General features: G+C 43.0%; 2 protein-coding genes across 2 annotated transcripts; one reads left to right on the top strand and one right to left on the bottom strand.

The window, feature by feature from the left end:
- Positions 1-39,655: 39,655 nt before the first annotated feature.
- LOC137345205 (probable G-protein coupled receptor 139) lies at positions 39,656-101,301 on the top strand. The gene is made up of 2 exons (XM_068008667.1): positions 39,656-39,833; positions 100,397-101,301. Exons 1-2 carry the CDS (start codon positions 39,656-39,658, stop codon positions 101,299-101,301), a joined length of 1,083 nt encoding a protein of 360 aa, XP_067864768.1.
- A 33,714-nt stretch (positions 101,302-135,015) lies between these two features.
- Positions 135,016-137,714, bottom strand: LOC137345204 (probable G-protein coupled receptor 139). The gene is made up of 2 exons (XM_068008666.1): positions 137,645-137,714; positions 135,016-135,953 (listed from the first exon to the last, which is right to left on the bottom strand). The coding sequence occupies exons 1-2, from the start codon at positions 137,712-137,714 to the stop codon at positions 135,016-135,018; spliced, it is 1,008 nt and encodes a 335-aa protein (XP_067864767.1).
- Between the last annotated feature and the right edge of the window lie 6,465 nt (positions 137,715-144,179).

Below are 144,179 nucleotides of genomic sequence, written 5' to 3'. Positions count from 1 at the left end.
CTCTCACACAACTGGCACTCTCCCCATCGCACATCTGCTCACTAATACATTCCCTCTCACACGTGAAGATAATCTGCCACCTCACACATGCCCCTCGCTCACTGTACCTCACACAATCACGCACACACTCCTTTTCATACTGTCTCTCTGTCACACATAGTTGCTCTCACACTTTCTCTCTAGCTCTCACGCACACATTCGCTCATGCACATAATCTGTCTCTCACGAACACACAATATCTTACCTAAGCTGGCTATATTGCCCTCACTATGTTACACATTCAAGTGCACACTGTTGCTCATTCATTCTCATTTCTCTCCCTCACAAAACTGTCCCACTCACACACACCGCTTATCATTGTGCCTCTGTCTGTCTCACAACTTTTCACTCTCACACGCATTGTCTCTGTCAGATTCAATATTTCACTAACACACTTTCACTCGCAAACACTCTCACACACTCTCAATCACATATACTGTCTTACACTGTTTCTCAGACACTATCTCTGTCTCTCCCACACACTAATTTACACACTGACGCACACCCTACAACTTTCAGGCACATTGTCTCTCCATCCATCAATCCCTCTCCCTCACTTTGCATCTCACACTGTCTCTCACTCTCTCTAACTCACACTCCCTCTTCACATATACATACAGTCTCCCATACACTCATTACCTCTCTCACTATTTATCTGCCTTAATCGCTGCCTCTCGCTTTCCTTCCTATATGTTCAATTGCTATATCTCACCGGCACACTGTAACTATGAAACAACTACTCTTTCAACTTCGCTCTTTAAAAACCTTGTTTTGACGCTTTCTCTCTCTCTCTCTCTCGTGCGCTGTGTGTCTCTCTCTTGTCCTCAATCTCTCAAACTCCCACTTTGCTCTTGCACCGTGCCTCACTATCTCACAGCCTGCTTCTGTCTTGCGCAGTCTGTCTCACTCACACACGATGTCTCCCTCTCGCACACTCTGCCTTGCTCTGGTACTTTTCCTTGCACTCATGCATTTTGCTTCGTCCTCACAGACCTGCTTCCATCGCGCACATGCCTTGCTCTCACACACTTTGCCTCAATCTCTAACTTCGATTTGCTTTCACACACCCTGTCTCACTCTCTCTCCCCCCACCCTTCCTCAAAAACGCATACTCTACCTTCGTCCAACACAACCCGCCTCTCTGTCCACACTCAGACTCGTTTGCCCATTCTCTGTCTCACTTTCGCACAACATGCTTCACTGTTCATTATCATGCTCCATCACAGACGCTCTGAATGGCTGTAACACTCTACTTCACTCTTGTACAGCCTGCCTCGCACACGTACTTTGCCTTAAAGCACACACTGCCTGACGCTCACGCACTCACAGCCCTTGCCTCAAATGTGCACCCACCTGCCTCGTTCTCGACCTTTATCTCACTCTCGTGCACCCTGCCTTGTTCTTGCCATTTGCCTTGCTTGGCACCCTGTCTCGCCATCACACCGTGTCTTCCTCTGATGCATTCTGCCTTGCTCTTGCATACAATGCCTCACTGTCAAAGACTTGCATTGCCTTAGTACCGCCAATCTCCCTCACCCTTTGTCTCGATTCCAAAACTTCCTACCTTGCTCTCAGAAACGCTGTATGACTCTTCACATTTTTAAAATTGTTTTACGGGATGTGGGCATCTCTGGCAATGCCAGCATTTGTTGCCCACATCTAATTGCCCTTGGCAATGTAGAACACAGGAGGTGGAAGGGTTACTTAATTGAGCTGTAGAAGGTTAAGAGGGGCCTAGAGAGAGTAGACAGGAAGGACCTGTTTCCCATAGTGGAGAGGTCAATTACCAGGGGGCGCAGATTCAAGGTGATGGGTAGAAGGATTATGGAGGACATGATGAAAGTCTTTTTCAATCAGAGGGTGTTGGGTGTCTGGAATTCACTCCAGGAACGGTGGTGGAGGCAGTAACCCTCAATTCTTTTAAAAGGCACCTGGACATGCACCTGGAGTGTTGTAACCTGCAAGTGTTGGAAGGTGGGATTAGATTGCATGGCTAGAAGTCTGGATTGCTAATTCAGTGACATTACCACTATGCTCAATCAGAGTTTCAGTACGTCTACCGCTAGATTACAAGGATGTCTGAAGCACCACTACAGAGGATTGACTATGGAAACACGAGCTCCAAGTGGACGTCCTCTCTCAAGAAGGCAGCATCTGTTCTCCCACACCTGTAACACTGCCAATGCATTTGCTGTTGATTGTTATCCAGCCAGCCCAGCCTGCTGCCGTCCATGCCTAAATGATGCAAATCTAAGATGATCGAGATCATTCAACAAAGCCATCTTCAGTCTCCCCAAGTAAAACTCAGTCGCATTTCACCAGGCATGCTGCAGTCTTAGGGGTAACCCTGCATAGGAACAATTGGAAAAACAAAGGCATACAGAAGACAGGCACTAATGTAATGCATAATGGTGATTAGCTGACCTTTATATAGTACATGGAATGATTTGCTTAATGAATTTGAAGTGTAATGATTATTTTGTGCTATGGTCAGTAAGCGAAGGAGGGTAAGGTGAGGGAATGTAGGTCAATTGGGAATTGTGTTTGTTGTAACTGGTACTGATTTTCTGATGAATTGTTTGTGGGAAATCAGGGATGATTCCAGTGTCCCTGACGACCATGTGTGCGGGATGTGCATCCAGCTGCAGCTACTGGCTACACGCATTACGGAGCTGGAGCAGTGGCTGGATTCACTGTGGAGCATCGAAGATGCTCAGAACGTCGTGGATAGCACGCTTAGCGAGGTGGTCACACCGCAGGTAATGGCTGTAAAGGCATAAAGGGGATGGGTGACCACCAGGCGGAGTAGCAGCCGCAGGCAGGTAGTGCAGGAGTCCCCTGTGGCCATCCCCCTCTCAAACAGATACACTGCTTTGGTTACTGTTGTAGTGGGGTGGGGGAGGTTTTTTCCCAAGGGAAAGCAGCAACAGCCAAGTTCGTGGCATCAAGGATGGCTCTGCTGCACAACAGGGGAGGAAAAGAAGTGGAAGAGCTATAGTGATGGGGGATTCTACCGTATGCGGTACCGATGGACGTTTCTGTGGCCACAAACATGACTCCAGGATGGTATGTTGCCTTCCTGGTGCTAGGGTTAAGCATGCAACGGAGCAGCTGCAGGGCATTCTGAAGGGGGAGGGTGAACAGTCAGAGGTCGTAGTGCACATTGGTACCAACGACATAGATAAAAAGAGGGATGATGTCCTACATCAAGAATTTAGGGTGCTAGGTAGCAGATTAAAAAGCAGGACCTCAAAGGTTGTAATCTCTGTATTACTCCCTGTGCCACGTGTTAGTGAGTATAGGAATAGGAGGATAGAGAAGATGAATGCGTGGCTGAAGAAATGGTGCAAGAGGGAGGGCTTTAATTTCCTGGATCACTGGGTCCATTTCTGGCAAATGTGAGACCTGTATAAGTTGGACGGGTTGCACCTGAACCAGAACGGGACCAACATCCTTGCTGGGAGGTTTGGTAGTGCTGTTGGGCGGGGCGTGGTAAAACTAATTTGGCAGGGGAATGGGATACAGAGTGGAGGTACAGTAGGGGGTGATGCACATTCAGATATAGAAGAGAAATTGAGTCAGTCTGGAACGTAGAGCAATTATAGACCTGTTAAAGCACAAGTGAATAATACAAGGCTGGATTGCATCTATTTTAATGCAAGGAGTCGTACTAGTAAAACAGATGAATTGAGGGCGTTGATTAGCACATGGGATTATGATATTGTTGCTATCACAGAGACATGGTTGAGGGAGGGGCAGGGCTGGCAGCTCAATATTCCAGGGTATAGAATCTTCATACGTGAAAGAGGAGGGGATAAAAGAGGAGGTGGCATTGTACTGTTAATCAAAGAGTCAATTATTGCAGAAAGCAGGGATGATATCTTAGAAGGCTCTTCAAATGAGGCCAGATGGGTAGAAATTAAAAAACAAAAAGGGGGCAATCACTTGGCTGGGAGTGAACTATAGGCCTCCAAAAAGTAAGGGAGAGATAGGGCAGCAGATATATAGGCAAATCTCAGAGAAGTGCAAAAATAATAGGGTAATAATAGTAGGGGATTTCGACTTACCTAATATCAACTGGGATAGTCTCAGTGTAAAAGTCTTAAAGGGGGCAGAATACTTAAAATGAATACAGGAGAGCTTTTTGAGCCAGTATGTAGAAAGTCCGACATGAGAAGGGACAGAACTGGACCTAATCCTAGGGAATGAAGCTGGACAAGTGGTAGAAGTGTCAGTTGGGAAGCATTTCGGGGATAGTGACCATAACTCAGTAAAATTTAAGATAGTTATGAAAAACGGCAAAGAGGGACCAGAAGTAAAGGCACTGAATTGGTTGAAGGCCGATTTTGATATGATTAGACAGGATCTAGCCAACGTGGACTGGGAGCAGCTACTTGTAGGAAAGTCTACAGCAGACCAGTAGGAGTCATTCAAAGAGGAAATAGTGAGGGTCCAGAACCAACATGTACCCGTTAAGGTGAAGGGTAGGACCAACAAGTCCAGGGAACCCTGGATGTCAAGGGATATAGAGGATTGAATCAGGAAAAAAGGAGGCTTATGGCAGATACGGAGTGCTGAAAACAGCAGAGGCACTAGAGGAGTATAGAAAGTGTAGGGAGGGGGGTACTAACAAAAGTAATTAGGAGAGCAAAGAGGGGACATGAAAAAACACTGGCAGACAAGATAAAGGAAAATCCTAAGTCATTTTATAAGTATATTGAGAACAAGATGATAACCAGGGAAAGAGTGGGGTCCATTAGGGACTAAAGTGTCAACCTGTGTGTGGAGCTGGAGGACATAGGTGAGGTTTTAAATGATTGCTTTGCATCTGTGTTCACTATGGAGAAGAACGATGTAGGTGTAAAGATCAGGGAGGGGGATTGTGATATACTTGAACATATTAGCATTGAAAGGGAGGAAGTATTAGCTGTTTTAGCGGACTTAAAAGTGGATAAATCCCCAGGCCCAGATGAGATATATCCCAGGCTGTTGTGTAAGGCAAGGGAGGAGATAGCAGGGGCTCTAACATAAATTTTCGAATCCTCTCTGGCCACAGTAGAGAAACGAGAGGACTGGAGGATAGCGAAAGTGGTACCCTGATTCAAGAAGGTTAGTAGGAATAAACCAGGTATTTACAAGCTGGGGAGTCTAATATCAGTGGTTGGGAAAATATTGGGAAAGATTCTGAGGAATAGGATTAATCTCCACTTGGAGAGGCAGGGATTAATCAGGGATAGTCAGCATGACTTTGTCAGGGGGAGATCGTGTCTAAATAACTTGATTGAATTTGTCGAGGTGGTGACTAGATGTGTAGTTGCAGGTAAAGCAGTTGATGTAGTCTACATAGACTTCAGTAAGGCTTTTGATAGGGAGATTGGATAAAACGGTAAGAGCCCATAGGACCCAGGGCAATTTGGCAAATTGGATCCAAAATTGGCTTAGTGGCAGGAGGCAGAAGGTGATGTTTTTGGGAGTACTAACAAGGCAAGGGAATATACAATGGATGTAGGACCCAAGGACGTACAAAGGAGGGTCACAGGGAACTTGGTGTACTTGTCCATAGATCACTGAAGGCAACAGCACAGGTAAATAAAGTAGTTAGGAAGTCATATGGGATATCTGCCTTCTTCAGCCGAGACATAGAATATAAGAGCAGGGAGGTTATGATGAAGCTGCAAATAACACTTGTTAGGCCACATCTGGAGTACTATGTATAGTCCTGGGCACCACACTACAGGAAGGATGTGATTGCATTGGAGCGGGTGCAGAGGAGATTCACCAGGATGTTGCCTGGGCTGGAGCATTTCAGCTATGAAGAGAGACTGAAAAGTCTAGGGTTGTTTTCCTTAGAACGGAGAAGCCTGAGGGAGGACATGATTGAGGTATACAAAATTATAAGGGGTATTGATAGGTATCAAGCCTGTGCCCTCAGCACCTTGCTCTATGGCAGCGAGGCCTGGACAGCGTATGTCAGCCAACAGCGACGTCTCAATTCATTCCATCTTCGCTGCCTCCGGAGAATACTTGGCATCAGGTGGCAGGACCGTATCTCCAACACAGAAGTCCTCGAGGCGGCCAACATCCCCAGCTTATACACACTACTGAGTCAGCGGCGCTTGAGATGGCTTGGCCATGTGAGCTGCATGGAAGATGGCAGGATCCCCAAAGACACATTGTACAGCGAGCTCGCCACTGGTATCAGACCCATCAGCCCTCCATGTCTCCGCTTCAAAGACGTCTGCAAACGTGACATGAAGTCCTGTGACATTGATCACAAGTCGTGGCCAGCATTCGCCAGAGCTGGCGGGCAGTCCTAAAGGCGGGGCTAAAGTGTGGCGAGTCGAAGAGACTTAGCAGTTGGCAGGAAAAAAGACAAAAGTGCAAGGGGAGAGCCAACTGTGTAACAGCCCCCGACAATCCAATTTTTCTGCAGCACCTGTGGAAGAGCCTGTCACTCTAGAATTGGCCTTTATAGCCACTCCAGGCACTGCTCCACAAACCACTGACCACCTATAGGCGCTTACCCATTGTCTCCCGAGACAAGGAGGCCAAAGAAGAGATTGATAGGTTAGATAGTGTGCAGCTGCAGACATGAGCCCAGGATGGTATGCCACCTTCCTGGTGCCAGGGTTAAGGATGCCACTGATTGACTGCAGGACATTCTGAGGGGTGCTGGTGAAAAGTCATGGTTGGTGGTTCATGCCATCATTAATGGCATCGGAAGCAAGAGGAATGCGATACTAAAGGCAGAGTTCAGAGAGCTAGGAAACAGATTGAAAAGCAGGAACTCAAAGGTAGTTATCTCTGAATTAATCCTTGTGTCACGTGCCGTTGAGTATACCAATAAGAAGATGGAGCTGACAAATACTTAGCTGCATAGAAGGATCAGGAAGGACAGCTATAGATTTCTGAGGCATTGGGTCCGCTTCTCGCAGAGATGGAGCCTGTAAAAGTGGGAGGATTGAAAATCGACTGGGCTAGAATCAGTATCCTCGCAGGGGGCGTGATAAGTGCTTTTGTGAAGGGTTTAAAATCGCTACGCATGGAAATGGGAACATAAGAGTAGTTTCGGAAGGGAGAGAAGAAAAGTTGGTGAATTAAAGCAGACAATTAGCAATTGTGCTTTGAAAGGAGGGGAAACAAAGCTCAACAAGAAATCTACTGGATAAGGCAGATGAGCTGAGAGCACAGATCGACAAGTGGGAGTATGATATTATAGTTATCACTGAGACATGGCTGAAAGAAAGGCACGAATAACAGCTCAACATTGCTGGATTTTCAGATGAGATAGTGTTGGATGGGATAAAAAGAAGGCGGTCACAATATGAATACAATGATCAGTTGTAGGTGTGAGGAGGTATGATATTGTAGGAGGATCATCAAATGAGGCCATAGGGGCTGAACTGAAGTGCTAAAAAGGGCAATCACACGACTGGGAGTGTACTATAGGTCCGCAAACATTCAGAGGGAGATAGCACAGCAAATATATAGACACGTCTCTGAGAAGTACAAAAGAATAGGACAGTACTAATGAGGTATTTCGACTACCCTAAAATTAACTGGGATGGAATTCGTCTGAAAGGCACAGAGGGAGCAGAATTCTTAAAATGCACTCAGTGTTTGTTTTTGCTTAGTGCAGAACAAGCCCATCAAGACGCGTGATGGTTCTGGATAAATTTAGCAATGAAGCTGGGCAGGTGGAATGTGTATCAACTGCGGAGCACTTTTGTGGAAGTGATCATAATTCTGCTAATTTTAACGTAGTTATGGAAAAGGACAAAGAAAGACCAGGAATACAAGTTCAATCACTTGGACAAAAGCCAATGTCATTAATCTGAGATATGCATTAGCTCAGGTGGACTGGAAATTGCCACTTCCAGGGAAATTCGCGCCGAATCAGTGGGAGCTATCAAAGGAAGAGTTGGTTAATGGAAAGCATGTTCCCTCAAAAAAAAGTATGAGACTAATTGTCATGCAGGCTCCCACCTGCCAAGAATGAGGCACACATTATTTTGCCACATGAACATTAAAACTTAAAATTGTTGCTGGGAAGAAAAGAGGGCCTATCATAAGGAATAGCTAGGCTTCTCGCCGGAAAGACTTTTTTTGCATACTAGCAGATAGTGTTGGAACAAAGGAATAAGTTCCTGCTTGCCCAATACACAGAAGAAGTTGTGAGACCCTTTTAGTCACATGACTAACTGGCTGTTGGAGCTTTTTTGAAATTTAACTTGCCACAGAGTTTTAAAACTCAGAAAGGTCTTTGCTCCTGGACTGAGAGCATGTCTCTCCTGTCTGCTACCATCTCTTTCTCAAGGAACTAAAGACTCATTGAAGACACACAAACACCAAGAGAGAATAGTCACCTACAGTGAACAAGGTTTAAGAAGAATACTGCACCCCAACGAAAAACAGGAATTACCCACAAGCAAGAACTAACTACAAAAGGACTACAGTGAGCTCGAAGCACAGTAACAAGAAACTCTTCTGATATTGCCTCAAACCTCTCCACTTTATTTTTTCTCTGCTCTCTTCTGTTTCTATTTGCATGTGTGTATCGAAAATTCATGCTCACATGGGGTGCAGCATGTATCCCAGTCATTAACCGAATCACAGTTTAAGTTTAAATTTTAATAATTTTCACTTTTCTTCTTTAAACCTAAGAAAGCCTCGTTATGCTCAGTTCTTTGCCTTATAATTGGAAAGTGGTGAACAAGAGTTCACCAAAGGGGGAGATCCAAACAGAGTGCGTTACAAATTTAAATTCTCTTACAATAAGATCAGGTGAAGGCTGAAAGAGACCCTCAGCCACCTTTCTCACCTGGTCATAAGAATAATACATCCAAAACTGCGTGGATGTCAAATGGTCTAAGGGAGACGATAAAAGGGAAGCTTATGACAGATACTGAGTGCTAAATACTGAAGAAAATCTAGAGGAGAATAAAATAGGGAAAGGTGAAATTAAAAGGGAAATTGGGAAAACAAAGAGAGGGTATGGAAAATATTCACAAGTAAATTCAAAGAGCACCCAAACGTTTATATGCATTTCATGTTCAACCAGTGGATGATCCATCTCAGCCTCTTTCTGAGATCCCTACCATCAGAGATGCTAGCTTTCAGTCAATTCAATTCAATTCACTCCATGTGATATCACAAAATTGCTGAAGGCATTCAATACAGAAACTGCTACTGGCCGTGATGACATCACGGTTGCAATACAAAGATGTGCTCCGGAACTAACAGTGCCCCGAGCCAAGCACAAGTCTAGAATGTGATGGAATACTCCCCACATGCATCGATGAGTGTAGCCCCAACAACTGTCAAGAATTTTGACAGAATCCAGGATACAACACCACACCCTCACCTTAAACATTCACTTCCTCCAACACCAGTACACTGTGGCAGCAGTGTGCAGTTATGGTGATCTGCCCAAGGAAGGTCCTCTGCACAATTTGCCACACCTCACCGTCCTCTTCAGTTGTTCATGTGTGCTTTAAAGTACACACAAGTCCTTTTCACCAAAGTTCCTACTACTGTAAGCAGCTGTTCTTCCTCGATGTTCGAGTGCATTTGCCATCACCACAGAAGATTCTGTCATGGATCGTAACCCTGAGCACGTGATTTTCTCCTGGGACTGGGGGGCTAACCGAAGAGCAGAGACGATCACCCCACTGCCCTCTCAAATGACCTTGCTACCCCAGTGTGTGCCATTTACAAAATGTACTGCATCAACTTGCCAAGTCTCCTTCGACAGCACCTTCCATATAAATGACCCATTTATGCCTACTCTCTGTTTCCTGTTAGATAGCCAATCTTCGATTACAAGACTTTGTTAAGGCAAATAGGATTTGTACATTCAAGGGAATCTTGACAAGTACTTAATTATGCTATTCTCAGGTTCAACATGTTCTGAGGCCCCCTCCTCTCCGTGGCTTCCAACTGTCACAGGCCCTCCAACTGACACAGTCCCTCCCACTGGCACAGATCCCGTAGGTGATACAGATCCTCCAACTCAGGCTTCCTCTAAATTCTCTCCTATTGCAGCACATTTCATTGACTAGACAAGTTGAAAAATGAATCCTTCAGTACTGGCATACTTGGAGCCGGGACATCCTGCATCAGAAGGCGCACATCACAATATCAGGCAATTAATTGCCTGAGCCACGCAAAATTGTGACATGGCATGCAGGGCCGTCGGGCCAGCGCCTCCTCATTAAATCCTGACCCCACAGTTTAACCACTCTCTTGATAAATACATTTCTCCTATATACTTAATTGGATTTGTTATTGTCTATCGCATATTCATGGTCCCTTGATTTGCAGTTCCCCACAGGGGAATAATTGTTCCATGTCGACGCACATCATCAAACCCTCAGTATCAATATCTTTAATATCATTCTGAAGGGGGAGGGTGAAGAGTTAGAAGTCGTGGTACACGTTGGTACTAACGACATAGGTAGAAAGAGTGATGAGGTCCTGCAACTAGAATTTAGGGAGCTCGGGAGCAGATTAAAAAGCAGGATCACAAAGGTTGTAATCTCTGGCATACTCCGCTGCCACGTGTGAGTGAATACAGGAATAGGAGGATAGAGCAGATGAATGCGTGTCTGAGGAGATGGTGCAGGAAAGAGGGCATTAGTTTCCTGGATCACTGGGTCTGTTTCTGGCGAAGGTTGGACCTGTACAAGTTGGACGGGTTGTAATTGAACCGAAACAGGACCAACATCCGTGCTGGGAGGTTTGCTAGTGGTGTTGGGGGTGGGGGGGGGGGGGTGGGTGCGGTGTGCAGAGGGCAGTTTAAGTAATTTGGCAGTGGGTGGGATACAGAGTAGAGGTACATTAGGGAGTGATGCATCGTCAAATATAGAAGAGAAAGGGAGTCAGTCTGGAAGGCAGAGCAAATATAGACCTGTTAAGGCACAAGTGAAAAATGCAAGGCTGGAATACATCTATTTTAATTCAAGGCGTTTTACTAGTAAGGCAGATGAATTGAGGGCGTTGATTAGCACATGGCATTATAATAGTATTGCTGTCACAGATACATGGTTGGGGGAAGGGCAGCACTGGCAGCTCAATATTCCAGGTTATAGAATCTTCAGACAAGACAGGGGAGGGGTTAAAAGAGGAGGTGGCATTGCACTGCTGATCAAGGAGTCAATTACTGCAGTAAGGAGGGATGATATCTTAGAAGGTTCTTCAAATGAAGCTTTATGGGTAGAACGTAAAAACAGAAAGGGGACAATCACTTGGCAGGGAGTGTACTGCAGGCCTCCAAACAGTCAGGGAGATATCGAGGAGCAGATTATGTGGACAAATCTCTGAGAAGTGTAAAAATAATAGGGTAATAATAGTAGGGAATTTCAGATTCCCCCATACCAACTGCAAAAGGCTTAAAGAGAGTGGAATTCTTAAAATGCATGCAGGATGGCTTTTTGAGCCAGTACGTAGAAAGTCCTACAAGGGAAGGGGCGGTGCTGCATCTAATCCTAGGTAATGAAGCCGGACAAGTGGTAGAAGTGTCAGAGGGTGGGGCGGGGGGGGGGGGGGGGGTGGTCATTTCGAGGATAATGACCTTTTCCCTGTATGATTTAAGGTAGCTATGGAAAACGACAAATAGGGACTGGAAATAAAGGCACTGAATTGGTGGAAGGCCGATTTTAATATGATAAAACAGGATCTGGCCTAAGTGGAATGGGAGCAGCTACTTGTAGGAAAGTCTACATCAGACCATTGGGAGTTTGGCAAAGAGGAAATAGTGAGAGTTCAGAGCCAACATGCACCCGTTAAGGTAAAGGGTAGGACCAACAAGTTTAGGGAACCCTGGATGTCAAGAGATAGAAAGGATTGGATCAAGAAAAAAAGAGGCTTATGGCAGATACAGAGGACTGAAAACAGCGGAGGCACAAGAGGATTATAGAAAGTGTTTGGGTACTTTAAAAAGTAATTAGGAGAGCGAAGAGGGGACATGAAAAAACACCGGCAGGCAAGATAAAGGAAAATTTTAAGGCATTTTATAAATATATTAAGGGAAGAGGATAACCAGGGAAAACCTAGGGCCCATTAGGGACCAATGTGGCAATCTGTGTGTGGAGCTGGAAGACTTGGTGAGGTTTCAAATGATTACTTTTTGCCTGTGTTCACTAGGGAGAATGACGGTGTAGGTGTAGAGATCATGGAGGAAGATTGTGATATACGTGAATACATTAGCATTGAAAGGGAGGAAGTATTAGCTGTTTTAGCGGGTTTAAAAGTGGATAAATCCCCAGGCCCAGATGAGATGTATCCAAGACTGTTATTATGAGAAAGGGGAGGAGATAACTGTGGCTCTGACTCAAATGTTCGAATCCTCTCTGGCCGCGGGAGAGGAACCAGAGGACTAGAGGACAGCAAATGTGGCACCATTATTCAAGAAGTGTAGCAGGGATAAACCAGGTAATTACAGGCTGGTGAGTCTAACATCAGTGATTGGGAAACTATAGGAAAAAATTCTGAGGGACAGGATTAATCTCCACTTGGAGAGGCAGGGATTAATCAGGAATAGTCAGCATGGCTTTGTCAGGGGGAGATCGTGTCTAATTAATTTGATTGAATTGTTGAAGGCGGTGACTTTATGTATCGACGAGGGTAAAGCAGTAGATGTAGTCTAGATGGACTTCAGTAAGGCTTTTGTTAGTTTCCGCATTGGAGTTTCGTTAAGAAGGTAAGAGCCCATTGGATCCAGGGCAATTTTGAAAATTGGATCCAAAATTGTCTTGGTGGCAGAAGGCATAGGGTGATGGTCGAGGGTGAGTCTTGTGAGTGGAAGCCTGTGACCAGTGGTGTATCACAGGGATCTATGCTGGAACCCTTGCTGTTTGTAAAGCACATTAATGATTTAGACGTCAACATAGGAGGCATGATCAGTAAGATCGCAGATGGCATGAAAATTGGTGGTATTGTAAATAGTGAGGAGGAAAGCCCTAGGTTGCAGGACGATATAGATGGACTGGTGAGATGGGCGGAGCAGTGGCAAATGGAATGTAATCCTGAAAAGTTTGAGGTGATGCATTTTGTGAGGACTAACAATGCAAGGGAATATGCAATGAATGGTAGGACCCTAGGAAGTACAGAGGGTCGGGGGAACTTGGTGTACTTGTCCATGGATCACTGAAGGCAGCAACACAGGAAGATAAGGTGGTTAGGAAGGCATATGGGATACTTGCCTTTATTAGCTGAGTCATAGACTATAAGAGCAGGGAGGTTATGATGGAGCTGTATAAAACGCTGTTTAGGCCACAGCTGGAGAACAGTGTACAGTTTTGGTCGCCACACTATAGGAAGGATGTGATTGCACTGGAGAGGATGCAGAGGAGATTCACTAGGATGTTGCCTCGGCTGGAGCATTTCAATGAAGAGAGACTAGATAGGCTAGGGTTGTTTTCCTTAGAGCAGAGAAGGCTGAGGGGGGGGACATGATTGAGGTGTACAAGATTATGAGGGGCATTGATATGTTAGATAGGAAGAAACATTTTCCCTTAGCAGTGGGGTCAATAACCAGGGGGCATAGATTTAAAGTAAGAGGCAGGAGGTTTAGAGGGGATTTTAGGAAAAATTGTTTCACTCAGTAGGTGGTTGGAATCTGGAACGCACGGCCTGACGAGGTGGTAGAGGCAGGAACCCTCACAACATATAAGAAGTATTTAGATGAGCACTTGAAACGACACAACATCGAAGGCTACGGGCCAAGTGCTGGAAAATCGGTTAGAGTCGTTCGGTGTTTGATGGCCGGGACAGACACGATGGGTCGAAGGGCCTGTTTCTGTTCTGTATAACTCGATGACTCTATCGGACCACCCCTACGCCTTCTATGATCTAACGAAACGAGCTCCCGCCTGCTCAACCTTTCCTGATAGCTTGAACTTCTAGGTTATGCTCTCATCTTGTAAACTGTTTGCACATTTTCTGGAGCCTCACATTCAGTTTAAATAATATAGAGACCAGCATTGTACACAGTACTCTTAGTGTTGTCTAACCATTGTTCTGCAGAGTGTGGGGTCTGCTAAGACACCTACTATGTTCCTGATTTTCAATTATAACCACTACATGTCTGAACTATCAAAGTGAACTGTTTAATACAATGCAGCATGGCACCAGGATTTTAACTCCATTGAGTACAGCGTCATATTCCGAGGCAGCCTCATACGTGTTGGCCTTGTTATATTGCTCGTTTCACCACCAGATAACCGAATCTTCATGTCGAGATTTCCGAAAGGACCCTGTTATGCAACATTTGTTTAGTTAATTGCTTCTTCCTTCTGAATACCTCTCACTGGGTTGCATTTCAACAGTACCTGCAAAATCTGCACCCGACAGCATCCTGAAGGGCAAGGGCATCAGATGCATGGGAATATCGTCATGTCCAAGTTCCTGCACTTGGGCATTTAATACTGTTCCTCATTGACGCCGGATCAAAATCAAAATGTAACTCTCCACCTAGCAACACAGTGGTAATCCTTTTTGCACACGGACTGCAGTAGTTCAAGTAGAATGCCCACCACAAGCTTCTCAATTGCAACCAACGATGCTCAATAAATGCTGGACTTGCCAGTGCCACACGTATCGCAGCGTTTGCAATGCATAACAGTGCATAATTTAACAGAGATATGCACTCTTTGCATCAAATTATGTCTAAACTGAATTAGCAGGAAAGTGACTTTCACACTAGCAATCCCCTTCTTTACCTGATATGCCAAAGTGAAAATTCAGCGTTAAATCTGAGGTTTGGAAATAAATCCTCGGCTGTTTTTTTTTGCAACTTTGTTTGATTCAGTTAGTAAAAGCCTCAGTCCTCCTCTTGTGGAATTTTCACTCGTCAATAAAAGCATTAACAATTGTCATTAAGTTGCCAGCATTTCACGGCATAACAAAACCAACAGACCCATTTCTAATTGACTGTTTCATTTATTTAACCTCGGATCCGCTAACAATGCCAATGCTATCACTTGATCAAATGGACTTTGGTTAAATTAGAAGAAGAGACAGTCACCATTACCTGTACTCTGAACAGAGAGAATCGGTGCCTGATCTACTTCCACAAAGATAATCAATGTCGGGACTCTCGCCAAATCGCCGCAAAGGACAACATTGGGACATTCACAGTAACCAGTACAAATCAAAGAGAGCGGTATGAATACCAATATAGAACTTTTATGTCTGTGAACAAACCTGTAGCAGGAGAGTTGACGTGGAGCAGTAGTTGTTAATATGTCGATTAAACATTCTTGGTATAGTCAGAAAAGCATCCTTGTTTCAATGTAGCAATGCTTGATGATCACGGATTGTGTCTCTGGGCATAGCTCTTTTCTGTAACGGTTGAATCTGAACAGACAGACTGACGTTTGACTGCCAGGGTCAGTATTAATCATGGAATCATAACATGATTAATTCATTCGGCCCATCATGCCTTTGTCGGTTGTTTGAAAGACTGAGTTATTAATATCTGCCGATGTAAATGCATTCAGTATCTTCCCTTACGACTCACCCCATAACATCTCAACCGATTATATCTGAACTTTTTCACCTTTTTTAGTCTGAACAAAGAGCGTTGTAATCACGGCTTGCAACTGAACCCTGAGAAATCAAATGCCATGCCTGTTCCCGGCAGCAAGTTTTCCTGTTGCATCTATTTGAAAAATCATGTGGAACTAGATTCAACATTGAACAAAATCTGGACTTACATTAAATAAAAATAAACACTGTTTAAAATGGAGAATTCTCTTTTTCTCTATAAAACTGTAAATACAGACACATTTGTTGAATTGATGTGTGTGATCCTCTCCTAGTCAGAATCCAACATGTGCATCAATGAGCAGGTTATTTGCGAGGATATGCTGCTTGACAGCTTTGTCGATGACGGCTTCCATCATTTTTGCTGATGATAAATAGGCTGATGATGTGGCAATAGAGAGAATCTTCCTGGGCAATTTTCTAACTCACCCGGTGGACGCCAGTTTTGTAGCTGTACTGGAATAGCTTGGCTAGGTGCACAGAATGTTCTGGAGTGCTCATAATCAGTACTACAGCCGGGATGGTATCAGAGCCGAAAGCCTCTGCAGCATCCGGGGCCCTCAAGAGGGTAATAAATCGAACTGACGAAAGAATGGCAGCAGTGATGATGGAGACGTCAGGATGAAGCGACATCTACTCGGCAATTCTGGCTGAACATGGTTACAAATGCTCCAGCCTTGTTTGTTGCACGGGTGTGCTGGGTTCTGCCATCAGTAAGGATGGTATGGTCCGTTGCAGATCTTTGATATTATCCCTTGGTTGTGGAATCACTTAGCTCTTTCTATACAATGTGTCATGGTCCTGTCGGGTTTTTTTGGAAACATACGGTTTGCCTTTAAGGCTTGCAAGGGATCAGTATTGCTTTATGAACCAGCAACCCTCAGGAGTTATAGAAAGCTGTATTTTCGGTTGCCATTGGAAACAGCCATTTGGAGACTGCGATTCATAGGGGTTAGAATTGAAATCAGGTGCCAACCAAGCAGAGATAATTGACGTAATAGCCGAACATCTGCATTCTCGTTACCATAGATACAGCCACTGGGAGTGAGTAACAAGTGATACATTTGTTGCAATTCAATTTTGAACTGGCTTTGAGTTGAAGACAGTTTGTTCTAACAAAACACACAGACAGAGGACACAGACAGCTATGGTGTTCAGCACACATAAAAATGAGCTCTCAACCATTTGAACCGAAGAATAGGATTTTTGTCTGTTCATTATTATCTCTCAAAATTCTAAAAAAAATGTCAAGCCAAACTAGAGATCTCTGGCAATTTAAATTCAAGACAGGGAAGTTAGACTGTGACAATCTTTTATCCCTCAAAAACTCTAAAGTCAGATTGATTCAGTTGAAAGTGTTTGTAAGTCGTTAATTGTTGAAATTCGCTGGAGAAGGAAAGCAACATTATGTGAGGGCTTCAAGCAACATTGGACTGTAAATATGCAAGGACTCTTTTTTATTCTATTTTAAATGTTGTTTATATCTTCATAGCGTTTCAGAATTTAGTTCTTCTAATGAAAGAGTTAATTTGTTGGTTTGAGGACACCTGGTTTGGTTAGCCTCATTCGGGGGTCAATAGATAGTACAATTTGGCAGGGTCTTCCTTTCATTTGGAAAGTTTTAAATGATCTGTTAGACGATCTGTGGAGTGACAGGATTGAATTATCAGTGCGTTTCTCCCACCACAATCAGAATTGTATATTTTGATTGGGGGCTTTGACCAGAGCGGTCAGTCATAACATATTTATTGGGGGCACGTCCAAAAATTTTAATAACATTTAATTGGGTGCTATTTTGAGATTTGTATCACATATTTATTGGGTTTCTCGTCTGGAATTTGAATCATATTAATGAGGGTCTCGCTCAAGATTGGAATTACATATTAATTGGGTTTCTGGATTTGAATCATATCTTAATTGGGGGCTCGCTCACAGTTGAACCATATTTAATTTGGTGGCTCGCATCGGGGTTCAGTATCAGACTAATTTGAAGGGCTCACGTTTGGAATCATAGCAATTACTCGTCTCTGGGATAACATATTTAAATTGGGGTCCTGCGTTTTGCATCAGATTAATTGTTACCGAGTCTGGGATCTTATCAATTAGAAACTTGATTGTTGGGATCTAAATCCAACGCTAATTACAAAGAAATTAAAAGAACCAGGCACGATCTATACCATTGTTATGGCATCAGTAGTTGCAGCAGAGATTTTGGGAAAGTAGAATATTTCCCTGAGTGATTTGCTAATTTTAACAAAGAACAAATTAAAAGAATTGGCAGTGCAACTGGGGCTAGAATTGAAGTCAGGTACAAAAAAAACAGAGATTGACATCATAGCCAAAAATCTGGAATTGGTAGAAGGAAATCATGACAGTAGTACAGAGGAAGGGCAACACGAGGAACAAGAAAGCGAATACGAAAGACATGATGGTAGTAGATCCGAAAGTAATGAAGTGGAATTGGCTTCGACTCAGTTGGAGAAGGAGAAAAAAACTGGAGCTTCAGCAGGAAAAAAGAAAATGCAATCGCAATAAGAAAACATGAATTGGAGGAAAGAGAGAAAGAGAGAGCATTTCGAAGAGAAAGTGAGAGAGAAGAGAGGGAATTTAGGTTAAAAGAGATGGAACTAAGGCAAAGGGGTAAACTCAAATCCAAGGAAAATTCGGGTCAGGAAGAATCTGAATTTAGATCAGGACCCAGCGAGAAGCTTTTTTTAAATTTATGCAGGCACTTCCTAAGTTCGAGGAAAGGGATGTCGAGGCATTTTTTATAACTTTTGAAAAAAAATAGCCAAACAGATAAAATGGCCAAAGAAAGCTGGATATTACTCATGCAGGGCAGGCTGGCAGGCAGAGCTCATGAAGTTTATGTCACGCTTTCTGAACAGGATTCTGCAGGTTATGAGATGGCAAAAAAAGGCTATTCTCTCTGCTTATGAGTTAGTCCCTGAAGCTTACCGTCAGACGTTTAGGAACTTACGGAGATTGACTGGGTGGACATATTTAGAATTTGAGAGGGTGAAGCAAATGAATTTTGACTGTTGGATACAGGCATTAAAGATAGAAACCACAGATGAGAACCTTCGAAAATTGATTATCTCAGAAGAGTGTAAGAACTCCATTCCTTCAGTCGTGAAAACTCATATAGATAAGCTAAAGGAGCTAAATGTTTTGAAAGCTAGGCAAGTAGAGATGCTGATGCTTTTGCGCCTTTCAATAAGCCAATCTATTTTGTCCATCACCCCCATAAAACTGATAAAGAGAGGAAGTGGGAGAGTGAAAGGAACTCAAGTAGCCGGGGACAAGAAGGAACAGCTGGGAATGTCCCAGCAGCACCTCCTCAGGTCAGAAAGGAAGGTGTTGATGGTGGAACTGAGATTCGCAAGCCAAAGTGTTACCATTGCAACAAAACGGGTCATCTTCTTTCAGAGTGCTGGAGGTTGTGAGGCAAACTCATATGACCTGTTGGGGTACGCAAAGTTAATGCAGAGGAAAAGACTCTGACTGAGAGTATAGTAGACAAGGCTATAGCTTTAACGACAGCTATGAATGTGAAATCTGACACTAACTAAGAGGAGTGTAGAGGCTAAGAATGAACTACCTGAGAGTTATATGGATTTTTGTCAAAGGGGAGAGTAACTCCTTATCCTGTAAGTGAGGCAGGGAAACCTATGATTACACGCAGGGATACAGGAGTGACCCAAACACGCTTGCTGGGGTAAGATATGAGGTTTCCACCAGAGAGTGCCGTGAACGGTAAAGTTTTAGTTCATGGAATTGGCGGGGCGTGTATACACGTAACCATGTATTAAGTATGCCGAAAGAGTGAGCTAATAACTGGTGTCGTAACTGTCGGTGTTGTCCACTGTTTACCAGTCAAGGGAATTGAGCTACTCCGAGGAAATGATTGGGTGGGATCAAACATGCCAGTTTATCCTTTGGCTGCAGAAATGGAGCAATTACAGGAGAAAGTTCTGACAATATTTCCTGCATGTGTAGTTATACGAGCAATGGCTAAACAGGTCCCATTGTTGGAGGCAAAAGGGGCGCCACAAATAGATAATCAGGCATCTGAAACCTTATTTGGTGATTTTGATAATCCAAATAAGATGTTTAACAGATCGTCTATCATGCCAGCACAGCAAGCTGATCCAGAGATCTACCAAATAGCACAGACGGCTCTGTCAGAAGCTGAGGTAAAACGAGTTCCAGAAGGCTATTATATGGCAAATGGGGTTTTGATGAGGAAATTGAGACCGCCTCATAGACCTGCCGATGAAGACTGGATAGTTGTTGAACAGATAGTGGTGTCACCTAAATATCAACAAGGATTGTTAAGGTTAGCACACGACATTCCCTTTTGAGGACATAGGGGAGTTCGGAAGACCAAAACACATATAAGCAAACAGTATTAGTGGACAGGTCTTACAAAGGATGTGACACAATTTTGTAGGGCATGCCACACCTGTCAAACGGCGGGAAAACCACAGCCTACCATAAAACCCGGGGATGAAGTATTAGCGTTGTTATCATCACAGGGATAACCAGTGAAAGCACGGTTCACTGGCCCATATAGAGTGATCAAAATAGAGGGCAAGGTAGATTACTTGATTGACACCCCTGATCGCTGGATGAAGAACCGGTTGTGTCACATTAATTTGCTCAAACCTTATTACCAAAGGGAGGAGGATAAGCCAGAACAGGTATTTCAGGTAATCGGGACTGTCGAGAAGGAAAAGGATAGTGAGGAAGAGGCAGAAGTAGGCCTAGGAAATTCTCAGATTGGACCTCCAACTATCCAATCAGCGAATGCAGAATGTCGAGGAAAATTAAACAATAGGTTTTTAAAATTAGAGACAAAACAGCGTGAAGTTCTAACCAGGGTTTTCACAATGTTTCAAAAGTTTGTAGGGAGAAGCCAGGATGTACAACTTTAGCCACAGATGATGTTGGTACAGGGGGAGCCATTCCTATAAAATGACATCCTTGTCACTTAAGTCCAGGCAGACAGGCCAAAGTGGAAGCAGAGGTACAATGCATGCTGAAGGGTAGCTTCGATGAACTTAGTCAGGACAGCTGGAATTCGCAGATGGTCTTGATGTCTAAACCTGGTGGGACGGCTCATAATTGCATATCTCTAGAAAACTTACTGTGGTAATGAAGGCAGATTCCAACCCAAATTCTCATTTAAATGACTGTATGGACAGGGTAGGCAACACAATCTGCATTTTCAGTTGCCGTTGGAAACAGCCATTTGGAGAGGGCGTTTCAAAGGGTGCATTCTCGTTACCATAGATGCAGCCACTGGAAGTGAGCGGCAAGCAATATATTTGTTGCTATTTAAATTTGAACTGGCTTTTAGTTGAAGACAACTTGTTCTAACAGAACACACAGACAGAGGACACAGACCGCTGTGGTGTTCAGTACACCTGAAAAAGAGCTCTCAACCATTTAAACTGAAGAATAGGATTTTTGTCTGTTTATTATTATCTCTCAAAATTCTAAAACAAAACGTCAAGACAAAACAGAGATCTCTGGTAATTTACATCTAAGAAAGGGAAGTTAGACTGCGACAATCATTTATCCCTCAAAAGCTCTAAAGTCAGATTGATTCTGTTGAAAGTGTTTGCAAGTCGTTAATTGTTGAAACTCGCTGGAGAAGGAAAGCAACATTCTGTGAGGACTTCAAGCCACATTCTGTGAGAATTTGAAGCAACGTTCTGTGAGGACTTCAAACAACATTCTGTGAGGACCTCAAGCAACATTCTGTGAGGACTGGAAGCAATATTGGACTGGAAATTTGCAAAGACTCGTTTTTTTCTATTTCAAATGTTGTTTATATCTTCATACTGTTTAAGAATTTAGTTCTTATAATTAAAGAGTTAATTTGTTCATTTAAAGGCAACTGGTTTGGTTAAGTAAAAACAAGAAATGCTCGAAATGCTCAGCAGTTCTGTCAGCATCTGTGGAGACAGATTCAGAGTTAACATTACAGGTCAGTGACCCTTCTTCAGAACTGACAAATATTAGAAAAGTAAAAGATTTTAAGCAAGTAAAGCGGGGGTGGGGCAAGAGATAACAAAAGGGACGGTGTTGATTGGACAAGGTCACAGAGAATAGCTGACCAGAGGGTCATAGAACAAAGGCAAAAGGTATGTTAATGGTGTGCTGAAAAACAAAGCATTAGTACAGAAAGGATGTGACCAGACTGCAAAGCACAAAGCACTCCAATCAAAAACATTCCTTTTAAAACAAAATAGAAACATTGGGTAGGCACAGTACAAACAAACTAAACACACAAAAAAAACTAAAATAAAATAACAAAATAAAAAAGACCTAAAATAAAATAATAAAATAGTGGGGTGGAAAGTGTGGACAAGGGGAACCCTGTCGCAGTTCTGGGAGGGAGGGGAAGGGGTGCAGGTAGAGATGCGGGTAATGGGCTGGACATGGTTGAGGGCCCTGACAACCTCAGTGGTGGAGGGGGTGGGGGGGAAATCCGAGGTTGAGAAAAATGGAAGACATATCAGAAGCACTTTCATGGAAGGTAGCATCATCAGAGCAGATGCGTCGGGATGGAGAAACGGGGAGTATGGAATGGAGTCCTTACAGGAGACAGGGTGTGAAGAAGTTTATTCTAGGTAGCTGTGGGAGTCAGTGGGCCGATAATGAGTATTAGCAGGCAGCCTATCCCCAGAGATAGAGACAGAGAAGTCGAGGAAGGGAAGGGAAGTGTCGGATATGGACCATGTGAAGGTGAGAGAAGGGTGGAAATTAGAAGCAAAGTTCATAAAGTATTCCAGTTCCGGGCGGGAGCAGGAAACGGTACCGATGCAGTCATCAATGTACTAGAAAAAGAGTTGGGGAAGGGGGCCTGAGTAGGACTGGAACAAGAAATATTCAACATATCCCACAAAAAGACAGGCATAACTAGGACCCATGTGAGTACGCATAGCAAAACCTTTTACTTGAAGGAAGTGAATGGGGTTGAAGGAGAAGTTGTTCAATGTGAGAACAAGTTCAGCCAGGCAGAGGAGGGTAGTGCTGGAGGGACTGGCTGGGCCTCTGTTCAAGGAAGAAGCGGAGAGCCCTCCAGCCGTCCTGGTGGGGGATGGAGGTATGGAGAGACTGGACGTCCATAGTGAAGCGGAGGCAGTTAGGGCCAGGAAACTGGAAATTGTCAAAATGACGTAGGGCGTCAGAACAGTTACGGGTGTAGGTGGGAAGAGACTGGCCCAGGGGAGAAAATATAGAGTCAAGAAAGGAAGTAATATGTTTACTGGGTCAGGAACAGGCTGAAACAATGGGTCTGCCGGGACAGTCCTGATTGTGGATTTTGGGAAGGAGGTAGAAGCGGGCTGTCTGGGATTTCGGGACTATGAGGTTGGAAGCTTTAGAGGAAAGATTTCCAGAGGAGATGAGATCAATGACAGTCCCATAGACAGTAGCTTGTTGTTCTGTGGTGGGGTCATGGTCCAGGGGGAAGTAGGAAGAAGCGTCTGAGAGTTGGTGCTGAGCCTCTGCAAGGTAGATGCAGGTACGCAACATAACAGCACCACTCTTATCTGCAGGTTTGATGACAATGTCGAGGTTAGATCTGAGAGAACGGAATATGGCAAGTTCACAGGTGAGCAGGTTACAGTGAGTGAGGGGGTCAGAGAAATTGAGATGGCCGATGCCTCACCGACAGTTTTCAATGAAAAGATGAAGACCATGTAAGAGGCCAGAGGGAGGGGTCCAGGTTAAGGGGGTATGCTGGAGGTGTTTGACTGGTTCAGTTTGTCGGGGGAGGGCTCATGGTCAAGAAGTGAGCCAGGAGGCGAAGGCGACGGAAGAAGTGCTCAACATCATGCCGAGCATGACATTCTTTGAGATGGGGGAGTGAGGGGATATAACTGAGTCCTTTTCTGTGTACAGAACATTCAGCATCAGAGAGGCGAAGGTCAGAGGGTATAGTGAATACACGGCAAGGGGTCAGATCAGACGGGATGGGGTCGGAGGGAAATGAAGGGGAAGAATTATCTGGAGGGGCATTAGTCACCATCAGATGCTGGAGCTTGCGTTCCTTAAGACTGAAAGGAAGAAAAAACGTTTTTCGTTAATGCATTGAATAAGACGAAGGATGAAATGAAACAGAGGAGTAGAACAGCTTTGAGATCAGTTGAGGTGGTGCTTCTGGAGAGAGAGGTCCCTTGTATACATATGGTGGTGCATGGCACTGACTGTGGATCTCAGGATGCGGCTAGAATAGCAGTCCGAGGAATGTTGTATTTCGTGGGGATATCTATAATCCTGGGTACTTTGGTTAGCCTCATTCGGGGCTTAATAGACGGTACAATTTGGCTGGGTCTTTCTTTAATTTGAAAAGTTTTCAATGAAATGGTAGGCGATCTGCGGAGTGACAGGATTGAATTATCAGTGCGCTTCTGTCACCACTATCAGAATCGTATATTTTGATTGCGGGTTTAACTGGAGCAGTCTGTCGTAACACATGCTACCTGCAGGTTACGTGTTTATATCTGTTCGTGCAGAAATGGTATTGTAAGATTAAATTGATGGTTCTAATAAACAGAGGCACAGTATTAATTTGAGGTCCTTTTCAGATTGAACCTGCTGTATTAACATGAATGGGTGTATTAGTATGAAGGGCTGTATTATTTTGAGGGGCAGCATTAGTTTTAAATGCTGTATTAGTTTGAGAAGCTGCGCTATTTTCAACGGGCTGTATATGATTGAGGATGCATGTAATTTTGATCTGCGGTGTTATTTTATGGTTCTGGATTGGTTTGTGCAGCTTTGCTTATTTTCAAGTCTATTAATTTAAGGTCTGTATTAACTGGAGGTGCTGTATTCTTTGAGGTGCTTTGTTAGTTTAAGATGATTTATAATGTTGAGGTGCTGTATTAATTTGAGATGCTCGATTAGTTTTATGCTACTGATGTTTTATTACCACCTGATGAGCGTAAATTGACTCCAATGAAATATTGGGAAGACTGAATCCATTGTTTTCCTTCCCAACTCCAAAGTCCATTCCCTGCATACTGACACCATCACTCTCGCTGGCAACCATTTGAGTCCATCTGACTGCTTGCAACCTTGATGTCATATTTGACTCCGTGTTGAGTTTTTGACCACACGTTTATCACTCAGACAGCCTATTTGCTGCTCAAGATCGCTTTTATGCCTTTCTGACCTCCAGACTAGATTATTATAATACACTCCTAGCTGGTTTTGCACATTATATCCTTCAGCGTCTTGAGATCACCCAAATCTCTGCTTCCAGTCTCCTTACTCAGACGAAGTCCTGTTGACTTAACTGGCCTATGCTCGTTGAACTCCATTGTCTCCAGGTCAAAGAATGTGTTTGATTCTAAATGTATCATCCTTGATTTCAAATCTTTCCATGGTCTTGCCTATCCCCATTTCTGTAATCTCCTCCAGCCTCACAAACATCTGAGATGTCTGTGCTCAATTCCATCTGGCCTCTTGAACCATCCCAAATTTAATTGCTGGTGTTTTTGTGGACGTATTTCAGTTGACTCGGCTTTAAACTCTGGAATTCACTCCCTGCACCTCTGCGCCTCTCTATCTCCCTTTACTCATTGAAGACAATCCTTAAAACAAAACGATTGGACCCAGCATTTGTTCATCTTAACTAGTACCTCCTTATGTGGCTCAGTGTCAGTTATTATTTTGTCATGCTCCTTTGGAACGTCTTGGGACGTTTCATTACCTTTAAGGCGTTATGCAAATATAATTTGTTGTTTTGATGATGTGCTCTAGTAGACTGGCGTGTTAGTTTAGTCTGACAACTGTATTAATGTGAGCAGCTCTTTTAGTTTACATAGGGGCCTAAGAAATAGGAGCAGTAGTGGATGATACAGCGTTCAAACCTTCTCCATCATTGAATATTATCTCTGCCTCAACGCCACTTTACTGCCCTTACCTCATATCCCTTTTTTCCTGTGAGACCAAAAATCTCTCTATCTCAGTCATAACTTTTCTCAACGAAACATATAGATACATATGGAGTAGATGATACTGAAGATTCACAACCCTCTGAGTGCCTCCGTGTTCCAGATTCCCCAAGCCAGGGGAAACAACGTCTCCATATCTACAATACCAAGCCCCTTCAGAATTTGTATGTTTCAATGAGATCACTTCACAGTTTCTAAACTGCAAAGAGCATCAGCACAGTTTACTGAGGCACTCATCATATGACAAACGTTGCATCCCAGGAACCATCACTGGACTGCCTCCAAGGTAAGTATATACTGACTTAGATATTGAGACCAAAATGGCACACAGTACTCCAGGTGTGGTCTCAACAAAGCCTTATATAATTGCATCAAAACTTCCTTACACTTTTACCCCAATGCCATTGCAATAAAGGCCAATATGCCAGTTGCTTTCCTAAGTGCTTGCTGTACCTGCATGGTAACTTTTGGTATTCATTGTACGAGCCCAGCGAAGACTCTCTGAACAATAACATGTAGAAATGGTCATTCATATAAAACAAAAAATCTTCCATTGAGTTCTTACCACCAAAATGAATAAGCTCACACTCCACCACATTATTTTTCCTCTGTCACCTTGTCGGCCATTCACTTTAACTGCCTATATCTTTTTGCAGCCTCTTTGCCTCTTCCTCACAGATTGCATTCCTATGTAAATTGGTAGCCTCAACAAATTTAGGCAATCACTCTCAGTCTCTTCGTGTAAGTCATTAGTATAGATTGCACTCTAGCTTTGAGGTGCTTTATTAATTTAATCTGCTGTATCAGCGTCAGCTGTTGTATTAGTGTGAGCTATTAAATGATATGAGGTCCTGTATCAGATTGAGATGCTATATCCGTATGAGATGTTGTATTAGTTTGAAGTGCTGCATTAGATTGCGTCACTATATGAATTTGAAATGCTGTAGTACTAATGGCGTTTCATTATTTCGAGGATTATTAATTTGATGTGCCATATTAACTTAAGGTACTGCATTAGTTCAGATGCTGTAATAGTTTGCCTTTCTTCGTCAGATTGAGTGTCTACGTTGTTTTGAACGGTCTACGTTTGTTTAAGGGGTTGCATTAGCTTGCGGGGCTATTATAGTTGAGAGCTGTGTTATTTTAGTGACTGCATTACGTTGATGCGCTGTGATTTCTTTTGGTTTTAGTAGTTCTGGGGCTTAACTCATTTGTGGTGCTATGATAGTTTAAGATACCATATTAGATTGAGGGCTGTGCTCGATAGAAATACTGTCTTAGTTTGAAGGGCAGAAGTAGTTTGAAGTTCTGGAATAGTTTGTTGTGTTAGTTTGAGGTAAATTAATTCTGATGAGAGGGCATCGACCTGAAACGTTAACAACTTTTTCTCTCTCCAGAGATGCTGCCTGACCTGCCGAGTATTTCCAACACGTTTTTTTTGCAGATTTTTGCAGATTTATACTTTTGTGTTGGTTTGAGGTGTTGCATTAATATGAATTGCTGTGGAAATGTTACGATGTTTCATTAGTTTGAGGTGTGGTCTTCGTTTGAGGAGCTACATTATTCTGAATGTCTGTAATGGTTTTTGATGCTGCATTTCTTTGAGCCGTTGTGTGATTTTGAGGGTCTATGTTTATTTGAAGTGCTGTGTTAGTTCGAGGTATGTATTAGTTCGAGATGCTCTGCTACTTAGAGGTGCTGTATTAGCTTGAGGTTATGCATTCGTGTGAAGTGTTTTGTCAGGTTGAGCTGTTGTATTAGTTTGAAATGTTATATTAGATTAAAATGCTGTATTATATTGATGTGCTGTGTTATCTTGAGAGCTGTATTAATTCAACTGGCTGTATTAGCTTTAGTTGCTGTGAAAGTTTCTGGGTTTTATTTGTTTGAGGGGTGATACCTGCTTCTGCAATTATGATCGTTTGAAATGCTTTATTATATTGAGAACCTGTATTAGATAAAGGTGCATTATGGATTTGACGGACAGTATTAGTTTGAAGCGTTGTAATACTTTGAGGTGCTGTGTTAGACTGAGGTGCTGTAATAGTTTAAATGCTATATTATTTTTAGGTTCTGTATTGGTTTTAGGTTCTGTATTATTTTTACCTGCTCTGTTAGCTTGAGGATCTATGTTCGGCTGTTTTCTTTGAATGGGTTGTATTGCTTTGAGGGGTTTGTTGTATTGGGAGACTTTGTTGGTTTGAGCTGTTGCATTAGTTTTAAGGCAGCACTGTACGCGAGTCTTTCTTCGTTGAGGCGCTGTATTAGCAATGCAAGTCTTAATTTGAGAGCTGGATTTGATTAAGTAGCTGTGTTAACTTGAGGGACTGTATTAGTTTGTTGTGATATATTTTTAGGGATGTTCGTTGTTTGATGGGTTTCATTAGATGTATCTGCTGTATTATTTTGAGGTGATGTATTGTCTGGAGCTGACACATTATTTGAAGATGATGCATTAGTTTGTGATGCTATATTATTTTGAGTGACTGCATTATTTTGAGGAGCAGCATTAGTTTGAGGTTGTGTAGCTGTTTGAGCTGCTGTTTCAGTTCGAGGAGCTTTATGAATTTGATGTGCTGTATTAGTTTAAGTTTCCATATTAGTTTGATGTTCTGTGTTAATTTGGAACGCTGTATTGGGTGATGTACCGTATTGGTTTGAAGTGCTGCAATAATTGGAGGAAATGTGCTTGTTTGAGGGGCTGCAATCGTTTAGTTGCCTGTATTCGTTCGAAGGATTTATTGGTTAGTGGCCGGGATTAATTCGATATGGTATAATTTATTTGTGTTATTAGTTTGAGGCGCTGTGATAGTTTGAAGGACTGGATTACTTTGAGATACTGCATTATTTTTAAGGGCTGTATTGAGTTGAGAGGCTGTATTAATCTGATTTGCCTCATTAGTTTGATCTGCTAAATTAGTTTGAGTGGCTGTTTATGTTTGAGGATTGTCTTAGTTTGGTGTTTAGGAATAGTTTGAGGGGACTTATTGGTGAAGGGTTGTTTCGGTTTAAGAGACTGTATTTGGTTTAGGGCATTTTTAGCTTGAGGTGATGTATTAGTTTGAACTGTTGTACTCATTGATCGGCCGTGTTATTTTGAAGCATCATGTTGTTTTGAACTATTATTTCAGTTGGAGGCTTTGGATTATTTTAATGTACTGCATTTTGGAGTGACGTTGCATTGGCTTGTGATGATGTATTACTTTGTGGTGAATTGTTATCTTTTGGGCATGTATTAGTTCATGGAGATCTATTAGTTTGAATTGAAAGTCAGCGATAGTGTGAGGTGATCAATTAGTTTGAAACAAATTCCCCACTTCAATTGTTCAACTGAATGACCACAGTTAAATAGGTCTGCCACATACCAGAGTACAGGAATGCAGCCCTAAGATGGTGCTTAACATTTGAAATTTCATTTCTGAATAAACATTGCAGAATGGAGAACATCACTGAAATAACACGCGATGTTGAGATGTTCGAGGGAACAAACCTACTGTTGGGGGAAAAGGGATTTCAGTTTATATTTGTTAATTAATGTGACAACACTTGTTCTGTCTTGGTATTTGACAATTCAATCTCAGCACAAAAGTATTCACTCACAACAGGAGCTTAACTATCCTATTCAATCACACACCTTGAGGATTGGACAGACAAGTTGGGACACTCGGCATACCTCAGCAAAATCGACCTTTTCAAAGGGTACTGGCAAGTCTTCATGACCCCCTTAGCGAGAGAACTCTCAGCCTTTGTCACCCCGGATAGCCTATATCAGTGTAGTTTGCTCTACGAAACGCCCCAGCAACGTTTCAGAGTTTGACAAACCAGGTACTGGCTGGACTTAGCAATTGTGCTATGTACCTGGACGATCTGATTATTTACAGTAACACCAGAGAAGAGCATTTAAACCACCTGTAGGTTGTGCTGCAGGGCTTGAAAAGGCAAACCTTGTGCTGAACTTGAAAAAAAGCGAGTTCGCTAAGGCCAGAGTGACTGGAAAGATCGTGTAGTGGGATAGGGAACTGTGTTCCACCGCAAAGCCAAAGTAGGTGCTCCAGCCAACTTCCCTACTCCGATGAAACAGTGGGAAATCAGGCGATTCCCTGGGATGTGTGGGTTTTACAGAACGTTTGTCCCAAAATTTAACACCCTAGCAGAAGCTAGCACACTAACAGAAGCCCTGAAAAAAAAACAAAGACAAAGGGGTGATGGACAGAGGTGTCCCACAAGGCCTTTGCAAAATTGAAAGCCATGCTGGTGAATCTGCCCATATTAGCGGTTCTAGACTTCAGCAAAACCTTTAGAGTGTCATTGATGCCAACGATTTAGGAGTGGGAGTAGTCTCACTCCAGGTAGACGACTCTGGGGAACCGTGCACGGGGCTGGAATCTTCGGTCAGTCACTCCATTGAAGTCCATTCCTCCGTACACTTCAGTGGTTGATTAGTCCACTCCAGCTGCAGCCCCGAATGTTGGATGCTGTGCCGCTTTCATTCCAAATCCTGGCTCCATTTCAGCTTCTCCAGGTTTCCATTCAGACTTTCTGAAAACAAAGCTCCAACAGCCATGAGTCCTTATCAAATTCTTCTGACAGGCACTTCGAAATCGTTCAGGATGTTTGCATATCCTTCGATGGAGTCTCTCATGTGCCAAGAATTAAACTACTCTGTCCATCAATTAAACTCCATCTTCTGCCTCCACACCATAGTGGACCACCAAATGTGCAAGGTTATCCATTGTCCTGGCTTGTAGTTCAAGGGTCATCGAATATCGTTTAAATTGACTTATGTTTGAACAATAAGAAAACAATTGTTTAGCAGTACAGAACTTGAGTATTGCTGAAAATGGACAACATGTCTCTATTTTAAGCAAAACAAATGTTATTTTAAAGAAGTTAGAAACAGCAGTTTAGAGAAAACAATAGCAATGCATGACCTGACCTGACCAGCACGACAAAAAAAGGAAGAAGTTCTTGTGTGAACGCAAGTTCATATTTAATAATAAACAATTTATCACATAACTGATTAATGACTTGACTCATGGCACACTTGCACTTAGTTTTAAATCAATGCCTACAAAATGCCCTGTAACAATTCACTTCAGGTTTAATACAGTTTTTTAAAGTCAAACGCAAAGCACAAACCAAGCAGAAGTAACATGCAAAACTATAAAGAAAGTGCAAAAAGTAGTGGCTGCAGGCTTCAGGCTTACAGATCTGGGTGTTGAAAATCACGAGAGGGCTAGACAGAGTAGATAGGGAGAAAATGTCCCCATTGGCTGAAGGGACCAGAACGAGATGATGCTGATTTTAAGCTGATAGACAAAAGAAGGAACAGCGACATGAGGAATATCTTTTTTTTCACACAGCAAGCAGTTAGGGTCAGGAAGGCACTGCCTGAGACAATAATGGAGGCAGGTTCAATCGTGACTTTAGAAAGGGAATTGGGTAATTCGTTCATGGGATGTTTCTGTCGCTGGCAAGGTCAGTCGTTGTTACCCATCCCGAATTGCGATTGAACTGAGTGGTTTCCTGGGCCAATTCAGAGGGCAGTTAAGAGTCAAACACGTTGCGGTGGGGCTGGAGTCACGTGTTGGCTAGACGAGGTAAGGAGGGCAGATTGTCTTCCCTAAAGGACAATAGAGAACGAGATGGGTTTTTACAACAATCGGTGATAGTTTCATGGCACCATTAGTTAGACTTTTTTCCAATTCCAGATTTTCTTATTGATTAATTGAATTAAAATTCTCCCAGCTGCCGTGGTGGAATTTGAACCTGTGTCCCAAGGAAATTAGCCTGGGCCTCTGGATTACTTGCAGTTAGCTGTGGATGATAGGTGGTGGGGGTTGGGGGTGGGGAACATCCATTCTGCTTGGCGCTGAATGGATTAATTCGTCCAGACATATCTGACAATTCAGAAACTTAAAATTTCATAATACCACACATATATACATTTTCATTTAGCAAGCTAATAGTTGCGGTGAGCAAAGCTGCTAGCAGAAAGGGTTAACTTCTCTGCTAGTTTTAAAAGGGGGAGTTGCTAAGATCTCAGATGGGTATGATAACATCATTCACATCTGTCTTTTTAGGCAGGGCAACTCTGATCCTTTTGAATGTAAAAAAAAAGAGAGAAAAGGGGAATTTTCAGATAAAGTTGTTCTCTTTATTGTAAAAACAAACTGCTGTAATTTGTATTTTAAAGGGAGAGGGCAGGGAGGATGTAGGACTGAGGCTTGCAGACACTTGTTTTTGAACTTTATGGTTTTGCATTTTGTTTCTGCCTTTATTTTGCTTTGCTTTTGACTTAGAAAAACCTCTATTAAACCTGTAGTGAATTTTAAAGGTTATTTTGTAGCCATTGATTTAAAACTAAGCGTGAGTGTGTTCTCAGTCAAGTACTTAATCAATTCTGTATTCAATGGTGTATTGTTAATTGTGAACTTATGTTCTCACAAGAACATCTTCCTTTTGTTGTCATATTGGTCAGGCCAGCCCAGGCACAGCTGTTATAAAAGCAAAATACTGCGGATGCTGGAAGTCTAAAATAAAAACAAGAAATGCTGGAAATACTCAGACCCAAAGAGTTCCGAAGAAGGGTCACTGACCCGAAACGTTAAATCTGCTTCTCTTTCCACAGATGCTGCCAGACCTGCTGAGTGAATCCAACATTTCTTGTTTTTATTTCAGGCACAGTTGTTGTTTTGTTTAAGCTACTGTTTCTAGCGGCACAGTGGCGCAATGGTTAGCACCGCAGCCTCACAGCTCCAGCGACCCAGGTTCAGTTCTGGGTACTGTCTGTGTGGAGTTTGCAAGTTCTCCCTGTGTCTGCGTGGGTTTTCTCCAGGTGCTCCGGTTTCCTCCCACAGCCAAAAGACTTTGCAGGTTGGTAGGTAAATTGGCCATTATAAATTGCCCCTAATATAGGTAGGTGGTAGGGAAATATAAAGACAGGTGGGGATGTGGTAGGAATATGGGATTACTGCAGGATTAGGATAAATGGGTGGTTGATGGTCTGCACAGACTCGGTGGGCCGAAAGGCCTGTTTCAGTGCTGTATCTCTAAACTAAACTAACTTCTTAAAAATAATAGTTGCTTTCTTATTGTTAAACAGAAGTCAGTTTAAATGATATTCAATGACACTTGAACTACTAGCCAGGACAATGGATAACCATGCACATGGCGTGCTCTGCTATGAGGTGGAGGCAGAAAATGGAGTTTAATTGATGAACAGTATAATCTAATTGATGGCAGGTGAGAGACTTAATCAAAGGATGTGCAAACAGCCTGAACGGCGTCGCAGTGCCTGTGAGAAGAATTTGAAAAGGCCTCATGTCTGTTGGACATTTGTTTTGTCTGAATGTAAACCTCGAGAGGCTGGAATGGAGTGACAAATTGGACTTAAAAGGACACAACATCCAGCGTTCAGGGCTGCAGCTGGAGTGGACTAATCAACAACTGAAGACAGCGGAGGAAGGGACGTCGGTGGAGTGATTGACCGAAGAGTCCATCCCAGTGCAAGGTTCTCCAGAGACTTGGTGATGTATATACCAAGAGGGAATGGTACCACTTTAGGGAGCTGCCGTGAACCGACTAATGCAGTGTTATAGCAGTCTACTATAAGGTTATTTTGTCTTTCTATTCACTTTTCATTCTTTTTTTAGAAAGTAAAGTTATCTTTCTTCTTTTTCATCATGAATAATTAGTTAATAATTACTCAATACAATTCCTGCTATCACACATTATTTGGTGTAGAATCACTCATTCCTGTTATATCTAGAGTATGACTCCAAACGTAAGTGAGACTCAGTAGGGGACTCTCACGCCCTACAATCAAACCTCCTCATAGTCTTTTCTTCTGCAAGGGGAACAGTCCCAGCTTCACCAGCCTATCCATGTAACTGAAGTTCCTCATCTCGAGAATGTTTTCTACACCCTCTCTGAAGTCTTCACATCATTCCAAAAGTATGGTGCCCAGAACAGGTCACAATACTGCAGTTGAGGCTGGTTTATATATTTATAAAGCTCAGGATCCCAAATGCTCTATATGCTTACTCAATCTGCGCTGACACCTTAAATGATTTGCACACATATAGCCCCAGGTCCATCGGCTTCTGAACCCATTTAATTTGTGCCCTTTAATTTATATTGCCTCTGCTCACACATCCTACCAAAGTGAATCCCTTCACGCTTTCCTGTATTAAATTTCATCTGCCATGTGTAAGCCTATTGTGTCAGCTTGGTTAAGTCCTTTGAAACTTCATCTTTAGTTAAGGTTTCATATTTTGGCGTTAAGCTTGGGTTAGTGATAGAATCCCAGTTAAGTATAGGGGTTTGGATTTATGTTTACAGATTTTGAATGAGGGAATAAACTTAGGAACAAAAACAAGAAATGCTGGATTCACTCAGCAGGTCTGGCAGCATCTGTGGAAAGAGAAGCAGAGTTAACGTTTCGGGTCAGTGACCCTAGTTCCGAAGAAGGGTCACTGACCCGAAACATTAACTCTGCTTCTCTTTCCACAGATGCTGCCAGACCTGCTGAGTGAATCCAGCATTTCTTGTTTTTGTTTCAGATTTCCAGCATCCGCAGTATTTTGCTTTTATTTTAGTGAATAAACTGAGGAGTTGTACTTCAGGGTGCCGGTTGTGGTTTGAGGTTGGAGTAAGGGTGTCAAGGTTAAACTAGTGTTATGGTTAGGGTTTCAGCGAAGTTTAGGATTAGAGTTACTGCTATTGTTAGGTTTACTTTTAGTTTTAGGTTTGGGGCTACAGTTAAGGGATTCGACTCGGGTTAGGTTTGCAGTTATGGTTAGGTTATGCCTAGGTTTAGGCACATCCAGCTGTTGGTCACCTCTTGCTCATTGGTGAAAAATAATTACTACAATCACGGACATAAAACAATGGGACGCGCCTCTGGGCTGCTCTCAGTTGGACCTTTTATTCATTAATTGAATAATTGATGTAATTGGATATTTCCCATGTTCTTGATCTGCTCTCTGAACTTGGACTGAGTCACCCCATAAATAAATGTGTTTGTGCAGCAACTTAAAGTCAGCAACATAAATCCGACTTCTCGAAATATAGTTTCAGACTCGCTGTAATCCCTGAAATCTGTGATGATATAATATAAAAATTCTATAACATACACCAGCCACAGAAGTATGAATTTGCCGGATACAGCAAAGAGTAAAATCACAGACTTCCTTCTGCTCTCCATCTCTGAGTCTCTGCAATTCTCTCCTTTGCTCTGACCCCGCAGTCCCTTACGGACTCGACTGGCCACTAGAATGTGCCTGACTGTCAGAGCGTTGAGCAACAGAATTAAAGCAAATGGGAGCAATGGTGTTAAAATGTTATCAAACCAATCAAATCCCACCCATCCAGGCTCAGTATAATAGCTTGGAATTAGATAACACATCCATGCTACATTGTCAATTATTTCTACAGTTTCATATGCAAAGTAGAAGGGGATGTTTTTCAAACAGAGCAGAATGCAGACTGCTGCTATAACCACAGCTGCAGTTTTCTCAGTGCAATATTTTGTTTTCAGCTTCAGGCAACAAATGGCCACAAATCGATCAAAGGTGAAAGTGACAGTGAACCAGAGTGAATAGTCTGTGGCTGCAGTAATCAGGACAGGAAGAAAATTACATACAGAGGTGATGCCCAGGAAAGATCCAGGGAAATAATAATAAATTATCACATACATTATGACCTGAGAGATAATTGACAGTAGATCCACCATTGCCATGGCCAACAGGTAGCGAGTGGTGCAGGTGGAGAGGCCGCACTTTCCCCGGGACAGGATCACAATCACCAATAAATTAGCTGTAATAAGAAAAGGGAGGAGGGAATGGAAATTACTTATCAAACATTCTCTGTGTCTGACCCAGAAGCTTAAGGCAGGATTTTAGCATCAAAAACACGTGTTTTTAAAATTCCTTTTCATGGGATGTGGGTGTGACTCGCTAGGCCAGCATTTATTGTCCATCCGTAATTGCCCTTGTGAAGGTGGTGGTGAGTCATTGATATTTAATTTTAAAATCTCAACACCGACCTCAAACTACCTTCGACCTGCCCACTTCCGGGTTTGTTGGATTTGCGACAGGGACGGGCAGTCAACCATTCCCAGGAGCTGTATTGGCAATTTAATGATTTGAATGAGATTGAATGTCTCTGATTTAATCTGTTTTACAAGTTTAACTCTGGCTGGCCAAGTTTCCCCATTCGAACCGATGCCACATGCAAAAGCTCCTGGCATAGACATTTGAAATAATCATTTTCTCCATGATCTGACTTCTCATCGGGACATAGGAGCATAAGAGCAGGAGTAGGCCATTCAACCGATCAAGCATATCCCGCCATTCAATATTTTCATGGCTGATCATCCACTTCAATGCCTTATACCCGCACTATGCTCATATCAAGACATCTGTCAATCTCTGCTTTAAACACACTCAATGACTGAGCTTCCACAACCCTCTGGGGTAGAGAATTACAAACATTCACAACCTAGTCAGTTGGAATTGGAGCCCCCACCCCTAGATCTGACTGCACACCCAAATGTTGGATATCATCACCCCAGGGATTGGAACCACAGCCAGCATGATCGGACTGCCCCCGCCCCCAAGCACTGGATCCGACTCACCTCCCTGCATCAAACCCTCCCAATTGCTTGAATTTTTCCCACATTTGGAAAGATTGATGGCCCACATAGTGTCTTAGATCAGATAACCCCCTGCCCCCATACCCTAATAGGCCCCAGACCACGCGCCAGGATATGACAACCCCTCCCTGGGGTTGGCTATCGACAGCCCAGTGATCATAGATGTTAGAGCAGGGAACCTGTCAAGGATAAAGGGGACAGTCTGTGGAGTTAAAGCTGTGAAACTCCCAGCTATTTCCCTCACCGTTGTTCATATCCAAGCTTAAACATTGGAATATAAGCAAAATACTGTAAATCTGATAAAAATTAGGAAGATATTGAACACACGCAGCAGGCCAGGCAGCATCTGCGGAGATAAAAACAAGATTTTACCTTTCAAGCTGATAGCTTTTCATCGGAGCTGTAAGATTTCAAAGCAATGACAGAGCCAGTGAAAAGTGGGGTACAGGGAATGAAAGAACAAAGGGTAAGGTCTGTGATCAGGTGCAGGTCACGGGTGATTCAACGACATATCAGATGATGGTGCAAGACAAATGGGATAATTAAAGAACAGAGGATGGGTCCAAAGGAGGGGTAAAGTTTACAGCAGAATAACAAGAGGGGAGCATGGGAAATCTGGAAAAGAAAAGGCACCACCCATCCAGAGAAGTGAGAGACATTAGTGGGTAGACTCCAATTGTATGGACCAGCCTACTAGCTGTGTACCAGTAGAACAATCCCCACTGCAAGAACCAGCCTACACCCCTCCACACCATGTGACTGTGCTTTAACCATCCTCCATTGCGAGCACAGACCATCAAAGGAAATGGCAGCTGTAGTTATAGTCTGAAGTGTTTATTCGCAGTTTTGAGTACAACAGACAATAAAAAGCCGAGCTGAAAAAAATCTACACTGTTCCTCACTGAGCTTCAGTGGAATAGGAGGTCGAGGACAGTGGGATATAGAATTAAAGTGGCAAGTGACCAGGGTTGCACTTGCAGACTGAATGGAAGAGATCCGCAAAGCAACCACTCAATCTGCATTTGCTACTCTCCCAATGTACAGAAGACTCCATTGTGAGCAGTGAATACTGTCAATAAATTGTAAGAAGTACAAGTAAATCACTGTATCACCAAGGAGGAATGTTTGGGCCTTGGACCGGAGGAAAGGAGGAGGTGAAAGGTCAAGTGTCACATCTCCTGCACTTGCACAGGAAGGTGTTAGAGGAAGGGAAGGGGGCTTTGCTGTTAACTGAGGAGGGGACAATGATGTCACAAAGTGATGGACGTGAAGAACAGGATACGAGTAGAATTTATGGTAGGTGATAGACTTAGCTGGATGTGGGAGAAGTGTGGGAGGATGCTGCTTTGAATGTGATGGTTGGTGAGATGGAAGGTGAGGACAAGAGGGAAAATAATTGTGGTGCTGGAATGGAGGGGAAGGAGTGAAGACAGTCATCAGCGTAATGGGATAGACATCGTCGAGTGCCCTGTTAACCACAGTGGAGGGGAATCTTCAGCTGAAGAATAATGAAGACATTTCAGAAGCATTGGTGTGGAAGGTAACATTGGAACAGATGGAACAGAGGTGTAGAAACTGTGAGAATGGAGCAGAGACTTTCCAAGAAGTGGGGTGGAAGGAAGTTTAATCATGGTAGCTGTGAGAGTTGGTGGGTTGTAGCAGATATTGGTGGACAGCCACTTCCCTGAAATGGTGTTCGAGACGTCGAGGGAGGGAAGGGAATGGTTAGAGATAGACCATGTGAATACAAGGAGGAGGTGGAAATGAGAAGAAAAGTTAATGAAATTTTCCAGTTTAACGCAAAAGAATGAACGACATCGGCACAGTCATCAAATTATCAGAAGAAAATGTGGATGAGGAATAGGATTAATCAAAGAATGGTCCACATATTGAACACGAAAGCAGCATAGCTAGGATCATATAGCTCCCTTAGCGACACCACTTGATTGTGGAATATCCCAATGTTTAAACTTGAGGTCCACACACAAATACTTTACACAGGGATCAGGATCTGGAACCTATGAAGGGTTCATTCCCATACCAGAACAAGAGGGAAGATCGGGGGAATGGCTTGTGAATGAAAGAAAATGAATTGATTACAAATGGGGCCCTTGGAATGTACCAGCAGACGATGGTGAAGGCAAATTGTTCGGGAAATGGCCAGGGGTCGGCAATATGTCTGTACACTGACACCAGTGACCGTGGTAATACATTCTGTTGTCCATACTGGTAATTTCATGGAAACGAAATTTTCTCTTGGCTTCTTCTTCCAGACCAGTCCGACTTAAAAAAAAATCACGGCCCTCAGTTTCACAGCTGACAGATGCTTAGAGGAGAAACAGCATGTTTGAACCTCAGCCAAGTTCATGATTTCTGGCGGGTTCCAATTTCTTTTTTTAAAGTCTGCGGAAAACAACGGAGTATCTGAAGTTTGGAAGCACTGTCTCTGTTCGAAGCACCTGTCAGCTGTGAAACTGATGGCAGCGAATTTTTTTATGATGAAGGATCAACCACATAACACTCAGCTCAGAGGTCCTGCCTTCAGCAACTGTCAGAGTGGTGTGGGGGGGGTGGGGGGGGGGGCTGGTGGCAGACATAGATAGAGGGACAGAAATGGAGAGAGAAGGGACAGACAGAGAGAGGGCAAAGAGAGAGGGCAAAGAGAGAGGGGGTAGAAAGAGACTTATAGAGTGGTCAGAGAGGGAGAGAGGGAGCAGGCAGAGAACGAGCATTGAATAGAGAGAGAGGGAGGCAAGGAGAGAGAGTATGGGATAGAAAACGAGATAGAGGGACCAAGGGGACAGAGAGAGAGGGGCACAGAGCGAGGGGATGTGAGGGAGAGAGGGAAGCAGTGAGAGAGGAGACACAGAGAGGTGGAGGGGACATGCGGGGTATAAGAAACAGGGGAGGGGGGACGACAGAGAGGAGTGGACACTGTAGATACGGCGGACCACAGAGAGGAGAGAACGCAGAGAGGGGGATCAGAGAGATAGGCGTAAACAGACAGGGAGGGGAACAGAGAGAGAGACAGAGAGAGAGTCAGGCACAGGGAGAGAGAAAGAGGAGGGAAAGCGATCATGATCACTCCTGACAGATAGACATCTGTCCGGATACTCTGCATCACTGCAACAAGTGTGAGGGCAAACAGTGACTACTTATGCAAGCAAAAGCTTCTTCATAAAACTGCACATGTGTTGTTGTTTGATTAACAGTAAGATACACGTTAATGCCTTTATCTTCACAAAATTATATCATCCGCCCCCTATATAAGACAAAAATTGGAATGCAACCCCCAGGCGAAAAGGTTGGATACCCCTGCTTCAAACCTTTAACATTTTGTTTGTAAAAAAAACTAGCAGCTAGGTTATTTTCTCACTCACGTTTAAAGGCTTGTGTTTTATAAACTCACTGTAAAATGGTAAAATTCACTTCGGGCATGTCTCGATTTCTGTGCCTGGGCCACAAGCTGAATGACATGTTGAATGTTGCTGGATTTTTACTTCTAAATGAATGTCACAATTCCGCTGCTATTCATCTGGAATCACATTGTTCCAGAACTTGTATTGAGCAGAAAACAGACAAGAAAATCCAAGGAATCTCCAGAAGTCAACACTGTAAGTTCCTCATGAGTACAGTGTAATGGGACTAAGCGATACTGGCACAAAAGGAGCTGCTGATCCATATACAGTAGTTAGTAAATACAATATAACGGATAGTGTTAACAAACCTTTATCGAGGATGAACTGTCTATGATTCTGAACGAATTATATATGTTGCATTTGAAGTTTTAAAATCTGTCTAGGAAGGCATAATACAAATTTATTATGTTTCTGTGATCATGTTGGAACCATTCATGAACTGATTATTTTTGCTGTCAGTTGGAATAAAGGACACGTTTTGCATGTATGCCAAATTTCAGTAACTGCATTGTGCACCATTTACGATTCCATTTTGAGGGCAGGTATCCTGAGTTGCCAATGTCATTTGAAAGTTTTCTGTATAAGATAATTGCATTACGTTAAAAGTGCTCCATTGGTAACAGGTAATAGGTTTGGTTTTTGCATAAATTGTTAGTCTGGAGCACAAACTTACTGATACTGACTAAACATTTTGTAACCGAATAATACATGAAAAAATAACAGCTCAATTTTTGTAGAACAGCTTTATGTTAATAATTGTCTTGTCAAAGCTGAATAGGATTTGACAGTGATTGATTGAGATATGGTGATAAGTGAATTTAAAAGAATCGCTTTTTCTGAGGAACTGAAGGGCGCGCTTCAATTGTAATTGTATTTATCAAATTTTGGACTAGCTTTGATGAGCAAATGACAATTTGTCTATGGGCGACTGCTATTTCTCTATATTACACTCCAGGACCTGGTTTAACAGACTGTCAAGATGAATAAACTAGCCTTGGCTACCTATCGTTAATCTTGCTGCCCCTTCCTGTCCCAGTCTGCTTTTCTGTTTTACATGACTCATATGAAGTACTATCTGGTTCACCTGATAAAATTTTCCTGATTTGGAGATCTCTGCCTTTTTTGTTGGCTGTCCTGTCTTCAGACAAGCAGCTGAAGATGTTGTACAAACAGAGACTATCACGGGGTAAAATGTCTTGTGACAACACCAGTTTGAGAAATGGTCTATCTTCCAGTTGCTGAGTTTTCTACTGCCTCACCTCAATGATAATGATAACAATCCTCTCCTTGAGTTTCGTGATTTATTGGATGAATTTGCACTCTTGACACAGTGTGAATCCACAATGGTCATCCAATAAGTTCTGTCTATCACCCCGTGACATGTTGTGGCTAACGATATTCTTTCAACAAAAGAAATTTGCATTGACATAGCATGCTATTTTGCTTGCTTGCTAGCGAATGCAGTTGTGTTACTCTCCATTGATGTTTGTATGCTTAGCGAAGTTATTTATAGGGAAAATGAGTTTTAATTCCGATTGTGTTTTGATGGCATCAGATTAGCTATAAAATTTAAATTCAAATTAATTGCTCCCATGTCCGTGGCTGGGTCAATAATTTTGTCAAATTTTGTGGTGCAACATGTCGGTGCCTATCCATGGAAACGACCTCATGGTGTCTTTCTGGCAGATCCCATCAACTGTGATTTGAGGACAGCTCATGGTAATTGCCTTTTGAGCAAAGAGGGGCAGACTGAAATGTACAGAAATTGAAATCGAATTTTGAATCACAGCTCCGAGCACAGAAGGAAGGAGGTCTCGTCTGTTGTGGGAGTGTCGGGGCAGAATGAACCAGTGGATGAAAATTCAGAGCCTGAAGAAGTGAGCAAAATCTCTGAGGGGAGGAGCCAACCTGTCAAATAATAGTCAATAAATTCAATGAAATACTTTAAGGTACTTAAGGTAGCAGGGGACAGATATTTGATGCCGTAATTAAAGAGAGGATAAACTCTCTGGTTCAGATGGATTACATCCACACATACTAAAAAGAGAAAGGTAGAGAAGCAGAGACACGATAATCTGTTCATTCATAATCATCAGAATTGGGAGTAGAGCAAAAGGACTGACGGACAGATAAAGTGATTCTTGTCTTTAAAACTGAAGTTTGAACAAATCCAAGGAACTATATACCAGATAGCATAACGTCAGTGGTAGGAAAGATAATGTAACCCTTATTCAAAAATGTAACTGAAAAACTGAATGAAGAGTCATAATATATTCCAAAGGGAAAATCATACTTAACCAATCTTAAAGAATACTTTTAATAATATCAGAAAGACATAATACAGTTGATGAAATATACATTGATTTTCGAAAAGTCTTCGAAAGGGAAGCACGCAGCAATTGGACTTCGGGGACAAGCAATAGAATGGACAGCAAGTTGGCTGCAGTAACAGAAAACAGGGAGTAGGGATTAAAAGTATTCACTCATATTGGTGGGAAGTGAGAAATCGTGATACACTCGGTTCAGTTCTGGGAACACCGTCGTTCACCATTTAAATAAAAGATTCGGACTCGGGAAGCAGAAGCAATATTTCAAAATTTACAAGGAAAGCCAAATTGAGAGAACAGTTAGTATAGAGGAAGAATGCAGCAACAAAACTGAAGATATTGTTAATGATAATTTATACACTTGCACAATGTAATTTAAATGGTAAATTATTTTCAATATATCTAAGCGTGAGCTGCTGAATTTTGGTGAAAGATAAATCTTCCCAAATATTCCTTCGAAAGTAAGTCTGTGAATGAGGAAGAGGGGAAAGGGGTTCAGAGGGCAGATTCACAAATCATTGAAAGCAGCAACATAGGTTAATAGGGCAATACATGTGAAAATAAAACACTGGAATTCATTTCTAGAGGAATGGAAACGAAAAAGCAAAGATGTTTTATTAAACTAATGTAGTACCTCGGTTATGCAACACTTAGCATATCATGCACAATTCTGGTCCCCATTTTACCAAAAAAGAGAAAGTGGAGGCGGTGCAATTATTCTAACCAGGATGATACCAGAACTGAGAGAAGTTTAGTATTTATTTCAGCATTAAGAGTTCACTAATGTTATTATTTACTGTCCTCAGTCTGATCTCTGCATTATGAACACCCGAAAATAGGTTCCTCAATTATAGATGTCGCTTTTCACAGGCATGCGTCTCAATGGGCTCAGATTGGTGTCAAGATTCAGAATCATAGATGGGAACTAGTCCATCCAAATGTAATCAGTTACAGAAGTGGATGATTCAAATAACAGAGCCCAATATTTAATCGGTGTATCTGCAAGATAATAAAATTCAGCATCATGAGCAACAGATTCTCAGGACTGTGTTTCAGGAAGGGGATTAATCAACATTAAACTAAAGTGCTTACAGTAGTTATACTCAGAATATGTCATTATTTGGAGGATTTCAATACTGTAAGTGCTGTCCTGATGATTTTTTTAGCTGTCAGTAAATGTTTTATCTCTGTTTCTGTTGGAGAAGCTCAATAGGAAACAGAGAAATATCAATGCAATTGAGTTTATACACTTCTTACCGAACATCAACAAATATCTTCCACTTTTCAACTAATTGCATTCGTAGAACACGGAGACAGCTCAATGGAGTGGAGACATCAGTTACCTGAAACAATCATTTCAAAAGAGAATGGACTGGGCACCTATACTCAGTGCAATCCAATAGTGACAGATTCTCCCAGTAATACATAGCTCCGGGGTCAGGTGTTTCACTCAGCCCAGTGACCACACTCATTACAGTTCTACGGTGACGGATGCTCCAGTAATGCATGGTCACTGGGGTCAGATGTTTCCCTCCAATTAGTGAAGCACACTGATTTTGACTTTACAGTAACTGATACTCCCACGAATGTCTTCAATAAGAGAGTTGATTTTGCCGGGGACTATACAACATCACTGCATTCCACCAAATGCAACAACGTGATAATTCAGAGAGTCTGTCAGTTACAAACTGAAGTTTATTATCAGTTGAGACAATAGAATGAAACCACAGAGAAATTCAAGATATTTGACTTAAAATGATGTCACTGATCGGTTGTCTTGACAGTAGTGACTACTAGACCAGCATATAACATTATCAGTCACAGAGTAAAACCATACAGCAGCTCACATACAGTTTTAAACAATTTCTATAATTATAGTCACTTACCAGGTACACCAACGACGGCAAGAAATATGTAATATATTTTTTTGATACTGTCAATTGGCTGATCAATTTTATCTGAGTGATCTGTCAGTTCATGCTGCAGGCAATTTTTGTGAATTAAACTCTGAAGCAATACATTCCCAGACACTGTAATTTATACCCTGTGGAATCTCCACAGGGATCCTGAGGTTGCCATATTGTTCAAATTTCTTTTTCCCTAATTGAACAGATTACAGCATCAAGTCCAGTCCATGTTGTGATAGAATATATTAATTTATGAGTTTGACTGGAAAATTTCAAAGGCTTCACAATTCTGATTAAATTAATTGACTGATTAAAACTCGAAGCTGTTTTCTCCCAACAATGAGGTTGTTCTTTCAAACACCATCAGTTCCATCTTTCGATCTCAAGCTGTTTCATTGATATCCTCACTCGATTGCAGTTTGCCTACTAAAGAGCAGATTGCGGCCATCATCCGTCTGTGCCTTGAGCTGCACGTGCTCATTGTGAAGCACTGAAAATTAAGATTGGAGGCAGCGAAAATCCAGGAATCCTTCACCGTCTCATTGACAAGAGTTTTCAGATGTTCCCTGGAAGTGCAGAGTGGGGAGTAGACACCAGAAATGGACAGGCAAACCAGAGAGAGAAATACACTATCTCACACCATATCTGAACAATCAGAATAAATTCAGCAACAGGAGCCTATTGAGCTCCGCCAGCCTGTTACACAGACACAGGAGGCGGCCATTTAGCCCTTCAAGTATCCCAGAGAGGAACAGGAGGAGGCTACTAAACCCCTCGAACCTGTTACACAGGAACAATAGGAGGCCAATCCAGCTCCTCGAGTCTGTTAGGGGAACAGGAGGAGGCCTTTCAGTCCACTCGAACCTTTAATGCAGAAACAGGTGGAGGCCATTCTACCCCCTTTAGCCTGTTAAACGGAAACTGGAGGTGGCATTCAGTCCCTCGACCCCGTTAAACAATAACAGGAGGTGGCCATTCAGCTGCTCGTGCCTGTTAGACATAAACAGGAGAAGCACTATTCAGACACACAAGCCTGTTACAGAAGACAGGGAGGAGGTCATTCAGCCCACTCGATCCTATTACATAGGAAAAGAGGAGACCATTCAGCCCCTCCAGCTTGTTACTAAAGAATACAGCAGGCTATTCATCCCCTCGAGCCTGTTACACAGGTTCAACAGACAAACACTTAACCCCTGGAGCCTGCTCCATCTTTTGATGGAAGCTGCCGGGGGAAAGGAAGAAATTGCGGGATAGATGAGTGTTCTAATGCGACAGAGGGTCTCTCGGCAGGAAGGAGTGGCCATGGATTTTTTTGCCTCCTTCTGCGAGGGCAAACCCGACTTTGGTATAATACATCAGTACTGACCCTCTGACAGTGTAGTGTTCCCTCAGTACTACATCTTTAACAGTGCAGCACTCCCTCAATACTGACACTCTTACAGTGCAGCATTCCCTCAGTACTGACCCTCCAATAGTGCAACACACCCTCAGTACTGACCCACATACAGTGCATTACTCCCTAAGTTCTGCCCTCTGCCGATGCAGCTCTCCCTCTGCGTTGAACCTCCGACAGTGTAATTCTCTCTGAGTGATGACCCTCCAACTGTGAAGCACTCCTTCAGTACAGACGCTCCTTCAATGCATCACTCCCATGGTACTAACCCTCTGACAATGTGAGAATCCCTCAGTACTAATTATAATCTTCTTCTTTGGCCTCCTTGTCTCGGGAGACAATGGGTAAGCGCCTGGAGGTGGTCAGTGGTTTGTGGAGCAGCGCCTGGAGTGGCTATAAAGGCCAATTCTAGAGTGACAGACTCTTCCACAGGTGCTGCAGAAAAAATTTGCTTGTCGGGGCTGTTACACAGTTGGCTCTCCCCTTGCGCTTCTGTCTATTTTCCTGCCAACTGCTAAGTCTCTTCAATTCACCAATTCAATTCTCTTCAATTCACTAATTATAATGGTAAACCTAAAACTGGGGAGATTTGTACACAATACATTGAATGTGGCAGGCCAGGTAGAGAGGGCTGCTTAAAATGCATACTGGATCCTAAGATTGATAAATAGAGCAACACCTTGCAAAAACATGAAAATTATACTAAACATTAATAAAACACTGATTATGTACTGCTGGATTATTGTATCCAATTTAGGAAGGATGTCAAATTCATGGAGAGGGTGCGAGATGAGATTGGCCAGAATGATTCCAAGGATGAGAACATTCAGTTAATATAGAGAGACTGGATACTCTGGGACTGTTCTCCTTAGTAGAGATGGTTAAGAGGAGATTTAATGGAGGCTTACAAAATCATGAGGGGTCTTGACAGAGTAAATAAGGATAAACTGCTTCCAGTGAAAGGATGGTCAGTAACCAAAGGACACAGATTTAGGATAATTGGCAAAAGAACCAGAGGGGGAGATGAGGAAAATTCTTTTATGGCGAATTGTTGTGATCAGGAATGTATCGCTTCAACGAGTGGTGGAAATAGATTCAGTAGTAACTTTCAAAAGAGGAATTGGATAAACTTGAACGTGAAAAATCGACAGTGCGATGGTGGGAAATCATTGGAAGTGTGAGAGGAACTGAATAGCTCTTTCAAAGAACCAGCACAGGCTCGCAGGGCTAAATAAGGTATGATTCAGCTTTTGGGTATATTAATAAGCGTGAGAGAGAACTCTGGGTTCAAAGTGACACACCCAAGGCAGGGACTAGTGGAGGACTCAATTTTGAGTGACACACTAGTTGTATATGGTGAGATCAGGCAGAGGTGAAGATTAAAGTGGAGGGTTCCCAGTGCAACCGCCTTCGGAATCACTGAACCCGCACAGCCACTGAACAAACCATGCAATATCTCACTCCACGCACCCTCTCAAAGTTCTGCAGTACACATAATTAGTAATACTTCATCGCATTGATGGTCACAGTTGCACCAGACAGATTACTATCCCAAGTAAGCATTGTAACCGTTCAGTTTCGAAAGTGGTATCTGTACAAGATGGACGGATTGCACCTGAACAGGAACGGGACCAACATCTGTGCAGGGAAGTTTGCTGGTGCTGCTGGTGGTGGGGTGGGGTCGGGGTGGGGTGGGGGGTGGGGTGCGGTGGGTTAAACTAATTTGACAGGGGAATGGGATACAGAGTGGAGGCACAGTAGGGAGTGAATCACAGTCAAACACACAGGAAAAACCAGATCATTCTGGAAGGCAGAGAAAATATAGACTTGTGAAGGCACAAGCGAATAATGCAAGGCTGGATTGCATCTAGTTTAACGTAACGAGTCTTACAGGTAAGGCAGATGAATTGAGGGTGTTGATTAACAAATGGGAACATGACATTATTGTTATCACAGGACATAGTTGAAGGAAGTGCAACTCTGGAAGCTCAAGTTCCAGGGAATAGAATCTTCTGGCATGAGTGGGGAGGGCGGGGTGGGGGGGGTGGGTGGTGGTGGGGTGGTAAAAGGGGATGTGGCATTACACGATTGATCAAGGAGTCGATTACTGCAGTAAAGAGGGATGATATCTCTGAAGGTTCCTCAAATGAGGCCAAATGGGTAGAACTTAAAAGACAAAAATCACTTTTCTGGGAGTGTACTACAGGCCTTCAAACAATCAGGGAGACATAGAGGAGCAGATATGTAGGCAAATCTCAGAGAGGTGCAAAAATAATATGGAAATAATAGTACGACAGTTCAACTTCCCAATATCAACTGGGATCGTCTTAGTGCAAAAGACTTAAAGGGGGCAGAATTCTTAAAGTGCATTCAGGAGAGCTTTTTGAGCCAGCACGTAGTAAGTCCAACAAAAGAAGGGGCGGTACTGGACCAAATCTTAGGAAATGAAGCTGGACAAGTGGTAGAGGTGCCAGTGGGAGGACGGAATTTTGGGGAATTCAATTTAATTAATAAATTTGGAATTAAAAGCTAGTCTAATTAAGGCCATGAAAACATTGTCGATTGTTGTAAAAACCCATCTGATTCACCAATGTCCTTCAGGGAAGGAAATCTGCTGTCCTGGTCTGGTCTACATGTGACTCCAGACCGACAGCCACGTGCTTAACCTTTACTTGCCCTCTAAACTTGCCGAACAAGCCACTCAGTTGTACCTAACCGCTACGAATCCAATAAAAAGGAAGGAAACTGGACGGATTACCCGGCATCGATCTAGTCACTGGAAATGACAACAGCAAACCCAGCTCTGTCTACCCTGCAAAGTCCTACTTACTAACATCTCGGGGCTTGTGCCAAAGTTGGGAGAACTGTCGCACAAACCGGTCAAGCAACAGCCAGACATAGACACACTCAAGGAATCATACTTTACAGACAATGTCCCAGATAATGCAATCACTATCCCTGGGTATGTCCTGTCCCACCGGCAGGACAGACCCAGCAGAGGTGGTGGCACAGTGGTAAACAGTAGGGAGGGAGTTGCCCTGGGAGTCCTCAACATCGACTCCGGACCCCATGAAGTCTCATGGCATCAGGTCAAATATGGGCAAGGTAACCTCCTGCTGATTACCACCTACCGTCCACCCTCAGCTGATGAGTCAGTACTCCTCCATAATGAGCACCATTTAGAGGAAGCACTGAGTGTGGCAGGGGCGCAAAATGTATTCTGGGTGGGGAACTTCAATATCCATCATCAAGAGTAGCTCGGTAGCACCACTACTGACCGAGCTGGCCGAGTACTAAAGGACATAGCTTCTAGACTGGGTCTGCGGGAGGTGGTGGGGGAACCAACACGGGGGAAAAAACATACTTGACCTTGTCCTCACCAATCTGCCTGCTGCAGATGTCCATGACAGTATTGTTAGGAGTGACCACCTCACAGTCCTTGTGGAGACAACGTCCTGCCTTTACATTGAGGATACCGTCCATCGTGTTGTGTGGCACTGTCACCGTGCTAATTGGGATTGATTTCTAATAGATCTAGCAATGCAAAACTGAGCATCCATGAAGCGCTGTGGGCCATCAGCAGCAGCAGAATTGTACTCAACCACAATCTGTAACCTCATGGCCCGGTATATCCCCCACTCTACCATTACCATCGAACCAGGAGACTGGTTCAATGAAGAGTGCAGGAGGGCATGCCAGGAGCAGCACCAGGCATAGCTCAAAATGAGGTGTCAACCTGGTGAAGCTACAATCCAGGACTACTTGCATGCCAAACTGCATAAGCAGCAGGCAATAGACATAGCTAAGCGATCACATAACCAACGGATCAGATCTAAGCTCTGCAGTCCTGCCACAGCCAGTCGTGAATGGTGGTGGTCAATTAAACAACTAACTGGAGGAGGTGGCTCCACAAATATCCCCATCCTCAATGATGGGGGAGCACAGCACATCAGTGCGAAAGATAAGGCAGAAGCATTTGCAACAATTGTCAACCAGAAGTGCCAAGTTGATGATCCATCTCGGCCCCCTCCTTAAGTCCCCAGCCTTACAGATGCCAGACATCAGCCAAATCGATTCACTCTGCGTGATATCAAGAAACAATTGAAGGCACTGGATACTGCAAAGGCTATGGGTTCTGACAATATTCCGGCAATAGCACTGAAGACCTGTGCTCTGGAACTTGCTGCACCCTAGCCAAGCTGTTCCAGTATAGCTACAACACTGGCATCTACCCAGTAATGTGGAAAATTGCCCAGGTATGTCCTGTACCAAAAGCAGGACAAGTCCAAACCGGCCAATTACCGCCCCATTAGTCTACTGTCAATCAGCAGTAAAGTGATGGAAGTTGTCATCAACACTGCCATCAAAAAGCACTTGCTTAGCAATAACCTGCTCAGTGATACTCAGTTTGGTTCCGCCAGGGCCACTCAGCTCCTGACCTCATTACCGCCTTGGTTCAAACTTGGATAAAAAAGCTGAACTCAAGAGGTGAGGTGATTGTGACTGCCCTTGATATCAAGGCAGCATTTGACAGAGTATGGCATCAAGGAGCCCCAGCAAAATTGAGGTCAATGGGAATCAGGGGAAAACTCTGCTGGTTGGAGTCATAGCTAGTGCAAAGGAAGATGGCTGTGGTTGCTGGAGGTCAATCGTCTGAGCTCCAGGACATCACTGCAGGAGTTCCTCAGAGTAGTTTCCTAGGCGCAACCATCTTCAGCTTCTTCATCAATGACCTTTTTCAATCATGAGGTCAGAACTGCGGATGTTTGCTAATGATTGCAGAATGTTCAGCATCATTCATGACTCCTCAAATACTGGCGCAGTCCGTGTAGAAATGCAGCAAGACCTGGACAATATCCAGGCTTGGGTTGATAAGCGGCAAGTTAAATTCGTGCCACACAAGTGCCAAGCAATGACCATCTCCAACAACAGAGAATCTAACCGTCTCCCCATGGCATTCAATGGCATTGTCATCACTGAATCCCCCGCCATCCGCATCCTAGGGGCTACCATTGACCAGAAACTGAATTGGAGTAGCCATATAAATACCGTGGCTACGAGCAGGTCAGAGACTAGGAATCCTGTGGCGAGTAACTCACCTCCTGGCTCCCCAAAGCCTCTCCACCATCGACAAGGCACAATTGAGCAGTGTGATGGAATACTCTCCGCTTGCCTGGATGGGTCCAGCTCCAACATCACTCAAGAAGCTCGACAGCATCCAGAACAAAGCCTGCTTTATTCGCACACCATCCACAAACAATCACTCCCCTCACCACAGACGCACAGTGGCAGCATTGTGTAACGTCTGCAAGATGCACTGCAGCAAGACACCAAGGCTCCTTGGGCAGCACCTTCCAAACCCGCGACCTCTTTTACCTCGAAGGGCAAGAGCAGCAGATGCATGGGAACATCACCATCTGCAAGTTTCCCTCCAAGTCAGACACGATCCTGACTTGGAACTATATCACCGTTCCTTCACTGTCGCTGGGTTAATATCCTGGAAATCCCTTCACAACAGCACTGTGGGTGTACCTACCCCACATGGACTGCAACGGTTCTAGAAGGCAGCTCACCACCACCTTCTCAAGGGCAATGAGGGACGGGCAATAAATGCTGGCATAGCGAGTGACGCCCACATCCCATGAATGAATTAAAAAAGGGATAGTGACCATAATGCTGTAAGATTTAAGGTAATTATTGAGAAGGACAAAGATGGAGGGGAAATAAAGGTACTGAATTGGGGGAGGCCGATCTCAATATGAGAAAACAGGATCGGGCCAAAGTCGACTTGGACGAGCTACTTGTAGGGAAATGTACATCAAACCAGTGGGAATCATTCAAAAAGAAATTAGTGAGAAATCAGAGTCTATATGTTCCTGTAAAGTTGGAGGGTAGAACCAACAAATCCAGGGAATGCTGGATGTCAAGGAGATTCGAGGATTGGATATGGAAAAAAAAGGAGCCTTATGACAGATTGTGAGAGTGAAAAGCTGTAGATTTCCTAGAGGAGTATAGCAAGTGTGTGTGTGTGGGGGGGGGGGTGTGATGGGGGGGGGGGGGGAGAGTGGCGGGGGAGCGGTGGGGAGGTGCTTAAAAAAGAAATTAGGGGAGCGAAGAGGCGCCATGATAAAACACTGGTGGACAAGATAAAGAAAAATCTCAAGGCATTTTATGGGTATATTTAAGGCAAGCGGATAACCAGGGAAAGAGTAGGGCCCATTAGGGGCCAAAGTGACAACCTGTGTGTGGAGCCAGAGGACGTAGGTGAGGTTTTAAATGATTACTTTACATCTGTATTCACTTTGGTGAAGTACGATGAAGGTATAGAGATCAGGGAGGGGGATTGTGATATACTTGAACCAATTAGCGTTGCAAGGGAGGAGGTATTAGCGGTTTTAGCGGGCTGAAAAGTGGATAAATCCCCATTCCCAGATGAAATTTATCCCAGGCTGCTTTGTCAGGCAAGGGAGGAAATTACAGGGGCTCTGACACAAAGTTTCAAATCCTCTCTGGCAACAGGCGAGGTGCCAGACATCTGGAGGACAGTGAATATGTACTATTGTTCAAGAAGGGTAGTAGGTATAAACCAGGTAATAACAGAGCAGAGAGTCCAACATCAGTGGTCGGGAAACGATTGGAAAAAATTCTGAGGGACAGGACTAATCTCCATTTGGAGAGGCTGGAATTAATCAAGAATGGTCAGCAAGGTTTTGTCAGGGGGATATCAGTCTAACAAATATGATTGAATTTTTCAAGGAGGTGACTAGTGTGCAGATGAGGGTAAAGTGGTTGAAGTAGTCTAGATGGACTTCAGTAAGGCTTTTGCTAAAGTCCCGCATGGAGATTGGTTATGAAAGTATGAGTCTATGGGATCCAGGGCAATTTGGCAAATTGGATACAAAATTGGCTTCGTGGCAGGAGGCAGAGGGTGATAGTCGAGGGCTTTTTTTTGATTGGAAGCCTGTGAGCAGTGGTGTGCGCAAGGAAAAGCGCTGGGACCCTTACTGTTTGTAGTGTACATTGATGCTTCAGACGTGAATATAGGAGGTATGATTAACAAGTTCACAGATGACACCAAAATTTGTGGTGTCATAAATAGTGAGGAGGAAAGCCTTAGAGTACAGGACAATATGGATGGTCTGGTAAGATGGGTGGGGCAGTGGCAAATGGAATTTAATCCTGAGAAGTGTGAGGTAATACATTTTGATAGGACTAACAATTCAAGGGAATATACAATGGATGGTGGGACCCTCGGAAGAACAGTGAGTCAGAGGGACCTTGGTGCACTTATCCATATATCACTAAATGCAGCAGAGGTAGCTAAGGTCGTTATGAAGGCATATGGGATACTTGCCTTTATTAGCTGAGGCTTAGAATATAAGAGAGGAGAGGTTATGATGGAGCTGTATAAAATTCTTGTTTGGCCAGAGCTGTAATATTGTGTACAGTTCTGGTCGCCAAACTGTCAGAAGGATTTGATTACAGTGGAGACGGTGCAGAGGATATTCACCAGGATGTTGCCTGGTTTGGAGTATTTCAGCTTTGAAGAGAGACTTGATAGGCTGGCATGGTTTTCCTTAGAGCAGGGAAGGCAGAGTGGGGACCTGATCGAGTCATATACAAAATTATGAGCGACATAGATATGATAGATAGGAAGAAACTTTTTTTCCCTTAGCGGAGGTGTTATTGACAAAATTTAAGGTAAAGGACAGGAAGTTTAGAGGAGATTTGATGAAAGCAGTTTTCACACAAAGGGTGGCTGGAATCTAGAACACACTAACTGAAGGGGTGGCAGAGGCAGGAACTCTCACAACATTTAAGATGTCTTTAGATGAACATTTGAAACATCATAGCCCACAAGGCGACGGGCGAAGTGCTGGAAAATCGGATTAAAATAGATAGGTGCTTGATGCCCGGCACGATGGGCCAAAGGTTTCCGTGCTGTATAACTCGAAGACTCTAATTTCACCTGGAGCGGGAAATAAAGAGAGAGAGTCACAATAAGACTGTTCCCCCCCTTTTTTGATGGAGACAGCGTAGAGGGAGCTGAACTCTGCATGTAACCGTTTATTTTAATTTCTGTCCCTGCCCCAGAAGTGCTTGATGTGACAGTCTGGAGGGAGCTTTATTCTGTTGTTATGGAAGTGAATCTATTTTTAAAATTTTTTTGAGGATTCCTATGTTAGAATTGTGGACATTGGTTTATTTGGGAAAACTGAAAATACTCCATTGATCTTTTTTTAAACAAGGGTCATTTGTTTGAAAACAAACCTTTTTTACTGGATATTTCATGCCTTACGTTCAATAAACAACAGAAACCTCAGTGATTTTGGGAGAGAGGTTTACCAAGAAGTGACGTGCCAAGATTTAAAGTGGTCAGGAGGTTCTGTCTTGCTGTTTGGGATTTTTCTTCTGAGATATTGTTTCATTCAATGGCGGTGTGGACAGTGCTTGAAGGCAGTTGGAAATCTGCCTGCTGAACAGATAAGAAGCCAGTTCATCTTTCTCTACCTGTCCGAAAAATCTGTGGATCCAGTGTTGAAAAATTGATGCCCCTGATGCCACAGTTCTCCTGGAAAGACTATGAGACTTCTTCGAGAACTCTCCAGAATGAACTGCTCCAGACAGGATCCTCGTGAACAGTCTCTGTATATCCAGACACCAGACCAAAAGGAATAACTAATTTCCTTACATATTCTTTCTTTGTTTCTTCAAGAATTAGCAGATATTTGGCCAAAGAATATTTCTTGTACAAGAGACCTGCACAGAAAATGTCTTTATTTGTCAGTTCGTTGGTGTGCCTGTGTGTGTGAGGGGTTCAGGTAAAGAAAAAAGAACTTTCACATTTCAATCTGTGTGTGAATGCTTTGCTTCATGACTGGATAAGCCTTGCTTTACAATAAACTGATAATTTTGTTGTTTATTAAAGAAACCTGGTTGGTGTATTTTATTCAGCGATAGAGAGTAGTGTAAATGATTGACCATATCAGGATCTGGGTAAAGATCTACACTTATCTTTTAACCTGTGGAGAAGTGGAACTAGAAAAGGCAGTGCACTCTTCCCACCCTGGTTATAACATATAATTGGGGCTGTGTGCGTTACAACCCAAAGCCGACGACATTCAATTGTGTGTGGGATAACAATAGTTGAATAGAGGAAATGTTAAAAACCACCTTTCTTGTGCATTAAGGTAAAGTTTACACAAACACGATGCATTTGTCAGTTGCCTCGACCTTGCTGGGGAAGGAACATTTATCCCTGTGTTGTCTGACATATTTAACCAAGGATAGTTGAAAGGAATTGATAGAAATGTTGCTGTTAGAGTTAAAATCAGGGTCTAAGAAAGCAGACATGATTGAGGTAATGGCCAACATTTGAAATTGGAAGAAGGAAAAGGCAATCCTGATGGTAGTTTAGTTGAACTTGCTAAAATTCTGTTGCAGATTTTTTCTTTTATTCATCTGGAGGACGTGGGCGTCGCTGGCTAGGCCAGAATTTATTGCCCATCCCTAATTGCCCTTGAGAAGGTGGTGGTGAGCTGCCTTCTTGAACCGCAACAGACCTTCGGGTGTACTGTTCGGAAGAGAGTTCCAGGATTTTGCCTCAGCAACAGTGAAGGAACGGCGATATAGTTGCAAGTCAGGATCATGTGTGGCTTGGATGGAAGCTCGCAACTGGTGGTTTTACCATGCATCTGCTGCCCTTGTCCTTCTCGGGGTGGCAGAAGTTGCGGATTTGTGAGGTGCTGCTAAATGAGTCTCGCTGAGTTCCACAGTGCATCTTTTAGATGGTACACACTCCTGCAAATGTGTGTCTGTAGTGGAGCGAGTGACTGGCGAAGGTGGTGGATGTGGTGACAACCAAGTGGACTGCTTTATCCTGGACGGTGTCGACCTTCTGGAGTGTAGTTGGAGCTGCATCCATCCAGAAAAGTGGAGAGTATTCTATCACACTCATGACTTGTGCCTTGTAGATGATTGACGGGCATTGGGGAGACAGGAGGTGAGTTACTCGCCGAATAATTCCCAGCCACTGACCTGCTCTTGTAGCCATAGCATTTATGTGCCTGGTCCCGTTCTGTTTCTGGTCAAAAGTGACCCCCAGGATGTTGAGAGTGTGGGTTTGGCGATAGTAATGCCATTGAACATCAAGGGGAGAGGGTTAGATACACTTTTGTTTGAGATGGTCATTGCGTGGCACTTGTCTGGCATGAATGTAACTTTCAACGTATCAGCCGAAGCCTAGATGTTGCCAAGGTCTCGCTGCATATGGACACGGGCTGCTTCAATATCTGAGGAGTGGTGAATGGTGCTGAACATTGTGCAATCATTAGTGAACATCCTCACTTCTGACCTTATGACTGAAGGAAGGTTATTGATGAAGCAGCTGAAGATAGTTGGGCCGAGGACACGACCCTGAGCAACTCCTTCAGTGATATACTGGAACGGAAATGATTGGCTTCCAACAACCACAACCATCTTCATTTGTGCTGGGTATGGCTCCAACCAGCTGAGAGTTTTCTCCCTGATTCCCATTGACTCCAGTTTTGCTCGGGCTCCGTGATGCCATTTTCGATAAAATGTTGCCTTGATGTCAAGGATAGTAACTCTCACCTCACTCCCACATGTTGGTGAGCAGGACTTTGCTGGCAGGGTCGACTTTGCCGTTGTCATTGCTGAGTTTGCCATTGTCATTTCCAGTGATGAAGTCGATGATGGGTGGTCCATCCAGTTTCATTCCTAATTGTCTTCATAGCAGTTAGATACAACTGAATGTCTTTCTAGGCCATTTCGGAGGGCTGTTAAAAGTCATCAACATTGCTGTGGATCTGGAGACACATGTAGGCTTTACCAGGTGAGGGCAGCAGATTTCCTTCCCTGAAGGACATTAGTGAACCAGACTGGTTTTTACAGCAATTGGCAGTGGTTTCATGGCTAGTTTTTTAATTCCAGATTTATTATTTGAATTCAGATACCACCATCTGCCGCGGTGGAATTCGAACCCATTCCCTCAGAGTTATAACTTGGGTATCTGGATTATTAATCCAGTGACAACAGCAGGACGCGATCGCCACCCCTTGTTGTTGACCATTCAGTGAAAGGACGCTGGTATGTTGTTTAAAAACATCCTTACTGGAAGTCATGTGCTTTGAGCAATAACCAGCAGAAAACTTGTTGACCTGGGAAGATATTTTACAGAGAAATGACAGATCAAGATTTATAGGGGTCGGGGGCTTGGCTCTTCAGATTTTCTTTTTTATTTGTTTCGCTTTGGATCATGTGTTGGCGCGTGAACTGTTCTGAAGACACTTGTAGAAAAGCTGCCAAGAGAGCTGCCGCTATCAGTTCACCTCTTCCATCTCTTTGAGAGCTTTCTGAAAATTAAGGGGAAGAAATAGAGAAACAGATGCTGCATTTCTCCCGGAAAGCCTGCCAAACTGGTCGTCAATGTTGCCTGAAAGGAACTGCTTTAGAAAGAACCCAGTGACAGCAGTATCTGCATAATGAGGACGCCAGACCTAAAAGGGACAACTGACATCGTTGCATATTTTCTCTTTTTCTCTTCATGAATTAGCAAGTATTTGGCCAAAATATTATTTTCTGTAACAGACCTCTTCAGGCAGAATCTTTGTATTTTTTAAGTGTGTGTGTGAGTTTGTATTTGGGGAGTTTAAAAAGGGAATTTTCATATTTCAATCTGTGTGTTTATGCTTTGCTTCATAACTGGTTAAGTCTTCTTTTATAATAAACTGATAATTTTGTTGTTTATGAATTAAACCTAATTGGTGTATTTTATTCTGGGATAAAGAGTAGAGTATATGATTGACCACTTCGGTACGCTATGACCTGTGGACCAATGGAACTAGAAAAGGCAGTGCACTCCTCCTGTCTCGATCCTAACAGCACAGAGGTACAGGGTCAACCACTCGGGCATACAGAATCAGACACATAGAGATAGAGTTATGCACAGAAATACACGGTTAAATGCAGTTAGATAGAGGGTAAGGGGCACTCGAATACAAAGTAATGCACACTGGAATACAGAGGCAGATACACCAACACACATAGTCAGACACACAGGGATACAGTGTCAGACCTACCTGGTTACAAATCCAGGGCTACCGCGTCCGGCCCATGGTATTAAATAGACTGGCTGGGCTGCTGATGCAGACACACAAGAATAAATAGTCAGAAATACTGAGAGACAGTGTCATTGACAGATACACAATCAGATGTACCACGATACAAAGACAAACACATAGCGATAGAGTCACATAGACAGGTACAACAGGAGTCAGGCACAAAGAGAGAGAGAGAGAGTCAGGCTCACTGGGACACAGAGTCAAACACACTGAGATACAGTCAGGTGCACAGGGTTCAGAGTCAGCTGCGCTGGATGCAGAGTCACAAATATCAGTACATGGAGTCAGAAACTCAGAGACAGAGTCAGACTCCTGGGATAAATCTTCAGACGTACTAGGCTAAAGAGTCAGACACATAGCGATACAGAGTCGGACAGATTGGGATCCAGATTCAGATAAACGGGATACAGACTCAGGTACACATGATACACAGTCAGCATGACATATTTAGTATCCTGACACAAAGCTTTACAGAGGCAATCACTCACAGATACAGAGACTGACATTGGCATGGAAGAGATGCTCATAGATACAGAGACATACATATAGGTACAAAGTCATACACATGGGGTAAATATTCAGTAAAATTATATACAATGTCAGATACCTCAGAATGCAGAATCTGACACACAGGGATGCAGAGTCATGCAAACAGGAATACAAGTGTAAGGCGGGTAAGGATACACAGTCAGACACACAGGGACAGGGTTAAGCACACATGGATGGGGAACCAGAGACAAAGAATACAGTTAGACACATTAGTTATAAAGTCACACCCAGTTCAACGCACTGCATGAAAACTGATACATGAGCCAGAACCTGACGAAGTGACAATCACTTAAACCACCACGCATCCACTAACGAAACATCCAGAAACTGAGAAAGTGATGAGCTCTAACTCAGCACTAGCTAAATTTCTGAGCCTGAATAAAATGGCCAGGTATCCATTACCTAGCCTTACAACAGTAACCAGATCTATTTCCACAAACTGACCATGTGTGACCATTCAATAATCCAGCAGAAATAAACAGTCCAATCAACTGAACAAGCCACCGATATCTAACCCAAAATACTTAAACTGATGCATCATAAAGAGACTGACGAAGTGACAATCACCAAACTCAACACATATAAACTGATCCACAGCAAACACACTGACCAAGTGGCAATCACCTAACCCAATAGGCATAAATTAATTCATCACCCAGGAAGAGACCAAGTAACGATCACCGAACAAAGAACAGGTGAACTAACAAAACATTTAGGAACTGATCAAGTGACCATCAACTAACTAAACACTTATCAACTAGCCAAGTCACCAGAAACTCAGAGAGTGGGAAACAGAGAAAGCGGAGTGAACAGGAGTCCAGGCAAGCCGAGTTTGAAAACAAAGTGAACAGTGACATCACAGGAAAGCTGCAAGGAGATTGGTTGGTGAGTAACTCTGTTAGGGAGTATCTGTAAATCGTTGGGTTAGTACACTGCAGTTAGAGTGTGTGTATAAATAGCTGGGTTATAGGGTCTCAACAACTAACAGGATAAGAAAGAGTATAAATTAAGTATTAATAATAGGGAACAAGTGAGTAGCTGGTGAGTGTTTTTATTGAATAAGGTATACTTTAACTAGCGAACTTTATTGATATTTAGTAGGATTTATCAGTACAAGTAAGGTTTCATTAATAATTCTGAAGTGTTGTAGAGTTGATAAGTTTTTTTAACAGTAGCAAACTGTCAACTAATACATAAGGAATGGCAGGGTACTTCATCTTGGGAAATACACCTCCTATGCTATGTTGGAGCTCAAGGTTGCTTCCCGTATCCTGGAGAACCATTTATGGAGGAAGTGTTGTCAATTGCAGCAGCTTGAGCTCTGGGTTTTGGAACTTGAGCGGCAGCTGGCGACACTGTGGTGCATTCGTGAGAAAGAGAACTACGTGAATAGCATGTTTGTAGATGTGGCTACCCCACAATTTAAGAATATGGAGGGAGAGAGGGAATGGGCGACCACCAGGCAGTCAAAAAGAATCAGGCAGGTCATGCCGTGAGTGCTTCTCACTCTCCAACAGGTATTCACTCCTAAATGCTGAGGACAGTCATGCTTTACCTGAGGAGAGCAACCAGAGCCAATTACATGGCATCACGGGTGGCTCAGCTGCACAGTGCGGTACAGAGAACACTGGAAGATCCATAGTGATCGGTGATTATTAGTCTGGAGAACAGACAGGCATTTCCGCGGCTGCAGACATGGATCCAGGATGGTGTGTTTCCTCCCTGGTGCCAGGGTCAAGCATGTCACTGAGCGACTGCAGAGCATCCTGAACGGGGAGGGTGAACCACCAGAGGTTGTGGTCCACATCAGAACCAACGACATACGTAGAAAGATGGATGTGATCATGCATCATAATTTAGGGAGCTAGGTAGGAAGTTAGCAAGTAAGACCTCAAAAGTAGTCATCTCCAGATTACTCCCAGTGCCACGTGTAAGTGAGTATAGAAATAGAAGGATAAGGCAGATGAATGCGTGGTTGGAAAGATGGTGCAAGAAGGAGGGTTTTAGATTCCTGGGACATTGCGACGAGCTTTGGCAGACAGGGGACCTAAAAAAGCTGGATGAGTTGCACCTGAACAGAGTCGGGACTGAGTTCCTTGTGGGACATTTTGCTGGTGCTATGGGAGGAGGGGGGTGGTGATGGTGGCGGGGGGGGGGGAGGGTAGATTTAAATTAGTTTGGCAGGGGGATGGTGAGCTGAGGGAAGACTCAGTTGGGAAAAAATCAGAAATTAAAATGGAAGGCAGAAAATTAATGGATGAATCTGGAAGACAGAGGAAACAAAGGTTAGAAAATTTAAAGAAAGTGTTTGGGAGTGCTCAAGGGTATCTATTTCAATGCAAGAAGTATAGCAAATAAAGCAGATGAGCTGAAGGCACAGATAGACACGTGACAGTATGATCTCATAGCTATTACAGTAACAGAGTGGCAGCTCAATGTTCCTGGTTACAGGGTTTTCAGACGTGGTAGAGAGGGAAATACGAAAGGAAGGGGAGTGGCAATTTTGGTCAAGGAAACTATTATAGATGTGGGGAGGGCTGATATGTTGGGAGGTTCATCAAATGAGGCCGTATGGATCGAACTAAGGAACAAAATGATTTGGACGTAAATGTAGTGGGCATGATCAAGAGATTTGCAGATGACACAAAGATTGACCGTGTGGTAGATTCCCAGTAGGATAGCTGCAGGAAGATATTGATGGTCTGATCAGCTGGGCAGAAAAGTGTCAAATGGAACTTAACTTAGAAAAGTGTGAGGTGATGCATTTGGGAAGGTCAAACAAGGCAAATGAATACACGATTAATGGGTAAATACTGAGAAGGGTAGAGGAATGAGGGACCTTGGAGTGAATGTATACAGATCCCTAAAAGTAGCAGGATAGGTCGATAAGGTGGTTAAGAAGGCACATAGAATCACTTCCTTAATTAGCCGAGGTGTAGAATATAAGAGCAGGGAGGTTATGCTGGAACTGTGTAACTTATTATTTAGGCCACAACTTACGTACCGTGTGCAGTTTTGGTGACCACTTTGCAGAAAGGAGGTAATTTCACTAGAGAGCGTACAGAGGAGATTTAAGAGGATGTTGCCAGGACTGGAAAAATGCAACTTTGAGGAAAGATTGGATAGGCTGGCATTGTTCTGCTTGGAACAGAGAAGGCTGAGGGGAGGTTTGATTGAAATGAATAAAATTTTGAGGCTGAATAGAGTGGAGGTGAAGGGTCTATTCACCTCAACAGAGAGGTCAGTGATGAGAGGGCATAGTAAAGTGATAGGTAGAAAAATTAGAGGGGAGATCAGGAAAAAACTTTTCACCCAGAGAGTGCTGGGGATCTGTACCTCACTGTCTGAAAGGGTAGTTGAGGAACAAACCCTCAACTCATTCAAAAGAAGTCTGGATATGCACCTGAAGTGCCATAACCTGAAGAGCTCCAGACCAAATACTGGAAGGTGGGATTAGAATAGGTGAATTCTTTTTCGGCTGGCACAGACTCGATGGGCCAACTGGCCTCTTTTTGTGCCTTAATCTTTCTAAAACTGACCAAATGATCATCGCCTAACCCAGTACAGGGAAAGCAACCCAGCTTCCTGAAACTGAGCAGGACATATTACTTTATCCAAGGATATGGAAAGCAACCCAGCTCCTGCAAACTGAGTAGGAGATATTAATGGAACCCAGAACACGGAAAGCAACTCAGACCTTGGTACTGGCCTGGTGATTTTCACTTAGCCCAGCACATGGAACTGACAGCGCACCTGGAAATGAGCAAGTGACCATCATCTCACAGAACACGTAAACAGACCCATAATCCAGAAACTGACCATGTGCCCACCATATAATCCAGCACACATTAATGGAGCCAGCACACATAAATTTCCTCTGTAACAATTAACTAAATCGAAAACCTTAAAGCGACTGTTTGCCTGAAAAAAGCTGACATGGCACAGTCTGAGTCAAAATCTTCAAATGTTCCATGAATACATGACTGATGTTGGAGCTTCATGCAATATACTGGTCCGAATAAAGAGATCACATGGAATCAATAGCAAAAGAACAAAGCATGATATTCTTGGCACGGACATCGCTAAATAGGCACCTGTACGGGAAGGAACTCAGAACAAAAGGGTTGATTCCTCAGCAGACTGGAACACAGCTGCTGTGGGATATATATTTAAACATTTAACGAGTGAACAGTAATATTATTCAAAACCCTGTTTGATGAGATAAGGTAGAAATCATCCCCAGTCGAAGTAACTATTTCATCTGGCCCTATTTCGTCTGAGAAATATGATTCTGGTTCGTCTTCGTGAAGCAGATTGTAGGTTTACTGGACGCCTGGTTTGCACACAAAGGAAATTTGCACTGATACACTGAGAATTTATTATCCTATGAGGACCAGTCAGGTACACAAAGCAGCATGTGTTTCTCATAACCAAAGAAGAACAGGGCATGTTTAAATAGATATATTAAACAGAGGAACTGAGGACATTCCAATAATGCAATCCTGGTCACTTCAGTCAACAAACTGCCTGGTTTGCAGGAAATTCCTGAGCGCAAAGTACTGGATTTTGGATAAGGTATCTGACAAATTAAAGCCAATGGAGGGTTCGGGGGAGCTGGTGGTGAGGTACTGCTAGATATTTTCACTGTATGTATGGAAAGTGACTTCGTGGTGTCAGATAATGTCGCTGAACAACAGCATGTAGATGCAAAACAGGGGTAGGCTAATAATAGATTCTTGGGGAAAACCAAATGTAATGGTGTGGAATCTAGAAGAAAAGCCATTGTGGGTGATTCTTCAGCTTTAACCTCAGTCTTTACTGAGCGATTTCTGGTGGAGCTGTGTAAACTCTGTGTCACATACACATGGAATAAGGAAATATATTCACATCTGTGCACCTGTGTTTCAAAGTAGTACCGAAATGCTTATTGATGAAAATCGCAAAGCAGCACTCTGGGACTGTACATAAAACACCTCTGGAGATGTCTCCATTCCACGTTTTGAGGGAGTGGCTTTAAAGCACCATTACGAAAATTCCCATCTGAGCAAGAGGACCATTCATCAAATAAAGAATAATTTATCTATCAAATAATAAAGGATTGTCCAAATTCATCTTCAAAGAAAACTCTCTGCAAAGGATAAGGGGCTATGGATTCCTCTGGAGCAATGGGTATTCAAATGATAAAGAATCGTCTATAAATATTCTTCAGCTTAATCTGCATACAAAACAAAATAAAGCTTTGCGACCGGGGTATGTCTGTCAACCCTGGGCAACATAACACCCCTAAAAATGAAATGAAGAATGGTCATTGACCTGAAACGTTAACTCTGATTTTTTCGCCACAGATACTGCCAGACCTGTTGAGTATTTCCAGCATTCATGTTTTTATTTTATCCCTAAAAATGATTATTGTTTTTAAAATGATCAATTATCTTTCTTTCTTTGCAAACAGTCCGTATTTTAATCCTGACCCGTAAGGATGTTTATTTGTTGAAATTTATTATTTCTTTTTGACCCTCAGAAAGATGCCAGCCACTGAGAGGCAATGAGACCAACCATGGCACCATTGTTATGAAGGTGGATCCACAAGGATTCAAGAGGGAACCCAAAGTATCTGTCTCCACAAACAGCGTCAGTGGGAGCTTTTGGCAAATGAGCTGCAGCAATCAAATTGTTTTCTTATCAAAGAAAGAAATATGAAAGAAAATATATTATTTTTGTTTTCCAGCAATTTATTCCCTAGCTTCCTGAATTCGGTTGGCCTTGTCTTCAGTTGTGAGTTTTGGAAGGATATTCGATCACGGAAGTCTGTGCAACTGGGCAAGATTTTGGAACGCCCTCAGTAGCAGCAACTGTGCGAGCTCCATAACCAGAAGGGATAGCTTCTGATTCAGAATAAAAGGCCCAAAGTACCTTCTCAAGGGGCAATTATTGCCAGCATTGGCAGTCGCACCCATACCCTGAAAATGAATCTGTACAGTAAACACATACTGGAAACAGATGACAATTTGGTTTCATGGATTTTCAAAGACCATGATGAGTGGGGAATTATCTTGTAATATGTATTCTAGGTCTGTGAGTATGTTTGTGCGGTTTATGTATGGGTTAATGTGCAGTGCATGAACAATTAGATTGTTCTGTTTCCAAAGGGACCAGTAGTGTTGGATTGTTCAGAATCCGAGAGGAGATTCCGATACCCATCGGTCACATCTGGTTCATCTCCAACCTTGTCTCAGCAGCAACCCCCTCCCCACCCCAATCCTGCTTCCCGACCTCCACATTCCCTCTCCATTCCTCTCTCAGGGGAGCTTTTGTTACATAGATTGTGAGACCTTGAGCTTGCTGCTCAACTGGCAGGAGAGGTGGAAGTGAAAGGCAGTGGAGAAAACATTTTCCTCTTTGATTAGATCTGTGGCCCAGACCTGCACGTTTATTTCAAGACTACCTATTTCCACCTATTCTCACCTCCACACAATGGCCCATCTTATCCCCAGCCTCTGCCGATCTGCTGCTGAAATCTCATCCATGCCTTCGTTAACTACAGACTTCATTATTTCAATCCTCTCCTTACTGGCCACCCAGCTTCCATCCTCCATAAACGTTAGCTCATCCTACTCTCTGCAGCCTCATACCCTGACTCGCAGTAAATCTTGTTCATCCATCTTGCTGACGTTCACAAACCAACATTGGCTCTCCATGTGTCAGCAACTTAATTCTAAAATTGTCATCCTTGTGTTTGAATCCCTCCATGATCCCACGCCCTCCCTCCATCAGCAACCTCCTCCATGCCTGCAAATCTCTGTAACCTCCACCATCCCCTTCAACATTCCCTCTCTCTGTCACCTTATTCAGTCCCTACAATCCTACCTATCTCTGTAACCAACTCCTGCCCTTACAACCCTCCCTAACTCTGTAACTTCCTCCAGCCTCTACAAACCTCCCGATCTCTGTAACCTCTTCCAACCCTACAGTCCTGTGATCTCTCTGTATTCATCCAATTCCAGCCTCTTGCACACGAGCACCACCCACGCCCCCACCCCCAAGATCTAATTACAACATTCCACCATTGGCCTTCAGATGTCTGGATTCTAAGATTTGGAATCCCCCCGCTTTCCCGCCGCCCCCTCTCCCCAAACAAAAAGTCACTGCCTATCTCTCACTCTCCCCTCCTTCAAGACACTACTGAAAACCTACATCTTTGGTTTTGGTCACCTGTTCTAATAATCGCTCCTGTGAGGAACCTTGTGACTTTTTACCACTTGTGAACAAATTGTTATTGTTGTTGTTGATCGCCAGGCTTTGACAGCTTTTGGGATGTGACGTTTATCGGGGTCCTGTCTGCGCTCTCAAATGGACATAGACAATCCCATGGCCAATGTTGGAAAAAGAGCAAAAGGGAGCTCTTCCCATTATCCTGGCCAGTATTGATCACTTAACCACAATCACCTTAACAAAACAGAATATCTGGTCATTATCTAATTGCTGATTCTGGTATCCTACTGATCACATATCAGCTGCCACATTTAATACCTTACACCAGTGATGACACTTCAAACAGACATTTCATTGGCTGTAAAGTTTAAAGTCTGTGCACAGTTTTTTCTCCATATTATAAAAATGATACAGAGGCATTGGAGAAATTACAAGAAAGATTCATAAGGATGACACAAGAACATCATGAAAGGCTGAACAAAATGGGGTTCCTTTTTCCAATAAAATGAGAAGATTGTGGGATGACCTGATAGATGTCTTTAAGATTCTGAAAGGATTTGATAGGGTAGATGTACAGAAGCATTTCTCCACTTGTCGGGGTGACCAGAGTAATAAAATATTTAGCAATTGCCCAATCTGGAATTCATGAGAAACCTCTTTACCTAGCGAGTGGTGAGACTGTGGAACTCGTTAACACAGGGAGTGGTTGAGGTGAATAGTGTAAATCTATTTTAGGTAAAGCTGGCTAAATGAATGACAGAGAAAGGAACAGATGGATATACAGATAGGGTGAGAGGAAGAGGAGGTGGGAAGAGGCTGGTGTGGAGCATAAACACCATCATGTACTTGTTGAGCTGAATGACCTGTTTCTGTGTTGCAAATTCCATGTATTTCCATGTGACACGCTTTGGGACGTCCAGAAGTCGTGAAAGGCGCTGCACTTGAAAGGAAAGTTCATTCAGGTGCCTCCAAAAAGGGATAGGATTGAACTGTGCCTTCAGCTACCTGGGCCCTAATTCTGGAATTCCCTCCCAAAACCTCTCTCTCTCTCTCTCTCTCTATCTCTGTCTCTCTCTTTAGGCTCCACCTTAAAACATACTTCTTTGAGCCAGCTTTTGGTCAAATGCCCTATCCACATATCTCTCAATTCCCCTAGTGCACAAAAATCTATAAATATTACTCTTGAGTGCGCTCAGTGATAGAATATCCACAGCTGTCTGAGAATTCCAAAGATTCACAACCCTCTGAGTCTCAGTTCATGTATGATCATCGTCTGGTCGTCTCCATCAGCCCAAGGGTGCCTTGTATAAATGTATACAGCACCATGGTAGTCTGGGACACCAAGGAAGCATCCCTGGTTTCACCCAACTGATCCTGGCCAGTATCTCATGAGTAGGATCAGTGTTCAGCTTGAGGGCCGTGTTCTGTTCAGATCAGGGCTCGCATTCGTTTCCATTCAAGTTAGGTAGATATGTGGCATTTAGGTTTTGGTTTAGGATTAGGGTTAAGGTAGCTGTCAGGGTTAGGAGTGGTGTTTGAGTTACGTTTCTGGTTACAGTTTGTTTTAATTTCAGGGTCAGAGTAAGGGTTAAAGTTACAGTTAGGTTTGGGGTTTGTGTTAGAGTTGGCTTTATGTAGTTTTAGGGTTAGATTTACAGTTAGCATTAGTTTTAGGGTTAGGCTGATGGTCAGGATTAGGTTTAGTATAAGGGTTAATTCTGGCTACTTAGGGAAGGGTCACAGGTAAGTTTAAGGTAACAGTCAGCATTCGGACTAGGAAAGATTTAGGGTTAGAGTTTGGGTTAGCGTTAGTATTAGGATTACAGTTGGGTTTAGGATTAGGGTTAGGAATGATTCGGGTTAGTTTTAATCTTACAGTTGATTTTAGGATTTTATTTATTATTAGGGTTAACAGTTTAATGTTGGGATTCCAGTCAGGATTAGGGTTACAGTCACTTTTTTAAGTTAGGTTTGGGGTTAGGGCTGAGATTTGGGTTTGGATTAGGGTTGATGTTGACTTTATGGTTGACTTATGTGTACTGTTCAGGGTAGCCTTAGGATTAGTGTTAATTTAATGTTTCAGTTAGGATTAGAGATATAGTTAAGTTTACGTTAGATTTACATGTGAGTGTTACATTTCTGTTTATGGCTCGGGTTATAATTCAGAATTTGTGTCAAGATAAGTTTATGGATAGTTAGTGTTAGGGTTAGATTAAGTTTAGGAATGTATTGGGTATAGGTTTAGTGTTACAGTTCGTTTAGGATTGCAAAAGATGTACTGAGAGAGAGAGAGAGCTAGCAGCAACAACATTTGATATTTATGTCGTGCCTGTATCATAATAATACATCTCATTAAATTTCACAGGAGCAATAGGCTGCAAAATGTGGCATGAGGCCACAGAGCGTGATATTTGAACACGTGGATAAAGGCTTGGTGAAAGCGTTGGTATGATGGGGTAAATTGAAGAAGGAGAGAGCGTGACAGGGATGGCGAGGTGTAGAGGTTTAGGGAGGAACCACCAGGGCATCTGCCCAGGCAGCGGAAGACATGATGTTGAAGTCGGGGATATGCATGAGGCCAGCATTATAGGAGCCCAGAAATCTTGGAGCGTTGTAAAGGTTCAAGAAAGGTACAAAAATAAGGATGATTCCAGGGCTGGAGCAGACTGCAGAAAAAGGGAGGAGCGAGCCCGTGGAAGGATTTGAAAACAGGATGAAAATGTTAAATGCAAGACGTTGCTTGCCTGGGCTACAGTACAGCTCAGTAAACACAGGGGGTTATGGGTGAACGGAAGGTGGTGCAAATCAGGACATGGGTCGCAGGATTTAGGGTAGTGTCAAGTTTATGGAAGGTAGAATGTGGGAGGCCAGCCAGAAGTGCGTAGGAATAGTCTAGAGATAAAAACAGATGTATGATTGAGGTTTCAGCAGCAAATAAGCTGAGGCAGAAGAGGAGTCGGACGATGTTACAGAGGTCGAAATAGGCTCTCTTAGAGTCGATGCAAAAATGTGGACGAAAGCACATCTTGGGGTCAAATATGACACCAAGGTTGAGGACCATCTTCTTTGGACTCAGACAGTTGCCAGGGAGACTGATTGTATTTGTATCTAGGGAACAGAGCTCGTGGCAGGGATCAAAGGCAATAGCTTCAGTATTCCAAAAATTTAAATAGAGGAATTTACTGCTCATCCACTACTGGGTGTCGGATAAGCTTTTTGACCATTTAGAGGCAGTGGAAGAACTGAAAGAAATGCTGGTGAGACAGAGTTAGCTGCCATCAACATACATGTGAAAAGTAACACTGGGCTTTCCGATGATATCGCCAAGGGGCAGGGTGTAGTTGGGAAACAGGAGGACGCGAGGAAAAATCCTTAGGGAAGATCAGATGTAACGATGTGGGAGCGGGAAGAGAAGCCATTGATGGTGATTCTCTGGCTACGATTAGATAGATTAAAATGGACCAAGGTGAGAGCTGCCCCCCCTAAGCTGGACGACAGTGGAGAGGTTTTGAAGAGGATGTAGTGGTCAACTGTATCAAAGGCTGCTGGCAGATCGAGAAGGACAAGGAGGGATAATTTACCTTTGTCACATGCACGTAGGTTTCATTTGCGACTTTGATAAGAGCTGTTTTAGTACTGTGGCAGGGGAGGAAACCTGATTGGATGGATTCAAACATGGAGTTCTGAGAAAGATTGGCACAAACTTTGCAGGGACAACACGGTCAAGAATTTTGAAAAGGAAAGGGAGGTTGGAGATTGGGCAGTAATTTGCAAGGGCGGAGGGGCCAAGGGTAGGATTGTTTGAGGAGAGGGGTGATGACGACAGACATGAAGGAGAGATGGGCAGAACCTGAGGAAAGGGAACTGTTAACAATATTAACTAACATGGAAGCCAAGAAGGGACTCAGCCACGCCCATCCGAGAAGCTACCAAGCTGAGGAACTGGGGCTGAAGATATTGTGCCATGTCCGGCTCCACTCCCTCACCTAAGGTTTCTACACTTAGCTACATATAGCTCCTAGACTAGGCTTGGTCACACCAACCACCACCACCACCCCCTGCCCCGCATAAAGACCACTGCCTGACTCGGGGAGAGAGAGCAGGAGAAAGACAGCAACGACAAGGTGGGTGGATGGAAGTGAGAGGAACAGAATAACGTGTTTAAAAAAGTAAAAGAAAATAACACGATATGTTTCCCAGCATCTGTAGAAATTTGATTTTGTAGGAATACGTTTATTTCTTTCTGAGAAAAGGTGAAGAGCTGAGACTCAAGGATGTGGAGGTGGAGGAGCGACTCTGGCTCCTTTTTCCATCCTGCACTGTAGGGGATTTTCTGACTCTTCACCTGCTACTTGTCAATCGGTCCTCCAAAGGTCACCTCTTGTCCATTGCCTCGCTGCTCTTTGGCATGTGTTACTTGATTGCGTCATGCCCAGCAATGTATTTCCTTCCAGTCAGCTGTCAATCACCTCTTGCCATCCACCAAGCTGCTCTTTGGCGAGTGTGACCACCGCCCACACCCTTCACGGCACCTATGTTTTTGTTCATTCAGCTGTCGGTTACATCTTGCTCACCGGCCCATTGCTCTTTGACATATGTGATCACCAATAGTACTCACCTGCCAGTGTATTTCTTGTCTTCCAGTTGTCAATCACCTCGTACCCATTAGGGTTAAATATTACATTCATGTAATTGAAGCACCGGGAACCACCTCTGGGCTACTGCCAATTGTTTTGTTTATTCGTTAATTGAATAATTGATTTGACCAAATATTCCACTGCACTCTTGAGCTGCCTTTGGATCCTTGGGAACTGTTCTAATATCAAAATCGTATGACATACACGAACCACAGAAGTATGAAGCTGCCAGATATGGTGAAGAGTAAAATCACAGAATAACTTCTGCTCTCCATCACTGGGTCGGTGCATTTCCCTCCTTTGCTCTGACCCCTCAGTCTCTTATGAACTCGACTGGCCACTAAAATATGTTTCACTGTCTGAGAGTTTGGCAATAGTATTAAAGCGAATGGGAGCAATGAGGTTAAAACCTTTTCAAACCAGTCAACTCCCATCCATCTGGAATCAAAAGAATACCTTGGAATTGGATAACAACCCCATGGAACATTGTCAATTATCTCTCCAGGTTCACATGCAAAGTAAAATGGGACTTTTTTTTAAATAGAGCAGAATGCAGGTTGTTACTAGAACCACAGCCAGAGTTTTCTCAGAGCAATATTTTGTTGTTAGCTTCTGGGAACAAATGGCCACAAATAGATCAAAGGAGAAAGTGACAGTGAACCAGAGAGAACAATCTGTGGCTGCACGAGTCAGGACTGTGATAACACTACACACAGGCCTGATGTTCAAGAAATATCCTCGAAATAATAAAAACTGATCTGCCATAGTATGACCTAAGTGGTAATGACCAGTAGATCCGTAGTTGCCATTTCCACCAGGTAGAGAGTGGTGCAGGGGGAGAGGCCACACTTCCTCCAGCATCAGATCACAGTTTCCAGTAAATTAACTGAAGACAGAGAAAGGAAAAGAGATGGAAAATTCTGATCAAACATTCTCCATGTCCAACCCAGACAGTAGGGACAGGGTTTTAGCACAAAAAACAGGTGGATTTGTGGGTGAGTAAGAGGTTAAAATTAAAATTTTCAACCCTCAACCAACAATGCTCCCACTTCTAGATTCAGTGGAGTTGGGACAGGAGGCAGGCAGACTATCGCACCCAGGAGGCGGGTTGGCAAGTTAAATATTTTAATGAGACTAGAAGTCTCTGATTTAATCTGTTTCACCTGTTTAACTCTGGCCGACTGGGTTTCCCTGTTATAACCCACAGAACATACAAAGGTCATGCTTGCAGGCTGAATGGAGGTGCTTAGCAAAGTAATCACCAAATCGGTGTTTGGTCCTCTCCCACACAGAATAGACTTCAATTACAGTTACTAAATTGTAAGAAGTACATGTCAATTTCTGTGTCAACAGGAAGGAGAGTTTGAGGCACTCAACACTGAGAAGGAAGGAGGTGAAAGAGTTATCTCTGGCGCCTGCATAGGAAGGTGCTGGGGGAAGGGAGTGTTGGAGGTGAGGACCAGGGTGACACCAGGTGTGGGTGATGGGAGGGGAGGAGTTATTTGGTGGTGGCCTTAGCTGGAAACGTTGGAGGATGCCGCTTTGCATGTGGAGGCTGTTCAGGTGGAATGTGAGGACATGGGGAACCTTTTTGTGGTTCAGGAAGGAATGGGAAGAGGTGAAGGTGGCAATGTGGGAAATGAGATGGACGTGGTCGAGGGCCCTGTTAACCATAGTGGAGGAGAATCCTCGGCTGAGGAATAATGAAGTCACTGATGTGAAAGGTAGCAACGTTGGAACAGATAGAACAAAGGTTGAAAATCAGTGAGAATGGCACAGAATCTTTCCCAAAATGGGGAGGGAGGAAGCATTATCAACGTAGCAGTGGGAGACAGTGGAATTCTAGTAGATATTGGTGGACAGCCAGTCCCCTGCACTGGCCGTAGAGAAGTCGAGGAAGGGGAGGGAAGTGTCAGAGACGCACCATGTGAAGGCAAGGGAGGGGTAGGATTGAGAAGCAATGTTTATTACATTTTCGTGTTCAAGGCAAAAGAAGGAAATGCCACCAGAACAATCATCAAAGTATCAGAAAAAATATGTGAACGCGGAGACCAGAGTTGGATTGAAGCAAGAAATGGTCCATATATCCTAAAAAAGATGCTGCATAACTGGGACCCAAATGGGCTCCCATAGCGACATCATTTCGGTGTGAAATATCTCATTGTTTGCACTCGAGGTTATCACACCTATACTTTGGAACAAGGTCCTTGCACAGGGGTCAGGATTAGAAACTTGCGAGGGTTTACATTCCAGATCAGAGGAAAAGAGGAGAGCCAATGAGAATGGCGAGAGAATCAAACAAAAGAAATCCATTTCAAATGCGACCCTCAGAAAGTACCAGCTGGAGAGGATGGAGGGAAATTGGCTGGGAAACAGCCTCATGGTGTCTGACAGGCTACATCCCATCAACTGTGAGTTTAAGAATAGCTCGGGTTTACTAAAATTTGGATCAGGCAGGGGCAGACTGACGTAGACAGAAATATAAATGGAATTCTGGATCGTAGCTCCGAGCTCAGAAGGAAGGAATTCTCATGTGCTCTAGAATAGTCGGGACAGAATGACCCAGTGGATGTGGATTGAGACACTGAAGAAAGGAAATAAATCTCTGAGAGGAGGATCGAAACTGTCGAGTAAAAATGAATACATTCAACAAAACAGCTTCAAGACATTTAAGATAGAAAGGGGGAAGAGAATATTTGATGAAGTAATGAACGAGAACGTAAACTCTGATTTGGATGAATTGCATCCATACATACAAACAAGCGATAAGGAAGAGAGAGCAGTGGCACAGTTATTTGTTCATTAATTATCAGAATAGGGAATAGTGTCAGAAACTTATGGATGGCTAATTTGATTCATTTATTTAAAACAGAAGATACAACGACTCCAAGGAACAATAGGCCAGTTAGGATAATTTCAGTGGTAGGAAAGGTAATGCAATCCTTATTCAGAGATGCAACACAAAAACATCCGGGAACACAGAATACAATAAAGAGTCGTCAGCACATGTTCCAAAAGGAAGCTCATACTTGACCAACTTTGTAGAATACTTTGAATAATACCAGAAATAGTAGTTCAGAATAATAGAGTAGATGTAATAGACATTGGTTTTCTGAAAGCCTTCGATAGAGTGCCACACAGCAGACTCATGACTAATCTCAGAGCAAGTGGAGTTCAGGGACAAGCAGCAGAATAGACATCAAGCTGGCTACAGAAACAGAAAACACGGAGTAGGGCTGAAAGGTATTTCTTCAGTTTGGCAGAAGGTGGAAAGTGGTGTTCCACAAGGATGAGCGCTGTGAATTCTTCGTTCACCATTAACATAAACAACATGGTACCGGAAAAGAAGCACAATTTCAGAATTTGCAGACAAATCCACATTGAGAGTACAGTTAATACAGACGAAGAATACAACAAAATGCCTGAAGACATTATTGATAATTAATAAACTGGCACACTGGCCATTCAAATGACAATATATTTCAGTATATATAGGTGTGATTGCCTGAATTTTGGTAAGAAGAATAAGCTTCCCAAGTACTCCTTGGAAAATAAATTTCTGAATAGGGCCAAGAGGAAGAGGGATTCAGGGGCACTTATTCACAAATCATTTCAAGTGGAAACACAGGTTAACGGGGCCACAAATACAAACAAAGCGCCGGAGTTCATTTCTATAGAAATGGAATGGATAAAGCAGCAAACTTTTTTTAAAATCTTGGTTACACAACACTTAATGTACTGTGTATAGTTCTGTTCTCCACATTACAAAAAGAATGTTGATGCACTGGAGAAGGTGCAATTATTTTAACCAGGCTAACGCCAGAACTGAGAGAACAGTGATATTTATTTTACCACTAACAGTGTACTGATATTATTATCTTGCCCATGTCTCATTTTGTATAATTAAAAACTGAAATGCATGTTTCTCAGTTATAGGTGTCTCTCCTCACAGTAACACATCTCGTTGAGCGAAGGGCAGAAATTGGTACAGGTTGCATATGTAAAGATTCTGAATCATAGATATGAACAAAATCTTAATCAGTTACAGAAGTAGACGATTCAATAAACACTGCCCAATGTTCATCCTTTGTAATATACAAAGGGTAAAGTTCACCAGTAGTGGCCCAGAATCTCAGCTCAAAAAAACTGAATTGTTTTTCGTTCATGTAAGTCATGATAGAGAGGATTGAAATGCTGTAACAATGCAGTCCTTCTGTTTAACCATCAGTATGTAGAAAATATCGCTTTCTACTGGAGCAGTTAAATAGGAAACAGAGCAATATCAGTACACTTCAATACATTTCAATTTATACACTTATTACCAAACATCAGAAAATATATTTCACTTTGCAATCAAGTCGATTCTTGAATAACAGAGCCAACTCCATGGAATGGAGAGATCAGTCCCTTGAAATAATGATTTCAAAACGGAACTGGTTTGGACAATTACACTCAGCACAATTCTACATTGACAAATACTCCCAGTAATACATGGAGAATAGGATCATGTGTTCCACTCCGGTTAGTGATCCACTCTCAGCACAATTCTACAGTGACAGATACTCACAGAAATACATGGTCACTGGGGTCAGCTGTTCCACTCTTGTTGTGGCTCACACTTTTGATTTTACTCTAACCGAAACTCCCAGTAATACCTTTACTCAGAGAGTTGCTGTCACTAAGGTCTTATTCAATATTACATGAAATTCCACAAATTGCAATTGCTTGATAAATCTGAGAGCCTGCCTGTTCGAAATGAAGGTTCATTATCAGTTGGGGGAATAGAACAAAAGCACGGAGATAATTCTGAATATTTGGCATAAGGAAATTATATTACTGATCGTGTGCCTGTATATTGGTGACTACTAGATCACCATGTATCATTATCAGTTGCAGAGTAAAACCAGAGACCAGCTCACACACAGATTTACACAACTTCAATGGTTATAGTGACTTACCAGGAACACCAATGAAGGCAAGGGTTGTATAATATATTTTCGTGATCCTGTAAAATGTTTCTTGCATTTTTTGTGTGAAGTGATCTGTCTCTTCCGGCTGCAGGCAATCTTTCTCTATTAAACTCTGAAGCCATACATTTCCAGAGCCTGCAATTTATAGCGTGTGGGATCTTCCCAGGGATATTGAGATTGCCACAATGTTCAAACTTTTTTTTTATTTGAGCAAACAGATTACGACATCAGATTTAGCCCATGTGATAGAATATATTTATTTCTGAGTTTGAATTGGAAAAATCCATGGATTGGGCAATTCTTATCACATGAATTCATTAATGAAACTTGGAAGCTGTATTCTTTCAACAATGAAGTTGTTCTCTCAAACACCATCAGTTACATCTCTAGATTCCATGTTGTTTCATTGATGTCCTTAACTAAATTATGACCATTCAGTAATTAAAATCGAAATGTGAGAGGGTTTCTCTCAGGGTTGCTCCACTGCACTCTCTAATGTGGCTGTCCTCTTTAACTGTGGAAATTCAGTAAGTACACTCCAAATATTGGAGTGTCTCTCTCAGGGCTGCTCTACTGCCCTCTTAGATGTGGCTGCAATCTCTAACCGTGGACATGTAGTTAAGTGATTAAAGTGTGTTCTTTAGGACAGTGCAATGCAGAATTAATCTAATACAGCATCAGTAACTAAATCAACAGCACAATCTGCTGCAGCATCTCAGCATCTGAGGGGAAGGAAACTGCAGGGGATGGGCACAATAGAAATGTGGAGCTCATTCAAGGAGCAGCTACTGCGTGTCCTTGATAAGTATGTACCTGTCAGGCAGGGAGGAAGTTGTCGAGCGAGGGAGCCGTGGTTTACTCAAGAAATTGAAGCGCTTGTCAAGAGGAAGAAGAAGACTTATGTTAGGATGAGACGTGAAGGCTCAGTTAGGGTGCTTGAGAGTTACAAGCTAGCCAGGAAAGATCTAAAGGGAGAGATAAGAAGAGCGAGGAGAGGACACGAGTAGTCATTGGCGGATAGGATCAAGGAAAACCCTAAGGCTTTCTATAGGTATATCAGGAATAAAAGAATGACTAGAGTTAGATTAGGGCCAATCAAGGATATAGTGGGAAGTTGTGTGTAGAATCAGAGGAGATAGGGGAAGCGTGAAATGAATATTTTTCGTCAGTATTTACAGTAGAGAAAGAAAATGTTGTCGAGGAGAATACTGAGATACAGCCTACTAGGCTAGATGGGATTGAGGTTCACAAGGAGGAGGTGTTAGCAATTTTGGAAAGTGTGAAAATAAATAAGTCCCCTGGGCCAGATGGGATTTATCCTAGGATTCTCTGGGAAGCCAAGGAGGAGATTGCAGAGCCTTTGTCCTTGATCTTTATGTCGTCATTGTCGACAGGAATAGTGCCGGAAGACTGGAGGATAGCAAATGTTGTCCCCTTGTTCAAGAAGGGGAATAGAGACAGCCCTGGTGATTATAGGCCTGTGAGCCTTACTTCGGTTGTGGGTAAAATGTTGGAAAAGGTTATAAGAGATAGGATTTATAATCATCTTGAAAAGAATAAGTTCATTAGCGATAGTCAGCACGGTTTTGTGAAGGGTAGGTCGTGCCTCACAAACCTTATTGAGTTTTTTGAGAAGGTGACCAAACAGGTGGATGAGGGGAAAGCAGTGGATGTGGTGTATATGGATTTCAGTAAGGCGTTTGATAAGGTTCCCCACGGTAGGCTATTGCAGAAAATACGGAAGTATGGGGTTGAAGGTGATTTAGAGCTTTGGATCAGAAATTGGCTGGCTGAAAGAAGACAGAGGGTGGTGGTTGATGGCAAATGTTCATCCTGGAGTTTAGTTACTAGTGATGTAACGCAAGGATCTGTTTTGGGGCCACTGCTGTTTGTCATTTTTATAAAAGACCTGGATGGGGGTGCAGAAGGGTGGGTTAGTAAATTTGCGGATGACACGAAGGTCGGTGGAGTTGTGGATAGTTCCGAAGGATGTTGTAGGTTACAGAGGGACATAGATAGGCTGCAGAGCTGGGCTGAGAGATGGCAAATGGAGTTTAATGAGGAATAGTGTGAGGTGATTCACTTTGGAAGGAGTAACAGGAATGCAGAGTACTGGGCTAATGGGAAGATTCTTGGTTGTGTAGATGAACAGAGAGATCTTGGTGTCCAGGTACATAAATCCCTGAACGTTGCCACCCATGTTAATAGGGCTGTTAAGAAGGCATATGGTGTGTTAGCTTTTATTAGTAGGGGGATCGAGTTTAGGAGCCACGAGGTCATGCTGCAGCTGTACAGAACTCTGGTGCGCCGCACCTGGATTATTGCGTGCAGTTCTGGTCACCGCATTTTAGGAAGGATGTGGAAGCTTTGGAAAGGGTGCAGAGGAGATTTACTAGGATGTTGCCTGGTGGAGGGAAGGTCTTACGAGGAAAGGCTGAGGGACTTGAGGTTGTTTTCGTTGGAGAGAAGGAGGAGGAGAGGTGACTTAATAGAGACATATAAGATAATCAGTGGGTTAGATAGGGTGGATAGTGAGAGTCTTTTTCCCCAGATGGTGATGACAAACACGAGGGGACATAGCTTTAAGTTGAGGGGTGATAGATATAGGACAGATGTTCGAGGTAGTTTCTTTACTCAGAGAGTAGTAGGGGCATGGAACGCCCTGCCTGCAACAGTAGTGGACTCGCCAACTTTAAGGGCATTTAAGTGGTCATTGGATAGACATATGGATGAAAATGGAATAGTGTAGGTCAGATGGTTTAACAGGTCGGTGCAACATCGAGGGCCGAAGGGCCTGTACTGCGCTGTAATGTTCTATGTTCTATGTTCTAAACTTTAACCCCAAAAGAACACGTCAAGTAATGCACCCCTTCACCCAATACAGACCCTCCAACCAATACAGTCCCTCCAACCAGCACAGACCCTACCACAGATAAAAACCATCCAACAAACGCAGTCCCTCTAACCAATTCATACTCTTCAACCAAAGTAGACCCTGCAACCGATGCAGCTCCTTTGACTGATACAGTTCCTCTAACCAATACAGCCCTTCCATCTCATGCAGCTCCGCCAACACAGACCCTACAACTGATAAAACTCCTTCAAGCAATGCATCCCCATTCTCTGATCCAGGCCCTCCAACTGATACAGAGCTTTCAACCAATGTCGTCCCTCAAATGATACAATCCATCCAACCAGTACAGCCCCTCTAACAGATAGAGACCTTCCAACCATTATAACCTCCCAATAAAAGCAGCCTCTCCATTAGATACAGCCACTCTAACCGATGCAGACCTTCGGACTGAAGCATCTCAAACTAAAACAACAACTAAAAATAATAGATCCCTCAAACTACAACAAAACTCAAACTAATACGTCACCTCAAAATAAATTACAGTCAAAATAATAAATTAACACAATGTGATGCTGCACCTCAAGCTAAAACAGAAGGCACATCAAGTACAGCATAGAATAATAATGTCATTGAAATACACAGCACGGAAAAAGGCCATTCGGCCCACCATGTCTGTGTCGATAAAGGAAAACGTTATTTAGCCTAATCCCAAATACCAGCCCTTGGTCTATCGCCCTGTATCATACAAAACCTCAGATGCATATCCACGTGTGAACAATATCGACCTTTGATCTTAACCAACAGATACCATGTTCTTGCAGCCTTGCAAGTTCTGCAGGCTGTGTGAACAAACTAAAGATGGCTCTGTAGTACAGGCTGCCAAGAGAGTGAGGGAGTGAAGAACAACATGGTAGTGATAGGGAGCAGTGTAATTATCTAGTAATAACTACTGTTCTTTGCAGCAAGTACCGGCAGCTCCAAAAGTTGTGCTGCCTGCCTGATCCCAGTGTTCAACACACCTCTTCATGGCTGGAGAAGAAATTGAAATGGGAGGAAGAGGATACAGTTATTGTGACCCTCCTCGGAACAGGCAATACAGATGGTACCTGGAATAAGCTTCTTCTGAGAGAGTTTGAGCAGCTAGGGCTGAAATTAAAACATAGAACGTCATAGGTAACATTCTCTGGATTATTACCTGAGATATGGCATAGGTTAAAGATGATTAGAGAACTAAGATTAGAGAAGGAGCAGTGTGGGAGACAATGTTTTCAATTCAAGGGGCATTGGCTACAGTACTAGGGAAAGAGGAAGCTGTTCATTGGCAGGAGTTCAATTTAATTGTGCCGGGAGCAGCATTCAGGCAAAACACATAACTAGGTCTCCAAATAGACTTTTGCACTACAAAATGGGCAGCGTTCAAATATGAAGACATTTATAAATCTAAAGGGGACAACCAAGGCCACAGAGCAGTAGGTCAATATGACGAATGTCCAACAAGAAAAGACACCTACGTCCACCTCCATAAGATCTCCAGCCTCCACCCCTGCCACAGCCCATCAGGCACTGAAACCCTCAGTAACACATTGGACAGCTCTAGACTTTCCATTCTCTCCTTCAATCTGTCAGCTCTTCATTCCTGTGACAGTGGTTAGCAGCTTTAATTTTAGGTAGGAAAAAGATACAAATACATTTTTACTGTCAGTTGTTTCTTGTCTGCTAATCTGCTCCGCTTGCAAATTGCTCTGTCTGTCGAAGGAAGAAATCAAGATTTTGTAACTGCAATCATCGACCGACGTTGTTACTACTAGAGGGAACATCACAAAGTTTGTGTTACTAACAGTTATCAAGCCTAATATAACATTTAACTGCAAGATTATTCCCCGTTATGATAGTTAGAATTTCTAACTAAACAATTACTTGTAGATGTGCTCCCCATGTACTTGATATCAAGGACAATTTTTAAAAAATTGAACTTAATCGCTAATATATTCGTTATATTCAACTGATCACTTAACTGTAACACTATTCAGCTGTGTATTGGTTATCAAGCTTAACGTAGCAATTAACTGTAATGTTAGCCCCTATTCTATTAGGTATCATTTCCAGTTGAACAGCAACTACTCGTTTTGCACACATACTCTCAATATTTAGACCAATTTAAGAATTAACCATCACTTCCTACCATGTGTATTGATTATCAAGCAGAACATCGCAATTGACAGTACCTTTTAACCCACGTCACTCTTTATCTTCTTTCTTTAATTATTCATGGGAGGTTGGTGTTCCTGGCTATGCAGCTCAATACTCGACATCCAAGAGGCATGGTGGGTCATCATCAGCAGCAGAATTTATTTCTATTCGTTCATGGGCGTCACTGATTGGGCCAGGATTTATTGTCCATCCCTAATTTCTCTTGGGAATGTGATGGTGAGCCACTTTCTTGAACTTCTGCAGTCCGTGTGGGGTCATAGACCCACAGTGCTGTCAGCATTGGTGTTCCAGAATTTTGACTCAGTGACAGTGAAAGAACTGTGATATAGTTCCAAGCCAGGATGGTGGGTGCCTTGAGGGGGAAATTGCATGTGGTTCCCATGCATTTGCTGCCCTTGTTCTCCAGGTGATACAGATCGTGAGTTTGGAAGATGCTTCAAGTCGACATTGCTGCAGTGCATCTTGTAGCTGGTACACACTGCTGCCACTGCGAGCCAGTGGTGGAGGGAGTGAACGTTTGTGAATGGGGTGACAAACAAGCGGGCTGCTTTGTCCTGGATGGTGTGAAGCTTCTTGAGTGTTGTTGGAGCTGCACCTATTCAGGCAAATGGAGAGTATGCCATCGCACTCCTGACTTGTGCCTTGGAGATGTTGAACAGGATCTGGGTAGTCAAGAGGTGAGTTACTCACCACAAGACCCCTAGCCTCTGACCTGCTCTTGTAGCCATGGTATTTAGGTGGCTATGGTAGTTCATTTCCTGCTCAATGACAATCCCCGGGATGTTGATAGTGGGCGATTCAGCAATCGTAATGCCATTGGATGTCAAAGGGAGATGGTAAGCTTCGCTATTGTTGGAGATGGTCATTGCCTGACACTGTGTGGTGCAAATTATACTTGCCACATATCAGTCCAAGACTGGAAATTGTTCAGGTCTTGCTGTTATTTGTACACGGACCACTTCAGTATCTGAGGAATCACGAATGGTGCTGAATGTTGTGCACTCATCAGCGAACATCCCACTTCTGACCTTATGATTGAAGGAAGGTCATTGATGAAGCAGCTGAAGATGGTTGGGCCTAGGACACTACCCTGAAGAACTCCTGCAGTGATGTCTTGGTGCTGAGATGATTGACCTCCAGCAACCACAAACATCTTCTTTTGTGCTAGGTACGATTCCAACCCACGAAGAGTTTACACCTGATTCCCATTGACTCCAGTTTGGCTAGGGCTCCTTGATGCCATGCCTGGTCAAATGCTGCCTTTGATGTCAAGGGCAGTCACTCTCACATCACCTCTTGAGTTCAGCTCTTTTGTCCATGTGTGAACCAAGGCTGTAATGAGGTCAGGAGCTGAATGGCTCTGGCGGAACCTAAACTGAGCATCACTGAATAGGTTATTGAGAAGCAAGTGCCGCTTGATAGTACTATCAATGACACCTTGCATCACTTTACTGATGATGGAGAGTAGACTCATGGGATGGTAAATGGCCAGGTTGGATTTACTCTGCTCTTTGTGTACAGAAGATACCTGGGCAATATTCCACATTGCTGGATCAATGCCAGTGGTGTAGCTGTTTTGGAACAGCTTGGCTAGGAGCGCAGCAGGTTAAGGAGCACTGGTCCTCAGCACTATTGCTGGAATGTTGTCAGGGCCCATAACCTTTGCAATATCCACTGCCTTTCGTCGTTCCTTGATATCACATGTAATGAATCGTATTGGCTGAAGACAGGCATCTGTGATGCTGGGGACGGCAAGAAGAGGCCGAGATGGATCATCTATTCGGCATTTCTGACTGAAGATTGTTGGAAATGCTTCAGCTTTATCTTTTGCACTGATGTGCTCGGCTCCCCCATCTCTGTGGATGAGGATATTTGTAGAGCCACCTTCTCCTGTTAGTTGTTTAATTGTCCACCACCATCCACGACTGGATTTGGCAGGACTGCAGGGTTTGGAGCTGATCTGTTGGTTTGTGGGATCGCTTAGCTCTGTCTATCGCATGCTGCATATGCAGTTCCGCATGCAAGTAGTCCTGTGTTGTAGCTTCACCAGGTTGACACCTCATTGTGAGGTGTGCATGGTGCTGCTCCTGGCATGCCCCCCTGCACTCTTCATTGATGGTAATGATAGAGAGGGAGATATGCTGGTCCATGAGGTTACAGATTGTGGTTGAGTACAATTCTGGCGCACAGCAGCTCATGGATGCCCAGTTTTGCATTGATAGATCTGTTCGAACTCTATCCCATTTAGCAGGGTGGTAGTGCCACATGACACGATGGAAGGTACCCTCAATGTGAAGATGGGACAGCGTCTCCTCAACGACTGTGCGGTGGTCAATCCTGTCATGGACCGATGCCTCTGAGACATCTAGATTAGTGTGGATGAGGTCAAGTGTGTTTTCCCTCTTGTTGGTTCCCTCAACACCTGCCACATACCCAGTCTAGCAGCTATATCATTTAGGATTCAGCCAGCTCTGTCGGTCGTGGTGCTACCGAGCCACTCTTGGTGTTGGACATTGAAGTCCTCCACCCATAGTACATTCTGCGTCCTTGCCACCCTCAGTGCATCCTCCTTCTGGTGTTCAGCATGCAGGAGTGCTGATTGATCAACGGGGAGGGGGTGATGGTGGGGGGGGGGGGGGGGTGGTGGGAGGAGGGCAGCTGCAGGTAGTAATCAGCAGGAGGTTTCCTGTCCCATGTTTGACCTGATGGGGTGAGGTGTGCTAAAGGGAATATTGTGTCTTGGAGGGATAGAAGGGCTGAAGAGAATACTGTGGATAGTTGGGATAAATGGACTGACAGGAACTCTGTTGATAGGAATGTTGGATAGACTGAAGAGAATATTTTGAATAGATGAGTTAGATGTATTGAAGGGAATACTGCGGGTAGGTGGGCTCCATAGGCTTAAAGGATAACTGTAAAGAGGTGGGCTAGATGGGATGAAAGGAAATCCATGGCTATCTGGGCTTGATGGGACTAAGGGAATGTTGTGGAATGGTTAGGCTAAAGGATAACTGTAGAGGGGTGCACTTAGTGGGATGAAGGGATTGCCATGGGTATCTGGGCCTGATGGGACGAAGGAAAGACTATGGATAGTTTGGTCAGATGGGCTGAAAGGAATACTGTAAATTGCGGGGCTAGGTCAAGGAAACACTGTGAATAGGTGGGCTTGATAGGATGAATAGTACATTATGGATAGGTGACCTAAATAGACTGAAGGGAACACAGTAAACAATTGGGATAGAAGTGCTGACTGGAAGACAGTGGATTGGTAGGCTAGACGAACTGAAGGAAATATTGTGGGTAGATGGATCAGATGGGTTGATGGGGACATTGTGAATAGGTGACCCAGATGCTCCCGAGGTAATACTGTGCATATATGGAATGGATGGGCTGGATGTAAACTTAATGGGCTGAAGGGAATACTGTGGCTAGATGGCCTAGATCCACTGGAGAGAATATTGTGGTTACGTGGCGTTGATGGGCTTGATGGATTGCAGTGACTAGGGCTGAAGCGAATACTGTGGATAAGTGGGTTAGATTATTTGAATGTTGACCTAGGTGGTCTGAAGGACTTCTCCTGCCTCAAACCACTATGTCTTTATGTCAACTCTGTTCCCAGTATAGAGGATGCAATTCCAGGAATTTGACCACTTATGATGAAGGAACCACGCTATGTATCCATGACAGGATACTGTGTAACTTGAAGAGAAATGCTCAAATTAATTTGGAAAGCAAGCCCGCACAGTAAAATATTCACACATCTGCATGCAGTGTATCTGAATCAGAATATTGATGGAAAAGCGTGCATGTTCATTTAATAATATAACAATGACAATATCTGCTGTGCTATCAGCAGAGCTCTATTTGTTTTATCATTTCTGAATAAATGTCAAAACAATGGTATGGCCATTTGTTTTGTAATAGTCCTTAAAATAGATTCTACTTCACAATAAGCTTCGGAATAAAAGTGTTTAGTTGACTGTTTGTTCATACCATTGTCACGAATATAATGTATAATGCAACCAGGCTAATTGCCTCACTAGAGATTTCACTCCAATATAAATATCATGTAGTGATATTTGTCAGGCAGAATCATTGAATCCCCACCAACAGACTTTTCTGAAGAAAATGAATTATCCAGTGATCTTTCATATCGATCGTATTTACTATCCTATTCTTGCAGCTGTTGGTGTTACTGGTAAGACTTTGGATCCAGTACTATATGTGCAACCCAATGTCTAAGTACTACTACTCTCTCTCCTAGCCGTGCACTGTAGCTAACTCGTCTTGCTCGCTGTGCTATATAGTCAAATGGTCAGTGTTCAATCAATTAACAGTATTTCTGTTGTTTGCTGAAGGGGGTTTAGTAATTAAAATTCTGAAGTTTCTTTAGTCTCCAATATAAGTTATTGTTTCTGGATTCTTCCCCTTTATTGAATGTTGTGCAATTTCAGTTCCAGAGCAAATACGGGAGTCAGAAAATATATATTTATTAATGGCTTTATGCCTTTTTCTATAAATATAATGGGAAGTGAATTACATGTTTAATATAGGACAGTACACTTTCGATTTTTATCTCGACTGATTGCGATGAATTAATATTTAATTTGAATTCATGGCAACGTGCGATTGAGTGACTTTCTCCCATTTATTGTGGTTTGACTGATTATGTTCTGAGAACACTGAAAAGTAAGATAGTGCAACATTGTATTGTGTCATCCTACATTGCAGCACCGAGGAACTTAATTTCATTCTTAACTTTGAGATGAGAACAAGCATCTTAGCATTTCCAGTAGTGTTAGTATAATTACTGAAATGATGGGATGTGTGTTATAATATTTTCCATGAAAGTTATGCTCCATGATTTCTGCCACTGTGGACTGTGTAATTCTAGTAGCTGAGGTGCAGAAATTCGTCTTGAATGGTGACGCAAATGGAGCTATTTTGGATCAACCACCCGTTATGCACAGCGCCTGATATTCAGTTCCATTGCAATCAATGTAATTAAATGTTAGGCGTTGTGTATATCAGCGGTTGATCAGATACCACCCCTGCCCCAACTTTTTTTCATCACTGTCCAAGATGAATTTCTACCCCTCAGTATTTGGCATAGCAAAAAAAAAAAAAATCGGTTTCTGTTGAAATAGAGAAAAGGCAAGAGACAATTCAGCGAATATATTTATCTAACTTCCTATAATATAAATTGTAATTCAATTGAAAGAAAAATAAAATTTACATCAAGGATCAATATAGTGGATACACCCACTCAAAATGTTGGCTAATGGAGACAAGGAAACTTAAGGCAAGACGTGAATAAGTTGTTTGTAGTCTGATACTCCAGGATGTAGCTAACGACTGAGATGGAATCTTCCTGTCCTTTACATGTGGCTGTATTTTACATTTAATGCTTCAATTGCAAATCATCAGTTTGCACCATGAAATAAATAATTCCAAGTAAATCCTGCAACAATGATTTCTTACTCCAGCACCTTCGTCCCTATTAATAGAAACCTGCACTTCTTTACCCTCACTTTGGGTAGACCTCTGAAATAGTGTTTGACACTACAACTCGCCTGAGATTCTCAGTACTAGTAAATATTTCTTCCAATTATTACCCGAATTTAATTCCTAACGTAACCCTTTAGTATTGTAATCAAATGCTGAACAGTTTTAATGCTGATCTAATGACGATTAAAAAGATTACCTGGCTTCAAAAACAACTTGCTGGATTCATTTGCTCATTAAATAAGAACATAAATTAATTAAGAATTTGATTAACGTGTATGTATTCGTTATTGGGATGTATGTATCCCTGGAAGGATCAAGATTTATTTCTCATTCCTAGTTCCACTTGTAAAGATGGTGGTGGGTCTTCTTAAACTACTGAAAGCCCAACGATGAAGGTGATCCCACCGTGCTGCTTCTCATTGATTGTCTCAACTGAATGACTTGTTTGGTCACTTTAGAGGTTAACAGTAAACCAGACTGTGTAAGGATGGCAGGCTTCCTTCCATAAAATACATTAGTGAACCAGTTGGAATTACATGACAATCTAACAGCATCATGGTCACTTTTCGTGATAGCAGTTATGTTGCTGATTTCATTGAATCATAAAACACGGAAGGAGGCCATTTGGTCCATCTTTCGTGTGCCTGTGACAGACCTATCAATTAGTTCCACTCTCCTGCAATGCTTTCACTTTGTAAGCAGAGATTCAAATCAGTTTTGAAATTTTCAATTGAATATGATTCCTCAACTCTTTAGGCAATGTATTTCAGATCACAACTCTCCAAGGAAAAAAAAGACCCTCGTCTCCTCGTTTGTTTTGCCAATTATCTAAAACTCTTCATTTTAGTTACTACTGACTTTGCGATGGTCAAGTGCTGAGGTTTGGGTGGTTCCCACTGTTCAAACTCCACCTGACTGCAACAACTGTGTTTTTTTTTAATTAGAGTTTAGCCTCTTGGTGTTTTACTTGTCTAATAAACGGACAGCGTCAAGTTTCCTTGCAGGTTTAAAACAGAAAATAAATTATTTATTGATCAATATGTCTTATCCCGGAATTGTTGCAACTGCATCCACAGATGCATTTACATGCTCACAAAAACACACACACAAACAGAGGCACATGCAGTATCCATTGATGCATTTGTTTGTACACACATACACACAAACACACACACACAAAATATAGATAGAGAGGAAAAGGTGTTAAGCGATTATAATCGGGGGTAGGTTTTGGGGAGGGTCACAGTAACCTTGTTGAATTTTTTTGGAAATCAATGTCTCATTGATTGCAAGCCTGAGGTGATTGCCGATGTCTCTCTTGGTTGAAAGTTAAGTCAGTGGATCACTTCTAGCTCACTGATTTATAGTATGGATGTAGGATTCTACAGCAGGGTGCGTCCCTTCTGTTTTGGTGGTGACAAGCTTCTTCGATGCGCATTTTTTGGGTGTCCCTTTCCAGACATCTATTTAAGGTTTCATCTTGCCAGTTGGTAGGAGACATTTTGTTTTGCACCATGGCGATCGCACAATAGACCAGGACGTGACCACTTAGCATCTTCCTTCATTCAGAAGAAGAACCCATTCAATACTGAAATATTTTATGATGGATGAGGGATGGGTGGAATGTATTCATCTTAACTTTCAAGATTGCCTTTGTCCCTGTCAGATAGTTTGAATATGCAAAGTCATATTCTCTTTGGTGGCTATTTTGGAGCATTATTCACTTTTTAAAAGAAAGGTCCATTTTTTAAAACAGAAAGTAAGTTTTTATAACTCTTCAGATTTTGTCCATAATTTTTGCATCATCGAACCTCTTGTCCCCGTAGCATTGTCTTGCCACTGGAAGCAGTTTCTCTTTATCCGTTCTATCAAAATTCGACATAATTTTTAACATCTCTTATTTGTCTCCCTTTAACATTCTCAGCCGCAAGGAGAACAAGCCCAGATTCTCCTGCCTTGTCACATAACTGGAGTCTTTCATTCCTAGTACCATTCCAATTCATCTCCTCTGTACACTGTCCTTGGAGGTGTTGAGATATCTGCTGAAGCGTATTTCCCAGAATTGTACACAGTACACAAGCTGATGTCTAACCGGTGATTTACAAAGTCTTCACATAATGTACTTATTTTTGTTCTCAATCCCTCGACTTAGGAATACCAAATATCCTTTATGCATTTATGATAGTTTTCTCAACTTGAGTTGTCACCTTCAATGACTTGTTTACGTCCGCCCCCAGGAGGCTACGTCCCTGTATCTGCTTTACAATCATATAATTTAATTTATACTGCTTCTCATATTTTTTCCTTCCAAGATGGATCATTTCACAGTTCTCTGCATTTACATTCACCGACCATTTTTCTACACACTTCAGCAGTCTGCATTTGTCCTTCGAAAGGTTTTTTACTATCTTCTTAACTGTTTACTGAATTTCCAAGATTTTTGTCATTTGTAATCTTTGAAATTATGCCATGTATACCCATCAGAACAGTGCTCTGAAAAGCGAGCCCTGGGAGACATCACTGTTTACTTTCCTCCATTCTGAGAAACAATAATTCACGATTATTCTCTGTTTAATGCATGATCAACAATTTCTATTCAAGCCAGCATTGTTCCTTTAATCCTTTGATCTTAAGATTTACTAACCAGCATTACTGTTAAACTGACTTCAAATGTTAATTTAAACTCAGGCTAGTCCAGTAGTACAATTACTGCAATACTGTACTTGTTATACATTATCACCAATTCTGTGATCCCTAAAAGCAGCACTGTTCAGACGCATCTGCTCTTTTCCAAGCGCTTATCTGTCCCCTCTTCCAATTAGGAACATAGGAGCAGGAGTAGGCCATTCAGCCCATTAACTCTGTTCTGCCATTTAATTGTATCATGGCTCATCATCGACCTGAACGCCAGTTTCACACGCTATCCCCATATCCCGAGGTTACATTAGTATCCAGAAATCTATCAATTCCTGTCTTGGACATGCTCAATGGTTGAGCTTCCACAGTCCTCTCGGTAGAGAATTACAAAGATTCACCACCCTCTGAGTAAAGAAGTGCATCCTCATCTTAGTCTTACATGGCCTACCTCTTATTCTGAGACTATGTCCACTGGTTCTTGACCCACCAGCCCGGGAAATATCCTGTCTACATCCACCTTGTCACTCCCTGCAAGAATTTTGTAAGTTTCAATGAGATCGCCTCTCATTCTTCAAAACTAGCCAATACAGGTCCAGTTTCCTCAATCTTTCCTCATAAGACAATTCGACCATCCCAGGAATTGGTCGGGTGAACCTTCGTTGCACTCTCTCTGTGTCAAGTATATCCTTCCTTAGATAAGGAGACCAAAACTGTACACAATACCTCCACGTGCGGTCACACCAATGTTCTATACAATTGCAGCAAGACATTTTTACTCCTGTACTAAAATCGCCTTCCGATGGAAACCAACATATCATTTGCCTTCCTACTTGTTCGCTGTACCTGCATGCTAGTTTTTAGTGACTCATGAACAAAGACACGCAGGTTCCTTTGGACATCAACATTTCTTAATCTCTCACCATTTAAGAAATGTTCTGATTTTTCGTTTTGTTCTACCAAAGTGATTAACTTCACACTTATTCACATTATATTCCATCTGCCATGTTCTTTTCCACTCACGTAGCTTACCCAAGTCCCCTTGAAGCCTCGTTGCATCCTTCCTGCAACTTACATTCCCACCTGGTTTTGTTTCATTAGTAAATTTGGAAATTTTACATTTGGTTCCACGTCCACATTGTGAACAGCTGTAGCCTCAGCACTGATCCTTACGGTACCCCACTAGTAACAGCCTGCTTTGCTGAGACTGACCCATTTATTACTACTCTCTGTTTTCTGTCTGTTTACCAATTCTCAATCCATGCCAGTGCATTACGCCCAATTATATGTGTTCTAATTTTGTTTACTAACCTCCTGTCTGGTACCTTATCAAAAGCCTTCTGAAAATCCAAATGCTCCACATCTACTGGATACCCCTTATTTATGTTACAAGTAACATCCTCAAAAATCTCCAGCAGGTTTGTAAAAGATGATCTCCCTTTCATAAATCCATGTTTTCTCTTCTCAATCATATTATTATTTTCTCATTGTCTAATTATCACATGCTTCACAATAGATTCGAACATTTTCTGTACTGCTGATGTCAAACTGACAGGTCTGTAGTTCTCAATTTTCTCTCACCTTCTCTTCTTAAACAGCGGGGTTACATATGCTACTTTCTAGTCTGCAGGAACCTTTCCACAATCCATAGAAACTGGAAAGATAATTACCAATGCATCCATTATTTCTACAGTCACCTTCTTCAACGCTCTGGGATGTAGCTCATTTGGTCCAGGGTATTTATCAACCTTCAATCCAGTTAATTTTTCGAGTACGACCTCTTTATTGATACTAATTTGTTTCAGTCTCTCATTTTCACAAGTCCCTTGGTTCCCTAGCATTTCTGGGAAAGTTTACATATCTTCCTCCATGATGACAGACACACAACAATTATTTAGTTTCTCCACGATTTCCCTATTTTCCATTATAAATCCTCCTGTCTCCGCCCATAATGGACCCAGACTTGTCCTTGCTTATATTTTCCTTTTAAGAACATAAGAAAAAATCGTCCCCTCAAGCCTGCCCTGCCATTCAACAAGATCATGGCTGATCTGCCCCAGGCCTCAACTCCTCTTTCATACCAGGAGGGCTGTCCCGGAGGGCTGTCCCTCAGACTAGTCAAGAAACAGCCCGACAGAGGCATAGTCATGGAATCATAGCTAGCAGACAATGTCTCAGACACTGCCATAACCATTCCTGGGTATGTCCTGTCCCACTAGCAGGACAGAGTCAACAGAGGTGGTGGCACAGTGGTATACAGTTAGGAGGGATAGTGAATGTCTGGAATTCTCTATCCCAGAGAGTTGTGGAGGATGGATCACTAAAAGTAATTAAAAAGGAGATAGGTATATTTTTGAAATTTCAGCAGGTTGAGGGCTATGAGGACCTGGTTTATTTTAGTGATACAGCACTGAAACAGGCCCTTCGGCCCACCGAGTCTGTGCCAACCATCAACCACCCATTTATACTAATCCTACACTAATCCCATGTTCCTACCACATCCCCACCTGTCCCTATATTTCCCTACCACCCACCTATACTCGGGGCAATTTATAATGGCCAATTAACCTATCAACCTGCAAGTCTTTGGCATGTGGGAGGAAACCGGAGCACCCGGAGGAAACCCACGCAGACACAGGGAGAACTTGCAAACTCCACACAGGCAGTACCTGGAATTGAACCCGGGTCACTGGAACTGTGAGGCTGCGGTGCTAACCACTGCACCACTGTGCCGCCCTAATATATTACCCCTAATTCTGTGAGCTCCTATCTAGTGCAATAATCTTTTATGTGACACCTTATCGAATGCCTTCTAGAAATCTAAATACATTGCATCTACTGGTTCCCTGTTATCAACTCTGCTTGTTATACCCTCAAAGAATTGTAGCAAATTTGCCAAACATGAGTTCCCTTTCACAAAAACATATTGACACTGTTTGATTGCATTCAGCTTTTCTAAATGTCCTGCTCTTTCTTCCTTAATAATGGACTCTACCATTTTCCCAACGACGAATGTTAGGCTGACTGGCCTATAGTTTCCTGCTTTTTGTTTTCCTACCTTCTTGAACAGGGGCGTCACATTGGTGGTTTTCCAATCCGCTGGGACCCTCCCAGAATCGAGTGAGTTCTGGAATATTTTGGATAATGCCTCCACTATCTCTGCAGCCACTTCCCTTAAAGAAGATTTTACAGTCAACCTTTATGTTTCTCGCAAGCTTGCATTCATATTCTCTTTTCCCTTTCATTATCAGTTTGCTGGGCATCATTTGATGGACAATAAATTGCTCCCAATCCTCGGGTTTACCAATTTTTCTGGCAACCTTATACACCATTTCCTTTGGTCTAATGCAATATTTAACTTACTTTGTGAGCCATTTTTTATTCATCGTTCCTGTTGGTGTTTTGTGTCTTAGAGGAATGTGTATTACATTGTTGTAGACAATGTAATTCTTCTTTAAATACCAGCCAGTGCCTGTCTACTGTCAAATATCTTTGTGCATTTTCCGAATCCACCATAGTCAATTTTCCCCTCATACCTACATTGTTTCCTTTGTTTAGATTTAAGACCCGAGTTTCAGAATGAACTTGCAAACTTAATGTAAAATTCTGTCATGTTATGGTCACTATTTCCCGGAGGCTCCTTAAGAGCAAGGTTATTAATTAGCTCTTCCTCATTCCATTTAACTAAATCTAAAATAGTCCAAAACCTAGTTTTGTGTTCAGCATACTGCTCCAGAAACCCATCTCGTACACACTCCAGGAATTCATCTTCCACAGTAATAGTGCTGGATAGGTTTACCCAGTCTATATGTAAATTGCAGGTGCTCATTATTACTGTTTATCCATGTTACAAGCACCTCTAATTATCTGATATATACTGTGCCCAACATTACCACGACTGTTTGGTGGTCGATAAACAACTACCACCATTGTTTGCTGCTCCTTGCTGTTTTTAGTTCTGCCTAAACTGGTTCTATATAGAACATAGAACATAGAACAGTACAGCTCAGTACAGGCCCTTCGGCCCACGATGTTGTGCCGAACATTTAACCTACTCTAAGATCAGACTAACTACCTACCCTTAATTCTACTATCATCCATGTACCTATCCAAGAGTCGCGTAAATGCCCCTAATGTATCTGCTTCGACTACCACCGCTGGCAGCACATTCCAAGCACCCACCACTCTCTGTGTAAAGAACCCACATCTGACATTTTCCCCGAAACCTTCCTTCAATCACCTTAAAATTATGCCCCCTGGTGATAGCCTTTCCACCCTGGGAAAAAGTCTCTGACTATCCACTCCATCTCTGCCTCTCATCATCTTGTACCCCTCTATCAAGTCACCTCTCATTCTTCTTCACTCCAATGAGAAAAGCCCTAGCTCCCTCAATCTTTCTTCGTAGGACATGCCCTCCAGTCCATGCAGCAACCAGGTAAATCTCCTCTGCACCCTCTCTAAAGCTTCCACATTCTTCCTATAATGAGGCGACCAGAACTGAACACAATATTCCAAGTGTGGTTTGAATCACGGCCTTATAGAGCTGCAGCATAACCTCGCGGCTCTTAAACTCAATCCCCCTGTTAATGAACGCCAACACACCATACGCCTTCTTAACAACCCTATCAACTTGGGTGGCAGCTTTGAGCGATCTATGGACATGGACCCCAAGATCCCTCTGTTCCTCCACACTACCAAGAAACCTGTCTTTAAGCCTGTATTCTGCATTCAAATTCGACCTTCCAAAATGAATCACTTCACACTTTTCCAGGTTGAACTCCATCTGCCACTTCTCAGACCAGCTCTGCATCCTGCCAATGTCCTGGTGCAACCTACAACAGCCTTCCACACCATCCACAACTCCAGCAATCTTTGTGTCATCGGCAAACTTGCTAACCCAGCCTTCCACTTCCTCATCCAAGTCATTTATAAAAATCACAAAGAGCAGAGGTCCCAGAACAGATCCTTGTGGAACACCACTGGTCACGGAGCTCCATGCTGAATACTTTCCATTTACTACCACCCTCTGACTTCTATGGGCCAGCCAATTTTGTATCCAGACAGCCAACTTTCCCTGAATCCCATGCCTCCTTACTTTCTGAATGAGCCTACCATGGGGAACCTTATCAAACGCCTTGCTAAAATCCATATACACCACATCCACTGCTCTTCCTTCATCAATGTGTTTTGTCACATCTTCAAAGAATTCAATAAGGCTTGTGAGGCATGACCTGCCCCTCGCAGGTCATGCCTCTAATCAAACAATGCTTTTCCAAACAATCATGAATCCTGTCTCTCAGAATCCTCTCCAATAACTTGCCAACTACTGTTGTAAGATTGACTGGTCTATAATTCCCAGGGTTATCCCTATTCCCTTTCTTGAACAAGGGAACAACTTTTGCCATTCTCCAATCATCCAGTACTACTCCAGTGGACAGTGAAGACGCAAAGATCACCGCCAAAGGCGTAGCAATCTCTTCCCTCGCTTCCCGTAATATCCTTGGGTATATCCCGTCTGGCCCAGGGGACTTATCTGTCCTCATATCATTCAAAATTTCCAGCACATCCTCCCTCTTAACCTCAACCTGTTCTAGCATATCAGCCTGTTCCTCGCTGTCCTCACAAACGGCCAGGTCCCTCTCACAAGTGAACACTGAAGGGTAGGGTCTCTCCTACCTCCTCCGACTCCAGACACAAGTTCCCTCCACTATCCCTGATCAGCCCTACCCTCACTCTGGCCATCCTCTTGTTCCTCACATAAGTGTAGAACGCCTTGGGAATTTCCCTAATCCTACCCGCCAAGACTTTTTCATGTCCCCTTCTAGCTCTCCTAAGTCCATTCTTCAGTTCCTTGATCCTTCAATCTAGGACCTTCTCTCACTATTGTATCGATCTCGTCCCTTATTACGAGCATGCCCCACCTTATTTTCCTATTTGCCTATCCTTCCTAATTGACGAATATCCTTGAATATTCAGTTCCCAGTCTTGGTCACCCTGTAACCATGGCTCTGTAATGGCAATTAAATCATACACGTTTGCCTCTATTTGTGCCTTCAAATCATGTACCTTGTTGTGAATGTTAGAGTGCCCTTACCTTTGACTGTTTAACATTATTCCGCATTCTGATCCTATTGATGGTTGCCTTTACTTCATCTGCCTTCTAATTTTGCTTGCTGTTTTCTACTTACCAGTTTTTCGTTCCTCCAATCTCATCTCCCTCTTAGTTTCCCATCCCCTTGTCCATCTAGTTCAAACCCTCCACAATAGCACTCGCAAATCTCCCTGCGAGCATGTTAGTTCCAGTGCTTCTACGATGCAATCCATACATCTTGGGTTCAAGTGCCACCTGTCCAAAACCCATTCCGATGCCTCAGAAATCTGATGCCCTCCCTCCTACACCAATTCCCTCGCCACGTGTTGAAATGCTGAATCCTCCTGTTCCTCTGCTCAGCAGAACGTGACACTGGGAGTAATCCTGAGTTTGCTGCTTTTCAGGTACTACTTTTAAGCTCTTTACTATCTCCCAAAATCTGTTTTCTGGACCTCATTCCTCTTCCTAGCTATGTCATTGGTACCAATGTGGGACACGACCTCTGCCTCTTCACCCTCCCCCAGAAGCATATCCTTCAGCCACTCTGTGACATCGTTGACCCTGGCACTAGAGAGGCAACAAACCATCCTGGAGTCGCATATACAGCCACAGAACCACCTGTTTGTTCTCCTCACTAACAAATCCCCCTATCAATGTCGGTCTACCAATTGTCTCCAGTAACCTGTGCCCATGCCTCGCTGTCATTAGCAGATGTGAGAAAGAGTGGGATCCAGAGACCATGACCAATGACACAGAAGCCAAACCCCAAAACTCGATATTCCTCCCCTCCCCATTCAAAGCACTTGATTATGTTCATTCTTGTGCCAAGATGCTGGTTGTCCATTCGTTCACTCCACCTAGCTTGAATCATGCCTTCACCTTCCATGGTTTCTATTACATCTTTGCTCTTCTTATAATTAATTCCCCGTTATAATCTTCCCTTCATTAAACTTAAAAAACTGTTGACTATTCAATTAAACACAATTCCCATATTGATTTTGATTTTTTTTCGTTCCTCATTATTCCTTCATTATAATTTAAGATTTTAAAAAAATGTTTTGCCCCGATTGTGTCGCTCGATTCTGGCCACAATATTTCATTCAATTATAGTCAGTCACTGGAGGCAGTAGCGGAACAAAGCCAATACGGAGCTTCAGGTATCTCAGCTGTATGGACGGATGGAAAAGTCATTGGTTATCTACTTTGGAGAAGAGAAGATAAGGGAATGATTAGTAATGTGTTCATCTTGTTTAAATAAATAGTTAAACTGAACCCTGGTAATATAGTGTTACAACCGAGGTGGGAGGAGTGCGTTGTCTTTTCTAATTGCACTTCTCCACAGGACAAAACATATATTTAAATGTTTAGCCAGTTACCAATACAGCAAACATAGGTTCTATTATTATTTAAGAATAAAATTCACCAACTCGTCTTGTGGGATAAACAACCAAATATTTTTTAAACAAAAACAAGACTTATTTAACAAAGATGAAAAGCTTTCACACACAGTTTGAAATATGACAGAATATATACATACATATTTATAGAGGGGACTGTATATATATATATATACAGTCCCCTCTAAATATACACACACACGGGTTAAAAGAAAAAAAAGCCGATGCTTTGACCAAAGTACTTGTTAATTCTTGAAAGAAAGAAGATTTGGAATGATATTGTTCTCCCTTTATGCTTTGGTCCCAAATACATGTAGACGGCTGTTACTGGCAACCTTCTGGAGCAGTTCTTTTCAGGCAATGTTGAGGATCAGTCTGGCAGGCTTTCCAGGAGAAATGTGGCATCGGGGGATTCTGGCAGGTTTTCCAACAGCCGTTTGTCTATTTCTTAAACTTGATTCTCCGGGCTTCTCAGAGAGATGAACTGATGGTGGCTGCTCACTTTGCAGGCTTATTTCCAACTGCTTTGTAACACTGTCCACACGCCAATTGACAGGGACAATATCTCAGGAGCGAAAAACAACTCCTGACCCTCTTAAATCTTGCCTTGTCACTTCTCTGCAAACATTTCCCTCATGTCACCAAGCTTTCTGTTGTTTATTTATCTTAAGATATATGACTTCTAGTCAAGGTTGTTTTCATAACAGCATCTCAAATGTCCCCTCAGTGAACTTAAAAAAAGATTCCAGCAACTGTGAAATCTTCAGCCTTCTACAGAAATGAATCCATTTCCATAATTTAACTATAAACCCTCAAAAAAATTCAACAAAAATGTAAGTACTTTAAAACAATAGCAACAAATGAAAATACTGTGGATGTTGGAAATCTAATTTTTTTAAAGATCTTTTTTCAATTCATTTCATGGGATGTTGGTTTCGCTGGCAAGGCATTTGTTGTTTAGCTCTAGTTTCCTTTCAAAAAGGGGTAACGAACTATTTTCTTAAACTGCTGCCGTCCATCTGATGTTGGTACACCCACTGTGCTGTGATGGAGGGACTTCCAGGATACTGATTCAACTACAGTGAAGAAACAGCGATGTATTTCCAAGTTAGGATGGTGTCCGAATTTGTGGGGAACTTGGGGACGGTGGTGTTCCCACGCATCTTCTGCCTTCCTCCCACCAGGTTGAAGAGTTCTCGAGTTTGGAACGTACTGTTGAAGAAATAGTGCTGAGTTGCTGCAGTGCATCTTGCATATGGTACACACTGCTACCACTGTGCGTCGGTGGTGGAGGGAGTGAATGTTTAAGGTGGTGGATGGGGTGGCAATCAAGCGGCTGCTTTGTCACGATGGTGTCGAGATTCCTGAGTATTGTTGGAGCCGCACTCATCCAGGCAAGTCGACAGTATTCCATCGCACTCCTGACTTGTGCCTCATAGACGGTGGAAAAGCTTTGTGGAGCCAGGAGGTGCATGACTTGCGCCAGAATTCACAGCTTCTGACCTGCTTTTGTCCCCACAGTATTTATGTGACTGTTCCTGTTCAGTTTCTGGTCAATTGTAATCCAAGGATGTTTATAATGGGGGATTCCACGATGGTAATGTCGTTTAATGTCAAGGGGAGGTGGTTGGATTCTCTCGTTTTGGAAATCATCATTACCTGGCATTTGTGTGGTGCAAATGTTACATGCCACTTTTCAGTCCAAACCTAAATGTTGTCCATATCTTGCTGCAAATGGACAGGGACTGCTTGACTAGCTGAGAAGTTGAAAATGGTACTGGACATGGTACAATCACCCAGGAACACCAGCTTTATGATGAGGGAAGGTCATTGATGAAGCAGCTAAAGTCTGTTTGGCAAGGAAGCCAACATGAGGAACACATGCAGCGATGGCCTGGGGCTGAGGTGATTGTCCTTCAACAACCACAGCCATCTTCCTTTGCACTTACGTATGACACCAACCAGTGGAGGGTTGTCCCACTGTTCGTCATTGACTTCAATTTGCAAAGGGCTACTTGATGCCACAATTGGCCAAATGTTGTCTTGATATCAATGGCAATGATTCTCATGCCACAGCTTGAGTTCAGTTCTTTTGTCCATGTTTGAACCAAGGCTGCAATGAGGTCCGGCGTCAAGGGGCCCTGGTAGAGCCCAAACTGAGCATTAGAGACCAGGTTGTTGCTGCTTAAGCGGGGCTTGATAACACTGTCGATGACAACTTCCAACAGTTTGTTAATGATCGAGAGCAGCCTGATGGACAGCAATAGGCTAGACTGTATTTGTCCTGCTTTTTTGTGGACAGGACACATCTGGACAACTTCTGCATTGTCAAGTATATGCCAGTGTTGTAGCTGTACTGGAACAGCTTGGCTGGAGGTGTGGTTAGTTCTGGAGCATAGGTCTTCAATACGGCATCTGGGATATTGTCAGGGCCCCAAACTTTGCAGAAAACAGTGCCTTCAGCAATTTCTGGATATTATATGGACAGAATGGCATTGGTTGAAGACTAGCATCTGTGATGCTGGGGACCTCAGAAGGAGGCAGAAATTAATAATCCACTTGATTCACGATTTTATTTTGCAATGGTGTGCTGGGCCCCTCCATCTTTAAGAATGGCGACATCAGTGGAGCCTCCTCCTTTGGTTAGTTGTTTAATTGTCCCCTAACATTTACAATGTGGCAAGAATGCAGATCTTTGATCTAATACGTTTTTTTGTGGAATCGCTTAGCTCTGTCTATTGCTTGCAGCTCCCGTTGTTTGGCATTGAAGTAGTCCCGTGTTGTAGCTTAACCAGATTGACACCTCGTTTTTAAGTGTGCTTGTTTCTGCTCCTGGCGTGTTTTATTGCACTCTTTATTAAACCAGAGTTAATCCCTTGGCGTTATGGTAATACTAGAGTGAGGGACATGCCGGGTCATCAGATTACAGATTGTAGTTGAATATAATTCTGCTGCTGCTGATGGGCCGCAGAGCCCCATGGATGCCCAGTGTAGAGCTACCAGGTCTGTTCTGAATCTATCAATTTAGCACGGTGGTAGTGCCACACAGGAAAATGGAGCATATACTCAGTGTGAAGATGGGATTACTTTTTCACAAGAATTGTGTGGTGGTCACCCCTACCAATAATGGTATGAATAGATGCTTCGGCAACAGATAGATTGATAAGGATAAGATCTACTTGGTGTTTCACTCGCCACCTGCCTCAGTCCAAGTCTGGCAGATATGACTTTCTGGATTCATCCAGCTCGGTCAGCAGTAGTGTTATCAAGTCATTCTTGGTGATGGGCATTGTGGTCCCCACCCAGAGTACATTCTGTGCTTCTTTCAATTGGTGTTCAACATGGAGGAATACTGAGTCAGCATCAGGAGGTTTCCTTGCCAATGTTCGACCTGATGCCATGAGACTTCATGGGGTCTGCAGTCGATGTCGAGGACTCCAAAGGCAACTCCCGTCCGACTGTATGACTCTGTACCACCACCTCCGGTGATTCTGTCCTTCCATTGCTACAGGACATAGCTAGGACTGCTGATGGTGGCATCAGGGACCTTAGATGTAAGGTCTGTTACGGTGACTATGACTATGCCAGGCTTTTGCGTTTGTCAGTGGGACAGCTCTCCCAATTTTGGCACAAGCCCCCAGCTGTTGGTAAGGGGAAACTTTGCATGGTCGTCAGGGCTGCGTTTGCCATTGTCATTTCCAGTGCCTAGGTCGATGCCAGATGTTCTGTCCCAGTTTATTCTTTTTCAATTTTTGTTTTGTACAACTGAATGGCATATTATGCCTGTTCAAAGGGCAGTTAAGAGTCAACCACATTGCTGTCAGTCTGGAGTCTGGAGTCACATGTCAGCCAGATGATGTAAGGATGGCAGATTTCCTTCCTTCAAGGGCATTATTGAATAAAATTGATTTTTACGACAATCGTTGGCAGTTTCATGGTCGCCATACTTTCACTTCCAGATTTTAAAAAATTAACCGAATGCAAATCAGCTGTTGTGGGATTTGAACCCATGTCCCCCAAAATATTAGCCTGGCTCTCTGAACATCACCTCTACGCCACCGTCTGCCTTTGTAATGCTGGAAACACTCAACAGGTCAGGCAAAATCTGTTGCGAGAGAAACAGAAATAACGTTTCAGGACGTGGTCCTTTTATTAGGACTAGGAAACAGAAATGCAACATGTTTTAAGCAACTATATAGCCAAAGGAAAGTAAGGACGTGGCAAACAATAAAAAGGATGATGTGCAATAGCCTGGAAAGCAGGAGAGATTAAATGACAAAAGGCACGATGGTGCAAGGCTCAAGCAGCAGCTGTTGTTGACGATTTACATTTACAATCACCTCTTTTACAAATATTTTGTATTTCATTACTTGTCCCATGTCCTTTTGCCTTTCATCATCACGAAAAATCATCGACCTAAATCGTTAACCATTATAAATGGCTTGAAGTAGTCAATTCAGGTAGGTCGACCAGTTCTTGTCTTTGAGGAAATAACTGAACTATTTGGATTTTTGTGTCTACCAGTCAGTTTTAATGTTTGCTTCTGGCTCCAGTCCACAAATTAGCAGCTTTATTGAATTAAGATTCACAAATTACCCGAGTGTGATTTAAAATCACAATCTGAGCTTTGGCGATGGTACCGTTCCATTAAAATCTTTCAAATCATTATATATTTTGCTATTTTTATCTCCTTACTCTATTTATCGATTCACTAATATACTTTATTACACGCCTTATTTTTTCATGAATTTCATTGTTGAACTGATTGCTATTTGAAAATATTACGAGTCGTTATATTGATCTCAGTGATGCTGCTAAATTAGTTTCAATTGATACAGTTATAATTGAGCACAAATCCTGCAAAAGTGTGCTTTTTCTGTGAATACGGTTCCTAAGATATTCCTATTTTATTTTATTTCTTACAGTTAACTTAATGGCAATTGTGATCCTGACTCGAGGGAATTGCGGCCTCTCAAAATGCATCACTCACTACCTGGTGGCAATGTCAGCAGCAGATCTACTGCTCGTTATCATTAATGTCATACTGAATCGAATTAATAACATTTATTTCCCTGTTAGTTTCTTGTTCATCACTCCTGTATGTGCTCTCAGGGTTGTCTTGCTTGGTGCAATCTTGGACTGTTCTGTTTGGTTCACAGTTGCTTTCACCTTTGATCGGTTTGTAGCCATTTGTTGTCAGAAGTTAAAACTAAGATATTGCACCAAGAGAACTGCAGTTGTTGTTACAGCAACTGTGAGTGTCATCAGCTGTTTAAGGTGCATTCCCTGGTACTTTGTATTTGTTCCTTCAATTATTATTGACAATATATCGTGGTTTTGCATTCAATCACCAGACTATTATACTTCATCCTTATGGACAGTGTATGAATGGATCGACAGTATTCTAACACCGCTGCTTCCAATTGTTCTGATTTTGGTGTTCAATGCTCTGACTGTTATGAACATTATAACAGCCAATCGACTCCGGAGAAAGCTCCGAGGCCACAGCAATAGCGAGAAGCATATTGATCCAGAAATTGAAAACCGAAGAAAATCCATCATTTTACTCTTTGCTTTGTCTGCCAATTTTATACTGCTGTGGATTACAAATGTTGTACATTCTTTAAACTGGCATGTTCTAAACTATAATTATACGGACAAGAATATTAGCAATCCAGTATATGTCGCCCAACAATTTGGATTTATGCTACAGCTCCTCAGTTCATGCACCAACACCAGCATTTATACACTAACCCAGAAAAAATTCAGAGAGGCTTTAAAGAATGGGATTAAATATCCATTCACTCTACTTTTTAAATTATTTAAATAACAATGTCTAAGAAACCTGCCATAGGAACTACATTTCGGGCGTTACAACTCAGTACCATTTCAGATTCCATTGCATACCCTACATATGTGGGTCTGTTTGGAGTTTGCAAGTTCTCCCTGAGTCTGTGTGGGTTATCTCCGGGTGCTCCGGTTTCCTCCCACCGCCAAAGACTTGCAGGTGATAGGTAAATTGGCTGTTATAAATTGCCCCTAGTGTACGTAGGTGGTAGGGCATATGGGATTACTGGAGGGTTCGTATGAATGAGTGGTTGTTGGTCGGCACAGACTCGGTGAGCCGAAGGGCCTGTTTCAGTGCTGTATCTCTAAATAAATAAATAAATATTTAATAAAGTCTATAATTATTGCGACCATAGTAGATTTTCCATTCTCAGCCCCCACAACCTCTCTAGAATCTTGGAACCAATCTCCATCGAACACCTCTCCTCCACTACCCAGCTCAGTGATACTGCCCTCGCCTAGTTCCATTCTTACATAACCAATCAGAGCCAACTCATCTCCGTCTGTCACTTTTCACTCCTACGCTGTGACACCTGGAGTCATGTAAAAAATTTTCTTTGAACACCTCTTCTTCCTCCTTACACTTTGCCCTTTGGCGATATCATCCCAAGACACCGGATTAGATTTCAATATGCACCGACATTATCCAGCTCTCCCTCTCCATCCTTTTTCACCAACACACCAATTGCCTCTGTGTTGTCAGACTGTTTGTTTAAAATCCAGTTCTAGATGAGCCACTATTTCTTCTAGTTAAACACTGAGAAGCACAAAGCCATCAGCCTTGGACCCTGTCACAAACTCTATAACTGTGCCTCTGACTCCATCCTTCCTCATGGCTCCTGTCACACGCTGATCCATCCTATTAGCCCCTGCACAGAGTTTGTGAGCTCCTTATTGTCTCCATCACATAGAAAGCCTACATGCACATGTCTTTGTTACTGCCTCAGTCTAATTGCTGCTGAAGCTCTCATCCATGGTTTTCTCACCTGCGGACTCGACTGTTCCAATACTCAGGTGTCAAAACTGTCTGCATCCTTTGACATGGTTAACTACACTATCCTCCTCCAACGCCTCTCCACTGTCGTCCAGCTGGGAGGGAGTGCAGTCTTCTGGTTCCATGCTTATTTATGTAATCGTAGGCAGAAAATAACTTGCATTTGTTTTTCTTCCTCTTCCCACATCATTACTTTTGGTGGCCCCCAAGGGTCCATCTTTGGCCGCCTCCTATTTCTCATCTACATGCTGCCCCTCGGCAGTACAGCATTAGTTTTCACATGTATGCTGACGACACTCAGCCCTACCTCACCACCACTTTTCTTGCCACCTCTACAGCTGCTAAGTTATCAGACTGCTTATCTGACATACAGTACTGGATAAGCTGATATTTTCTCCGACTATATATTGGCAAGACTGAAGCTATTGATTTTAGTCCCCGCTCCAAACTCCATTCTCCAGCTACCAACTCCATTGCTGTGCCTGGTAGTAGTCTGAGATTAAGCCAGTCTCTTCGCAATGTTGGTGCCACATTTGAACCTAAGATGATCTTCCAACTTCATATTTGTGCCATCGCCAAGACTGCCTTTGTCCATCTCCATAACATCACCCAACTTTGCCCCTGCCTCAGCTCATCTGCTGCTAAAAGTTTCATTCATAGCTTTGTTACCTGTAGATTTGACTATTGCAATATACTCCTGGCTGATCTCCCACAGTTTACTCCCTGTAAGCTTCATGTCATCCAAACCTCTGCTGCCCATGTCTCAAATTGCACCAGGTCCCATTCCCCTATTATCCCCCTGCTCACTGACCTACATTGGATCCTGGTTAAGCACTGTCTTGGTTTTAAAATTTTGAACCTTGTTTTCAAATTCCTCTATGGTCTCGCCTCTCCCGATCTCTGTAATCTGCTCTAGCCTCACAATCTTCCAACATATCAGCACATCTCTAATTATCGCATCTTAGCATTCCTGGTTTTAATTGCTCCACCACTGGTGGCTGTGCCTTCAGTTGCTTAGACCCAACCTTTGAAATACCCTCTCCACACCTCTCCACATCTCCACTTAGCCTTCCGCCTTTAAGAGACTCCTTAAAGCCTATCCTTTGACCAAACTTTTGGTCATCTGACCTAATATTTCATTTTGTGGCTCAGTGTCATACTTTGTTTTATAATGCTCCTGTAAAGCATCTTAGGACGATGTATTATGCCAAAGGTACAATATAAATATAAGTTGTTATTGTTTTTGTGACTGTTGTTACTCGCTAGTTGTGCATTTTCCACAACCAAGTCTTGTTCATCAATAGTTCATAGTCTTGCTCATCTCCATTAACTTCCAGTCCCCGTAATGCCTGCAACACTCATACTCATGGTTATATCTCTATGGGCCTCCAACCATCTCCCATCTCTGGAACTTCCTCCAGTCCTACAAAGCTTCCTCCCCCATAACTCCCTGTTTCTTTTACTCTGACCTCTTGTCTATTTGCAGCTCCCCTCTTTTTTATTCGTTTGTAGGATGTTTACATTACTGGCTAGGGAAGCATTTATTGCCCATCCCTAATTGCTCTTCCGAATGTGGGGATGAGCTGCCTCCTTGTACTGCTGCAGTACTTGGGGTGTGGGTACACAGACAGTGATGCTAGGAAGGGAACTCCAGAATGTTGACCCAGCGACAGTGAAGGAACAACGATATAGTTCCACGTCGGGATGGTGCATAGCATGGAGGGGAATTTGCAGGTGGTAGCATTCCCATGCATCTACTGCTGTTGTACTTCTAGGTGGTAGAGGTCATGGATTTGGAAGGTGCGGTCTAAGGAGGCTTGGCGAGTTGCTGCAATGTATCTTGTATATGGTACACTCTGCTGTCATCATGCGTCAGTGGTGGAGGTAGTGAACGTTGAATGTGGTGGATGGGGTTATGATCAAGCAGGCTTCTTTGTCATGGATGGTGTCGAGCTTCTTGAGTGTTGTTGTTGCTGCACCCATCTAGGAAAGTGAAGATTATTCCATCACACTCCTGACCTGTACCTTGTAGATGGTGGACAGGCTTTGGGGAGTCAAGAGGTGAGATATTTGCCGCAAAATTCCCAACCTCTGGCCTGCTCTTGTAGTCATAGCTTGCAAATGTGTTTTCAATTATGTGGGCCCATATGGAATCCCCACCTTATACTTCTTTTCCTCTCAGCCTATCTTTCCTCCTTCAATACTGCCCTTAAACTCCACCTCTTTAACCCAGCTTTTTGCCACCCTGCTTTTGTTTGGTATGCACTTTTGCTGGATATGCCTCTATGACTTGCAATGAGATGTTTGTGCTTCATTAAAAGTGATATATTAATGCAGCTGGTTTTGGCATTTTTATATTTCCTTCCACACTCTACAAATTTTACTGAACATAATTTTACTCCATCACAGTTGTTTTGTTTCCCTGAGACAATAAATCAATTACCCCATTCCACACACTCTTTGAACTGTTTCTTTTTTGTTTAACGTCTCAACAGCCCTCTGCATTAAAAGAACTCTCCAGTCATTCTATTGCTGAAAAGGTTACATTTATGCTTTTTAGTTATTCAACCATCCACAAATGGAAATAGTTTCCCAATTTACATTACCAAAAATCTTCACAATCTTAAAGATATTTATCAGATCACTTTTAAAATAATTACTTCCAATGATATTATTTACAACAACATTCTCACGGACTTGGAATCAGTACGGCCTATCCAGTTCCTTATATATTTGCCCTCGGGATGCGGGGCATCACTGGCACTCTCGTCTGCCTGATAAAGTGGTGATTGGCCTTTACCTTAACTGATACAGTCTGTGTGGTAAAGGTGCTCCCATATTACTGTTCGGGAGTTAATTACAAGATGTTGACCCAACGACGGTGAAGGTATGGCTGATATATATCCAAGTCAGTCAGCTGTGTGATTTGGAAGGGAACATGGGGAACAACTTGAAAGATATTGCTGTTCTTGTTCTTCTTGTTGATAGTATTTTCAGGAGCGGGAGGTGCTGTAGAAGCCACTTTGGTGAGTTGTTACGGTGCTTGCTCTGAATTGTACATACGCCAGCCATAGTGCACTTGTAATGGAGGAAATAGGGATGGTGTTTATTCAGCCTGATTACAGGGGCACCATCAAGCAAACCACAATATCCTGAATTGCGTGGAACCTCGTGAGTATTGGCGTTGTTACACCCATCCAACTGAAGGATGTGTGTTCCACCAGACTCCTGATTTGAGCATTGTAGGTGTTGGCTGGGCTTTGAGAGTCAGGAGATGAGCCAGTCATTGCCGAGTACCAGGCGAGTGACTTGATATGACATTCATGAAATTCACACTGGGGAGAAATTGTTTGAATGTACAGTGTGAAAGCTTTTTAATCATCCAGTATATTGATGGCCTTGGAATTTGTACCTTTCCAAAGCTGGTTCAACAACCTGCCCTTCAGGGTACCTTCATTTGACTGCTGGACTTCTGCACACGTTTGTGGGAAGTCACCAGGACGGTTGCTCAATTGTCTCAACGATCTCCCATGCGTTCACAGCTTTTTCCTTTTGAGATCTGGGCCCAGCCAGTTGCGTGGGAGACTCCGTAACGCTTCATTGAGGTGTTCCATTCCTCATTGTCCACCATCTCCTGTCCACAATGATATGTCATTCATCGTTGGTTCTGTCGAGGTACACATTGGTACCAACGACACAGGTAGAAAGAGGGATGAGGTCCTGCAACAGGAATTTAGGGAGCTAAGTAGCAGATTAAAAAGCAGAACCTTTAAGGTTGTAATCTCTAGATTACCCCCGGTGCCACATGCTAGTGGGTTTAAGAATAGGAGGGCAGAACAGATGAATGCGTGACTGAGGAGATGGTGCAGGAGGGAGGGCTTTAGTTTCCTAGATCACTGGGACTGTTTCTGGCAAAGCTGGGACGTGTACAAGTTGGACGGGTTGCTCCTGAACCGTAATGGGACCAACATCCTTGATGTGAGGTTTGCTAGTGCTGTTGGGGTGTATGTGGCGTGGGGCTGGGGGTAGAGGGGAGGAGGGTTAAACTGATTTGGCAGGGGGATGGGATACAGAGTGGAGGTACAGTGGGGGGTGATGCACAGTCAAATATAAATGAGAAACTGAGTCACTCTGGAAGGCAGAGCAAATATAGACCTGTCAAGGCACAAGTGAAAAATGCAAGGCTGGATTGCATCTATTTTAATGCAAGCATTAAGGCAGATGAATTGAGGGCGAAGATTAGCACATGGGATTATGATAGTATTGCGAACACAGAGACATAGTTGAGGGAAGGGCAGGACTGGCAGCTCACTATTCCAGGGTATAGAATCTACAGGCGAGACAGGGGAGGGGATAAAAGAGGAGGTGGCATTGCACTGTTGATCAAGGTGTCAATTAATGCGGTAAGGAGGGATGATATCTTAGAAGGGTCCTCAAATAAGGCCATATGGGTAGAACTTAAAAACTAAAAGGGGGCAATCAAATGGCTGGGAGCGTTCTACAGGCCTCCAAACAGTCAGGGAGAGATAGAGCAGCAGATATGTAGGCAAATCTGAGAGAGGTGTAAAACTAATAGAGTAATAATAGTAGGGGATTTCAACTTCCCCAATATCAACTGGGGTAGTCTTAGTGTAAAAGGCTTAAAGGAGTGGAATTCTTAAAATGCATACAGGAGAGCTTTTTGAGTCAGGACGTAGGAAGTCTTTTGCGAGGAGCAGCCTTGACAGAATGAGGTGCAGAGCGGACTTTCAGCTGAGCGGTCAATTTCAGTAAGTTACAAGTTAATCCCTTTTTTGTTTCGGAGGACCGGGGACTGCTGGGTAGGGGAAAACTATTTATTTGGGCAGTTTTAAAATCTTTGTCTTTTGCGAGGAGCAGCCTTGACAGAACGAGGTGCAGAGCGGACTTTCAGCTGAGCGGTCAATTTCAGTAAGTTACAAGTTAATCCCTTTTTTGTTTCGGAAGACCGGGGACTGCTGGGTAGGGGAAAACTATTTATTTGGGCAGTTTTAAAATCTTTGTCTTTTGTGAGGAGCAGCCTTGACAGAACGAGGTGCAGAGCGGACTTTCAGCTGAGCGGTCAATTTCAGTAAGTTACAAGTTAATCCCTTTTTTGTTTCGGAAGACCGGGGACTGCTGGGTAGGGGAAAACTATTTATTTGGGCAGTTTTAAAATCTTTGTCTTTTGCGAGGAGCAGCCTTGACAGAACGAGGTGCAGAGCGGACTTTCAGCTGCGCGGTCAATTTCAGTAAGTTACAAGTTAATCCCTTTTTTGTTTCGGAGGACCGGGGACTGCTGGGTAGGGGAAAACTATTTATTTGGGCAGTGGCAGTACCCGAGACACTACACGTGTAGTGTCTCCCACCCACCCTCCTCCTCTAACCAAAAAAAAAGGACTCTAGTGTGTTGATAAGGTAAGCTTTTTATTTAAAAAGTTCAGTCCGTCGGATTGCTAAGCGAACAAGTTTTGACTTTTTTTTTCGTTTGGTTTTTCAGTAGATTTATTGGGAATCTAGAATAGTGGGAATGGAGGTAAAGGCAGTTGTATGTTCCTCCTGCAGAATGTGGGAGGTAGGGGTCGCCAAGATTGTCCCTGCTGACTGCATCTGCGGGAAGTGCACCCAACTCCAGCTCCTCGCAGACCGCGTTAGGGAACTGGAGCTGGAGCTGGATGAACTTCGGCTCATTCGGGAGGCGGAGGGGATTATTGACAGGAGTTATAGGGAGGCAGTCTCACCTCAGGTAAAAGAAGTAGGTAGATGGGTTACCGTCAGGGGAAGGAAAGGGAACCAGCAGGCAGTGCAGGGATCCCCTGTGGCCGTTTCCCTCAACAACAGGTATACCGTTTTGGATACTGTTGGGGGGGACGACTTACCAGGGATAAGCAATGGGGTGCGGGTCTCTGGCACAGAGTCTGTCCCTGTTGCTCAGAAGGGAAAAGGGAAGAGGAGCAGAGCATTAGTCATTGGGGACTCCATAGTTAGGGGAACAGATAGGAGGTTCTGTGGGAACGAGAGAGACTCACGGTTGGTGTGTTGCCTCCCAGGTGCCAGGGTACGTGATGTCTCCGATCGTGTTTTTGGGATCCTTAAGGGGGAGGGGGAGCACCCCCAAGTCGTGGTCCACATAGGCACCAACGACATAGGTAGGAAGAGAGATGGGGATTTAAGGCAGAAATTCAGGGAGCTAGGGTGGAAGCTTAGAGCGAGAACAACCAGAGTTGTTATCTCTGGGTTGTTGCCTGTGCCACGTGCTAGCGAAGAGAGGAATAGGGAGAGAGAAGAGTTGAACACGTGGCTGCAGGGATGGTGTAGGAGGGAGGGTTTTGGTTTCCTGGATAATTGGGGCTCTTTCTGGGGTAGGTGGGACCTCTACAAACAGGATGGCCTTCACCTGAACCAGAGGGGTACCAATATCCTGGGGGGGAGATTTGTTAGTGCTCTTCGGGGGGGTTTAAACTAAATCAGCAGGGGAATGGGAACCTAAATTGTAGTTCCAGTGTACAGGCTGTTGAGAGTAGTGAGGTAGGGGATAAGGTTACAGGGACGCAAGAGGGCACTGGCAAGCAAGAACTTGGTTTAAAGTGTGTCTACTTCAACGCCAGGAGCATCCGGAATAAGGTGGGTGAGCTTGCAGCATGGGTTGGTACCTGGGATCCTGATGTTGTGGCCATTTCAGAGACATGGGTAGAGCAGGGGCAGGAATGGATGTTGCAGGTTCCGGGATTTAGATGTTTCAATAAGAACAGAGAAGAGGGTAAAAGAGGGGGGGGGGTGTGGCATTGTTAATCAAGGAAAGTATTACAGCGGCAGAAAGGACGTTTGAGGACTCGTCTACTGAGGTAGTATGGGCCGAGGTTAGAAACAGGAGAGGAGAGGTCACCCTGTTGGGAGTTTTCTATAGACCTCCAAATAGTTCCAGAGATGTAGAGGAAAGGATAGCGAAGATGATTCTCGACAGGAGCGAGAGTAACAGGGTAGTGGTTATGGGGGACTTTAACTTTCCAAATATTGACTGGAAATACTATAGTTCGAGTACTTTAGATGGGTTTGTTTTTGTCCAGTGTGTGCAGGAGGGTTTTCTGACACAGTATGTGGACAGGCCAACCAGGGGCGATGCCACATTGGATTTGGTACTGGGTAATGAACCCGGCCAGGTGTTCGATTAAGATGTCGGTGAGCACTTTGGCGATAGTGATCACAATTCGGTTAGGTTTACCTTAGCGATGGGCAGGGACAGGTATATACCGCAGGGCAAGAATTATAGCTGGGGGAAAGGAAATTATGACGCGATTAGGCAAGATTTAGGATGTGTAGGATGGGGAAGGAAACTACAGGGGATGGGCACAAACGAAATGTGGAGCTTATTCAAGGAGCAGCTAATGCGTGTCCTTGATAAGTATGTACCTGTCAGGCAGGGAGGAAGTTGTCGAGCGAGGGAGCCGTGGTTTACTCAAGAAGTTGAAGCGCTTGTCAAGAGGAAGAGGGCGGCTTATGTTAGGATGAGACGTGAAGGCTCAGTTAGGGCGCTTGAGAGTTACAAGCTAGCCAGGAAGGATCTAAAGGGAGGGCTAAGAAGAGCAAGGAGAGGACACGAGAAGTCATTGGCAGATAGGATCAAAGAAAACCCTAAGGCTTTCTATAGGTATATCAGGAATAAACGAATGATAAGAGTTAGAACAGGGCCAATCAAGGATAGTAGTGGGAAGTTGTGTGCGGAATCAGAGGAGATAGGGGAAGCGTTAAATGAATATTTTTCGTCAGTATTTACAGTAGAAAAAGAAAATGTTGCCGAGGAGATTACTGAGATACAGCCTACTAGGCTAGATGGGATTGAGATTCACAAGGAGGATGTGTTAGCAATTTTGGAAAGAGTGAAAATAGATAAGTCCCCTGGGCCAGATGGGATTTATCCTAGGATTCTCTGGGAAGCCAGGGAGGAGATTGCAGAGCCGTTGTTGTTGATCTTTAAGTCGTCATTGTCGACAGGAGTAGTGCCGGAGGACTGGAGGATAGCAAATGTTGTCCCCTTGTTCAAGAAGGGGAGTAGAGACAGCCCTGGTAATTATAGACCTGTGAGCCTTACTTCGGTTGTGGGTAAAATGTTGGAAAAGGTTATGAGAGACAGGATTTATAATCATCTTGAAAAGAATAAGTTCATTTGCGATAGTCAGCACGGTTTTGTGAAAGGTAGGTCGTGCCTCACAAACCTTATTGAGTTTTTCGAGAAGGTGACCAAACAGGTGGATGAGGGTAAAGCCGTGGATGTGGTGTATATGGATTTCAGTAAGGCGTTTGATAAGGTTCCCCACGGTAGGCTATTGCAGAAAATACGGAAGTATGGGGTTGAAGGTGATTTAGAGCTTTGGATCAGAAATTGGCTAGCTGAAAGAAGACAGAGGGTGGTGGTTGATGGCAAATGTTCATCCTGGAGTTTAGTTACTAGTGGTGTACCGCAAGGTTCTGTTTTGGGGCCACTGCTGTTTGTCATTTTTATAAACGACCTGGATGAGGGTGTAGAAGGGTGCGTTAGTAAATTTGCGGATGACACGAAGGTCGGTGGAGTTGTGGATAGTGTCGAAGGGTGTTGTAGGGTACAGAGGGACATTGATAGGCTGCAGAGCTGGGCTGAGAGATGGCAAATGGAGTTTAATGCGGAGAAGTGTGAGGTGATTCACTTTGGAAGGAGTAACAGCAATGCAGAGTACTGGGCTAATGGGAAGATTCTTGGTAGTGTAGATGAGCAGAGAGATCTTGGTATCCAGGTACATAAATCCCTGAAAGTTGCCACCCAGGTTAATAGGGCTGTTAAGAAGGCATATGGTGTGTTAGCCTTTATTAGTAGGGGGATCGAGTTTCGGAGCCACGAGGTCATGATGCAGCTGTACAAAACTCTGGTGAGGCCGCACCTGGAGTATTGCGTGCAGTTCTGGTCACTGCATTATAGGAAGGATGTCGAAGCTTTGGAAAGGGTGCAGAGGAGATTTACTAGGATGTTGCCTGGTATGGAAGGAAGGTCTTACGAGGAAAGGCTGAGGGACTTGGGGTTGTTTTCGTTAGAGAGAAGGAGGAGGAGAGGTGACTTAATAGAGACATACAAGATAATCAGAGGGTTAGATAGGGTGGATAGTGAGAGTCTTTTTCCTCGGATGAGGATGGCAAACACGAGGGGACATAGCTTTAAGTTGAGGGGTGAAAGATATAGGACAGATGTCAGAGGTAGTTTCTTTACGCAGAGAGTAGTAGGGGCGTGGAACGCCCTGCCTGCAACAGTAGTAGACTCGCCAACTTTAAGGGCATTTAAGTGGTCATTGGATAGACATATGGATGTAAATGGAATAGTGTAGGTCAGATGATCGGCGCAACATCGAGGGCCGAAGGGCCTGTACTGCGCTGTAATATTCTAAAAAAAAAGTCCTACAAGAGAAGGGGCGGTACTGGACATAATCCTAGGGAATGAAGCTGGACAAGTGGTGGAAGTGTCAATGGGGGAGCATTTCGGAGAAAGTGACCATAACTCTGTAAGATTTAAGGTAGCAATGGAAAAGGACAAAGGTGGACTGAAAATAAAGGTACTAAATTGGGGGAAGGCCGATTTCAATATGATAAAACAGGATCTGGCCAAAGTGGACTGGGAGCAGCTACTTGTAGGAAAGTCTACAGCAGACCAGTGGGAGTCATTCAAAGAGGAAATAGTGAGAGGTCAGAGCCAACATGTAACCGTTAAGGTGAAGGGTAGGTCCAACAAGTCCAGGGGAACCTGGATGTCACTGGATATAAAGGATTGGATCAGGAAAACACAGGAGGCTTATGGCAGATTCAGAGGGCTGAAAACAGCGGAGGCACTAGAGGAGTATAGAAAGTGTAGGGGGTACTTACAAACGTAATTAGGAGAGCGAAGAGGGGACATGATAAAACACTGGCGGGCAAGATAAAGGAAAATCCTAAGGCATTTTATAAGTATATTAAGGGCAAGAGGATAACCAGGGAAAGAGTAATGCCCATTAGGGATCTAAGTGGAAATCTGTGTGTGGAGCCGGAGGACATAGGTGAAGTTTTAAATGATCACTTTTCATCTGTGTTCACTATGGAGAAGGACGATGTAGGTGTAGAGATCAGGGAGGGGGATTTGAACATATTAGCATTGAAAGGGAGGAAGTATTAGCTGTTTTAGCGGGCTTAAAAATTGATAAATCCCCAGGCCCAGATGAGATGTATCCCAGCTGTTATCTGAGGCAAGGGAGGAGCTAGCAAGGGCTCTGACACAAATTTTCAAATCCTCTCTGGCCACAGGAGAGGTACCAGAGGATTGGAGGACAGCGAATGTGGTACCATTATTCAAGAAGGGTAGCAGGGATAAAACTGGTGAGTCTGGTGAGTCTAACGTCAGTGGTAGGGAAACTATTGGAAAAAAATTTGAAGGACAGGATTAATCTCCACTTGGAGAGGCAGGGATTAATCAGGGATAGTCAGCATGGCTTTGTCAAGGGCAGATCGTGTCTAACTAACTTGATTGAGTTTTGCGAAGTGGTAACTAGATGTGTAGTTCAGGGTAAAGCAGCTGATGCAGTCTACATGGACGTCAGTAAGGCTTTTGATAAAGTTCCGCATGGGAGATTGGTTAAGATGGTAAGAACCTATGGGATCCAGGGCAATTTGGCAAATTAGATCCAAAATTGGCTTAGTTGCACGAGGCAGAGTGTGATGGTCGAGGGTTGTTTTTGCAAGAGGAAGCATGTGACCAGTGGTGTACCACAGTGGTGTGCCACCACTGGGAGCCTTGCTGTTTCTCGTATACATTAATGATTTAAATGTGAATATAGGAGGTATGATCAGTAAGTTCACCGATGACACAAAAATTGGTGGTGTCGTAAATAGTGAGGAGGAAAGCCTTAGATTATGGGACGATATAGATGGGCTGGTAAGATGGGCAGAGCAGTGGCAAATGGAATTTAATCCTGAGAACTGTGAGATGATGCATTTTGCGAGGACTAACAAGGCAAGGGGACATACAATGGATGGTAGGACTCTCGGAAGTACATAAGGTCAGAGGGACCTTGGTGTACTTGTCCATAAGTACCATAAGGTAGCAGCACAGGTAGATAAGGTGGTTAGGAAGGCATATGGGATAAGTGCCTTTATAAGCCGAGGCATAGAATATAAGAGCAGGGAGGGTATAATGGAGCTGTATAAAACGCTAGTTAAGCCACAGCTGGAGTACAATTCTGGTCACCACACTATAGGATAAATGTGATTGCACTGGAGAGGGTGTAGAGGAGATTCACCAGGATGTTGCCTGAGCTGGAGCATTTCAGCAATGAAGAGAGACTGAAAAGCCTTGGGTTGTTTTCCTCAGAGCAGAGAAGGCTGAGGGGGGAAATCATTGAGGTGTACAAAATTATGAGGGGCATTGATAGGTTAGATAGGAAGTAACTTTTTCTCTTAGCAGAGGGGTCAATAACCAGGGGGAATAGATTTAAGGTAAGGGGCAGGAGGTTTAGAGGGGATTTGAGGAAACATTTATTGACTCAGAGAGTGGTTGTAATCTGGAAAGCACTGTCTAAAGAGGTGGTAGAGGCAGGAACCCTCACAACATTTAAGGAATATGTATATGAGCACTTGAAAGACCATAACATACAAGGCTACGGGCCAAGTGCTCGAAAATGGGTTTAGAATAGGTAGGTGCTTGATGGCAGGCACAGACACGATAGGCCAAAGGGCCTACTTCTGTGCTGTATAATTCTATGACTCTATGGCTCTATGTCCTACAGTTGTGTATCCCGGTCTTAGGGGTTTGATGTTTCTGAACTTGCAATTGTAGGATGCTGGTTGTGCCATAAATTTGCAAGGGGCTTCTTGCTGACAAACCTATAGGTTAGGGCCATGCTGTGAGGTCACAGGCGGAGAGGAAACTGGTAGAAATCAAACTTTGCTGTTGTTCTGCAGCATGTCTTCTTGTTGTTTTTTCTTGTTGGATTTGTCAAAATTTGGCTCCTTTTTTTGCTGAATATGAAGCTTCAGGTAAGCTGTGGCTTCTTGCAGGGAAATCTTAGGGAAAAGTATCTCCAGACAGCACACTGCAGCTGTGTAAAAGAAGACTGGCTGTACCCTCAGACTGATACATTTTCAAGTCCAGGCAGGTTTGATAAGGGTTTCCCGAAGCTAGCCTCTTTTTCAGTTGCTGTCCTCCATTTTGCAATCGAAAAACAGAAGTACAAAATTAAACAAGATGGATAGAATGGTGGTTGACATTAGTCCTCAAATGCAAAAAAAACACAATTTACAAGAGGGTTCTCAACTATTCATAATATTAATAACTCGTAATCCAGAAGTCACTGTCAATGCTCTTCCATGGGATGTGATGTTCAAGTGACCCCAGAATGTAATCACTGAGCAATCAGCGAATTGACAAAAACTTCTGCTTTCACACGGTGGGGTTTCTTGTGGAAAAAAAACTTGAAAAAGTTCCACCTTGTTCACTCAGGTATAACTGCGTGTGTTCTGGTATAATAAGTGCATATTTGCTGCTAAACACACTCACTGGCCCTGGAGAACTAATTTTGTATCAGTGGAATGTCACATTTCTCCATTTTGGCAATAGAACACATATTTTGATACTAATATGTGTTATAATGTGTTTATGACATTTTAACTTCTATCTTATTCGCTTTGATGATCGTTTACTTTGCTATGTGAATGTTTAAACTAAAGCTTGCAGTTCATCAGTGGTTTCAGCTTCCTCGTTTGCTGTCTATGTGAATATATTTTTATTCATTCATGTGGATGTGGGTGTCGCTGGCTAGGCCAGCACTCATTGCGCACCCTAATTGCCTTTGAGAAGGTGGTGGTGGGCTGCCTTCTTAAATCGCTGCAGTCTCTGTCAGGTAAGTACAACCACAGTGCTGTTAGGAAGGGAGTTCCAGGATGTTGAGCCAGCCACAGTGAAGGAACGGTGATGTCGTTCCAAGTCAGGATGATGTGTGACTTGGAGGGGAACTTGCAGGTCGTGTTGTTCCCATGCATTTGCTGCCCTTGTCCTTCTTGGTGCTGGAGGTCACGGGTTTGGAAGGTGCTGTCGAAGGTGCCTTGGTGCGTTGCTGCAGTGCATCTTGTAGATGGTACACACTGCTGCCACCATGCGTCTGTGATGTAAGGAGTGTATGTTTGTGAATGGGGTACCGATCAAGCAGGCTGCTTTGTCCTGGATGGTGTCGAGCTTCTTGAGTGTTGTTGGAGCTGCACCCATCCAGGCAAGTGGAGACAATTCCATCACATTCCTGACTTGTGCCTTGTTGATGGTGGACAGCTTTTGGGAGTCAGGAGGTGAGTTACTCACCACAGGATTCCTAGCCTCTGACATGCTCTTATAGCCACGATATTTATATGGCTACCCCAGTTCAGTTTCTGGTCAATGGTAACCCCCATGATGTTGATAGTGGGGGATTCAGTGATCGTAACACCATTGAATGTCAAGGAGAGATTGTTAGATTTTCTCTTGTTGGGGATGGTCAGTGCTTGGCACATGTGTGGCACAAATGGTACTTGCCACTTATCAGCCCAATTCTGGATATTGTCCAGGTTTTGATGCATTTCTACAGAGACTGCTTCAGTATCTGAGGAGTCGTGAATGGTGCTGAACATTGTGAAATCATCAGCGAACATCCCCACTTCAGAACTTATGATTGTAGGAAAGCCATTGATGAAGCAGCTGAAGACAGTTGGGCCTAGGACTTCAACGCTTTTAGCAGTTTATCCTGCTAGCTGGCAACACTTCTGTCAGAAGCCTGGAGATCCCCTTAACTTGGTGCCTGACTTAAACTGCCACAGAGAAAGGAGAGATCTATGCCACACAGGTTGCTAGATTTTTCTGGGTTGTTTTCTTCGAGGTCAGAGCTGGCAAATCACCACTGATCACAAAATCCAAGGGGTATTAAATCCCGCCCAGATGCACACACACACACACGCACGCACGCACACACACACACACACACACACACACACATGTACGCACACACATGCAGACACACATAAACGAAATCAGGGAAGCAGCAAGAAAACTGTCTGTGAAATGACGACTGCATAATTGAAACAATCGATGCCCATTTATAATTCAGAAGAATCGACCAATAATAATGCAAATCCAAGAACTTTCCCCTCAGGAATAGAAATATCTGACACCCATTGGCTTGAATTCCCTCTGCCGGCCCGAAAACACTGAAACATCCAGCAATAGGGCTTGTGCAGTCAGGACTTTCATCCACAGTAGCTCACATTTAACACAGGCTTTTAACATAGTAAAACGTTTCAGGGCGTTTCACAGAGGAGGATTCAGAATATGGATCCGAGACAAAGCATGATATGTTACCATAGGTGAACAAAAGTAAGAGGGAACGTAAGTTTTATGTACGATAGGAGGATACAGATGCGGTATGTTTCTACAATTCACTTCAAAGCGTGGAACTTAAGACAATTAAACACTCGGACAGGATCGACGAGAAGGAGGAGATGCACAAGAGGCCAGAGTCCGATCAATCCATAATTACAGCAGCACGGAGGGTTGTCAGGCTGAACATAGGAATATAGGAGCAGGAGTAGGTCATTCAGCCCATCAAGACTGCCATTCAATATGGTCGCAGATGATCTTCCATCTCAATGCCTTTTCCCCACACTATCCTCATATCCCCTTATGTCATTTGTATTTGGAGATCTGTCAATCTCTGCTTTAAACATATTCATTGACTGAGCTTCCACAGCCCTCTGGGGTAGAGAATTCCAAAGAGTCATAACCTTCTGAGTAAAAAAATGTTCCCTCATCTCTGTGAAGAATGTTACAGAGATAAAGAGAGACGAGACCCTGATGGGAATTAAACAGAATGATTGGAATTTTTAGTTGGAGGCATTCGAAAGCTGTAGGTGAACGAGTACGTGAATGGGAGCTGAGCAGGACTTGCGCATTTCAGGCAGCTATGTTTTGGCATAACTGAAGTTTACAAAGCGTGAAAACTGGGAGCCCAGCAAGGAGAGCATTGGAATAGTCCAGCGTGGAGTTGACAAAGGCATGGATGAATTTTCAGCAGCAGTTGGGCTAAGGCAAGGCTGGAGATGGGCAATATTACGAGGATAGAAGCAGGTGATATTTTGATGGAGAGCATATGGAGTAGGGAGTTCAGCTCGAGGTTGGACGATGACATTGTGGACTGTCTGGTTCAGCCTCAAAACAACGGCTGGGTAGGGAAATGGAATCAAGTGACGCGCGTAGGCAAAGTCTGCGGTAGTGGTAGAACATGATATCTTTACTTTTCCCAATGCTTAACTGGAGGAAAATTCAGCCTAAATCAACAGCAGAGTCGATAAACAAAACTGAATACAAACAGTGAGAAAAATAACAAAATAATTAACGATTAATATTTCATCCCACAGTCGTTCCATCCATAAGCAGAATGGAGTAGAAATTCATTGACTAATGTTAATTAACCAGAAATTACTTACTGAATGAGTTCAATTTCCCGAGGTTGCACTGGAGAGTGATGGTCTGCACCAAACAATACTGTGGCAGGGTAAGTACCGAGTTCTCCATGACTTTGAAACCCTAATAAAGGGATGTAGTTTGTTTTAATGGAAAAAAAACTGCCCTGCAGTTTCTCTTGAATGTTCTCAACGATGGGGAGTTAGTATCATGGAGGGGTTTCAGTATTTTGTGCTAATATCGCTGGTGTTGGGAGCATTAAGTGACGAATTTATGGAAGTCTTCAAGATTCTGAAAGCTTATGAAAAATAAATGCTAACCGATAGCTTCCTGTCTTTGGCCAAAAGCCACAAATTTAGGCGAATTTGAAGTATAAAGATTGTGCCTGGATAAATTTATTTCTGTACATGGTGGTTAGAAAGCATAATTTAGTCTATTTTGGGTTATTTTCCTTGTCTGGGTCTCACATATTTTCACCATTTGAGTACTTTATGTTTAAATATGTTTTGTTTAACCCGCAGGAGATTATTTTTGACAACTAACGGTTCCCCAATTTACTATTAAGTAGCATTCTGGTCAGTTACCTGATACCTTCTCTCTAATCCATGTCTCCAGTCTCTGGTCCCTTTCCCCAGTCTCATTCAAGTCATTTTCCTTTGCTTTCAGTCCACAAAAGAGCTATACCCGAACGATTCCCTTGTCTTTTGTACAGCCGCTGACAGATCCAATGGATATTTGCATTTGCCCGACTCTATTCGGTAAGATTCTACTTATTTAAGATCTGATATTACAGCAATTCTCAGTGGCATTCTGGAAAGCAACTCAGATTTTAGGCAGAATTGACAGTTCGATATTGAGCCGAAATAGTGCCATAATTTTGTCACTTCATAAATCATTGGCGTGACTTCACTTCGAATACTGTACTGTTCTGGATGCTTCAAAACAGCAAGGTTAATGCTATGGCAGAGAACAATTAGAATCTTACAGTGAATGGAGGAATTAGATTAGGAACTACTGTGTAAATTGAACATTTTTTTCACTGGGAAAAGAAATGTGGGAGGTGATATGACTGCTGCTTCACTTTGTCACTATAGTAGAAAGAGAAGAGATGGCTTTCACTTCAAGGGAGGAAAGTTCAAATGTGCAGAATGAGTAATTCAGTGAGCGAGCAGTTAACCTGTGGGACACCTCCCGAAGGACACGGCGGCAGCTGTATGCTAATTCATTGTAATACAAATCAGATAGTTTAGATCGAAAAAAATAATATTTTCAGGTACAGTATAGAAGTATTTTGAAATATGACACCTGGTAAGTGCATTATGCTTGGAAGGAACACATGACTTTGCATGCATGGTTTCTCGGCAGCTAGGTTGAGACGAGCAACATTGTAACAACTTATAGTCATTCATGGGATGTTGTGGGCATCGCAGGCAAGACCAGGATTTATTGCCGATCCCGAATTGGCTTTGAGAAGGTGATGGTGAGCTGCCTTATTGAAACACTGCAGTGCACGTGATGACGATGCACGGTACTCCCATATTACTGTTAGGTAGGACATTATAAGATTTGGTCCCTGTGATGAAGACAGAATTATGATATACTTCCAAGAGGACAAGTAAATTGGAGGGGAATGTTGAGGTGGTGTTGTAGCCTTTCATGCATTACCTGTATCCTTATAGGTGATAGAAGTCATTGCTTTGTGAGGTGTAGTAGAAGAAGGCTGAGCCATTTTTTTGCAGCGCATTTGTACATTGGTGCAGTTACTGGTGGAAAGATGAATGTTTAAAGTTTTGAATGGTAGGACAATCAAGCGGGCAGCTTTGTCCTGAATAGCATCATGTTTCATGAGTGTTGCTGGAACTGCTGTCATCCGAGTAAGTGGAAAGTATTCCATCAGACTCCTGATGTGTACCTTGTAGATGGTGGAAAGCTGTGGGAGTCAGAAGGTGGGCCCTCGCCACAGAATACTCAGCCTTTGACATTTCTTGTAGCCGTACTATTTAACTAGCTGGCCCCGTTAAGTTTCTGGTCAGTGTTATCTCCCAGAATATTGATGGTGGTTTATTCGAAGATTGTTAAACCATTGAGTGTCAACGGTGATGATTAGACTTTCTCTTGTTGGAGATGGTCATTGCTTGTCTCTCATGTGGCGCAAATGTTACCTGCCACTTTTCAGCCCAAGCCATGATGTTATCCAGGTTTTGCTGCATGCGTGCACAGAATGCGTCATTGTATGAGGAACTGAGAATGGAATTGCACACTGAGCAGTCATCAGGAAACATCACCAGTTATGACCATATATTGGAGGGACATGCATTGATGAAGCAGCTGAAAATGGTTGGGCCTTGGACACTGCCCTGAGTAACGCCTGTAGCAATGCCTGGGGCTACAATGATTGCTTAATAGTCTTACAGATAAAGCATATTTATTATTCAAATTTCCATTCTCCTTGATATACCATTCCACTGGCATGATACACCCATCTGCAGTGATACACAATGACAGAGACACTTGACTGAGTGTGACCATGAATGTCCTCAACTTTGACTCTGTTCTCCATGAAATCTCATGGGTTCAGTTCAAACGTACACAAGGGAACTTCCTGTTGAGTGTTACCTTCCACCATCCCGCAACTGATAAATCAGTACTCCTCCATGCGCAACATTACTCGGAGGAGGTACTGAGCGTAGCAAGTGCACAGAACGCACTGTAGGTGGAAGACGTTTCCAACCAATTAGATTTACTAAATATGACGTCAAAAATGTCTGACTTCATTGCATACAGGAAAGACCATGTGTTCCGACAGAATTGTGGCTGTAGAATTAATGACTTATACTCTAGACCTAGCTGTGGCTCAAGCTACGGCCAAGTACGGCTATGTTCAAGTACAGCCAAAACACTGGCATCTACCTGACAATGTACAGAATTACCCAGGTATGTCCTGTATGTAAAAAGCAGCACAAATCTAACATGATCAATTACCGTCCCAGCAGCCGACTCTCAATCATCAGCAAGGTGATGGAAAGAGCCTAAAATCATATTATCAATCAGCACTGACAAATCAATAATTTCCTCATCAATACTCAATTTCGGTTCCACCAGTAACAAACGTCTCCAGTCCTCATTACAGCCTTGATCAAAACATGGGAAAAGGAACTGAATTCGAGAGGTGATGTGAGCATGACTCCCCTTGACATCAAGGCAGGCCTTGAACGACGCTGGTACCAGGGAATGCGAGTAAACTGAAGTCAGTAGGAACCAGGGAGGAAGTTTCGCAGTGGCTGCAGTCATAATATATACAAAGGTTGTGGTTGTTGAAGGCCATTCAGCTCAACCTGAGGACATTGCTGAAGGAGTTTCTTGGCGCAGTGTCCTAGGCCCAACATCTGGAACCACATGCAGCAAAACCTTAACAACTCCTGGGCTTGGGCTGGCGAGTGTTGAATAATATTAAAGACACAGAAGTGCCAAACAATTACCATCTGCAACAAAGATAGTCTAACCACCTTCCTTTGTCATTCAATCGCATCACAATCACCAAACCCCCACAGGCATACTTAAGCTAATCTGTCCTCGGCCACCGATCTAGCTCAACAACAATCTAAGGTAAAGCGGGTGGGATACAGTGGAATGGATGCATAAGAGGCCAAAATCAGAAGGAGAGGAGAAGTCCAGTTAGACCGCAGAGCTGTAGAGCAGGGACTGATTATAGAGTTATGCAAGGTTCAGGTCATGAAGAGATTTAAATTTGAGGAAGGGAGTTTGAAGACTATGATCCACAATAATTGAGCGAGCACACAGGTGATGTCAGAGTGGAACCGAGGCAGGACAGGGTACATGGGATGTAGGAAGAAAGGCAAGCTGGTGAATTATTTAAAGGTCGTGTCTGAGGGTGCCAAATAAATGGATGAGGGTTTCAGCAGCAGATGGTCTAAGATAGGAATGGAGGTCGGCAATGTTATGGAGGCGGGTTGTATTTTTGATGACAGGATTTGTGATCAAAAGCTCCAACCGAGACCAAAAAAAATGATGTGGAGATTTTGTACAGTTTCAGCGTCAGAGAATGGGAGGAGAGGGGCATGAAATAAAGTGGCGAAGAAACAGAGCTTATGGTGGGTGTAGAAGAAGTTGAACCTGCTGAGACATGTTGGAAGCCAGCTACAGCAGAGACAAGAGAGTGCCTTTGTCAAAACTACTGTTCCACCTTTGAGATTTGAACTAACCTTTATCACCGGCTTCAACCTGAAGAGGACTGCCAGAAGGCTGCAACAATCTAGCAGTTACCAGAAAACCAACAACCAAGGCTGCAACTGTACAATTCAACTTCCGAGAGGATCCCAGTTTTTCCCTGATTCAACAAACTTTTACACCCTGAACTCTTACTATTTACCTTCTATCTATCTTCTCTTGAGTGTGCATGTGAGAGTGAATGCATGCATAAGTTGTGAACATTTTGGGTAATAATTCTTTTTAAAATAAATAGTTAAGTTTCTGTTTTCAGCTCACAAGAAAACCCATCAATATTTGTCAATTTGACAATTAAATCACTAGTAAGAAAAAATCACTGTCTGTGGTCAGTTTAGAGGTGAACAGTGGAAACCAGCCATGCCATCACCCACCTGTCCATAACAAACTGACGACTCATCTGGGATAGCAACATCGGAGGAAACATAGGACAATTGACATCTAAAACAGGGAAAATAAAAGAAAGCAGTTTTTTTTTATTTGCATTCTTCAGTTTTCCTTTCTGGTGCTTGAAACAAAGGACATAGCCATCTTTAATGCTAAGGGGTTTGTAGAGCAGGGAGACAAATCCCATGATAAATTAAATGGCCCAAATATTGACGATTTAAAAACCCTAGCTACCCATGTAGGATTCACATTCAAACAGAAGGCAAAGGAACCTGAAGAGCCTAGCTAACCATCTTAAACTTACGCTAAACTTGAAGATGAAAGAATGGAATTTGAGTCTGAGAAATAGTCCCAGCTAAAAGTCAGTCGCAAAGGGAAGCAATGCAACTAAAAGGAGAGGAAATGTATTTTTGAAAGGAAAAGGAGGAAGAAGAGTTTCAGCTTCAAAAGGAAAAGAAAGAGACAGAGATTTTCAGCTTTGGAAAGCAAAGGGAGAGAGCTTCAGCTTCAAAAAGAAAGAAAAGAAAGAGAGTTTCATTTGAAAATAGAGGAAGTACAATTGCAGAAAGTTGAGTTGGAAAGGCTGCCAAACCAAAATGCGAATGTCAGCAATTCAAACTGTATCCCCAATTCGGAACAAAACGGTGATATTACGAGACACTCAAGACTCGTGGCAACATTTTGAAGAAGAGGTGGAGTCATATTTTATCTAGTTTGAAAATAACTAGTTAATAGACTAAAATAGCCAAAAGCAAATTGGACTATCCTCCTGCAAGGCGAATTTCTGGGCAGAGCTCACAACATATTTTTCCCTGTTATCAGAAGAGAGTTCTTCTGACTATGAACAAACAAAAACAGCAATTCTAAATGCATATGAGTTGATACCTGAAGCCTATCAACAGAAATTCAGACACATGAGGAAAAGACCTGCCCAGTCTTACATTGAATTTGAAACAGTTATACGCATGGCTTTTGATCGCTGGATACAATCTCTCAAGCTAGAATACTTCCATGGAAATCTGAGAGAGATGATTCTATTCAAAGAATTTAAAAATAGATCCAAGTTAATAGAAAAGCCCATATTTAGAAGCAAATAATTACAAGGGTGAGAGAAGCCAAAGCAAAGGCCCCCAACTCTGAGCTTGCTCATAAACCTTTTTCTTAAGAAAATGTTTTCCAAAGTAATTTCCAATGGTTCGGAAGGGATGGAAAATGGTTAAGTGATAAAAAGATGGAGTGTTAGCGATGGGTAAAGAGAAAGTGTGCATGCAAGAAGCCGCTCATCAGCAAAGAAAGAAAATGCAAAGGGTTGGAATGTATACCACAGACCTGTGTGTTCCCACTGCACCAAAGCAGGGCGTGTGAAAGCTGACTGCTGGAAGCTAAAGGGAAAAGCAGTTAATTTTGTATGGGCGAATATGGTTAGCAAAGAAATGGATACCAGTCAGATAGCAGGGAAGATCCACTTGTTGCCCTGACCATGGCAAAGTACCCCACGAGGAATACCATCGTAGGTATGGCAGAAATAGAGAAACTTCCGGAAGGCTAACAGTATTTTGTTTCAAAAGGAAAGTTGTCTCCATACCTTCCAGTGAGGCAGAAATACCTATTGTCCTGCTTTGAGACACGGGGCCACTCAATCTCTGATGATAAAGGAACGAACTTTCTACAAGACAGCATGCTAAAAGCAAAGGTTGTGGTAAAATGGATTGAAGATCGATCCATGTCTGTACCCCTGTATCGGTTCCAGTTGCAGTCCAACTTTGTTTATGGCCGGGTTACTGTTGGGATTGTCCCTAGTCTATCTGTGGCCGGCATAGACTTGCTGCTCGGTAATGATTTGGCTGGAGGTAAGGTGGTAGCAGCCCCAGTGGTCTCAGACCAGCCAGATGAGGCCTAGAAGACAGAAGAAATGTAGGGGGAAGTCACTGGAATATTTCCTGCTTGTGTTCTAACCAAGGCCATGGCCAAGCAAGGTCCACAAAGAGAGAGCTGAGCCAATAAGTTACTCAGATGACTCAGAGGTTTGGCTGTCTAAAGTATTTATTCTGAATTTAGGGCAGCAAACGCAAGTACACAGTAAACCTTCTTTAATTGAAGTCCAAAAGGAAGACCCTGATTTAACAGGGATAGCACAGACAACGTATTCTGAGGGAGAAGCAGAAAGGCTGCCTGAGTGCTGCTATATTGAAAATGTAATTTTAATCAGGAAGTGGGCATCCCCACAGTGACCCTTGGAGGAGGAGTGGACAGTAATTCACCCAATTGTGCTTCCACTAAATATTGCAGAGATATTCCGTGAATTTCCTATGAAATCCCTCTGCTGGTCCACTGGGTATACAGAAGACCCAGGGCCAGATTAGTCGACAGTTTTACTGGTCATAAATCCAAAAGGATGTGGTTAAAATTTGTCAGACCTTCCATCACTGCCAGATTGTTGGGAAACTCCAAATTGTAATTAAATCTGCACCACTGATCCCCATTCCTGCTTTCGAGGAACCTTTCAGTAGAGTTCTAATCAATTTGGTTGGACCCCTACCCAAAACCAAGACAGGTTATCAGTAATTTTTAAATACAATCGATTTGGCCACCAGATTCCCATAAGCCATATCCTGGAGGAAAATTACTACCAAAGCCATAGTCGAGCAGTTAACCCAGTCTTACATCTGACAAGAACTTTCTAGAGAAATACTGTCCAATCAGGGAACCAAATGTTCCAGGAGGTCATACACCTGATGACATCTTTAGAGTATTACCCACAAACACAATGGAATCTGGAACGGTACCATCAGACCTTAAAAAACTATGCTCTGAGCATATTGTAGTGAATACCCCTACGACTGGGACAATGGGGTAATGTATTGTTGTTTTGCTACCAGAGATACTCGCAATGAATCCACAGGTTTTACCCCCTTCGAATTGATCTTCGGATACGAGGTGAGAGGCCTCCTAAAATTCATAAAGAAAAATTGCTAGGACAAGTGGAGGAAATCTCAATACTAAATTATGTGCTCATCTGCCGGGAGAGACTTTTCCAGGCCCGTGAGGTAACAAAGGAACACCGCAAAACCTCAGAAAAAACCTTGAAAAGGCAGGCATATACAAGCACTGCAGTCCATGAGTTCAAACCAGTTGACTAAATTCTGGTGTTATAATCCTTGCATGGCAAACGTTTAAAAGTCAGGTTTAATGGTTCATATAGTGCACAGAAAAAGGTAGACTAAAGGTAAACGAATTAATTAATACACCCGACAGAAAGATTTGAAAAACTGTGTCATATTAACATGAATGGAAAGATACTGCAGTCAGGAACCAGAGAGATCACTAAGTGTGTGCCAAGCAGTAAAAGTGATAAAGCAGTAGTGAGAAAGAACTTGACGAGGACAAGAACCATGAAAATTCTAAAATTTATTCCTGATTGCCAATTTGGAAAACACCCACATTTCAAAGAGGTTCGATACAAGGCTGGACTATCTCTCTGAACAACAAAGACAGGACCTAACCACATTACGAAAGGAGTTCCAGGAAGTCTGAAGGGACAAATAAGGTTGCAAACCATTAACAGTACACGATATGGTGGTAGGAAATTCCCACCAATAAAACAGTATCCCAATAGATTGAATCCAATAAGCTAGCTCAGGTCCACCTGGAAATACAGTACATGTTGGAAAATGATTTAGTTGGACCCAGCCAGAGTAACTGGAGCACACCTATACCGTTAGTTCCCAAACCAGACTCTGTAGTAATTATCAGAAGGTCAATGCAATTACAAAAACAGATATTCAATGCCCCGTATTGAACACTGCACAGACCAAGTAGGAAACGCCACCTTAATCAGCAAAATAAACTTATTAAAAGGATACTGGCAAGTTCCAATGACCCAGCAGGCAAAGGGAATCTGAGCCTTTGTCAACCCCAATGGCTTATTGCAGTACACAGTAATGTCTTTCAGTGTGAAAGAGGCCCCAGCCACGCTTCAAATATTAATGAATCTGGTGGTAGCTGCGTGAAATAATTGCGTTGCTTACTTCGAAGACCTGCCAGTTTTCAGCAACACCTGGGAAGACCATTTAAACAATGGAAGGGAACGTCTCAAAGGTCTACAGATGGCACAACTAATGGATAACTTGGCAAAAAGTGAATTTTCCAAAGCCAACGTAAAACTATTTAGGCCACATTGTAGGCCAAAGTCGAGTGTTGCCAAGGACAGCCAAGTGCAAGACACGTTAGACTTCCCCATTCCAAAAATAAAGAAGGAAAGCATGTATTTCCGAGGAATGTATGGGTTCTGCTGAAAATTTGCTCTCAATTTCAGCACCTTAGCTGCTCCCTAAGAGAGCTGTTACAGAAAAGAGCAAAAGTGGTGTAGTCAGAGCAGTGCCAGCTAACTTTCGAAATGATGAAGACATTTTAACAAACGACCCAGTATTGGCAGCCCCCAATTTCAACAAAACTTTTAAAATAACCATTGATGTCAGTGATGTTGGAGTAGGCACAGTTTTACTCGAAGATGATGATTCAAGCTTTGAAAGAGAACTTGGCTATTTCTAAGACAAAAACTGAACAAACATCAAAATAAATATTGCACTCCAGAAAAAGAAGCATCGAAATTCCTCCTATCTGTTCAGCATTTCGAGGTCCACACGAATAATGGACACAAAGAGATTACAATTTGCACAGACCACAATCCGTTAACATACCTAGAAAAAAAATCAAGTTAAAGATGCCTGGCTTTTTCGATGGAGTTTACTCCCCCAACTACTCAACCTCACAACTACAAACATAGCGGGGGGAGCTGGGGGGGGGGGCGGAGGGGGGAACAATGTAAGCCAATGTAATGTCCAGGATGTAAGAAAAAACACTGTATCAAGAACCGCTTGTACTAGGCTCAGGGCTGGAAGCCTGAGGAGTGTATGAAATGAATGTGTTAGTGGTGTGACCATATAACTTATTTTTTCCTTTCTTTCTAGACCAAGAAACAATCATTAAAAAATGAAATCCAAGCCTGCATCCAATACAAAATCAAACTGAAAAGTTATAAAACTTGCAGGAAATTTGAAAGATTTGGTTATTGGCTGCCAATAAAATGGAGCACAAGTCATGATTCATACCACCTCCTGCATTGTAATCCAAATCCAATGTGTACTAAGACTGAAAAACAATCAACTCTGTCTGCATGGAAATAAGGCAGAGAATTAAAAATGGATGTGAGCTATACTTAAACAAACTAAGGGAAATGCCTTCCCCAGACGTTTCTTCTGCAACAAACATTCACTACAATGAGGTGTGAACAGTCCTCTTCTCCTCAAAACGTGGCCATCAAATGCCATAGTGCAGCCCAGCAAGAAAGGAACCTAAAGTCATATGGGTAAAACGGACACTTGTCATTTCACATCAAATGTTTTTGAGGATCAAAGGTCGGGGGGTGGGGGACGTGGGGGTGGGGGTTGGGTGGTGGAGCTGGATCAGGCTGACTTATCCTCAGCCACAGAGAAAAATAACCAGCTGAAACCACCTTGAATGCCAGCAAGTGTGAGACAGATGGAAAGAGAGAGAGAGAGCTCTGATCCAGCTAACCCAGTTGAAACCTGCTGAGATAGGTTGAAAGCTTCTACCTGTGAGAATTGAACTAAGCCATCAGCCCGAAGAGGACTGCCAGAAGGTTGCAACAGCCCAGCAGTAACCGAAGAACCAGCAACCAGGCCTGCAACTATAATATCCACCTTCTGAGAGGATCACACAGTTTTTTCCCCTAAAACAACAAACTTTTACCCCTGAACTCTTACCCTTTGTCTTCTATCCATCTGCTCTAAAGAGTGCATGTGACGGTGAATGCGTGTGTTATGGGCTTTGTGAACATTTCAAGTCATGAATATTCTCTAATAATTAAATAATATCAATAATATAATTAATAAATAATTATTCTCTATTAAACTTGCATGAATACCTGTCACTGTCTGTTTATTTGGTGAGTAAAATTCAGGGGTTCAAACACCAATAACACAAAAACACTGTCTACAGTCAATTGGAAGGTCAACAGTGGAAACCAACCATGTCATCATCCACCTTTCCATCACACTAATGAAAGAAGCAAAACAAAATGAATTAGAAAGTTGGAGACAGGTTGGTCTTTATTCTGAGGTACCAGATAAGGGACAGCCAGCATTCTCACAATGATGGATTTGACCGGGAAATAATGTCCTTGTGAATAAGACTTTGTAAGAGTTAAATGAGCTCGCTGGGAGAAAACGGGACGATACAGATGTTAGAGTGGACTGTCCCACAACTGGAAAAGTAACCATAAAATCTTTTTAGCTCTGTTGGAAACATTCATGGGAGAGTAGATTGTTATGACTGAGGCAGGAGGAGTGCAATGTCATTCTAGTCGCACTTCTCCACCAGTCACAACATATATTTAAATTTTCCCACTTACTGATAAGGGTTAATCAAAAACTCTGTTTTTCCAAGAGTAAAACACACCACCCAGATTTCTTGAATAAGCAACACAATTATCAGTTTATTATAAAACAAGTCGCAATCAGTAAGGAAGTGAAACATAAACATACAGATTGAAATATTACAGTTCCCTTTTTATCTCATCCCCTCACACTTACACATACACACGTACACACATACACCAGTTAAACGGAAAACTGAAAGGGATTTTTGTTTAGTGCTCAGTTACAGCTACAAAAACACTTGCGCTGAATACTTGCTCATTCCTGAAAAAAACAGCACAGGAGATATGTTGTGTTCCAAAATGACATACATTCTGGTCTCCGAGTATACTCAGATGGGTTACTGGGATCTGTTAGAACAGTTCTTTTCAAGCGGCGTTGAGAATTAATTTAGTAGGCTTTTCTTGAACCTGAAGAGCTCCCAATAGCCCTGATAACAGGGTTGCAGGTGTTCAGTTACATACGAACATAAAAATTAGAAGCACGAGTCGGTCACTTGACCCATCAAGCCGACTCCACCATCCAAAACGATCATGGCTGGTCTGATTGCAATCTCAATTCCACATTCCCGGCTACCCCCGATAACCGGATTTTTTAATGCATTCATGTGGATATGGGCGTCGCTGGTCAGGCCATCATTCATTGCCCATCCTTAATTGCCTTTGAGAAGGTGGTGGTGAGCTGCATTCTTGAACCGCTGCAGTTCATGTTGGGTAGATGCACCCACAGTGCTGTTATGAAGGGAGTTCCATGATTTTGACCCAGCGACAGTAAAGGAACGGCAATATAGTTCCATGTCAGGATGGCTTGGAGGGGAAATTGAAGGTTCCGATACATTTGCAGCCCCTGTCTTTCTAGGTGGTAGAGGTCGCAGGTTTGGAAGGTGATGTCTAAGGAGCCTTGGTGCTTAGCTAGAGTGCATTTTGTCGATGGTACAAACTGCTGCCAATGTACATCGGTGGTGGAGGGAGTGAATGTTTGTGAATCGGGTGTCAATCAAGTGGGCTGCTCTTTCCTGGATGGTGTTAAGCTTCTTGAGTGTTGTTGGAGCTGCATCCATCCAGAAAAGCGGAGAGTATTCCACCACACTCCTGACTTTTGCCTTGTAGATGGTGGACAGGCTTTGGGGAGACAGTAGGTTAGCTATTTGCCGCAGGATTCCTAGCCTCTGACCTGCTCTTGCAGCCACGGTATTTATATGTCTACTCCAGTTCAGTTTCTGGTCAATGGTAACCCTTAGTACGTTGATAGTGGGGGATTCAGCGATCATAATGCCATTGAATGTCAAGGGGTGATGGTCACATTCTCTCTTGTTGGAGATGGTCATTGCCTGGCACTTGTGTGGCACGAATGTTACTTGCCACTTATCAGCCTAAGCCTGGATATTGTCCAGGTCTTGCTGTATTTCTGGACGGACTGCTTCAGTATCTGAGGAGTCATGAATGATGCTGAATATTGTGCTATCGTTAGCGAACTACCCCACTTCTGACCTTATGATTGAAGGAAGATCATTGATGAAGCAGCTGAAGATGTCGGGCCTGGGAAACTACCCTGAGGAACTCCTGCAGTGATGTCCTGAACCAACAACCACAACCATCTTCCTTTGCAATAGGTTTGAATCCAACCAGCGGACAATCTTCCCATTGATTCCCATGGACGCCAGTTTTTCTAGGGCTCCTTGATGCCATGATCACTCAAATGCTGCCTTGATGTTAGGGCAGTTGCTTTTACCTCACCTCCTGAGTTCAACTCTTCAGTCGATGTTTCAATCAGGGCTGTAATGAGGTCTGGAGCTGAGTGGCCGTGGCGGAATCCAAACTGAGTGTCACCGAGCAGATTATGACTGTGCAAGTGTCGCTTGATGCCACTGTCACTGACACTTTCCATCACTTTACTGATGTTTGAGAGTAGACTAATTGGGCGGTAATTGGCCGGGTTTGATTTGTCCTGCTTCTTATGCACAGGACATACCTGGGCAATTTTCCATGTTGTAGGGTAGATGCCAGTGTTGTCGCTGTGCTGGAACAGCTTGGCGAGGGGCATAGCAAGTTGTGGAGCACAGGTTTTCAGCACAATTGCCGGAATACTGTCAGGGCCCATAGCCTTTGCAGTATCCAGTGCCTTCAGTCGTTTCGTGATTTCACGTGGAATGAATCGAATTAGCTCAATTCCGACATCTGTGATGCTGGGGACTTCAGGAGGAGGCCGAGATGGATCATCAACTCAGCACTTCTAGCTAATGATTGTTGCAAGTACTTCAGCCTTAACTTTTGCACTGATGTGCTGGGCTCACCCATCATTGAGGATGGGGATATTTGTGGAGCCACCTCCTCCAGTAAGTTGTTTAATTGTCCACCACCATTCACGGCTGGATGTGGCAGGACTACAGATCTTAGATCTGATCCGTTGGTTATGGGATCACTTAACTCTGTCTGTCGCATGCTACTGAGGCTGTTTGGCACGCAATTAGTCCTGGGTTGTAGCTTCACCAGGTTGACACCTCATTTTGAGGTATGCCTGGTGCTGCTCCTGGCATTCCCTCCTACACTCTTCATTGTACCAGGGTTGGTCTCCTGGCTTGATGATAATGGCAGAATGGAGGATATGCTGGGCCATGAGGTTGTGCTTGAGTACTACCCTGCTGCTGCTGATGGCCCACAATGCCTCATGGAAGCCTAGTTTTGCATTGTTCGATCTGTTCGAAATCTATTCAATTTAACATGGTGGTAGTGCCACACAACACGATGGAGGGTATCCTTAATGTGAAGGCGGGATTTCGTCTCCACAAGGACTGTGCGGTGGTCAATCCTACCAATACTCTCATGGACAGGTGCATCTGCGGCAGGCAGATTGGTGAGGATGAAGTCAAGTATGTTTTTCCCTCTTGTTGGTTCCCGCACTGGCTGACGCATACCCAGTCTAGCAGCTATGTCCTTTATGACTCGGACAACTCGGTCAGTAGTGGTGCTACCGAGCCACTCTTGATGATGAACATTGAAGTTCCCTACCCAGAGTACATTCTGCACCCTTGCCACCCTCAGTGCTTCCTCCAAGTGATGTTCAACATGGAGGAGCACTGCTTCATCAGCTGAGGGAGGGCTGTTGGTGATAATCAGTCGGCGGTTACCTTGCCCATGTTTGACCTGATGCCATGAGATTTCATGGGATCAGGAGTCAATGCTGATGACTCCCAGGGCAACTCCATCCCGACTGTATACCACTGTGCCGCTACCTCTGCTGGGTCTTTACTGCCGGTAGGACAGGCCATATCCAGGGATGTTGATAGCGGTGTCTGGGACATTGTCTGTAAGGTATGTTTCAATGAGTATAGATATGTCAGCTGTTGCTTGACTAGTGTGTGGGACAGCTCTCCCAACTTTGGCACAAGACATCAAATGTTAATAAAGAGGAGTTCGAAGGATCGACAGGGCTAGGTTTGCTGTTGTCGTTTCTGGTGCCTAGGTCGATGCCGGCTGGTCCATCTGGTTTCATTCTTTATTGACGTCGTAGCAGTTAGATACAATGGAGTGGCTTGCTAAGCCATTTCGGAGGGCATTTAAGAGTCAACCCCCTTGTTGTGGATCTGGAGTCACATGTAGGTCAGATCAGGTAAGGACAGCAGATTTCCTTCCCTAAAGGGCATTAGTGAACCAGATGAGTTTTTACAATAATTGACGGTGGTGTCATGGCCATCATTAGACTCGCTTTTTTGGGGGGTATTTTTTGGATTGGTAGAGCCACAGTTGAAGGGACGCGTGTGGGGTTTGGCTTTTGAGCCTCGGGTTGATCAGAAACATTAAAAGATGGCGAGGAAAGGGTGAAGTTACTCACAATTAATAAACAAAGCGCATTCCCAATGGAAGAATTATGTTTATGTAAGGTTCTCAATAAGGTTTCTGAACACTGTGATGAGATGTCACGGGTTTGTTGAACACGCACTACATACAGTATTTAAACATAGACTTGAAACTTACAAATTTCAGCCACTAATGTTGCTTTTTTACCGATTGAAACGTGTTACTGTTCTGAGCTTTGTATCTTAGGCTTTGAACAAATTTAAATACTTATAACAAGCATTTCCTTGTTATACATCCCTCTTCATCAACCTAGTGGTGTTTTAAATTAACTTGTACTTCCTTGCTTAACAAGAACGGGCTAAACGATAATATTTCTACAATCTAAAAAGAAGCCAACAAATGAGAACATTATCAAATGTCAGAACAAATCTGATTAACGCATTCCTCATAGCCAATGATCCCTCCCCCACTTATTGGCGTATTTTTTTCAGGCTAACTTTATCAACATCCGATCAGGGTCATCTATCTATTTAGTTCTATTGGAGGGCACAGATCTCATCCATTTGTTTTTCATACCATTTCATTCTCCAGAGTCATATTAACCATTTAATCTCAGGGTGGTATAGCTTGAATGATCATATTCTGGGCCCGTTCTTCAGGGCATCTTCATCATGCATATCACTTGTTCTTTCATGCTCAATATGTCACTTCTCCAGACACAGCAATATCCCAAAATCAGAAACACGAGATTTCTTATGTAGGCTACAGCTGCACTTTCTGGTTATCTATCTGCTATTAGAGATAGAGATAAGCAAAAGAAAACAATCTTTCACTTTGCTTCGTATCAGTAATGATTCAATTAGTTCCAAGAAAACACTATCAATTAATTGGCTTGAGTGCATTTTCCTGGTTTTCATTTGATTTTGTAATGATATTATATTGAGATATTTTGGTCAGTCGTGTTCAGGTGATTAAGGCCAAGATGTGATGGGGCAGGATCGATAGAGGCTGATTGTTCCATTAGCTGAAAGATCAAGAATTAACGGCCACAGAAAATATAATAATGTAAAAGAATTAGGACAACGGATAAGAGAAACCCCTTTAAACGGTCATGGTTGAGGCAATGAAAGTAACGGTGGTAGAAACAACGTCATTATTAAATATTAAATTGAAAAGACCCATAAATTAAAATATATTGAAGGCATGATGAGGTGGGCTGTTACAATGATTGGAAGTAATTGTTAGTGCCGAATATAATTTCCGCAAATAAAAACAAGAAATGCTGGAACCACTCAGCAGGTCTGGCAGCATCTGTGGAAAGAGAAGCAGAGTTAACGTTTCGGGTCAGTGACCCTTCTTCGGAACTGACAAATATTAGAAAAGTCACAGGTTATAAGCAAGTGAGGTGGGGGTGGGGCAAGAGATAACAAAGGAGGTCTAGATTGGACCAGGCCACATAGCTGACCAAAAGGTCATGGAGCAAAGGCAAACAATATGTTAATGGTGTGTTGAAAGACAAAGCATGAGCACAGATTAGGTGTTAATACACTGAATATTGAACAACAGCAAGTGCAAACCTGAAAAAAAACAGTGGGTAAGCAAACTGAACAAACTAAAATGAAATGAAATAAATGGAAAAAAAAGATTGTAAAAAATGTAAAAAAGAATGTAATAAAAAAGGAAGAAAAAATAACTAAAAATGAAAGTAAAATGGAGAGCTGTCATGCTCTGAAATTATTGAACTCAATGTTCAGTCCGGCAGGCTGACATGTGCCTAATCGGTAGATGAGATGCTGTTCCTTGAGCTTGCAATTTCCGCAAAGACTGGACAAGCACAACCGTCTATTTCCCAGATAAAACATGAAAACATTTTGATGCCCAGTTGAGATTGAAAGAAATGCTGCCTCAAGGGTCAGAAACTGATCAGGATACAGGCCTGTTTAATTGATGCAGGAGTCAATTGGGGCTTGGGGAAGACGAAGACGAATGGGAACGTCAGCGCCTGCAACATTCACAACAAGAATACAGAAAAATAACAAGGAACCATCTTTATTGTTCCGAGACTAAAGGACACTTCATCTGTTAATTTGGTGTTTGCTTCCAATATCTGCATCTTCTATTACACCGCCGAAACACAATCGTGACTAAAATCTTTGAATATTGAGCGGGGAGCGCGCTGTTTCATCAGGAAATGGTGATATTCACCCCGGGAAAGTAGCAGACATTCATCGCCTGGCAGGAAGTGGAAGAAATATTTTTCTGATACCTGTTCATTCTAACTAAACAATCAAATTCCGTCCTAACGGAAAGTCTGCCTTTTCTAAAATGGAACACAGACTGCAATTGAGTGCTACTTAAAACAGGAAGCTTTGGTTTCAGTTTTCATTTTTAAAATCCATTTTGGAATAAATGCCCAAGGAGCTGTCAGCAGTTTCTTCAGCTTTTCTCTGAATTTAGTTTGTGTAGCTGCATAAATACACGTGTTTGTACATGAACTCATGTTCATGAGCATGTATCCAGTTTCAGTGGTGATGTATTCAGGAGCGGCATAGTCACCTCTGTAATGTGCTGTGTTTGCCAGACTGGTAGCTATAAAACTCACCGCTGATGTCAGCCACAGCAGTATAAAACTGCCGGATACTGTGAACAGTAAAATAATGGACTTCCTTCTGTTCTCCATCTCAGGATCGCTCTGATTATCATCGATGTGAGTCCGGAATCCCCTGCGAACTCTGCTGGCCACTAAAATACATTTGACTGTCAAACAATTAAACAATAATATCAAAACAAAAGGAAGCCATGGAATTAACACCGTTTGCAACCAGGAATAGGCAACACCTGCTGGCGATGAAAAAAAATCCATTCTTGGGTGACAACCCCAATGAATATTATTTATTATTTGTTCAGGCTTATATGCAAAGAAGAACGGAAGTGTCTGTAAACATAACAGGGCAGAGACCATTGTTACAACCGTGGTCGCAGTTCTCACAGTGCAATACTTTGTTTTAAACTTCTCACAACATATCGCTACAAATCGGTCAAATGTGAAAGAGACAGTAAACCACACTGATATACGCAGGGTGACAGAATTCATGTACAGAATAAACTTACAAACGGCAGTGTAGGATAGGAAAGAATGTGGGAAGTGATATGTAAAAATGTGATAAACTATTACATTGAAGATCATGACCATTAGATCTGCTGTTGCCATGGCCACCATGTAGAGCGAAATACATTTGGAAAGACCGCAATTTCCTCCGGACAGAATCACTATTGTCAACAGGTTTGCTGCACGAAAGAGGGAGAAGAGTTAAATAAAGAGGACAATCGATAACTGTTGGCATGTTATTCTACTTAGAGTTATGGGCAGTGATTTGTAATGTTTTAGAGGAGTTGTGACGACATGATGTTCGAAAGAAAGAAACCATTAAACACAATATTGAGAGACTGGAAGGCCGCCGTCCTTCCAGCATACTTCAATCAGATATTGTCAGAGTAGTGAGGGGAGGGTTACTCAGAATCTGTCTTATTAATGGTATGAGAAAACAATTCCACTACTGCCGACACCCAGGCACTGATGACTGAGTGTGGATACAATGCACTTTGGGCGGTATAATAAATATGACGACATTATATCAGTCATGTGTCATACGTCTCTGTCAGTTTAATCTCAATGACTATCGCCTCGGATACTAGTTTGAGGCTTCATTTACCCTATAATGTGCGTTCCTGGCCAAGCCAGGGTAAATCGCAGAAATGGTATAGTTCTGGAGAAAAGCCTCTTAAAGCAAAACTTTGACTTGTTCGATGACTTGTTAATTTTCACCGTCAATATACAAACCGGTTCCCGAACATAAATGCAAATATATAGTTCATTGCAGTGTTGAACACTAAAACCATCTGACACGAGACTTGGCCCTTTCAAGACACCGACCCCCTTTTATAAGTTAACATTACGGCGCCATGGACCAATACATGTTTGAAATTTCCATTTAATTCCTTTCTTCATTTGGAGAGCGGAATCTCTGGATCGGCACCAAATTAGAGTCATAGAGAGATACAGCACTGAAACAGGCCAACTACGGGCCACCGAGTCCGTGCCGACCATCAGCCACCCATTGATACCGATCCAGGATTAATCCCATTTTTCGCTCTCACATCCCCACAATTCTCCTACCATTTACCTACACTAGGGGCATTTCCTTTTTACAATGGCCAATTTACCTACCAACCCACAAATCTTTGGCACGTCGGAGGAAACCGGAGCAACCCCACGCGGTCACAGGTAGAACTTGTAAACTCTGCACAGGCAGTACTCAGAACCGAACCCAAGTCGCTGGAGCTGTGAGGCTGTGGTGCTAGCCACTGTGCCGCCCTTAGTATTATTCAATACAATTTCAAAATAATTGCTACAAAGATATGAATTCAACTAAAACATTCAGCTTAGACAGAACGTTCAATTTATTCAAAAGTCTGTGCTTTTTCTATTCATAATCTGCCCGATGGAGCTGCTCAGGAACTGAGTTTAACCGCAAAAGCTCTGTAGCCAAGGGGAGAGAAGCAGCTCCTTCAGCCGCAATTATTTCTCAAAATATCTTTCAAAGTCCCTGTTAGGTGGAGCAAGCTGCAAGCCCAGGAATTAGCAACTGTAAATAGACAAGACGCAACCATACCAGTGAGATAACTGTCATGGCCAGTCAATAAAACATTCTTTCATGATTTATGCACCGTTTGAAGGGCGAGAAAGCAGCATCGCCCTCCCTCAGTACAGGATAAGACAGCTGATCACCCCGTGCGAGGAAGTACTGACCAGAACAGAGACTCACCAGCCACGCAGACCAGTAGGATTCCCATTGATATTCACCCACATATCCCTTCAGATATATGACTCAGCAATGAGGGCATTCACAGCATCTGTTATGTAACCATTAACAGTTATGTTGTCAACAGCTATTGGACAACAGGATATATCGACTTACCAGGAGCACCCAAGACTGTGAGAATAGAGTAGTAAATGTCCCTTATCAGTAGAATCATTGGCGGTAACATTTTTAGTGTGAATTCTGGAACTCTTTCCAGTTTTACGTTTCCAACACCCGTTTGGCTGAAATCATTAACGTTACCCTTTTATAGAAAATTCATGCCCTGTTGGGTAAGCAAAGTTGCACAATTAGGAACGTTAGTTACAGTCACTGAACAAACAAGGAGCTGCTGTCCGCTTCAGTACGCCCTGAAAGCCAAAGATGGTGTTGCTCAGTCCATGAAACTCTTGCCCTAGAAATTCATAATGGAAAGTTACCCCAACTGGTAGGTGCGCTGTGTCTGCCCCCTGAACTCTGAAGGTAGCATACCTTCCTGACACTGCGTTAGGTTCTTGGAGCCCCATAATAATTCAGTGAAATATTCACATCCATTGTAAATTTAAATTGTTATATTCTGTGATGATAACAGTGATTACGTTCCAACACCACTGGTGATGAGGCTTCTCTTACCTTACTGGTGATGATTCAGTTCTAGTATCACTAGTGATGACTGTACTTTAGCATGTCTGCAGATAATCCTGTTCTATAATTAGCAGTAACGGCCTTATTCTACCATTACTGAGGATGAACCTACTTTGACATTACTGGGGTGATCCTCTTTTAACATTACCGTTAGTCACCCTGTTCTAACATTACTGGTGAGGAGCATACTGGATCATTGCTGAAGAAGTGCACACTTTAAAATTACTTGTGTTAACCCGACTCTAATATTGCTGTTGGTAAATATACACGACCATTAATCGCAAATTGTCGCAAATATATGCGACAATTATTCTAACATTATTGTTGGCGGCCATAGTATAGCATCACTGGTGGTGATCCTACTCTCGCATTATTTGTGCTGTTATTTCTCTAATATTACTGATGATGTCACTGCTCTAAAATACTGGTGCTATCTCTGCCCTAATCTTTATGGATTCTAACTTTTACCAGAAGCTAAAATTATTGGTACATCCTATTTTAACTTTACTTCTGAAGACATAACACGAATTTAAATAGTGGTGACCCTACCGTAACATCAGTGATGCTGACTACCCGAATTCTGCCGCTGATGACATGAGACAAACGTTCATGTTGGTGAGCCTTCTCGAAGATTACTGCTGGTGATGCTACTCTAATATTGCTGGTGCAATCTTATCCTGATATTACTGATGAGGAACTTATACTAACATTTTAGTGGCGACCTGCTCAAATGTAAATGGTGGAGACAGTACTTTATCACTGCTTGTGGGAACTCTAACATTACTGGGAAGAAACCGAGTCCAACTTTATAGGTGTTAACCCCACTGTAAAATTATTGGTGAGGCGACAACTCGAACAGCGATGTTGGTGACTGTACACAAACATTACTGCTGTTGATCCAACTCTAACATTATTGATTTTTTTTATTTAGAGAAACAGCACTGAAACAGGCCCTTCGGCCCACCAAGTCTGTGCCGACCATCAACCACCCATTTATACTAATCCTACACTAATTCCATATTCCTCCCACGCCCGATATTGCCCTATCACCTACCTATATTAGGGGCAATTTATAATGGCCAATTTACCCATCAACCTGCAAGTCTTTTTGGCATGTGGGAGGAAACCGGAGCACCCAGAGGAAACCCACGCAGACACAGGGAGAGCTTGCAAACTCCACACAGGCAGGACCCAGAATTGAACGCGGGTCGCTGGAACTGTGAGGCTGCGGTGCTAACCACTGCGCCACTGTGTCATTATCTGTGGATGCTGTACTTTAATATTGCTAGGAACATAGAAGCAGGTGTAGGCCATTCAACCAGTCGAGCCTGCTCCCCATTCAATTAGATCTTGGCTGATCATCGACCTCAAAGCGAATTTCCCGCAGTATCCCAATATTCCTTGATGTCATTAGTATCTCGATATCTATCGATTTCGGTCTTGAACATGCTCAATGATGCAACTGTTGGGCAGAGAATTAGAAAGATTCACCACCCTCTGCTTTAAGAAATTCTTCCTCATCTCAGTCTTAAATGGCCTACCTCTTACTTTGAGACTATGTCCCCAAATCATCTGTATAGATTTTGAACAGCTGTGGCCCCAGCACTGATCTTGTGGTACCTCACTAGTAACAGCCTGCAATGCTGAGAATGACCTATTTATTCCTGCTGTCTGTATTTTGTCTGTTCACCAATTCTCAATCCATACCAGTATATTACCCCAACCCCATGTGCTCAAATTTTGTTGATTAACCTCTTGTGTGGGGCCATATCAAAAGCCTCCTGAAAATCTAAATACACCACACCCACTGCTTCACCTTTATCTGTTTCTCATAAAATTCCTCATAGAACTCCAACAGCTTTTTTAAACTAGATATCCCTTTTAATAAATCCATGTTGGTTCTGTATTCTGCTGGTGAGGATTTTACTCGTGCGTGATTGGTTGTTATATTATTCTAACATTACAAACTGTAACCCTGCTTTAACTTTATTAGTGAGGATTATAAACTAACCTTAGTGGTTACGAACCCACTTTAACGTTGCTTGCGTTGACTTTATTATAACGTTCTTGGTGGTGACATTAATCTAATATTACTGGCAACACTACTGTACCATTACTGGTGAGGCCCCTACACCAAAATTCTGGTGATCTTACTCTACCTTTCCTGCTGGTTACCTTACATTAATAGAAATGCTGTTGATCCTACTCTAACATTGCTGGTGGTGACCCTACAGTAATATTGCTCCTGGTGACACTTATCTAATATTGGGTGTAGTGAACGTACTCTAACACTACCAGTGATCACGAAACATGAATATTTTTGGTGCTGATTTTACTCAAACATTGCTTGGCGTGATAGGATTGTAATATTTCTTGTTATAACCTGCTATTACATGACTGGTCGTAAAACTACTCTATCATGACTGTTGGGACACTACTGTAATATTACTGGTGATGGACCTGTTGCAACACTACTGGTAACCATACGGTATCATTACTAAGAAGGACCCTTCTGCAACCTGTTGGTGATGACCATACACTAACATTATTGCTGTGGATTGCATATAATATTACTGATGATAATACTACTCGAACAGTACTTGTGAGGGTGCCATTCCATCATTACAGGAGATGAAACTACTTTATCAGTACTGGTGATGACTGTATCCTAACATTACTGATGAAGACCAGATTGCAATATCACGATGGCAACCCTACCATAACGTTTCTGGTCGTGGTTCTGTTCTAACATTCCTGGTGTTGCTTCTGTTCGGACATTACAATTTGTGCCACGTCTCTAACGTTGTTGTTTGTTAATTCTACTGTATTATTACTTGTGATGACCATCCGCTATAATTACTGGTCCGATCCAACCTACCATTCCTAGTGGTAAGCCTACTCTAACCTTCTTGGCGGTGACCTCAGTTAACATTACTAGAGAAGACACTTTCTATCATTGTTGGTAGTAAGCTTACTCTAACATTATTAATAAGCATTCCAGTCTAACATTAAAGGTGATAAAGCAACTCTAACATTACTTGTGACGGTGTTAGTCTATCATTATTGTTGCTGATCTAACTCTTAAATAATTAGTGATGACTGTACAGTAGAATTATTTGTGAGGACCCTATTCCAACATTACCTCAGATAACCCTACTAAAATACTGCTGGTGGTGCTCCTGTTCCATAATAAGGCTTGTGATCCTACTCGAACACTCTTCTTTAATATTGATGTTTGACACTCTACGCTAGCATTACTCCTTTACAGTATTGGTGATCACTCCACTCTAATATTGCTGGTGGTACTACTATTCTAACATTACTGAATGCTATGCTACAGTAACATGAATAATGTTGTCATATTGCTAGCGCTGACCATACTCTAACATTGCGTGAGATAACCTGACTCGAACATTACTACTGACGAACTTTACTTCTGTTGATTCTATGCATACTGTAACATTCTGTGTGCTGACGCTACTCTAATAGCACTGGTGATGTGCTTGCTGACGGAGTACTGGTGGTGACACTACTTTATCATTATCGGTGCGAACCTACTGTAATATTACTGGTGATAACCCCACTCTAACAGAGCTGATGATGGACCTGCTGTATCATTACTGGTGGTAACATGAATCGATCATTACTGGTGGACCGTGGTGTAACATTACATGTGATAACCCCACTCTAACATAACTGGCGCTGGACCTACTATAACATTACTGGCGGTAACCCGACTCTAACTTAACTGGTGATGGATCTACTGCAATATTACTGGTGGTAACACTGCACGATCAGTGAGACCAAATGTAACATTACTGGTGATAATCCAACTCCAACACAACTGGTTCTGTACCTACTGTAAAAATACTGGTGCGAACACTACACTATCATTACTGGTGAGACCCTACTGTAACGTTACTTGTGATATTCCCACTCTAACATGACTGCTGGCGGGCATTACTGTAACATTGCTGGTGGTGAACCTCGTCTGACATTACTGGTGGTGACTCGATTCTAACATTGCTAGTGATTGACCTACTGCAGGAATTATTGTCCGTAACCCTTCTGTAACACTACTGGTGAGACCCTGCTATTATCATCATTATTGATGATGACTGTACTCCAATATTAATGGTGATGACTGTACTCCATCACTACTGCTGATGACTGTACTCCATCACTTGTGGTGATGGTCATAACTCTAACATTAATGGTGATGACTGTTCTCCATCACTACTGATGATGACTGTACTCCATCACTACTGGTGATGACTGTACTCCATCATTACTGGTGATCACTGTACTCCATCACAACTGGTGATGGTCATAACTCTAACATTAATGGTGATGGCTGTACTCCATCATTAGTGGTGATGACCGTACTTCATCACTATTGGTGATGACTTTCCTCCATCATTACTGTTGATGGTCATACTCTAACATTAATGGTGATGACCATACTCCATCATTACTGGTGATGACTGTACTCCATCACTGGTGACCACTGTACTTCATCATTACTGGTAATGACAATACTCAATCACTACTGCTGATGACTGTACTCGATCATCACTGGTGATGATCGTACTCCAATATTAATGGTGATGACCGTACTCCATCATTATTGGTGATGACTTTACTCCATCATTATTGGTGATGACTATACTCGATCATCACTGGTGATGACCGTACTCCAATATTAATGGTGATGACTGCACTCCATCAGTACTGGTGATGACTGTACTCCAATATTAATGGTGAAGACCGTACTTCATCACTATTGGTAATGACTGTACTTCATCATTACTGTTGATGGTCATACCCTAACATTACTGGTGATGATCGTACTCCATCACTACTGCTGATGACAGTATTCTATCACTGGTGATCACTGTACTCCATAATTACTGGTGATGACTGTACTCAATCATTACTGCTGATGACTGTACTCCATCACTGGTGATCACTGTACTCCATCTTTACTGGTGATAACTGTACACAATACTGCTGATAACTGTACTCCATCACTGGTGATCACTGTACTCCATTATTACTGGTGATGACCGTACTCCAGTATTACTGGTGTTGACTGCACTCTATCATTGCTGGTCATGGTCATACTCGAACATTAACGATGATGACTGAACTCTGACAGAAGCTTTGCTGATCCTACTATAATGTTAGTTATGGTGATTTTATTTAAACTGTCCTCCTGAAGTCTCTCAACTTTTCTCATAATAAACTTCTTAAAACATATTCACGATCAGCCCAGTGCTGGCCGTCTCACTGGCCTGTCTAATCCTATTGCCTTGACAACAGTCAAGGTCATCTCTGATCATTCCAGGTGTCTTTTATACTCACACTCCTCATCTCCTTTTCTGCTGAAATAAACTCCAGCTGAGGTAATACATAATTACACTTTCAGCTGCCAACCCTTTAGCCATTGAGGCATTGGACATAATTTGTCAGTCTTCTTTAGACTCGGGGGTAGTGACAGAGGATTGGAGAATTGCAAACGGTAGACCCTTATTCAAAAAGAAGGTGTAAAGATACAACACCTACAGGCAAGTCAGTTTAACTTCGGTGGTGAATAAAATTCTAGGAAGAATAGTTCGGACAAAATTAATAGTCACATGGACAAATTTGGGTTAATTGAAGAAAGTCAGCATGGATTTCGTAAGGGAAAACTTATCTAACGAACTTGCTGGAGTATTTTAAAGAGATAACAGAGAGGGTTGATAATGATAATGTAGCTGATGTGGTCTACATGGTCTTCCAAAAGGCATTTGATACAATGTCACATAACAGACTTATGAGGAAAATTATAGCTCATGGAATAAACTAGACAGGAGCAACATGGATGTGGAATAGACTGAGTGATAGAAAACAAAGAGCAGTGGGTAATTGATGTTTTTGGGCTGTAGGAAGGTTTACAGTGGAGTTCCCAGCGATCAGTGTTGGGGCCCTGAAATATTAATGACCTAGACCTTGGTGTACAGGGCACAAT

This window comes from Heterodontus francisci, chromosome 28 (genome assembly GCF_036365525.1).
Source record: "Heterodontus francisci isolate sHetFra1 chromosome 28, sHetFra1.hap1, whole genome shotgun sequence".
Lineage (NCBI taxonomy): Eukaryota > Metazoa > Chordata > Chondrichthyes > Heterodontiformes > Heterodontidae > Heterodontus > Heterodontus francisci.
Note: the sequence above shows the minus strand (reverse complement) of the source record. Positions and strands in the feature narration are given on the sequence as shown.

What these genes read in the sequence shown, in the direction of transcription:
- LOC137345204 (XM_068008666.1), bottom strand. Translation starts at nt 137,714, where the DNA reads ATGTTACCGCCAATGATTCTACTGATAAGGGACATTTACTACTCTATT. An exon ending in CACAGTCTTGGGTGCTCCTG is followed by an intron (nt 135,954 to 137,644) that starts GTAAGTCGATAT and finishes TCTTTCGTGCAG; the next exon opens with CAAACCTGTTGACAATAGTG.
- LOC137345205 (XM_068008667.1), top strand. Translation starts at nt 39,656, where the DNA reads ATGTCTCGATTTCTGTGCCTGGGCCACAAGCTGAATGACATGTTGAAT. An exon ending in AATCTCCAGAAGTCAACACT is followed by an intron (nt 39,834 to 100,396) that starts GTAAGTTCCTCA and finishes TATTTCTTACAG; the next exon opens with TTAACTTAATGGCAATTGTG.